This window comes from Aotus nancymaae, unplaced genomic scaffold (genome assembly GCF_030222135.1).
Source record: "Aotus nancymaae isolate 86718 unplaced genomic scaffold, 86718_ANA_hifiasm-v0.15.2.pri h1tg000006l, whole genome shotgun sequence".
Classification (NCBI taxonomy): Eukaryota; Metazoa; Chordata; class Mammalia; order Primates; family Aotidae; genus Aotus; species Aotus nancymaae.
In genome coordinates, this window is record NW_026988417.1 from 67800011 (window position 1) to 67944189 (window position 144179).

Here is a 144179-nt window from a genome sequence, read left to right on the forward strand (position 1 = left end):
TGTTCATTGCAGCACAGTTTACAATAGCAAAAACCTGGAACCAACCCAAATGCCCATCGATGATAGACTGGACAGGGAAAATGTGGCACATATACACCATGGAATATTATGCAGCCATCAAAAACAATGAGTTTGTGTCCTTTGTAGGGACATGGATGAACCTGGAAACCATAATTCTCAGCAAACTGACACGATAACAGAAAATCAAACAGTGCATGTTCTCATTCATAGGCGGGTGTTGAACAATGAGAACATATGGACACAGGGAGGGGAGCATCACATACTGGGGTCTGTTGGGGGGAAATAGGGGAGGGACAGCGGTGGGTGGGGAGTTAGGGAGAGATAGCACAGGGAGAAATGCCAGATATAGGTGAAGGGGAGGAAGGCAGCACATCACACTGCCATGTGTGTACCTATGCAACAGTCTTGCATGTTCTTCACATGTACCCCAAAAACCTAAAGTACAATAAAAAAAAATTTTAAAAAAGAAATAAATTTAACCAAGGAAATAAAAGACTTATACAAGGAAAACTACAAAACACTGATGAAAGAAATGGAAGATGATACAAAAAAATGGAAAGACATCCCATGCTCATGGATCGGAAGAATTAATTTTGTTAAAATGACCTTACTGCCCAAAGCGATCTACAGAGTCAATGCAATTCCTATCAAAATACTAATACCAAAATAGCATGGTATTGGTATAAAGATAGATACATAGATCAATGGAACAGAGATCCCAGAAATAAAATTTACAGCCAACTGATTTCTTTCTTTTTTTTTTTTTTTGCAACAAAATTTTTTTTTTTTAACTTATACTTTAAGTTCTGGGGTACATGGGCAGAACGTGCAGGTTTGTTACATAGGTATACACGTGCTATGGTGAATGTAAGCTGTTTAATTATACTGTATTTCTTATGTATATATGATTTTTCATAAAGCATTTTGTAAAAATCCTTAGAATAAATTATCATAAGATTTGTTTAAAAAAAAAATACTCTTTGCTTAAAAACCTGCTGACAGAGCACATGAACAGCTGGGGAGATGGGCATGGAAGGGATTGGGGGTGGGGGCTGGGGTTCTCTGTTCCTGAGAAAGTAAGAAGCCCTCAGCTCAGACTAGTCTGTGGCACCAGCAGAACTGTCCCGAGAAGATAAAAACTGTTGCATAAAGAATACTCTGAAGATGGTCCTTACATGAGTAGCAGTCAGACAAGTTCATGGTGAGTATGGGTGCCTTCAGTTCTGTCAAAATGTTAAAATATATTAAGGAATAAATTAAAGAATATTTTTAAAAACTGGAATTTTATTTCTTCTACATCTAAGTGACCACATATAGTTATAATGTAGTCAAAACTAATTTGCCACAAAAATATCAATAATTTTTGATGGACAATGGTTCTTTTCTAGGTTTTTAAAGAAAATTTAAAATGAACTACAAAATCAATTACAAAATTATTTTGCTATGAGATATTAGAAACATAAATTAGTTTTAAGAACTCAGTGGAAATAATGTATAACAATTAATATTCTGATTTTAATAGTTGTATTGTGGTTATGTAGGAAATGTCATTTTTGTAGGAAATACACACTAACATATTTGGAAATGATCAGTTTGGAAACCTTCTTTCAAAAGATTCAAGAAAAAAGTTCCATGTATTTTCCTTGCAATTTTTCTATAAATTTATGGTGATTTCAAAAATACAAAAATGCATTTAAATCAATGATTAAGCAAAAAGTTACACTAAATTCTAATCATCACCATCTCTACACCTGTTTCAGATTACTAGAAATATGACTTCTGCAAGTTCACACAACTGTGAACCAATTTATTAATGGCCACGCTAAGCTACATTGCTACAGAAAGGCATTGTCTCAGTATAGTTTTTTCTAAGGAGTACCCAACAGCATCTGTATTTCTACTTGGAAGCTGAAAACACTTTGCCATTAAAGAACTATTTTCAACAGTGGTAATTTTGTATACTCAAAAATATAGTAAAGCTATCTCCTGCATAATCCATTACATTCTCCAAGTTATTTTCACATACCTTATATCACTGGATTATCATCAGATTGGGAGGCAACTTGAGGGAGTTGAAAGAGAAGGAGCCCTAGTCTAGGAAGGACTTGGCCTGTGATTCCAGCTTCACATATCCTGTGTGCCTTGGGAACATTGCCTAAATTCTCTGGGCCTCTGCTTCAGTAACTGCATCTCCTAAGTAATAAATGTACTATTTACAATATTTAAACTTTTTATTGTGAAGATATAGTAAGGTAAAATCATCAGGATAAAGCATAAATCACAATAAAGGATCATTTGTTTATTAAACCGACAATTATCCTACACATGATCAGTGCCAAGCACTGTTCTAGGCACAAGAGACATAGCTATGCCCTACAGATATGGTTCCTTCCATCAAGTTCACAGTCTAGTGGAAGCAGAGACAGAGAAGACAATCAAATGGTGATGTCACCAAGAGACTGGGGTAAGGTAAGAAAGATGGTTACAGTGAGCTTCTCTAAAAAGAGCTGACACTTCAGTAACAGGAGGCAGCCATGCTAAGATCTGCAGGGGCAGCTCCCCCAGTGGGATCCATCAGAGGGAAGGATGCCTTCAGAGGGGAAAGGTTGCTTTGCACAATGCAGCTTTCTGTCAGTGTCCTGTGATCCCAGGCTGCAGAGTGAACACAGCATTATCCCTTCAACTGCCGGTTGTTTGGGAACATTCATGGAGAAATCATATCAGGGTGAACAACAGTACCCCAATTATTCTAACCTCAAACTCAAAGAAATTCAGCTAAGGAATAACCCTAGACTTTTGAGGAATGTTTTTTAAAGATTGTGTGTGTGTGCGTGTGTGCATGTGTGTGTGCGTGTGTGCATGTGTGTGTGCGTGTGTGCATGTGTGTGTGTATGTGTAGAAGTAGTGTGTGTGCATGTATCTGTGCAAAGACAGTGTGTGAATAATATTCAACTTTTATATGAATATTACAATTATATATATTATATATACAATATTAAATGTACAATTCTATATATTATAAATTATATTTATGAAATTGCATTTCATAAGAATATTACTTATGAAATAGGTTATTTTCCATTCTCCTAACTCAATAATTACACCCCCATTTACCTACCATATTTGGGCAATTATCCTCAAGTATAATTTAGAAGCAAAAAATGAACAAAGAAAGTCCTTGTGACCAGGTACGGGCAGACTGCATTATAATTGAATTGCCATGCATCAGGTAAAAAGCAAAGAAAGAAAAGTTATTCCAACTCTAAAACCTCCAACTGGCTATTCTGCAGTCAGGGATTGTTCACAAACATGGACCGTTAGTTTTATTGTCATTTACTTTCTACATTCACATCAGTAAAGTTTAGTCATTTGATTCATGCTTCAAATTTTTTTAATTGCAAAGTTTTCATGACTTAAAAATGGAAAGCTCCTGAATTAGAAAGACTGTACACATTTATGTGTCTGTCTATTGGTGCTAAAAATGATTTCTCAAGTCTACATTTACATTCCAATCTAGGATTGCTCTCAGAGAATTCTGAAATGCGTTCTATATTTGGTAGAACTGCATCAGAAACAAAAATATGCACGTTGAATTTTGAAGGATCACTTCGTGCTTACCATGTCATTCCAGCTCCCCTTTCCCTTTACATTTTTCTTTCACGGGAAAAAAATGCTTTCAAGGTATGGATGGCACAAGCCATTGGGCCTCAGACCACAAATCACCTGAGGATCTGTGACTTCCTACAAAGATGGGTGTCAGTTACAGAGGCTCTGGTTCAGAGGCTGCGGCACACAAAACCTCCTTATGTCAGGAGGGTGCTAGAGTCAAGATCCTCATCCTCTCCCTTCCCATTTAATCTCTATCCTTTTTTTTTTTTTTTTGTAAAAATAAGCTGTTTTTATTTCTTTAATTATACTTTAAGTTGTGGGGTACATGTGCAAATCGTGCAAGTTTGTTAAATAGGTATACATGAGCCATGGTGGTTTGCTACATCCATCCCCCAGTCATCTACATTAGGTGTTTCTCCTAATGCTATCCCTCCCCAATCCCCCCACACTCTGTTATATGTAAGTTTGTCAAGTGTATTTGTTCTTCAGATTCCTACTGCCTCTGCCTCTTACTTTACAGGTGTTAAAGGTGTTCTGTGTTGCTGCTTCTTTAGTAATAATAGCGAGCATTTGAACATTTACCATGTACCAGGTACTATTCTAGATTCTTTCTATGTAACTTACTTAATATCCATGGAAATCCCATGACAAAGGCACTGTTAGTAAGAAAACTGAAGCTCAGAGAGGTTCAGAAATTTACCCAAACTCACACAGCAATTAAGTGGTTTGTATAGGAACCCAGGCAGTCTGATTCCTGAGCGTCCAGAATCTTTGCTCTTAACCACACACAGCACAGCTTTTAGCATTTTGTCAGTCATCTTTGGAAAACAAGAGTTTTTAATGATGTGCTCACAGGAGTTAAAATTACTTTGTCAGGACAATAAGAAAAGATAACTTACATGTAAAGGTCCTCACATCAGACCTCATAGATAAAAACCTACCAATGATGTGCCAAACCAAGGCCACTGTTTCTCTTCATAAGGTTAAATGAATCTTGAGGAGAGAAAGATTCCCTCAGCTCGGCCGGGCGCGGTGGCTCACGCCTGTAATCCCAGCACTTTGGGAGGCCGAGGCGGACGAATCACGAGGTCAGGAGATCGAGAACAGCGTGGCTAACATGGTGAAACCCCGTCCCTAAAAAAAAAAAAAATACCAAAAAAAGCCGGGTGTGGTGGCGTGTGCCTGTAATCCCAGCTATTCTGGAGGCTGAGTTGCTTGAACCCGGGAGGCGAAGGTTGCAGTGAGCTGAGATTGCGCCATTGCACTCTATGCACTCCAGCCTGGGTGACAGAGTGAGGCTCTGTCTCAAAAATAAATAAATAAGAAAGATTCCCTCATTCTCAAGAACTTACTACCTAAAAGACACTTGCAGTAGTCTGTCTGTTCCAGTGATGATATGGTGCTCCTTTAAGGAAGGAGTGTAGTCCTATAAATAGAAGAGGATCTGCTTGGGAGCCATTCTATAGGACGGCAATATTTCCCAAACTAGAGCATGTTTCGATTGTCTCTTCACTCCATTGGTGAGGGAGGCATTCCCACCCTGGATTTATAGGGATGGCAGAACACACAACATCCAGCACTGGGCAGATTATATCCCAGCAGTTTATCAGTCACATATATGCACAGACTGGGGAAGACACGGCACTCCCCTCCGAGGGTTGCGCTTGCGAACAGCGTGAACAAGCAGGGGCTGTGGGAGGCAGGTTTTGTAGTACCAAGAGGGTGAGGTGACCCTTGGTTCCTGCAGAAGCACGTGCTTGGCTTGTTTTAATAATCTTGCAGGCAGGGAACTAAAGCCTGCTGTTGAGGGATAAGCAGACGCTGTGCCTGGTTCCTGTGATAAGGAGTGTTGTTTGGCTGGAGGACTTTATCCACAGGAGTAGAATGGGGGAGAGGGGAGCTTGTGTATAGGCCATTTACAGCTCTAGCAGTTTCAGATGGCAGAGAAGCACATAATGCTGAATCTTAATTTCAAGCCTGATACGGCAAGGTGGAGGACAATCACCGGTGATAGTAAGACGTGCTCAGGCGGTTCATAGCACACCCATAAGTATATTGAATCATCTAGTAAGAAAATTACTTCTTTTGCTGGGATTGAATGAGGATTTTATTCAATCCTCAGATTTTGTCAAGGAGGAAGTCTTGAGTCAATGCCAGTGTGTATTTACCAGCTCTTGAAGACTTGCTAATCTCCCTTTCTAACAATAACAAAGCAAGTCCAAAACCTTTTCCATTGGCAGTTAATACTGTCTATGCAGAATTTTAAAATATTGTTTCTTTTTCATTGCATTAATATTTGTTGTTTACCTTCTATTTATAGAGATGCTGCTCTTCTAAGTATGATAGTGACATAGTTGCCTTTTATTTATTTATTTTTGTTATACTTTAAGTTCTGGGGTACATGTTCAAATTGTGCAGGTCTGTTACATGGGTATACAAGTGCCATGGTGGTGGTTTGCTGCATCCATCTCCCTGTCATCTACATTAGGTATTTCTCCTGATGTTGTCCTTTCCCAATCCCCCCACCACACCCGCTATACCTCCCCTAGCTGTCCCATCCCCCAACAGGCCCCAGTGTGTGATGTTCCCCTCCCTGTGTCCATGTGTTCTCATTGTTGAACACTCACTTATGAGTGAGAACATGTGGTGTTTGGTTTTCTGTTCTTGTGTCAGTTTTCTGAGAATGATGGTTTCCAGCTTCATCTATGTCCCTGCAAAGGACATGAACTCATCCTGTTGCCTTTTAAATAAATACAAAATTAAAACACAGGAAATAAAGGAATATCAAGTAAATAATACTATAGTAAAATAGTACAGAGAAAAGTGTAATAATTAAACAAGGCCCCCACATTTGGGAAATTCTTCAATATGCAATACAGGTTTTCCTGGTTCATTCACAGTGAGCACAGTGATAATAACTGTTAATATTAATTGAATACATTAAGTTTGGATATGAATGCTATCTGAGGAAGTTCTTTCTAATTCAAGACACTCAAAGACTAAAGACTACAGAAAAAATTTAGTTGCAAAGATCAGAATTTACATAATGAAATCAATTATATATAGTCTATGGAACAGTAGATAACCACATACATCTGTAGTTCAAGTAATGGTAGCAACTATCGTTCCCCTAACTCAGGGAATGAATGAAAACTAAGTTGGCGTGACAGAGGTTAAGTCTCTATTCTGGTTCTAATCCTTTTGTGCTTTAGACTACAGTTTTAATTTCTTTGTCATGTTTTTTATGTATTCTTTTTTTAAAGAATGATATAGCACAGTGCACAGACGATAAGTTGGGCTTTATAGTTAGACAAACCTGGGCTTTATAGTTAGACAAATTCTGCCCCTCCCACCCACTTGCTGGGTGACTTTGAACAACTCGTTTAGCCTCTCTGTACCTTGCTTCCTCATCTGTAAGACAAGATTATACTTCATTTGAAGAAACCGTCTGAGCAGTAGAACTAGTATGTAAAAAGAGCCGTGTATAGTGCCTGGCAGCACAATAAGCCCCTGAGAGCTGGCAAATGCAACAATTTGCTTAAAGTTTGGGGTTTAAAGTTTAATGCTTCTCTGTGTGAGCTGTAGTTTACATTACGTATTTTACTATCTCTGTAATTCTCTTATTTGTTGCCACAGAAAAATGAAACCCAAGGACTCTGTAAACAGAAATCTCCTCCTTTGTCAATGCATCCTAGCAATTCCATCTGCAAAATGCCTCTTAGTAAAACACCAAAGACATGACATCAACCTAAATGCCCATAAAGGATAGACTGGGAAAAGAAAATGTGTTATATGTACATATACACCATGGAATACTATGCAGCCATAAAAAATAATGAGATCATATCTTTCACAGGGGCATGGATGGAGCTGGAGGCTATTATTAGAAAACTAACAAATAGAAAACCAAATACTACATGTTCTCACTTGTAAGTGGGAACTAAATGATGAGAACACATGGACACATAAAGGGGAACAACACACCCTGGGGCCTTTCAGAGGATGGAGGGTGGGAGAAAAGAGAGGATCAGGAAAAATAACTAACAGGTGCTAGGCTTAAAACTTGGGTGATGACATACTCTATACAACAAACCTCCATGACACCAGTTTACCTATGTAACAAATGTAACAAACCTGCACTTGTACCCAGAAGTTAAAATAAAAGTTTATTTTAAAAAAAGAAAACATCTGCTCTCGGTATTAGTGATGCTAGTTCTTTCAGCCAAATTTGCTTTAGGTAGGGAGAAAATCTCTGTCCTGGGTATTTATCCATTATGAGCAAGGGGCCCAGGATAAAAGCTTCTGAAGGGCTCACAAGAAAGTTTGAGACCTGAAAAAATGTATTGGTACTGGCATACACAAATAAAAATCTTACTAAATCAAAATTGATAGAAGTTTAATTAAATACAAAGCAAAATATTATACTGTAGGGATCTGAATGAGATATCCAGCACTGACCTACAGAATCCACAAACATTACCGTATTTTTAAAAAGGATCTTTGCAGAAATAAGGATGTTTAGATGAGGAGATAATCTTGGATTATCTGAGCAGGCCCTAAATGCTATCACTGGAGTCCATAAAACAGAGAGAGAGAGAAGGAAATTATCACACAGAGAAAAAGGTGATGTGGAGATTCAGGCAATGAATGAAGTGATATAGCCACAAACCAGAAAATACCAACAGCCTCCAGAAGCTGGAATAGTCCAGGAACATCCTCCACTGTATCTCTCAGAGTAGGCACAATCTGCCAACATCTTGATTTTTGACCTGGTGAATTGATTTTTTAATTTATTATTATACTTCAAGTTCTGGGACACGTGCAGAACGTGCAGGTTTGTTACATAGGTATACACATGCCATAGTGGTTTGTGACACCCATCAACCTATAATCTACATTAGGTATTTCTCCTAATGCTACCCCTCTTCTAGCCCCTGACCTCCTAACAGACCCCAGTGTGTGATATTCCCCTCCCTGTGTCCATGTGTTCTCATTGTTCAACACCCACTTATGAGTGAGAACATGCAGTGTTTGATTTTCTGTTCCTGTGTTAGTTTGCTGAGAATGATGGTTTCCAGCTTCATCCATGTCCCTGCAAAGGACATAAACTCATTCTTTTTTATGGCTGCATAGTATTCCATGGTGTATATGTGCCACATTTTCTTTATCCAGTCTATCATTGATGGGCATTTGGATTGGTTCCAAGTCTTTGCTATTGTGAATAGTGCTGCAATAAACATATGTGTTTATGTGTCTTTATAGTAGAATAAGTTATCATCCTTCAGGTATATATCCAGTAATGGAATTGCTGGATCAAATGGTATTTCTGGTTCTAGATCCTTGAGGAATCACCACACTGTCTCCCACAATGGTTGAACTAATCTATTCTACACTCCCACCAACAGTATAAAAGTGTTCCTATTTCTCCACATCCTCTCCAGCATATGTTGTTTACCGACTTGTTAACGATCACCATTCTAACTTGCATGAGATGGTATCTCATTGTGGATTTGATTTGCATTTATCTAATGACCAGTGGTGAAGAGCTTTTTTTTAATATGTTTGTTAGCTGCATAAATGTCTTCTTTTGAGAAGCTTCTGTGCATATTATTCACCCACTTTTTGATAGGGTTATTTGTTTTTCTCTTGTAAATTTGCTTAAGATCCTTGTAGTTTCTGGATATTAGCCCTTTGTCAGATGGATAGATTGTAAAAATTTTCTCCCATTCTGTAGGTTGCCTGTTCACTCTGATAATAGTTTCCTTTGCTGTGCAGAAGCTTTTTAGTTTAATTAGATCCCATTTGTCAATTTTGTCTTTTGTTGCCATTGTTTTTGATATTTTAGTCATGAGATCTTTGCTAATGCCTATGTCCTGAATGGTATTGGATTTTTAGGGTTTTAGGTCTTATGTTTAAGTCCTTAATTCATCTTGAATTAATTTTTGTATAAGATGTAAGGAATGGGCTGAGTTTTAGTTTTCTGCATATGGCTAGCCAGTTTTCCCAACACAATTTATTAAATAGAAAATCCTTTCCCATTGCTTGTTTCTGTCAGGTTTGTCAAAGATCAGATGCTTGTAGCTGTGTGGAATAATTTCTGAGGCCTCTGTTCTGTTCCATTGATCTACATATCTGTTTTGGTACCAGTACCATGCTGTTTTGGTTACTGTAGCCTTGTAGTATAGTTTGAAGTCAGGTAGTATGATGCTTCCAGCCTTGTTCTTTTTGCTTAGGATTGTCTTGGCTATGCAGGCTCTTTTTTGGTTCCATATGAAATTTAAAGTATTTTTCTAATTCTGTGAAGAAAGTCAATGGTAGCTGGACAAGATTAGCATTGTATCTATAAATTACTTTGGGCAATATGGCCATTTTCAAGATATTGATTTTTCCTATTCATGAACATGGAATGTTTTTCCATTTTTTTGTGTCCTCTCTTATTTACTTGAGCAGTGGTTTCTAGTTCTCCTTAAGAGGTCCTTCACATCCCTTGAAAGTCGTATTCCTAGGTATTTTATTCTCTTTGTAGCAATTATCAGTGGGAGTTCTCTCATGATTTGGCTCTCTGTTTGTCTGTTATTGGTGTGTAGGAATGCTTCTGATTTTTGTACATTAATTTTGTATCCTTAGACTTTACTGAAGTTGCTTATCAGCTTAAGGAGATGCTGGGCTGAGACAATGGGTTTTCTAAATATAGAATCATGTCATCTGCAGAGAGAATTTGACTTCCTTTCTTCCTATCTGCACATCCTTTATTTCTTTCTCTTGCCTTATTGCCCTGGTCAGAACTTCCAAAACTATGTTGAATAGGAGTGATGAGAGAGGGCATCCTTGTCTTGTGCTGATTTTCAAAGCAAATGCTCCCACTTTTGCTCATTCAGTATGATATTGGGTGTGGGTTTGTCATAAACAAAACAACTCTTAACATTCCATCAATAACAAGTTTATTGAGGGTTTTTAGCACAAAGAGGTATTGAATTTTATCGAATGCCTTTTCTGCATCTATTGAGATAATCATGTGTTTTTTGTCATTGGTTCTGTTTATGTGATGGATTACATTTATGGGTTTGCATATGGTGAAATATCCTTACATCCCAAGGATGAAGCAGCTTGATCATGGTGGATAAGCTTTTTTATGTGCTGCTGGATTTGGTTTGCCAGTATTTTATCGGGTTTTCACATCAGTGTTCATCAGGGATATTGGCCTGAAATTTTCTTTTTTTTTTTTTTTTTTTTTTTTTTTGTCATGTCTCTGCCAGGTTTTGGTATCAGGATGATGTAGGCCTCATAAAATGAGTTAGGGAGGAGTCCCTCTTTTTCTACCGTTTGGAATAGTTTCAGAAGAAATGGTACCAGCTCCTCTTTTTACCTCTGTTAAAATTCGGCTGTGAACCCATCTGGTCCTGGAATTTTTTTGGTTGGTAGGCTATTAATTGCTACCTCAATTTCAGAACTTGTTATTGGTCTATCAGGGATTCAACTTCTTCCTGGTTTAGCCTTTAGAGGGTGTACATGTCCAGGCATTTATCCATTTCTTCTAGATTTTCTAATTTATTTGCATAGAGGTGTTTACAAATTACCATTTGCTACATGTCCAGGCATTTATCCATTTCTTCTAGATTTTCTAATTTATTTGCATAGAGGTGTTTACAAATTACCATTCACTGATGGTAGTTTGTATTTCGGTGGAATCAGTGGTGATATCCCCTTTATCATTTTTTACTGTGTCTATTTGATTCTTTCTTTTCTTCTTTATTAGTCTGGCTAGTAATCTATCTGATTTGTTAATCCTTTCAAAAAACCAGCTTCAGGATTCATTTAATTTTTTAAAGGTTTTTTGTGTCTCTATCTCCTTCAGTTCTTCTCTGATCTTAGTTATTTCTTATCTTCTGCTAGCTTTTGAATTTTTTTGCTCTTGCTTCTGTAGTTCTTTTAATTGTGATGTTAGGGTGTTAATTTTAGATCTTCCTCACTTTCTCAAGTGGACATTTAATGCTCTAAATTTCCCTGTAAATACTACTTTAGCTGTGTCCCAGAGATTCTGGTACATTGTGACTTTGTTCTCATTGGTTTCAAAAAAACTTAGTTATTTCCGCCTTAATTTTGTTATTTACCCAGTAGTTATTCAGGAGCAGGTTGTTCAGTTTCCACATAGTGAGGTTTTGAGTGGGTTTCTTAATCCTGAGTTCTAATTTGATTGAACTGTGGTCTGAGAGACTGTTTGTTATGATTTCCCTTTTTTGTACTTGCTGGGGAATATTTTACTTCCAATTATGTGGTCACTTTTGGAATAAGTATGATGTGGTGCTGAGAAGAATGTATATTCTGTTAATTTGGGGTAGAGAGTTCTGTAGATGTCTACCAGATTCACTTGGTCCAGAGCTGAGTTCAAGTCCTAAATAACATTGTTAATTTTCTGTCTCATTGATCTATCTAATATTAATGGTGGGGTGTTAAAGTTTCCCACTATTATTATGTGGGAGTCTAAGTCTCTTTGTAGGTCTCTAAGAACTTACTTTATGGATCTGGGTGCTCCTGCATTGGATGCATGTATATTTAGGACAGTTAGCTCTTCTTATTGCATTGATCCCTTTACCATTATGTAATGCCCTTCTTTGTATTTTTTTTTTTAATCTTTCTTGGTTTAAAGTCTATTTTTATCAGAGACTAGTATTGCAAACCCTGCTTTTTTTTTCCTTTTCTTTTTTTTTTTTTTTTTTGGTTTTCATTTGCTTGGTAAATATTCCTCCATTCCTTTATTTTGAGCCTATGTATGTCTTTGCACATCACATGGGTCTTCTGAATACATCACACCAATGGGTCTTGACTCTTTATCCAATTTGCCAGTCTGTGTCTTTGAATTGGGGAATTTAGCACATTTACATTTAAAGTTAATATTGTTATGTGTGAATTGATCCTGCCATTATGATGCTAGCTGGTTATTTTGCCCATTAGTTGAAGCAGTTTCTTCATAATGTTGATGGCCTTTACAATCTGGTATGTTTCTGCAGTGGCTGATACTGGTTTTTTGTTTCCATGTTTAGTGCTTCCTTTGGGAGTTCTTGTAAAACAGGCCTGGTGGTGACAGAAACTCTCAGCATTTGCTTGTCTGTAGAGGATTTTATTTCTCCTTATCTTATGAAGCTTAGTTTGGCTGGATGTGAAATTCTGGGTTGAAATTCTTTTCTCTAAGAATGTTGAATATTGGCCCCCACTCTCTTGTGGCTTGTAGGGTTTCTGCAGAGAGATTCACTGTTAGTTTGAAAGGCTTCCCTTTGTGGATAATGCAACCTTTCTCTCTGTCTTGCCCTTAACATTGGTTTTTTCATTTCAACCTTGGTGAATCTTAAGATTATGTGTCTTGGGGTTGCTCTTCTCGAGGAATATCTTAGGGTGTCCTCTGTATTTCCTGAATTTCAATGTTGGCCTGTCTTTCTAGATTGAGAAAATTCTCCTAGATAACATCCTGAAGAGTGTTTTCCAACTTGGTTCCATTCTCCCTGTCACTTTCAGATACACCAATCAAATGTAGGTCTGGTCTTTTCACATAGTCCCATATTTCTTGGAGGCTTTGTTTGCTCTTTTTCATTTGTTTTTCTCTAGTCTCATCTTTGTGCTTTATTTTATTAAGTTGATCTTCAATTACTGATATCTTTTCTTCCACTTGATTGATTTGGCTATTGATACTTGTGTATGCTTCACCAAGTTCTTGTGCTGTGTTTTTCAGCACCATCAGGTCATTTATGTTCTTCTCTCAACTGGTTTTTCTAGTCAGCAATTTCTCTAACCTTTTTTCAAGGTTCTCAGCTTCCTTGCATTGGGTTAGAACATGCTCCTTTAACTTGCAGGAGTTTGTTATCCACCTTCTGAAGCTTACTTCTGTCAATTTGTTAAACTTATTCTTCATCCAGTTTTTTTTCCCTTGCTGGCAAGGAGTTTGTGATCCTTTAGAGAAGAGGCATTCTGGTTTCTGAAATTTTCAGCCTTTTTGCATTGGTTTTCCCTCTTCAATGTGGATTTATATACCTTTGGTCTTTGATGTTGGTGACCTTCAAATGGGGTTACTGTGTGAACATCCTTTTGTTGACATTGATCCTATTCCTTTCTGTTTATTAGTTTTCCTTCTAACAGTCAGGCCCCTCTGCTGCAGGTCTGCTGGAGTTTGCTGGAGGTCCACTCCAGACCCTGTTTGCCTGGATATCACCAGTGGAGGCTGCAGAACAGCAAAGATTGCTGCATGTTCCTTCCTCTGGAAGCTTTGTCCCAGAGGGGCATCTGCCAGATGCTAGCTGGAGCCCTTCTGTATGAGGTGTCTGTTGACACCTGCTGGGAGGTGTCTCCCAGTCAGGAGGCACGGGGTTTAGGGACCCACTTGAGGAGGCAGTCTGTTACTTAGCAGAGCTCAAGTGCTGTGCTGGGAGATCCACTGCTCTCTTCAGAGCCAGCAGGCAGGAATGTTTAAGTCTGCTGAAGCTGCACCCATAGCCACCCCTTCCCCCAGGTGCTCTGTCCCAGGGAAATGAGAGTTCTATCTATAAGCCCCTGACTGAGGTTGCTGCCTTTCTTTCAGAGATACCCTGCCCAGAGAGGAGCAATCTAGACAGAGGCTTTATGGCGCTGCAGTGGGCTCCAATCAGTCCTGGTGGCTTTGTTTACACTGTGAGGGGAAAACTTCCTACTCAAGCCTCGGTAATGGCAGACACCCCTCTCCCCACCAGCTGGAACTTCCCAGGTCGACTTCAGACTGCTGTGCTGTCAGCAAGAATTTCAAGCCAGTGGATGTTAGCTTGCTGGGCTCTGTGGGGGTGGAATCCACTGAGCTAGACCACTTGGCTCCCTGGCTTCAGCCCCTTTCCAGGGGAGTGAACGGTTCTGTCTCACTGGTGTCCCAGGAATCACTGATGTGGGCGGGAGGTGGGGGGGGAAGCTCCTGCAAGCTAGCTTGGTGTCTGCCCAAATGGCCGCCCAGTTTTGTGCTTGAAACCCAGGGCCCTGGTGGCGTAGGCACCCTAGGGAATCTCCTGGTCTATGGGTTGTGAAGACCACGGGAAAAACATAGTATCTGGGCTGGAGTGCATCATTTCTCACAGCTCAGTCCCTCAAGGTGTCCCTTGGCCTGGTGAGGGAGTTCCCTGACCCCTTGCACTTCCAGGGTGAGGTGACAGTCCACCCTGCTTTTGCTCACCCTCCGTGGGCTGCACCCACTGTCTAACTAGTACCAATGAGATGAACCAAGTACCTCAGTTGGAAATGCATGAAGCACCTGCCTTCTGCATTGATCTCACTGGGAGCTGCAGGCCGGAGCTCTTCCTATTTGGCCACCTTCCCAATCAAAATTGATTTTGGATTTCTGGCCTCCAGAATTCCAATATAATAAATTTTGATTATATTAAGCCATCCAGTTTGTTACAGCAGCTATAGGAAAGTAACACTCATGCCAACTGGTCTTCTGCAGCTCAGCTATCAGAACAATAATATAATGAAGTTTATACCATAAGAGCATCAACTCATGACAACTCTCAACTTTATAAAAATTCTTTCATAAATTTTACAGCCAAAATGACACATAGTATGTGGAGTGTGGTTATAGTTTATTATATCTGATATGGTGAGGAACGAAGTCTCTAAAAATAAAATTTCCTAGGAATATAAGTGTCTTACCATGTTCCTGAGTCTGTGGGTCCTGAGATGCTCTCTAGTTACTTGGAAACACTCCCAGTGTCATCTGTAGTTGGATTAATTAACTCCCAGCTTAAGTAATTGGGAGTAACAGCTATTTCATTGTTTAACTACAGATGGATTGCCCTCCCTCCCACACACCAGAATAGGGAAATTAAGCACATGGTCAGAGGAAAAAAATGAATGTACTTTTGATGAGAATAACTTTTTTTGGCCCAGCTTTACTATTAATTAGTGTGTTCACAAGAACTCTGTCCAAGTTATGAAATGTATTTAGGTAATCCCATGTAGAACAAGTAGACATGTAGAATGTCAAAATCTCATAAGTAGAATGTCAAAATTTCATAAATAGAATGTCAAAGTCTGTCTGACATTATAGCTGCCTTATGGCACTGAACAATTTTTCCCTGTCTTATACTTTTCTGTGTATCTTGAAATTTTTAACAATAAGCAGTAATACCCTCTCAAATCAGAAAAAAAATAGAAATAAAGAGAAACACCCTAAATTTACTTAGTTTCTATTTATGTTCAAACATGGAAGCATGGATCCCAGTTACTTTGCTTCAGTGCTTACTTGGTATCAAAGAAGCCTCCTTTGTATTGACTGAGCCCTTAACCTGCTCTAATTCTGGCCTGGTTGTGTAGACATACTGACTGCCCTCCTTTACTCTGTCACTGGAGCAGCAAAGAGCACCACAGAGTGTGGCTTATTAAAGTCTCTATCATGGTATAATTTAGCAAGTCAGTGCTGAGACAGTTTCTAACAAAACCTACAATATAGACACACACACAGAGAGAGAGAGAGAGAGAGAGAGAGAGAGAGAGAGAGAGAAACAGAGTCTTGCTCTGTCACCATATTGGTCAGACTGGTCTCAAGCTCCTGACCTCAAGTGGTTCACCAGCCTTGGCCTCCCAACCTGCTGGGATTACAGACAGGAGCCATCACACCTTGCCTACAGCAACATTTTTTTTTAAGTAGAAACATTTGATTCTTAGTCTCAGTTTGACTTGTGAGATGAGCCGAGGAACCTTGTTTTAACTCAAGATTAATTCTAAGTAACTATAAATCTTTATTATTCTTATCAAGACCTTTCATGTGGTCATCTATTCAGGTAGAAACTAATCCGCAAGGTTGGTAACTTACACATGGAGAGAGGTAATTTACCTTCCTAACCAGTTTCAGTTGCATAAATTCAAGCACTATTAGTTTCACCTCTGCATATAATTAAGCAAAGATTCAACCAGCTGTAGCCCAGTAAGATGATCACTCAAAATCCACATATTTAGCTTTGCGTCCTTTCCATTTCTTCCCTCTCGTCTGCCTAGGTAGTTGTGAAAAACAAACCCCCAAACATCTTCAAAAGCTGTCACAGATCATTGCAGAAGCATAAACCACTTTTAAAAGCATTTTTGCCATGGAGATAGATTCCTGTCATATCTTTCCTTTCAATTAAAGCCTGACTGGAATATATTTAGCAGTGGACAATGAAGTCTGTTTATGAAAAGTTGTTATTAATTTGTGCAAGCACATTTCTATGGATTTAAAGCAACTATGAATCATACAAATCCATGTGGGCTAGAAAAAAATTTTAATGTTAGTTTCCAGATCATTTTTACTACGTGAGTTCTTTCTTTCCAAAACTAATTACTAAAGGAAGCAGGGCAGGGTTAGAAGAGAAACAGCCAAGCTAAGTAAAAGGAAAAAGAAAAGACAGGATTTTTCTTGAAATCAGAAAAATCATAATCACGTAACAATGTTTTTTACCCTGCTAGGACAGAAATCAATTTCACTGACTTGAGACACACACCAGAAGAGAACGGGGCTTTTCAGTGAGTCATGAACTGCCTCTGACCCTCAGTTCCCATCTCTGGAAATCAGAGCTGTGGGCCAGTTGGGCAGTTTCCATGCTGTATTCAGTGGCATTTGGAGGGTTCTGAGTATGTGCTTAGGGGCAGCCCAAGTTCCACACCCCTCAGTTTTTATCTGTTATATACATTAACTCGCATAAGATTTTTGTTTTAGAAAGAAATAAGATGTGACTTTTTGTTGGTTTGTATAAGACAAATTGAAAAATAAGACTGGGTAATGGTAACTATTAGAATAAAATATCTTTACGTTCTATGGTGCCCAGCCCCATAAATTATTTACATCGACAACTATTTCTCCTAGTCCTCGTGTTGCAGGTTAGACAGTATTATTTCATTTTTACAGATGAGATTGACGACTCCAAATACATGCAGTTTCTTCTCCTTCTCTTACATCCAATTCAGAATGTCACACATTATAGATAGAATTGCAAATAATCCATCTGTATCACCAACACCCCTATTTTCTCATTTAGTTTCATTTGTTTTTCTCAACTGTAAACTTCTCACATATTTCACTGCCTCTCTCTCTCAACAAATTTAGGCTATATTTCCCCAGGACTGGTTAGAGAATCATTTCCTAGAGAAACTGTCCTCAATAAGTGTGAATCAGTGAACTACAACAGATCCTGAACACACAAATTCTCCTATTTACCTAATATTCATTCATTCCAAAAAGATGTATGTCGCTCCTTCAATATATCAGTGATCAGAACAAGTGAAGACTGCTCCTCACGGGATTTCCAATCTGCACCCTGCAGTATAATTCCAGTCTTGTAGCATCATGTTAATGATGCCTTAATGCTGACTTCCAAGAACAAAAGGATCAATTCCGAAGTACTTCTCAAGACTTCCTCCAGTAAACCCATTGATTTTCCTTGCAAAGTAGACAAATATATCAAAGTAGACAAATATTCCTTACAAAGTAGACAAATATTTCATTGAGAATAATTTCAAATAATTTATGTGGCCACTTCACCCTCAAGAAAGTGGAGCATAATTCTCCACCCCTTATGTGTGGAATACACACAGTAACTTCCTTCCAAAAGTAGAGAAAAGATGAAAATAAGAATAACTTTACCATGGAGAAATCTGACAAATATCACCTCAGGCAGATGATCAAGTTTATCATCAATTATGACAAGTTATGTGGGTAACCTTGGTGTGAAATGGCACTTTATGAGTCTCCCCAGTAATCTGTGATCTCAATCCAGTCATAACAAAAACATCAGGCCTATACCAATGGAGGGGCACTCTGCAAAATGCCCTACCTCTACTCCTAAAAACTTCTCGGGTCATCAGAAACAAACAAACAAAAAACTGAGAAACTTTCATGACCAAGAGGAGCCTAAGGAGACATGAGGACAAAATGCAATGTTATTCTGGTTAGGAACCTAGAATAGGTAAAGAAGACTAATGAAACATTAAGGAAATCTGTATAAAGCATAGACTTTAGATGATATAACATATCAATATTTGTTTATTAATTATAATAATTTTTAGCATAATAATAATAGGAGAAGCTAGGTGTGAGGATATATGAGAATTCTCTACATTGTTTTCACAATTTTTCTGCAAATCTAAAACTGTTCTGAAAATAAAGTCTATTTTAAAAAGTGATTTAAATGAATCAGATTCTAAATGCAAAAAAAAAACTTAAGAATATTTTAATTATTTTTTACCTATGTCTTTAAAGCACTTTACATAGCAAAAATGTAAGAAATCTATATTAGAGGGAACAAAAGAAAGTTTATGAATAACTGTAATGTTATTTCAACTTAAAAAGCAGGAAAGGATTGTAAACTGCAAAAAAACAGATAAAAGTCTTTGCTTTGTTTTAGACACTATATTGTACATGTGTTTAAAATTAGCAAGTATAACATTTACTCTTCAACGTGTATCTTCCAAACAGTCACGGTGCTTGAGAGTCAATTAGAAACTAATCCACGTGAAATTTTTATTAGACCAAATTTACTGGGAAATTACTGCCAAGATAATACTTAGGTCTCTTTTCTTGAGTTATTTCCTGGTTATTCAGCCTTTTAGTTAGAGCTTCAGATTACAGCAAATGCCTTGGAAAGCAATGTTTTAAGTTGTAATTACAATACCCTAGTAGTATCACATATTGTTTCTCTTTGCCTAGATATAGCACCTAGTAAAATATTTGATGAATGAATAAAAGTTCTTTTTATTGTTTCATTTAGTACACTTGCTGTCTCTAGACTATCTCATGAGTGTGATTATAAGTTGGTTTGGTGCCTCAGCTTTCTACCAAATGCATGATCTCACACATAATCCTAACTGGAAGGTCTTGATTAGCAGATGATACAGATCTCTGTACCTTCTGGACTTGTGTAGCTCTTTGTGTGTTAAATTTATAAACTGGAGGAGGATAAAGCTGCTATAGCACATAGATCTCTTTGCATTATTTTAACAAATGGTATTCCATTAATGCTATTTTATTGGAAAATAGAAATGGAACTCCTTAGTCTCTCATATTCCGTCTATCTGTACAAATCCAACCAATGTCTATTAGCTTTTGCTGCATAACAAAACACCTTGAAACTTAGTGGTCTAAAATGCCACCATTGTATTTAGCTCATGATCCTCTGAGTTATCTGGGATTGATGGGATTTTCTTCACATTGGATCTCATCTTACAGGAAGCGAGATCATTCTTTTCAAATGGAACAGTCCCAGAACAAGAAAGAATGACTTCAATGCACAAGAGCTTTTCAAAACTCTGCTTGTAATATGTTTTCCAGTGTGCCACTGGCCAAAGCAAGTCACATAGATAAATCCACAGTTAAGAGGTTAAGAAGTAAATTCCACCTCTTAATGAGGGAAACCGCTAAATATTGTGTCTATTTTGTTTTGATTTACCACAGTCCACTCTCTGGGTTAAATTATTTAAATTATTCACAATGCAAAATACACTGACCCTCTATGACTGCCTCAGAATCTGATCCAATATGACAGCAGTCTCAATATCTAATATCTTGCAATTTGTATCTTGTTCATATGCAGAGGAGGGTCCTCACGTGTTACATGTTGACACTTCCTTTTGACCCAGAGACCTCTCAAACTTAAAAAAAGGTATCTGCTCTTTACATACCTAACATACAATGCTGAAACAGGGACAAAATAATCATCACAGAGATTCTTATTTGAAAATAAAAGAAAGGAGAGACATAAATAATTGCTGTTTTGTAGCAAGTCTGAATTCCAGCTGGATATGTACTGTCAGATTTTCCACATAGAATCACATGGAATGATCCCTGATTAGAATGCAATTCTGCTTCCAGAAAGTGGTTTCTTCCCCCGTTGTTCTTTGTTTCTTGGTTCCACTCCCTACACTCTTGTTTTCACCATCTGAGATGTCCTTCATTTTCCATAAGAAATGACACATATTTGAAACTGAAAAGTGTTCTCAGATTGCTTCCTTCCTACTTGTAAAAATTTGGAAACCCAGTTAAAAAATTTTTTGAACCATCCCTGTCCATTTTAGTCCAGATTTACAGTGCTTTTGCCCTGCAACTCACTTTAAAAACATTGAGAGTTTGTGATTATTCTAATTTGAGTCCACTTCATAACACTCCACAATTCTTTTTGTGACACACTTGTATCTATTTAGGGTGTGTCTGACTGCTGTGAGAGAATGCCTATAAGTCTTAGAAACTCTTTTATTTAATTGAAAGGTCTACAATGCATTATAAATTTAAGTAAATTTTAACAAATCTTAACAGATTTCTAGGAGATTTAACAAAGGGTTGCATAACTGAAACTTTAATTTCATTTTGCATTAATTACTTATTTCATTTTGAGGTCTTATACTAGTTGCAAAAACTAGAGATGAGAGAACTTTATTTTCCAATCCAGAAAATTCTAAGACTCCTGTATTTCCTCTAAATTCTATCTAAAACTGAACAGTTATTTCTTTACCTTTTATCTTTCTTGAAATAACTTATCATACTCATCTAGAAAAAGCTAATTGACACTTTCAACACTCTGCTTGGAAGTTTTCTTCTCCACATCCACAAGTTCATTAAGTACAGTCTGTCTTCCAAATTATGATGGTAACAGTTTTGCCAGTAGTTTTCCTGCCATATCATACTAGTGTCCATTTCTTTCTGCCTGCTGTAGCAGTTTCAGGTCACCACCTATGTTTTTCATTTTGACATTTTACCAGCAGTTTCTAACAGTTCCTTCTTAATTTGTTAACCTTTACTAGCTACCTAATCCTTAAATCAATGCCATATATTTTAGGTTTTTTTACGGACGCGTCCCACTGTACAACATCTTGTGTTGATTAGTTATTGCTGTATAACAAACCATCCTAAAACTTAATGACATACAGCAACAACCATTTCATTTAGTTCACAATTCTCAAAGTGGTTTGGATGGCTCAGATCATGTTCCAAATTATTCTTCATCCTCAGTTAACTAGCCCAGGTGTCTTTGTAAGATACGGTCTCAGGGGTCCCAGCAACAAGAGGTATCAAGTCCCAATGTGCAAGTGCTGCCCAAGTCCCACTGGCCAAAGCAAACACATAGCTAAGCTCAAATTTAAGAGGTGAATGAATTGATTCCACCTCTTGATAGGAGGAACTGCAAAAGATTGCAGTCAGTTCATTTCAATCTACCACACAGCCCATTATTCAAAACAGCTCAAATTTCACACCCTCTAATAGTTGGTTACTGGTTGCTTTCTCCTCTCCCTGTCTGTCTCTCTCTGTATCTTTGTCTCCCCGAAACCCCCACATTTCCCCAGATTTTGTACCAAGAGACCTGGATCATGGGTCTGGCTCTACCATCAAACTGTAACCTTGAGGAAATCATTGCATTTTTCAGAACCATAATTTCCTCATCTAATCAAAGCTCATTCCTCATTCCTGATCAAAGCTCATTGATGATAAGAACTAAAATAATATCTTTTACCAACCTCTAAAAGATGTGATTTTACCAAAGCCTGCAGCGGTAAAAATGTGGTGTGAAATAGGAGGAAAATACGCAGCTACCCTCAAGTCAAACCAGGAAGGACAGTATCCTCCTATTTCCTGCCAACATAGTTTGGAATTAAATCTGGGTTTCGAATTATTTTTCCACTTAAAATGCTGTGTCACCTATTTTCACCTTCCTAAAATCAATCCTTGCTCATAGGAGAGTCTTGACTTTCCCTTGAGTTCATCTCATTTCTCTTCTTCCTTTCAATCTCATATATTCTTTACAGAAATACAGCAAGCAAATCCTTTTTTTCCAGTTTACGTTCCAATGTTTATCAGCATCAATCTAAGAAAGTTTAAAGTACATTAATTTATTAAATATTTGGTGCAAACCTATTACATGCTGGGTGTTAGGGATAAACTGCTAAGCAGAAGTAGATGCAGTCCCTGTCTCCATATAACTCTATACTTGTAGGAGAGTCAGCTATTTATCAAATAGTGACATAAAGACAACTAAATCAAATTATAGTAGCTACTACCAAAAGAATATACATATTACTAAAACTGCATATAAAAGGAGGTCTAGCCAATGGTAGGAATATCAGGGAAGACAATCAGAAGAAGCAAATTTAAATTGAGATGTGAAAAATGATGAGAACTTAGCCAGAAAAAGGAGAGAGTGAGTAGTGGAAGCACAATATTATAAGCAAAAGAAACATATTTTACCTGTGAATTATAGTACCTTGGACAAGTTCCTTGAGCTCAGATTTTGAGCCAATTTGGGAGCTGGACTTCCTGAATTTGAATTCTGGATTTGCCACTTAACTAGCTGTGTGATCCTGGGCAAGGCATTCGCACAGTGTTCTTTAGCTTCCTCCCGACAACATCAGGGTAACCTTAACTACTTCAACTATCATAGAATTGCTGGGAGGCTTGTATGAGTTCCTATGGGAAGCATTAAAACAGTTCTTGGCACATAGTAGATGCTCCATGAATGTTAGCTTTTATTAGGAAGAAAGAAATCTCACATCAGTTCAATTAGACATTTAGAAATCATTCTATGACGTTTAAGAAAATTAAGACTCAAAAAGCGTAAGTACCTTCTCAAGAGTACTTAGCTAACCGCATGATCTGAGACTCAAACACACGGTTTTTGATTCCAACTTGCTCCATGAGGCCTCCCAAAACCTCCGTAAAAAAAATGTCTTCTTGAAATTTCAAGCAAGGACCTTCAGCTAATTGACTTAGTAATATTGCCATTGGCAATAACGTCCCTTGGTCTTTTCCAAATCAGTAAAGACTAATTTTCTGAGATAGTCCTGAGCTGTGAAGAAATAAATGTGGATTTGTGTCATGGAATTTTTTGTGTTAGAATACTTTAACTATAGCACTAAGAAAATTGCGCTTATAACAGGAAATATGTCTCAGATTTGAATATAGACACTAAGATGAAAAGACCAAAAAAATGCATTGGACCTTCTAGCCCTCTTCATTGTATAAGGACAAAAAGAAAGCTTTTTAATTTATAAAATAAGTAGTCAAGATGCCACAGCCATATGTGGTGTCTCACACCTGTAACCCCAGCACTTTGGGAGGCCGAGGTGGGCAGATCACCTGAGGTCAAGAGTTTGAGACCAGCCTGGTCAACGTGGTGAAACCCCATCTCTACTGAAAATACAAAAATTAGCTGGGTGTGGTGGCAAGTGCCTGTAATCCCAGCTACTTGTGAGATTGAGGCAAGAGAATCCCTTGAACCCAGGAGGTAGACGTTCCAGTGAGCTGAGATCATGCCACTGCACTCCATACTGGGCGACAGAGCAAGACTCCATCTCAAAAAAAAAAAAAAAAAACGAATAAAACAATGCCCCTATGCAATAAGCTGCCAGTGTCAAATGGTGATGTGAAAAATGGGAAAATATCACAGCAGAGCTGAGTCAGACCCAGGTCTCTCTGGCTCCAAACTCTTGTGCTGTCCACGACAGCACTCCTATCAATGCAGGCTGCCACTAAGGGTTATTTGCAATGGCTCTATTACAATCTCCTGGAAGAGAGAAAAAGAGATAGAAGGACTGGTGAAAAAGCACTAAAATGTGTAGAAACCAAGGGTTAGGAATGGCTTTAGGATTCACCTGGTATATGTCTAAAAGGGGACTGTTGTTCATTTTTCGTAGGCCAAGAACATTCAGATTTGGAAAAAAGAAGTCATTACGGCCTAACAAATCCGTAATATTCATCCTTATGTTTCTCTCCTCTTTTGGTTTGGATTCCGAGGCAACCTATATTTACTAAGCAGTTTTATGTGTATTTGCGGAAGGCAGGTGATTGCTATCCCTCAGCTGGTGGGGGATGGGGGGAAAAAGCTGTCCAGAGGGAAGACATTTAGAAGTTAGAAGGAATCTTGTTTAACGTTGTGAAAATTCTTAGGCTAAAGTCTTTAAAAGTGACTGAGTTAAAACTCTGTTGTATGCATTATCTGAAACATAAATTACTATCAAGAAGACAAGGAGGAGAGAGAAAAAGAGAGAAGACAGAGGGGAAAAACACAAGTGTGTGTGGAGCTCCCCTGAGGGCCCTAGCTAAATTCTTGGCAATTTCTACTGCTTGCCTTCACACTCCTGGGGCATTTTGTCTGCACTCACTCCTATCTCCACCCGCTCATCCTTCTGCACTCTGACATCTGCTTCTGCCATGGCACAGAAGCAGAAGAGGCTGGCTGACCTGTAGGGAAGCCATATACCAATGGTACAACAGGGGCCTGGACGTCAGTGCCTCAAATCCAGAAACTCCCCTTCCCCACCTCACATTTCTCTGCCTCTCTCCTGAGGACCTTTTCCAACATAGAGGGGGATTTCTTTACCTGTGAGCAGGAGACACTACATGTGCAGGGGATTGAATGTCACCCCAGGGGTAACCCTCAGCCATGGAGGAGTAGGTGTCTGTGTCTGTGAATAAATACTCCATCTTGACACCAGCCTAGGTGGAGTACTTCTGAGGGACAATCTCATGGTTCCCCAAGTGGAATTAAGCTCGGCTATACACAGAAGTAATTATCTCACTAACATACCCGCAGTGGCTTCTCTAGCTTCTCGACTTCGTTTCCCCCATTTCTGCCTCATTTCATCATGTCTGTCATGGAACTAGCGCCCAAATAAATAGTTTCTTCCAAGTACTCATCTCAAAGCCTTCTTTATGGTGAATTCAAACCCAGACACTAGTGTATCCTTTCTTGGCATCAGTGTATCTGCAATATAATAGTAATTAGATTAATATTAATACTTATTAAGATTGATTATTAAAGCAAAAGCAAGTCAATATTTTTGAGGGTCGCCACTGCTCCACTTTTTCACTCTGGATTCCATCAGGGAAACAGAATCTCCCCAGGTCTCCATGTAGAAGAGTTTTACTGCAGGGCATTAGAGGCTCATTCAGCCTTTGGAAAAGCTAGGGAATCAAAGGTCAGAAAAGCTACAGCTAGAAGCATGTGATTCGCAGGCACACACCTGGAAACCACTGCAAACCTTATGGCTGCCATCTGTCCAGACGTCAGCTTACAACTGCAGCTGGAGAATGGTACCTTCTCTTCCACCTTCCAAATGCTGTGCAGATTAGAAGATTCTAATCTAGAACTAAAGAGGAAAAGGATGCTGAAAAATAAGGTTCCAGGTTTCTGCCCTGCAATGCAGAGGGAAATGCAGAAAAGCAGATGGCACATTTATAGGTATAGCAGATAACACAGGTCACCCAGGTAGAATCTCATCTGCAAAGACCAGAAGCCTGACACTTAGACAGTGCTGAATAAACACTGACAAATGTTTGCTACCCAATTTCTTCTTTTCTAAACTACACAAGGACCATCATCTATCATTCTATTTGACATGATTATACAGAGAGCTTCTAGTTTGGCCACCAGAGACATCTATAACAACAAGGCTTTCCTAATCTTACATACCCAGTTCCCTTGACTGGTCAGCTGTCCCTACATAGGCTTTGCAGTCAAGCATTTACAAAACATATTAGTATATCCAAATCTTACATCATTTTCACCACCCCATCCCACTACGGCTACTACACTCCTGAATCCTACTCCTCCTCCCTGAAGAGTTCTCTAAGTTATATCAGTCTAGTAAGCATATGCTTGATTATATACTGTAAGGCACCTATTGAGAGCTGACTCTTACACACTTTACTCCAAGTGAAACTATGATGGAAAACTGAAATTTTTATATTTTCTACAGAACTGATCATTGCTTCTGACTGGTATAAACCTCCAACTTTTTTCAGTGTCATCTTTGTGATATGTGCCACCACAGGTCACCTTGTCCTGCTCATTTCCTTCCTTTGTTGCTTTGATTTTCCTTACATTGCACTTCCTTTGTTCTGTTCCCAACTCCAGACTTTCTTTCTGTTTCATGCCTGTCCCCTCTTTCTTCCTTCCAGGATTTACCTGCACTTTTCTACCTCTGTCTCTATGAAGGTCCTTAACACTTGAGGGCATAACTGATCACTTTGAGAACTGATCACTTTGAGATTCTGGTAAACCTACAGACCTTCAACTCACAGGAAAATTCACATGAGCATGTATTGGAAAGAGGCAGGAAAGGGAGTTAATTCACGTTTTCATCTTCTTCTTTTGCCTCACTGGGCATACAGCCCTGTGCTAGTCTTCCCTGGTCATAACAGTCAGCTATTGCCAACAAGGAAGCGTAGTCACCCTGCATGCCACTGTTCTTATGTGGTATGGATGTTAGAGAACTAAACACCATGCCATGTGGCCTGCCCTGCCACAATAGGACACATGGCAAGGTGAGCTAACACCACAGAGGTTGTGATAGATGAAGGCCGGATGGAGGATGAGCTGAGAACTAGTGAGATATGAGAGAAGTCTAGTCAGCAAGGGCAGGATGGTCACTGCTTCCTGGGATCATGCCTGTACCTCACAGTAAAACATTCAAGGCCGACAGAACTGCACAGCAGTCAGGTGGGCCAGGGACCGTGTCCTTGAATATCAATGGATACCTGCCATAACAATCCAAAGATCCACTGGAGGCCCCTTCCTCATCCCCTCCGTACCACGGTAGTGAGAGACAGGAGATGCAGACTCTCTGAAAGCCCATGCTTTGGATTCCTGGCAAGTTAGGAAATTACTGAAAGGGACTTTTCATACTTCTCAAATGAGCTAAATTTAAACCAGATTGGACATTTAATTGGTTTAATTTTTTCCTTACCAGCAGATGAGCATTCAAGACAGAAAAACTGATTAGTAACAGACTAAATTAATTTATTGAACTTTTTTTCCTGCACAACCAATTTAGAACGTGAGTTGCATTTTGTAAATCAAAACATACACAAAAATGTGCATTTTTTTTGTCAGGCATTCACACAGCACCTCTGATGGTTAAGATTCCTATTCTATATTCATACTCTCAAAATACCATTTACTCAACATGGTTACACTCCTTTTCAAAGTCTATATTTTCAACCCAAATGTATAATTTATTTATACTAGCAAGATATCAACTTAGACATTCCGTAGGCAAGCTGAAACTCAATGATGCACAGTGTAAAGTTGGCTCCATCTCACCTTGCTCTTGTTGTCATGAGCACGGCTTTTCTATGTCCCAGTTTCCCTTGCCCACAACATCGAAGACACCTATGTCTCCTTCCTTTCTGCTTTATTTCCAACCATACCTAATGTCAAATCCTGATGCTTCTTTTTTTTTTTTTTTGATGTATATCTAGGTATTATCGCTTATGTCACCATTTTCACATTCACATGACTGCTGCACATCAAGATATTGCAAATCCTCTCAGCTTCTCCTCAGGATCTCAGTATCTGGGCCCATTAGTCCATCTCCAACAATCTCAGTTAATTCTTCTAAGTTGTGATTTCATTATATCTTTTCCTGCCCAATAGTTTTTTTTTTCCTTTACCAAGATTTTTCATGAACTTCAGGTCTACATTCCCAATTGTTTGCTGGATGTCTCTACAGAGATGTCCCCAGAGTACTCAAATCTATTTTTTTTTACACCAAAGTCATTCTCTTTCCTACAGCACCCAAGCCTTCACTCCCAGTCAGCTCCTCCTCCTCTAATCCATGTCTCAGATAATCACACCAAGAACTCGCTGGTCATCAGTTTGGAGCTAACAGTCTTCTCAAGGAGTCTTGCCTCCTTTGCATCTCCAAATTCAACAGATCACAAAATCATGTTGATTCTCTTACAAAATATCTTGAGCATATTACAGCCTTTCCATTTGTGCCTCTCAATTCCAGCGCCTATCATCTCCCCTGCCTTGTATCTCTCAGTTTATCATTTTATACTTTAAATGCCTGTTGAATCGTTTTCCTAAACCATGCATCTTATCATGCCACTAGCTTGCTTAAAACCTTTTGTCTTTCCCATTCAGTAAAATGCAAGACAACTTGCCATGACATATCAGGTGCCAGACAGCCTCATTTTAAGTATATTCCCCTTTGCATCACATAATCCACTATTCCCTGTGAGGGTTGTCAGAATGAGCAAATAAAAATACAGGATGCCCAGATAAGCAGCAATATTTGGAACATACTTACACTGCAATATTTGTTTATCTGAAATTCAAATTTAACTGGATGTCTTTATTTTATCTGGCAACAGTCTTCCATATAGCGTATTTCAAATGCACCATACATTTACAAACCTATGTGATCTTGTTTGTAATGACTGTTCTCTTCAATCGGAATTCTTCACCCTACTCTTTCACCTATTAATATCTCATCCATTTTATACATTTTTAAACCAATAGACAAGATCCATCTCCTCTTTCCTCCTGGGATGGGCCTTGTCTACAGTCCTGTAGTGGAATACAATTAAAACTTGACCTTCTGCTTTCCTAAGGTGGCCTTTATTAAAGATAGAATTCTCTATGATATAACTCAAGAGGAGGAGGGTGGAAGGCAGAAATGCTTGCCTAACATAATAATGCCAAGGTTTTTGTTTTCAAAAAAATAGATTTAAAAATTCACTAATAAAAGGGATACAGATCTATCTCTGGGGGCATGGTAGAGAATAAATCCCTTTAGTGGCAATGTTTGCTTGATCAGATACTTAATAGGAGTATAGTCGAAGGTATCTGTGTTTCCTCACATGCCTAGGGAGTGGGTAGGGAAGAAACCAGCAGACCCCAAGACAAAGCCATCTCTTTCAGTGAAAATGCATATACATTCTGACACAGGTCTGGCTAAGGCCACTAAGCTTGTGAGACACCAGAAGGACCTAAGGAGATTGAGCTTTCATTAGGAAAGCACCTAGGGAATGGGAAAGGGAGAGGGTACTCTCCATTGTCTCTTTCCATTCCATTCTGGTTTCCCTGGACAGAAGTCAAAGACCATAGCTAATGCAGTGCTGTCTTTAAACTCCAGGTCCTCAAGTGCATAGAACAGGGAAAATACTTATAAACATGTGTCCACAAATCAACTACAATACACTTGGTCCCACTAAAGCCTCCTGAGTGCAGAGTGTATCTCAGGCACTCTGCCATGGCCAGGCCCAGTACATAATTTGGGGGATCCAGTATCAAATGAAAATGCTAGGAATCTTGTTCAAAAATTATTGAGAATTTTAATTACAGTGCCATTTCTATACAGAGCCCTGTGGGTTGCACAGGTCACATGCCCATAAAAGCCCTGGCCACCAACCTATGGGAAGGGTATTATTATATCAAGTTACATATTAAGGAACAGAAGCTGGGTAAATTTATGTTCTTTACTAGAACTCATACCACTAGCAAGAAGCAGAGTTTACATTAAAACTCAATCCAAGGGACTTTGTATGAAATCTCTAGAGTGTTGGTGGGAATCATTGAAATGTAAATTTTTTACATTTTAGTGGCTGTTTTGTTTGTTGTTGTCTGTTTATGGAAAACTGCATATAGGGTCTGCTAATTTTACTCCAGTTTTGCTTTTTTTTAATTGCATTTTAGGTTTTGGGGTACATGTGAAGAACACGCAAGATTGTTGCATAGGTGCATATGTGGCAGTGTGATTTGCTGCCTTCCTCCCCTTCACCTATATCTGGCATTTCTCCCCATGATATCTCTCCCCAACTCCCCACCCCCTGCTGTCCCTCCCCTATTTCCCCACAACAGACCCCAGTGTGTAGTGCTCCTCTCCCTGTGTCCATATGTCCTCATTGTTCAACACCTGCCTATGAGTGAGAACATGCGGTGTTTTATTTTGTGTTCTTGTGTCAGTTTGCTGAGAATGATGGTTTCCAGGTTCATCCATGTCCCTACAAAGGACGTGAACTCATCATTTTTGATGGCTGCATAATATTCCATGGTGTATATGTGCCACATTTTCCCTGTCCAGTCTATCATCGATGGGCATTTGGGTTGGTTCCAGGTCTTTGCTATTGTAAACAGTGCTGCAATGAACATTCGTGTGCATGTGTCCTTATAGTAGAATAAATTATAATCCTTTGGATATATACCCAGTAATGGGATTGCTGGGTCAAAAGGAATTTCTATTTCTAGGTCCTTGAGGAATTGCCACACTGTCTTCCAAAAGCACTGGCAACAAAAGCCAAAATAGACAAATGGGACCTAATCAAACTCCACAGCTTCTGCACAGCAAAAGAAACAGTCATTAGAGTGAATCGGCAACCAACAGAATGGGAAAAAATTTTTGCAGCTTACCCATCTGACAAAGGGCCGATATCCAGAATTTATAAAGAACTAAAACAGATTTACAAGAAAAAAACAAGCCCATTCAAAAGTGGGCGAAGGATATGAACAGATACTTTACAAAAGAAGCCATACATGAGGCCAACAAACATATGAAAAAATGCTCATCATCACTGGTCATTAGAGAAATGCAAATCAAAACTACATTGAGATACCATCTCACGCCAGTTAGAATGGCAATCATTAAAAAAATCTGGAGACAGCAGATGCTGGAGAGGATGTGGAGAAATAGGAACACTTTTACACTGTTGGTGGGAGTGTAAGTTAGTTCAGCCATTGTGGTCCAGTTTTGCTTTTAGTCAACAACCAGGGCTGGGATCAGAGAAGAGTGAGTACCCACTTGCTCTGGCCCAAAATTTAAGGGTTTAAAAAAACTCAGGAAATGAGGTAAATAATATGCTGTGGTATCTTCTAAAAGATCTAAATAATGTTTTAAAAATTCAGAGAACAGAATCTCAAACTTGTAGATAAAGACAGCCAATGATTATTTCTTTTACAACCTTGCATTACTATGAAATGGAAACAGTCTGTTTCCAATCAACCTGCAGTTCCCTGGCTTGTGGCCATCAGGTCCCCAGCAGGACAGATTTATGAGGGTTGACAAAGGTGTGTGAACAGGGTGCACAATGAAAGGCTTTATTCATAGTCATGTTTTCTGATTATAGAATGCTTACTAATATTTTCTAGTTGGTTCGAAATACAGGAGAATATTTTGATGTGTATGTTTAAGAGGAGTGTATTTTTTCTTTTTTCACCTCAGGCTTCAGTATGGCTTGGCATGACACTGTTGACAACTAATTGTATTCTTGAGTATCAATTTACATAAGGCCTATGATTCATGGTATGCTCCATATGTTGTGAAGTTGGTGATACACACTCACTCTGTCCATAGAAGTCCCAAAGAATATTTTGCCCAATAGGCAGAATTCACTTTAAGTGGAGCAGACACTCATTTGGATAACAAAATGAGCACTTGTTCTATTCGTCATTATCTGTATGAACATTGCACCAGGACATTTCCTGAGCTGTCTTAGGCACCTAATTTATACCAGTAGTATTCGTCAGTTCTCAATCAATTGAAAATTCCTCTGTTCTTTATCCACACTGACCCAGAACTTGAACGTCTCCTCACTTATACTTGCCGATCACATTCCATTTCTTCTTTCAGGTCTAGGTACATACTACCTCTTCAGAGAAGTGTTCTCTAATCCCTCCAGTCTCTAATCTATACTAGCAAGTATTGTTTGTTCATGTAAAGCTCTCATCTTAGCAGCATAGACTAAGTCTAATTCATCTTTTTTTCTTTAGCACTTCACACCTTGCAACGCATATAATAGATGCTAAATATTCATTGGATGAATGAATTAATTATTTGGACTTTTATTATAGGTATTTGTGTATATGGCTTTATTCCACTTGAAAAAAAATACAGTCTCTTAATCTCCTTGAACCTTCCCCTTGCACTTAGAACACTTTTGTGTATGTGCCCATTGTCAGCATTCAGCCATATTTAATCAATTAAATTAGGATCTGAAGGTAGTTTACAAAAATAATGAGTTTGATTTTAAACATGTTACAGATGTCATGTAAGGTGATTTTATTATTATTCCAAAATTAAAAAGACTGCTGCTACTGAAGTATAACTTTCAATGTATTGGAAACATTTATAATAATAATATCTCCCCTATGATTTTTTAAAAATTACTACATCTTAATTATGAAGGTAACATCTAACTAATTAGTGCCTGAGTGGTGACAACTTATAGAATGGTGGGGTCTAAATTAATGAAGTTACATTGAATTCAAGAGACTCAAGCACTATGGAGTTAATTTTGATTACCTATAAACACATTTTTAAATTAAATTAATTCGTATCAAACTTTTCTATTTGAAAAAGCTTTGGGAACATCCAGATACTTTCCTAGAGATCTACTTCTTCATATCATGTGTTGACTGAGAAAAATAGTTTGATCCCGTCAAGTTGTGTTACTCTTCAGTAAGAGCATCTCCTGGGTAGTGTGCATACTCTACTGCTCAGTCTATATGTTGTACTTGAAGTTCTTTTCTTATCTTTGCTAAGCCTGTTAAATCTGATTGAAAGGCTTAATTTTTTAAATAGAAAAAATCTAATTAATACAAAATTCTCAGATTCCCTTCTTGTACAGTTTTTCAATTTTCAAAATGTTTTAAACATTTGTCAAATACATAGTTTCGGTAGTCATTTATTTGGCCAATTAGCGGAGTCCAGAACAACAGGTTTCTTTTTCTTTCCATCTAGAAGATAGATAATTTCCGTATACTTTCATTTCAAGTTGGAGCTGCCGAAGTTAAGAGGCCGATGAGCATGATTTACAAGTAGTATGGCCCTTAGCAGGGTACTTAAGCTTCCTGAGCATCAGGTTTATCTTCTAGAAGATGGTACAGTAATACTTACTGTGCAGGCATCTTCTAGAAGATAAACCTGATGCTCAGGATACTCACAAAAATACATTTGTGAGTATCAAATAGCAGAGGTTATTTCCAGTCCCTGCCCAAGTTATTTTTAAAATCCCCCCTAATGTTCAACATACAAGTAGTACAGAGTTCAACTACACCTTCAAAAATATTGAACATATTTTTGTCTCAGCATAATTTTAAAAATTTGGGGGCTTTCCATTATTTTCAATAGCCTTATAATGATTCATCCTTATCTTTTCTCATTGGGTGCTTTTAAGGAAGGAGTTGGGAAGGGAGAAAGGAAGAATGTAGAGAGAAAAATGAGGCAATTTCATAGGACTAGTCACTGAGCTGGAATTCTTCACCTAAACATAACTTGTTCTAATAGGAATAGAAAGACATTCCTTTCCACAACGATCATGAATTCTTAAAAATACAGAAACTTTTCACTGTGTCAGTGCAGTAACTCAACTTCAGAAAATAATTTCTTGTTTTTCACAGGAGTAATTAGAGAATATTATTACGATCATCATCACTATCACCATTACTATGATTATTGAACTTAGTTGTAGTAATTAACATTAATTGAGCCCATATCTAGAAAATATTTAAAATATTGCAGGTGCTGAGCTGAGCATTTTACTGACATTATCTCATTTAAGCCTCTACACCCACCTTATTTATTATTTATTTTGACTTTGCTGAAGAAAACATTAGTAGGGTCAAATAACTTGCCCAGGGCCTCACAGTAAATGGCAGACCTAGAATGGAAGCCCACATTTATCTGAATAAAGATTCTATGCTCATAACAATAGTTCAGTAGCAAATTTATCCTATCCCTATTGCAGTTACAGAATTATCAGGAGCACTGACTTGGCTGAGAGTTCAGATATTTTGAAGTCCAGTTGAAGTTAGGAGCCGAGGGATGGTGATACAGTAACTGAGACCAGAATAGTTTTAATTTAAGAGTAAAACAGACAAAGAATAAGTAACCAAACAAAAAACACTGTGTAAATAATTTTTTAGAATTTCTAGCTCTGGTTCATTGAGTAAATGAAATGTTCTTAGGGTGTTGAAAAATAATGTGCTAGAAACAAGTTTATTTTCATTAATTTACATATTGCAGTGTTTCAAAATGGTATTAGAGAACATGTCAGAGATACAAGTTTTTCTGTCACTTCTTACTAAAGCCCAAAATACTGCAAATTATTATTTAGCTTGGATCACAACGTTTCAGAATATTTTATTATTCTGTGTATATCTTGGAAGAATAATAATACTTGCTAGAGAAAGCAACACTAAAGAGTTCTGTGTTTGTGAAGAATTTTGTTTGTTTGACTTTTCAAAAAAATAAATTGATTATAAAAAATAAAGAAAACAAGCCTTGAGTACCTCTGTTGCATATTTTTTTCTCATAATTTAAACTTGAATTAAAATAATAAAACATAAAGGAAAAGTCCTTTAAAAACATGTTTTGGTAACGTTTCTATTTGAATACAATTACTAACTATGATTAATCCCTTGAAGTCCACATTTTGAAATTTCCAAAAACAATAATTCAGCTCTTGAAAATAATAACTAATATAGTCTCTGTAGCTGTATAGTTTACAGCTTTCTCATATAAAATTTCAGATCACTTCAAACACCAATAGCTGACACATCCTGGGAAAGAATGAGGAGCTCACAGAAGTTCCAATTAGATATTATTGTAAGATACACATTCCTAGGATCCAACAACATTAGCAAACAGGCAAGAGTACACTATTTGCACGTTATATTCTGGCATTAACATTTAGTTGACAAAGATGATCACATGGGAACAGGTTCCTTTGTAGAAAAATGCTCTGAAGCATAGATCTTTTGAAGAAGAGCAGATGCCCAAATGTAGCACCAGCATTAATCAAGCAAAGAAAAAATAAATATTTGACATCAAAAACGTAGTTATACTTTTTTTGTTCTACATAATCATTTTTAAAATATGAAAATTATTCGGTCGAGGAAAACCTGCCAAGCCTATGATATACTGAGATCTTCCATGAGTTCATCTTGAGTTTTACTCTCCAAGACGGTTTGTTTAAGTTAAAAGTCTAGTGGCAATGTTCTCTGGATAACATAACTTTTTGGATAAGTCTTTTTTTAAATTCCATGCTGTAGAAGATTAAATCTACTAGAAGATAAGCTTCATGAGGTCAGAGGATTTTTTAAATTATTTTGTGTAAGTGGTATAGCCTTAGCACCTAAGGTACTTGGCATTTAGTAGAAACCTAATAAATATTTTTTATGAACTAATTAATGATAGCACTGCCCCAATATGTTTAGGCTTTCATTTAAAAGGTACATTCAAAATATACTAAAATGAACATTTCATTAAAGCTGTAGCTGGGTCTTAAAGCCATGGGCATTGAAATAAGTTCTGGACTTCATTTACAAAATATTGCACAAACAGGGTGTTATCTAAATAAGGTTACTTGAACTGGAACATTTTATTTCACTCTCAATGTGACTTGCTGATGGGCAATAAAATAAAGTAGAAAATGGGAAAGGCCTAAATAACCCACTGCAGGAAACTATAAAATCTCTCTGTGCCAACTCAGGACATCACTTAAATCAGACAGCATCACTGGGACCAGGAACATCTATTCTCACAGCTCATGCACCCACATGCTCTACCCTGCCATGCCTAGGACAGCCTGGAATGAGCCACGAAGTCTTGATTCTTTTTCTTCACTCATTCCCTTGAGGCAACACCCCCTGGTCCCTCCACTGTGGAGCTTTCAGAGGAACTCCACAGAATTTGTAAAAGACAAGAAATATTTGATGAGCTCAGGAGTTCAAGACCAGCCTAGGCAACATAGGAAGATGCTCATCTCTAGAAAAAATAAATAAAAAATAGCCAGACATGGTGGTGCATGCCTGTGGTCCCAGCTTCTCAGGAGGCTGACTGGGAGGATTGCTTGAGCCTTAGAAGTTGAGGCTATGATGGTACCACTGCACTCCAGCATGGGTGACAGAGTAAGACTCTGTCTCAAAACTTAAGAAAAAAAAAGGGGAAAAAAAAAAAGAAATATTTGAGATTACCAGAGATTTCAGACAGAGGCCTTTATTTCTCAGAGCCAATCATCAGTTCAGACATAATTTTCTACAGGAGCTTTTCCTGATTCTTAGTAAGCGAGGCTAAGCGACACTCCTCTCTGTTCCTTAATATCTTGAGCTTCTCTCAGAGCAACAAATGGCACTGAAATGTTCAGTGAGTAGCTGTTTCCCTCACTTAGAAACTCTAAACTTCTAAGAGTTATTCCTCCTTGGCATTTGTCACAGTGGGTGGAACAGTACCTGAAATGCAGTGGAGCCCAATCAATGCTTGCTGAACTCCCTGCTCTCTCCCCATGCTCCCATGAATATCTGCGTGGTGCAAACAGAATACTGTTGCTGGAAATATTCATTTCAGATGATACAGGCCACTATTTGAAAACAATAATTTGATATTTTGTTTTACAGATGATGTCATTTCCTCTTTAAGAAGTCATTGTCCACAATCTCAAGATGCACCTGAGTTGGTCAGGATCTTGGTTCTAGGTTATGGAAACCCAAACAGATCTAGCTTAAGACAAAAAAGGAATTTATTATGAAGACACTAACATGTGTCACTGCACCTATAGACAGGAATGGTGCTAAACTTTGAGAATGCTTGTAACCAGGACTCGCGTTCTGTCGGGAAACTTGTGCCTTGTCTCTGTTTTTCACTCAGCATTTGCTTAAGCTTCTCTTGCTATATGCTGACCAGATTCCTTTGTTTTTCTGTTCCACAAGAAGCAAAAGGTAATTGCCAACAGCTTCAAAATGCACATTTTTCTACCCCAAGAACCCAAAGAAGCCTGACTTCAGTTCAAGTTTTCAATTTCCCTGGGAATGACTCCAATTGGCCCAAGTTTACTAAGTGCCCGCCTTAGACCAACCAAATGCAGCTGGAGGTGGAGTTCAAAAATATGGTCAGAGTATTGGGATGGCAGTACCATAGATGTCCATCACACTCCCAAATGCTTTTGTTTTTAAAGAAAACACATGGTCAGGATGGATTATTTCAAATACGTTAATGGATAGGGTTTAAAAAGTATAAGCTGTTTTAAAGCAATAGTGTTCAAATTGATTTCCATTAGTAATTCATGGTATCAATAGATTCCCAAGTAACAACATGTTTACTTTGTTTTAAAAATAAATTTATTTTATTACAGGATAATATTGACAGTTTACATAAACAAAGTTATTTAGTGTATGCAAAGCAACTATAAAATATATTTTGAAAAGATATAAAAATCTTTGAAATTCTTTCTTGATATCAGACCTACCAAATTTTGAGAGCCACCATTGACATTTTAGGAGCAGAACAAAATGATTTGAGAGATTTTGTTGGTCAGCCAACCGCAGTCCAGGAAAAAAGAAACATTCAGAGCATTGTTTTGTGTTTTTAAAGACTCTAATGGATATTTATTCCAAGTCGTTTTAGTATCAAAAAAGATTACAGAAGAGAAAGGGCATGAATTAGATCAAATGAGACTTTTGAAAATAAAGCATATACAAGGTAGATCAGCTGGATTTCAAGTATGATCATTAAATAAGGAGAAAAAATATATTTTGAAAATTATCAATTGTTTGACTTAGCTCTTACTGATAGGGGAGCTATTTCTGTATTATATATAAGTACAACCCCAGCTTTACTCAAAACACCATGAATGCTAGAAAGAGATATACGATTTCAGCATTTGTCTGAATTCTCCACTTCGCTATGGAATCTACATTACAAAGTAAAATTTGTAAAGATTCTAAAAAAGAAGCTGCTTGCCTGACAGGCACAATTTGGGAGGTGTCTTCCATTGATTTTTGTAAGTGACCCACCTAATACATGCAAAAGGTTTAATATTCTATGAAATATTGACTAAATGTACATTTTACTTTTCCAGGTTTAAAGCAGTGTTTATTAAATATACCATGGAGTAAAGGAGAACTTGCCAAGATGGTCCCAAGTAATAGATGTTATGGTCATGAATTCACTACATCAAAATTTACCTGAGAGCAATCATATATGTTGTCATCAAGAAGAACACGAATGAGGATGTGGTCACAACCAGTTCCTACCTGGGCTTTCCAGTGTTGTCACTGACCATTACTCTGGCATAAACAGCCTCTTTCAGTAATATTATTTATATTTGATTGAGCATAAACACCCAGGGCTTAAAGAATGCCAAGCATTTACTTTTCCATCTCTATTCATTTCCCCAGTTATGGGCCAATCTGTTTGCTTTAATAATGTAAAAATGTAGTCATCATTGAGAATTTATAAAGGAGCAAAGAAACATAATAAAAGTCAATTCTATAGAAAGCATGATGGTAACAGCAATATTGGCCAGGATTTCTCATTCTGTGTGCCTGCAGGAAGGTGGTCTTGACATCTCACAATCACAGCAAAACACAGTTCAGTATAAAATCTTGGGTTACATTATTTGAGGTTGCACCAATTCAGATTAACAAAAATGATGGTTAAGAACACAGATTTTGATTTAGATAAATCTTGATTTCTATTCCATCTCCACCCATCCCCAACTCCCTAAATCTGGATTAGATTATTTGACTTGACTTCTTTGGCCCTATTTTCATATGTAAGAAGTGAGATTATAATATCTATCTCATGGATTGCTGAAAGGATTAAATGAAATAATATATTTCAAACTTATTAGCACATTGTAAATGCTTGATAAATGGTAGCTTTATTATTAATTCAATTCCTAAGACCTAACCTCCTTTCTACTTTTCTTTTTTGTTTGAATAGTAATCCTGATGACAATACTTAAGTGAAAGTTTATTGAAATTTCCCTTCTATTGTTGCTACCTAACCATTTGCTTTTTTCCCTAATTACTAGACAATATACAATTAATGCTTTTATTATTTAAAAACAATAATAAACAACACAAACTAAAGTTGCAAATAAAAAGTAAATACATTATCTAAAATTCATATCTACTAGTTATTTTCCTGAGACACATTCTGTCCATTTTCAAATGAGCAAGGCATTTTGCAGCTTGCCACCAGCCTGGAGGTAACTTCATAGCCTCTGAGAATGAAGAAAACAGCGTGTCACTTAAAAGATATGTACTGTGCAATAATAATAATAATTTAAAAATCCAGAGCCAGCGGTTTTGTTTTCAATTGAGTAATGTTTTTGTAATAAGTTAGGATCACATACAATTTCTCATAAGCATTTACCAATCCCATTAAGCTGCTGGGATTTTCTGGGAGAGATTCTTTGTACAACTGAGCTATGGAAGGACACTATTCTCTCATACTGGATGTAAACAAGGAAGCTTGTAGCCCTGCTTGCTACTGGCCTCTCTTATGACTTAAGAGGAACTGACCAAGGATGAAAGCCAACTCTGAACAGCGAGCAAAAAGAGAGAAATAATCTGTTTCCTTATATGTGAGCCTCTGTTTTGACAAGTGTGAAGACCACCTTACCTCTGTGCTGCCATTCATGTGAGCCAATACATTGCCTTCATTTAAAGCCAGTTTGAGTTGGATTTTGTTATTACAACCCAAACTATCCTGCTTGTTGTGCTAGTTATGCTTCATGTGCCTTCTTGGAGCCTTTCTCTGCCCTGCTCTGTCTCTAAGAGACTGACCACTTCAGGTTGCAACAGCAGGTTGCCCTCTGGTTTCTGGTGGGTTTAGCTAGTAAAAGACACCTGCTGAAGATCCCAAGCAAAAGAAAAGTTGGGAGTACTTTTTCTCCTATTTCCTCCCTCTGTCCTTGTTTATATCTGACAGAGGTTATTCTCTACACAACCATAGCTCTTGCCTAGGGGAACCTCCTCCAATGTCCCTCTGAATGCTAAGGTAATATTTACCTCAGCCCTTCCTATAGGAAGGGCAAGAGCTCCCAACCATTGCCAAGCTCAGGGAGCCTCAATGTACTTTTCCTTAACCCTGATCCATGGTACCTTCATTAAAATTTCTCTACTGGATAATCTGAGAGGACTTGTGATTCCTGATAGGATCCTTAGTGATATTGCATTTAAAGAGCTTATAACATTGTGGTAAATGCTCAATATACGTAGTTATTATTAAAACATTGCTATTGTTATTTCCTTTCAATGTGAGATGTCTATATTAAAATACCTCTTTCCTGTGCCCAAAAATGAGAAAGAAAAAATTATATGAATATCCCCACAACCATGCAGAATTAGAATGCCTATCTCTGTGGTAACATGCAGAAAAAGGACATGAGAAAGAATTTTATTTGGCTTCAGATTTTATGAAAAAACCACTGATTTATTTTTAGATGTTTTTAAATATAATCAAATTCTAATCAATAATTTACTAGATGCAAGTAAGCCCAATCTCACCAGTTAAATGTCACCAGAAGAGTTTTCTATCACCAAGTTTATCTCACTTACATTAAGCAATATTCGTCTCTTCAATATCTTCATTGATAGGAGTTACATCTTTACCCAGAGTTTCCATTTCTTCTTCTTTCCTCTTTCTTTTACGATGTTTTCGAAGAGGACTTAGAAAATAACATGTTAGAAATTTGTATGGGACTAGTAGTTCACGTGAACACAAAATTATCCATCAAAAGATCCTACGATCTTATTTATAGACTGTTAAAAATGCATTGGTTTCGTTTTTTAAAAAATATTTAGGGTTCTCTCTTGACCCATTTCCTTCTCTAGGTTCAGATGATAGCTGTAATAGGCAACAGTGTGGGTAGAATATAGTTATCTAAATAGAAAGAATATGTCACTTGTATTGATGGAGTTTAGTTAGCACAAGAAAATTTTTCACGTCAAGTTATTGATGAGTATTAACATAGTGTACGAGTAGTGCACAAGAAACAGTACAAATCAGAAACAGGCATAAGAAAAACAAGAGTGACATAGCCTTTGGATATATTAACTAAGTTTCTAGATACATTAACAAATACGTTAGATATTCCAGACTGCAGTCCTGTTTCCCCAAAGTGCAGCTCCAAGTAGATATAACAAAATAGACTGTTTCCCAGCTTTCCTCAACTAATTCTCTGCCCCAAACCTGGTATTATAGTATTTCTTCCTACCTTAAAGTAGGTAAAATAAAAATATATCTTTCAATGTTATAGTGAGAAAGTATCTTATGGATTATCTGGTTTAACACTCTTGTTTTACAGAAAATAAAACTTCAAAGATGTTAAGAAATTTGCCCAAAGTCTCAAATATACATAATGGAGGAGCTGAGACAAAAATCAAAGACTCCAGCTGGGCACAGTGGCTCATGCCTGTAACTCCAGCACTTTGGAAGCCCGAGGTGGGTGGATCAACTTGAGGTCAGGAGTTACCAGCCTGGCCAACATGGTGAAACCTGGTCTTTCCTAAAAATACAAAATTAGCTGGGCATGGTGGCCGGCACCTGTAATCCCAGCCACTTGGGCTAAGATTACAGGGCTGAGGCAGAAGAATCGCTGGAACCTGGCAAGTGGAGGTTGCAGTGAGCCAAGATCACGCCATTGCACTCCAGTCTGGATGATAGACCAAGACTCTGTTTCAAAAAAAAAAAAAAAAGACTCCCTCTATGGTAGTGTTTTTTCCCTTGGCACATTGCAAAGAAAGGATCACAAGAACCCTCTTTATGTGTGGACCACAGCAAAGGGTAGATGCAAGAGTTTAGGAATTTGGGCAAGCTTCTCAAGACAAAAAAAAAAATCACCTTAATAAGATAGTTTTTTTTTTTTTACTTTTCGCAGCATGCTTAGTGGTATTCCTGCTCTACAAAAATTAATAATAATAATAATTTTTCAAAAGAAACTAATTTAATTAAGAATTGTCCCAGAACCAGAACCAGGTACAGTGGCTCACACCTGTAATCCAGCTACTCAAGAGGCTGAGGTGGGAGGATCACTTGAGGCTAAGAGTTCAAGACCAGCCTGGACAAAATAGTTAGACCCAGTCTGTGAAAAAAAAAAAAATAGCCTGGCTTGGTACTTGTATTCCCGGCTACTCAGGAGGCTGAGGTGTGAGGATGGCTTAAACTCAGGAGTTTAAAGCTGCAGTGAGCTATGTTCACAACATGGCGTTCCTGCCTGGGCAAAAGAGTGAGACCCTGTCTCAAAAAAATAAATAAATACAAACAAAAGTTGTGCAAAGCCACTCTGTCTCAGAGAAAAACCAGGATGTTTCCTGATTTTCAAAGTTCTGGTATATACTAGAAAGTAACAGAAAAAAACAAGTAATATGGTTTACATACAAAGCTTATTATTTTAATGTGGCAAAGCAAAAAATTGTTTTATCTTTCAATGTTATTGTGTTATGGTAAAGTTTTAGAAAATAAAAGTCTTATGTAGCCTACAAACAAATACAAAATATAGGCTTTAAGACTAAAAGATTGTCTTTTTTAACTAGAACATTTATACAAATTTTGTTTTAAATTATAACAGTTTTATTCAGTAAATGATAAAAATCATGTATTATGTGTTTATTATGAATACTTCAATATCAACAATGGCAAAGCTCAAAAAGTAGATTTATTTGAATCAAAGCAAAAGCAAAAGAGAAGGTAGGGAGGAAGAAAAGAAGAAAGAAAACTATGAGCAAATACTTTCTCAGGTTTACTTAAAATTGTTTTAAAATACTTACTGACAGCACGTGCAGACGCCAACAACCAAAATAATAAAAACTACCATAACTGCTATCAAACAAATCACCAGAATCTGTCCTCTGTCTCCTCTTAGGTAAAACAAGTCAACTCTCTCACACCTTGCTCCAAGGTAGCCTTCATCACAGCTATAAAACAAGAAGAGGGCAAGGAAATAAAATACTCAAGACCTTTAAGAATCTCTACTTCTTTTTTGAAAAAATTAACAGTTTTCATTACTTGAAATTATTAAAGAACACAGTTCCTTTATTTAACAAAAGGTACACTACTTTGTTGACTAGTAATTTCATTTTTTTTTTGCTTTGCTGAAAACCTGTCATCACTTGATCATTAGACATTATTAATATGTCTAATATAAATACACAAGGATGAAGACAATTCACTAAAATGTATTTTTAAATTTTAGACTGTGAATCAAAAGGGAAGGGAGGATAAAATTCCCTCCACAGCATTCCCAGTGCTTAAATACTTCCATGGAAAGGAACTCAAAAATCCCTGGAAGCTTCCCATTTTCTCGTAGGATAATACAAATAGTTTTGGTGTGCTCAAATTCTCTTAAAAATTATACAAAAATTCTATGATTTTATGTGTTCAAACATGCTGATGCATGTGAAAGTTCATAACACAAAGTCCAATACAGAGAATGTTCCGTGAATGTTATTTCTTCAGAATTTCTCTCCTCCTCCCTCCACTCTAAATTCTACTCATCGATTCTAGTTCTACTGCTTGAAGGCATCACAGATTAGATCATGCCCATCTGTTACTCTTCTATTCACCACCTCCTTAACTACATCACACCAGACACATAGGTCTTGTCCTCTTTAACTCCTTTATCTGATTCCTAAATCCACATTTGCAGATCTGCTCACCATTCCCTCCACTCTTCTCTAAATGTCCTCCCTGTTTTCCATGGCCCTCTTCAAGGAGAATGACAAGAAATCAACAATCTCTCTTCACTTCCCTCAGTCTCTCAGCTATCAATCTGCGTTAGGATATATCTAATGTCAGCAGATGTCCTAAGTCTGAGATTACAGCTATGGATCCACTTGACCAAGCTGGGGCTTGACTGAGTAACACCCAGGGAGCTAACAACTCAGTGATTTGAGAACTACCCATAGAATTATCTGAACTACATCAGAGAATTAAAGTACATAAAAAGTTTGAGGATGTTTTAACCAAAATTATCTGTTGTAATCTTGATACCTTAGTATTAATAAATATTTTTCTTTATTAATATTAGGGAAACAGTAATAGAAAATATTAATAAATATTTTCCTTAAGAGAATACTTCAAATGAAGTCAAAACACAAAATGATACTGGTCATATACATAATTATTTAATAGTCAAAAAGATTAAATTCTGCTCCTTAGAAAAATTCTGTGCAACCCTATTTTTCTTTAAGAAAGGATTTACTGCTGGGCTGTTTTATAGTTCATGCTTGACAAAATACAAGGCAGTTAATTCCCACAAAGCCTGTATTTCTCAAGTAAAGAGATCCCTTAATACCAATATTGTAGCTGAGACAGTGCTTCAAAACAAATAAACGAAAAACAAGCTCAGTAACAGACATCAATTGAAAAGTGAGGCATAATGCAAGCAAAGAAGAAAGGACACCTAAAGGAATCTATTATAAAAGGACCCAAGGATGAATGAGAGAAAATTGCTTCCTGCGAGATAGCCAGGTAACTTCATTCTGAGGTGGAAATTACAGGAAGCGAGCTTAGAAATATCTTGAGATATCCAAAGTCTGACATACATAAGACTAAAATTAGGGGTGGGAGGAATCACTTTTTTTTCTTTTCTTTTCTTTTTAGACAAAGTCTCGCTCGGTCGCCAGGCTGGAGTGCAGTGGCGCGATCTCGGCTCACTGCAAACTCCGCCTCCCGGATTCAAGCAATTGTCCTGCCTCAGCCTCCCAAGTAGCTGGAACAACAGGCACTTGCCACCATGCCCAGCTAATTTGTGTATTTTTAGTAGAGATGAGGTTTCACCATGTTGGCCAGGATGGTCTCCATCTCTTGACCTCGTGATCCACCCACCTCGGCTTCCCAAAGTGCTGGGATTACAGGTATGAGCCACCGCACCCAGCCGGGAATCACTTTTAGTTGTGTGTATAGGAGGGAGATTTTTTTAGAGTTTTGTAAGGTTGGAATTAACTCTTATAAATATAATCTTTTCCAACTAGTTTAAATATTCCTCTAACAAATTTACTAAATGTGGTATTTTTAAGCAATAGCTTTGCCCATAAAATGCACGGCAATTATTTCTGCTGTTTTAGAATGTTTTTCTAATTATATGCTGCGGGACTGGTGGCTTAACAATGCTTTAATTGAATTTCTCAGTAAGCAGTACTTTCTATAAGTTGTACCCCCGTGAAGCCATAGCTAAAAGGTCAAAACTTAACATAGCTGGTTATAGTGGTGCTCATGTTATTTTGCTTTTCAGCAAACCAATAACATATCAGCTGATGTTTATTTTCAGTGAGTGTATCTCCCATGTAGGAGAAGAAGAGGCAAAGAGAACATATTCTAATTTTTTTAAATTAAATGGTGACTGAGTTTTTATTTAATAAACATCTTCTACTATTTAAAATCAAAAATGTTAAAAGATGCTCATGATCCTTGAGAGCACTGCAAAATTGGGCATTGGGATCACTAATTTGAAATAACAACCAGACACTGTTGTAAAAGATCTATAAATATTAACTTGATCATTATTACTGCCTTTGAGGTATGTGCTATCATTAACCCCATTTTATAGCTGAGGAAACTGACACACAGAGAAGTTAAGAGAATGGGGATTCAAACAGGTAGTCTGGCTTCCAAGTCCATGCATTAACTGCATAGTAAATATGCTGTGCTACATGTATAATAAAAACTATTTTTTACATGGGACAAAACAAATTGTCCCTTTTCCAAGGAAATACTAAGATTACTAAGAGAAAATTTGCATTATTTGAAACACTCTTTGGTTTTTCATGTAAGAGCAAGAGTCCACAAACTCCCATGATCCCAAGAAAAGGAGATATTTCTGGTTTCTCAAGACTGTGTTGTCACCAATGGCAAGAGAGTTTTGGCTGAATCTGTGCTACATCGAGCCACCTGAAACATCAGTCCTAGGTTGATTATCACTCATCTCACAGCTTCTCAGGAGGATGAGGAAGGAGAAGAGCATTAGCCCAGGAGTTTTGAGTCTAGCCTGGGTGATATAGCAAGACTTCATCTCCAAAAGAAATTGTTCTTAAAAAGTTGGAAATTTTTATTTACGGGAAACTTAAATATGTTCTTTAAAAGTCGGAACTTTTAAAATTATGAAACACTTGCTCTGTGCTGGGTACCATAATTAGTGCTTTTGCATTTACTATTTTTCTAATCTTCAACACTTGACAGGACAGTATTATTACTCTCTCTTGTAGGTGATAAAACTGAGGCTCACAAAAAGCAACTCACCCTTTATTAACACTGCTTATAATAGGCAAAACAAAATCTTATTTTAGGTCTATCTGACTCCAAAATCTGTGCCCTGTCTGCTACTATCTTCTGCCTCCTATTGACTGTGATTCATTCCTCTGCTAAGATGTTCCATTCAGATTAAGGTCTTGGTCTGGAAATTTAGTATAGCAGTATATGGACTGTAATAGGGACACTATTTGTTCATGCATCAGTCATTTCTTCTGCACTTAGTAAATTCTGAGCACGGTGTTTGACACTGAAATACAAAAATGAATAAGCCATGAGCCCTGCCCTCTAGGAGCTCACAGTCACAGAAGGCACATTTAAAGAAACCACCAGTTACGTTCTAGTGGATAAGAGCACTCACAGAGATGTGACTAGACCACAAGGGAAGGACATCTAACTCAGACCCCGGTGTATGCCTGAGAAGGAGGAAATCAGTGAAGGGGTCCACAAGGAGATGACGAGTGCAGTGCATCTTAAACCATTAGCAAGAATAAGCTTCTGGGCTATGAGAAGAGCTTACATAATAAATTATGAAATGAAATGAAGAACTTTTGAAGAGCATTTAGGAATATGGTGAGTTATAGCTAGAAAGTTAAGCCAGGATCAGATGATCTATGAAGGCTAAGAAAATGAGTTTAAACTTTACATTGAAGGGGACAATCTGTGTGTTGATCTCTGGCAGGTAGGTTTACACACTGTGGTTTTCATTTTAGAGGGCAGCAATATCAAAGAACAATAAATCTGCAAGCATAGGATCCAATAAGGAAAATGTATTGGGTTAAAGATCATTAATATTTCTATAATTCAATATGTGTTTCCAAGCTAGGAAGCAATTAAATGAATTTTTTTTTAAATTAGATCTATTCCTCTCAGCACACACACACATACACACACATTTCTTTATTTTCTTACATTAGCAATTGTGATCCACCTCCAAGCATTATCCATGCATATTTCTCTTTTAAATTAAACTTAACTATATTTAAGTTTTTAAAAAGTTCATGACTCTTAAAGTTTCCACAAAATTGGGATGTGGAATTATTTTTCTGAGAAACTTACGGAAAAAAAAAACTTATATACTGGGGCGACTGTGCAGAAGAACACAAACCTTCTACGAACTTTAGGTCAAAATTGCACTTGAAGAATCACCTCTCAGTTCTCTAAGGAAAGGTCCCAGGAAGCACATCAGTGGGACATCTTTTTAGAAAAAAATACATATTTAAAAGATGAAAAAAAGTTGTGTATGCCTGAGTAAAACTGAAGTAGGACTCAAATACAAAGAGTTGAAAACTTTTCTCCCAATTCCCCACTGTACTAAACAGGCTTCACTAATCTCTTATTTACAAATAGGACTAATTCCTTGTGCTTAACTGACACTTGCAAAAGTAGCTCTTAATTTGGCAGGAATTTCCTCATACTTAAACTAACTATGAACCACCTAACACTTGTCAGAATAATTCATTTCCATTTGAACCACCCAAGAGATTATTTGAGCTGAAAAGAATCAGTTCTGCTTGAGCAAGAAATCAGAGGACACTGCCCAGCCTGGAAGTGAAGCTGGACTCTCACATACTCATATTTCAGGAGGAAAGTGTGCGTCAGTGTCTCCATAAGTAGTTGCTGAGTGGGCCCCTAAACAAGCGGCTGGGGGCAGGACCAGGCGAAACTGTGTTCAGACAGATGGCATGGTTAGCTCAGACTTTCCAGTCCTGGCAAGCCCCAGGCAGGCACCATTCTGCACCCTTTTGCTTGCTGGCTGAGGACACTCCACTTACACACAGGAGGGCGTCTGCTCGGCCACCACGAAGCGGCATCTCCCTTTGATGCAGTAATGCTTGTATTGCTTGGGGCACCTAGAGAAGTGGCCTTTCCGCTTTGATTGTGTAGTGGTAGCTGGAAAATGAGAAAAAGTTCAATAAATCAACTCTCTTTAAACACTCACTTGTAAATAGAATTATATTCCTATCTTGCTGCCAGTTTCTCTGTAGAATATATTCGGATCTCTCATTTTTCCTTTTCTCTGCATTAGGATAAAAGTCAGACTTTTGTGCCTCCAAAATTGCTCTAGAGATTGAGCAGTGGTGATCGTGGTGAGAACATTTCCTACTTTAATTAAGATTTAACTTCAACCTGCCTTTCAGAAACTTGACTGTCATTTAAAGGGTAAAACACAAGTATAATAAGAGAGAAGACTTTCATTCCATGAAAGTTATCAGAGCCATGTTAGGGAGGGGAGCTTTCTTGTTTGGTTGGCTTTTGGGTTTGATTGTGGTTGTTGTTTAACTTAAACACTTACATAGCATTTCCTGAGTGCTAGATGCTGGTCTGTCTGCTTTTTGTGTATTTTTCACTTAATGTTCATAATAGCCTTTCACTTCATGTATATGTTTCACTTAATGTTCATAGATGCACAAAGTACAACACATGGAGGTTAAGTCACCTTCCAAGATCACACATATAGAAAGTGGCAGAACAGGGACTCAAACCCAGGCAGTCTGCCTCTGAGTCCACATTCTTGATTGCTACATACACTCTGGCATTTCGTTCAGCCAGCTGCTCACCAGGTGTCTGTGATCAACTCTCAGCCTGATGCATCCAGAAGTCACACCTGCCTCAGTGGGAAATTGTGTCTCTCATTTGCCCCATGGATTCTTTCTGCTGCTCTGAAGTAGGAGGAAAATACTGAAAACTCCATGCTCTGGATTTAAATCCTGAAGTGACTTCCTTGCCTTATTCTTTTAGGGGTTTGATTGCCTAATTTTTCAACTGAGGATAGTAATATGTAGCCATTTCCCCATCACTGACATGTAAAAGCTTTAGTAAATAACAATAGTCAAGAGAAAGAGAACAGAAATACCAACTAGCTGCTTCGTCTATTAATTTACAAGGGACATATGTCTACACCCACAGAAAACAACAAGCCAGCTCCAGTCCAGTGTCAAACTTTCCATGTTCATGGTATAACCAACAGCTTGCAGGATCCAGCTGCCTGTGGAGCCAGGAGGACCGTAGTGTGTTTGTGTCAGAAGGGCATGTTACACTAGGTTTGGTATGGCACCTGGCATTCCAATGACGTTAAATAATCATTTTATTTATAGCAATGACTATTAAACATCTTAATTAATATTATGAAAAGGGTACATATAATTTCCCCAGGCCACCAGAGACAGGACTCTCAAAAGACTTAGGATGATCTATACACTGCAAATTCCTCTGATTCCAGGTCACAGTACAGTGTCAAGGGATGGCACAATGTCACTGAGGAACTGGCTAGCCTGGTTTTGACTGGTGACTTGATAAACCACCTAGGCTGACTACTTGTACTATATGCCAGATATTTGCTTCATACATGTCAACCAATGAGACTTATCAGAAAGACTGAAATTTCTTCCAGAAATAACTGCAAAATGTATCAAAGGCAAAGCCCTGTGTATTTTGACAAATAAATTGATGTCAACTTTCATTTGTTCAGTGTTTTCTATTTTCAGAGCTCTATAATAGGTACTAGAAAACGTCAAAGAAATAAAGGATACCTTATCTAACTATCTAAACTGGTAGACTAGAACATATAGAAAAACAAGAATAAGCAATAAACCGGTAAAAACAACCATCATAACCAGATAATGGTTTTAGTACACTGGAAACAGTGGAAAGAACACTGGATTTGGAGAAGAAAATTCGTGTTTAATTTTCAGCTGTGCCTTTCATTAGCTGGATGAGTCTGGGTAAGCTAATTAAGCTGTCTGAAACTTTGTTTCCTCATCTGTAAGATAGAGATGATAACATCTAGTTTGAAGGGCTGTTGAGAGATGCAGATAAAAAGGACACATAGAAGTTCTTAGCAGAATTCCTGGGACAGCAAACTCCTCAGTAAATGAATTAATCCCAGAATCTTAAAATCCTGGCAATTCTAACAGCAATCTTGTATAAGTATGAATAATACTTACCTAATAAAAGAAAAATATATGAAAAATGTAGATTTTAGAGGAGGTGAACAAGCAATTGAGTAATGGAGAATGTCAAGGGCAGAGGCATGAAGTCAAGAATATGCAGGTCTAATGCAGGCAGTGGGAGGCAGATTTCACTGAAATGGATGGATCCTGAAGGAGAACAGTAAAGAATGTCTGTGAATAAAAGTTGGAAACTCTGAAGTTAGTAGGCTGAAGTGTTTACACTTGAAACACAACGCAAGAGACAGCTGAAGATGATTCTTATGGATGAAATTAAATGATATATTAAAAAATACTTTAAACTGTGAAGCATCCTATCACCATATTACATAGGAGAGTATAGACTGGACTCTTAGTAGTGGCAAAGAGAAAACCAGGGCAGATACTCGTGATGTGAGTCTAGGTTAGGGGGATGGAGGACAAGGAGATTAACTCACGAGGCAGCAGACTTAATGACAGATCTTGTACGAGCAAGAAAGACCTTTCCAGGTTTGCAAAGCATACCTGCCTTTAAATATGAAAGTCATTTGGCTATGTATCCTAAACTTTACTTATTTCACTAGCTGTTGTGCCCCTTTAAATGCACCCAGACTTTTGATAAACATTATCCAGAGCACGATACCAAAAAGCAAATTAACCAGCAGCTGCCGAATGCAGTGATTTGATCAGCTTTCGTTCATCCAAGCAGCACAAATCTATGCCAAGGAAATGGTTGCCAGGTCCTGTTTTGATCGCTCACAGAGCTCTCTCCTTTGCCAAGTAAGCATGCTCTTAAATATTCCCAGCATCATTTAGATTTTAAAACATTTCCATCCCACCAGGCAGAAAATGTCCAGTGATTTCTTTGTGGAACTTTAAAACCTGAAACTAAAATAAATCACATATACTGCCACAAATGCATACACACGCACACAAACACACACACACACACACAAACCCAGATGGGATGGTCTCTTCCTTGTGAAAATGACAAAGCTAATCAGCATTCTCTCTTTTGAAAGGCACCTAAAATATCAATTCCTTATAAGCCAGTATTCATCAAGTTCATGTTATCTAAAAATTGAACTACAGAACCCAGTGTTTTCTGCCCTTCATTAGACCTAAAAATATAGGGCACGGGAGGGTGAATATACCCTTCCATTTCAGAGATATTTATCCAGAAGAAGAAAAAGTTAATCTTATGACAAAAGAGTGATTGGTCCCAAGTGTTGTGTTTCTCTGTTGTAAAGCGAATGACATAGTCTTGAAAATGTAAATGTGGCAACTAGAAATATCCCCCGATCCTAGAGGTGGTAGAATTCAATTGATCTTTTTTCCTCCCACATTACCCTTTTACAACTCAAATTCCCAAAACAAAAGCATGCCCCTGTCCCAGAGAATTTCAGTGGAAAACTACATCCACTAGTGGGCCGGGCTGCAACACAATCTCCTAAGTGGATGGGCACCCCAGGTAATACATAGCAATCTCTTCACAGGACACTATACTCCAAAGATGCTGAACACCAATTAAATAAGAAATCATTAGTGTTACTGCAGGTCAGTGGATGTAACTCTAAGGGTTTGCAAAAGGAATCAGAAGCAAGGAGATCTTTCTTACATCATATAGCAATTAGACAAGAGGTAGTCATCCTCCTTGGGTCATATAGGTAGTTAGGTGAGACATACTAGATTCCCTTGGGCTAGGCAAAGTGGAGGAATACAGCAGACACCGAAATGACTTAGTTTCCATATGGAACTTTCCTCAATTTGATGGATGTTTTGATTAAACATAGGATAGTTCCTTAGTCTCTGTATGATTCTAGTTCCCAAGACAAAAGAGGCTTTGTGATGCCTTTATGACTAAAACTCTTCAGAATAGAGCCATTAGGTGTATCTTTCATAAAGTCTTATTTATTCCAACAGTATTCATTCAAATATATTTAATAATTTTGTAGAAGACACTGATATCAGCAACTATATTCTGAAGTCAACTCAAAGGGCCATCGATACTACAACTATTATTACAACGCTTTTTTGTAATACCTATTACAATGGTTATAACCTTATAGCATCTCTAGCTCCATAGTTAGATGCATAGTTAAATATCTATGTAACAAATGTAAAAGGAAATGTTAAACTTTGAAATAGAAGTCCCACAGGTGTTAACAAGGAGACTGAGGAAGGAAAACAACTATAAATTCATCCTCCCACACACATATGAAGTAGAGCCTAGGGCTTTATTATTTTATTCCTTGGCTTCCAGGCATCTTCCCACTAGGGATTTCCTCATTTTACAAACTTCTTTGGCCAAAATGTGAAGAAGAACGTTTCATTTATTTGAAGTTAGTTTTCTTTTTTATCTTGCCAACTGTCTCTGGTCAGGGGAATGTAAATTCAGTGTCCTTGAAGAAATACAAACTTTGAAAATGTATTTTAATTGAGGATTCCCATTGGTCTTACATACAATGACATTTCCTACAGAAAAGTGAAAGGGGAAGTTACATCTCACACAGGTACATGCTAACTTTTTCTGAACTACTAGAATTTTTTTATATGGGGATTCAGTGGCATGATATGGCCAGATTAGCATGTCTTTTAAGTAGGAAGGCCCTGCCAGATATTTCTGAGATTATGGGAATGGGATTTCACCCAGAGCTGCCCTTTTTCATTTTATCCCTTTGGAGGAAAACAAAAGTATCGATGTTGAAGCATGGGTATCTCTGCATATGTTTAAAAATATTCATGGCTGGAGGCAAATAAAGATGAAGGGACAGGAAGAAAACATATCTTTCTCTTGTTTTTTCAATAATACATGCTACAGAATTCTTGCGTGCATGATGAATCCTTTGCCCATTCTCCTTTGCTGGTTCCTCCTTGCCTCTCTCAACCTGTAAAATTTTGCAAATACAGCAGGACTGGATGCTCCCTCCTCTCTTCTTCTTCGTGGGTAAGCTCATCAAGTCTCCTATCCCAAACACATCTTTATGATAATAATTTCTAAATTTAGTTTGCATTCTAGATATCGTCCCTCATTCCCAACTATCCAACTAACATCTTCACTTAGATACCTAACTGGCATTTCAACTTAACACTTCCAAAATAGAATCTTTGATTTTCCTATTCAAACCTGGCCTTTCCTTATCTCAGTAAATAATATCCATTCTTCTGTTATTTCAACCAAAAATCTTGGAATTATCTTGACTTATTTCTCTCTTACTCTATATCTAATGTGTCAACAAATCCTATTGACTATATTCAAAATACATGCAGAATAATCCCATGATTTCCACTACCTTGGTCTAAGCCCAGTAGCATCTCAGGCTGGAAATAGCCTCTATGATGACAGCTTTAACTAGTCTCTTTCTTCTGCCTTTGTTCAATTGATTATCAAATCTGCATACAGAAACCAGAGTAATGCCATTAAAACTCAGAGAAAAAGCTGAAGGCCTTATACTCCTTGGCAAGGCTCTATTATACGTTACACATTACCTCTCTTTCTCTGCTGCCGTTCTGATCTCATACTTGAAAATTGTTCATTTTTGCATCCTTGACACCTGCACAACCTGCTGCATAGCAGGTGCTCATAAATATTAGTAAAATGAATGAATACATCACTCAAGTTAGAAAATGATACAGTCAGTAGAGAAGATCTGTTTCTGCACCCTATTAGTTTAGTTTTTAAGAACCTACTGTTCTCATTTGCACTTTACCTTCGGGAAATTATTATTATTATTATTATTTTAAGATTATTCTCACACGTTCCACATTTTGATACTCCCACATGATTCTAAGCAGTTTCGCATGGTGATTAACAACACACTTTCTAGAGAGATGGTGTCTCTGAATTCATGTCAGGCTACTTTGTTTACTGTATGATCTTAAACAAATTACCTCTCTGTTCTTCAGTGTCTTCATTTGAAAAAGGGAATAACGTAGGTACCTCTAGGATTAAATGAATTGATATACGTAGAACACTCAGAACAGTCCTTGGCACATAGCAAGAGATGGACAGATGATGGTTACTATCTTTTTATTAAAAGTGTAGTTGTTGATAATGATGATGCTATATCTCAGATGAATAAAGTATAATAAAATAAATCATCAAAGAAAGGAAGGAAAGGAGGGCGGAAGGAAGGAAGGAAGGAAGGAAGGAAAGAAGGAAGGAAGAAAGGAAGGAAAGACGGAAGGAAGGAAAGAGGGAAGGATAATGAGGAGGGTGGAAGGGGGAAGAAAATTGATTTGAAAAAGTTAATTAATGATATTGTGGCCATCATATAAGAGTAGGTGCATCAAGCTTAGATCCTCAGAGATCAAGCTCAAATATATTTAGCACAGTCTATTAATTTTACCTTATATTGTAAGGTAAAGCAGTTATTTTAGCCTGATAATATAAGAAGCTCAATCCTGGATTAGAATTTTCAAAATCAACTGATTTTCAACACTTCTGGCATTGTGTTCTTGAGGTTTTTTGATTGTTTCGTTTCTGTTTTCTAATAGGCTACTAGAAAAAGAAGAGTAAACCAAAGAAATAATTAAACATTTTTGCTCTGTATTTCTCTCATTGATTTCTTAACATCTGTCTAACATAGAGTCATGTTTAAGTCTGTTTTCTCTCCATCTCCACATAAATTTCTCAAATAGTAAAATGTATAACCATGTTTTTAAGCCCATTTGCAAGAAAAAAATCTATGTCTTATACGGAAAAATACGAAATATTTTTTTCTGACATTACATTATTATTGTGGTATCTAAGCAATCTGATTTTCCACCAAATCACTAATGTGTTTGTGTTTTAATTATACCAATAATTTTGCTAAAATAATTTACAAAAAATATTGGTTTTGTGCCACAGGCCTCATCACTCACTGCGTAAAAGCCGGTTTCCCACAGTGTACAGACTACAGTATATAATCTCTATTTTTAATTTTTTTAATTCAAATACTCATTTTTGCATTATTTGCAGTTTTCAGCTTTTATATTTATTATTTATAAGTAATACATTTACATTTAATATTTGCAAAATAATTTAGAAAATTTACAATAATTTTACTAAAATATTTATAAGATCTATAAATGCAGACTTAAACTCCTGAATGGGAGGGAAAGGGAACATACAAGCAATAGTGAGAAAAAGGAATCAGGGATTCATAAATTTTGCTTTTCACAGATGCTAAGGAGGTGGGGAGATAGCCAGCGATTGGTTGAAAGATACAAAATTATAGTTAGAAAAAAGGAATAAAGTTCTAATGTTCTCTAACACTGTAGGGTAACTATAATTAACAATAATTTACTGCATATTTTGAAATAACTAAAAGAGCAGATTTTGAATGTTTTTAGCACATAAAAATGATAACTGTTTGAGGCGATAGATACGTGCTAATTACCCTGATTTGATCATTACACATTGTATACATGTGTGAAAATAGCCTGCTGCATCCTATAAATATGTATAATCATTGTGTCAATTAAAAATAATAATAATAATAATAAATTTTAAAGAAAGCAGAAAACACACCAGAAAGTAATTATCTGGGCATGTCCCCAGACCATCTCTCAGAAAAGAAATTACAACTAATTCAGAGAAAATTATGGATTTGAGTGGGTGAACAAAAATAACTACTTCCTCAGTGATCCTTCAGAGGAAAAATTAGAAGTAAATGTAAAAGCCAAAACCTATCCAAATGATGCAAAAATGAGTATTTGAATTTAAAATAATTAAAAATAGAGATCATATACTGTAGCCTCTACACTGTGGGAAACTGGCTTTCACACAATGAGTGATTAGGCCTGTGGCACTCTAAGACCATGCAGGGTGCAACTTGTCACTGACTTACTATGGAAGACGTGTGATGAGAAGGTCTGCTTTGATGGGCATAGACTTTGAAAAAGAAAATTTTGGTGCTGGAAACAGAAAGCTGCCTAAGACAACAAAATGGCTTAGAGTGTGGGGCTGGGGATTATTCTGTTTAGCGACTTCCTTACACCCCTCTTTTTGCTCAAGGGTATTAGAAATGTAAAAGCCACATCTATTTGTAGTACACAAAAAATTAGAAAATAGCTCCCATCAACCAAGGAATGGATAAAGCAAATGTGGTATACATACACCATGAAATACGGTTCAACCATAAAAAGGAACAAAATAATGTCTTTTGGAGCAACTTGGATGAAGCTGGAGGCCATATATTAAGGGAAGTCACATGGGAATGGGAAACCAAATAGTGTATATTCTCACTTATAAGTGGGAGATAAGCTACAAAGACGCTGTATTAGTCTGTTCTCATGCTGCTAATAAAGACATACCCAACTCTGGGTAACTCAAAGGAAAGAGGTTTGACTCACAGTTCCACATGGCTGAAGAGTCCTCACAATCATGATAGACAGTGATTGAGGAACAAAGTCATATCTTACATGGCAGCAGGCAAGAGAGCTTGCGCAGGAGAACTCCCATTTATAAAACCACCGGGTCTCACAAGACTTATTCACTACCTTGAGAATATTATGGAGGAAACCACTCCCATGATTCAATTCCCTCCACCTGGCCCTGCTGCCCTTGACACACGGGGATTATTACAATTCAAGGTGACAACTGGGTGGGGACACAGCCAAACCATATCAGATGCAAAGCCACAAGAAAGTTATAACAAACTTTGGGGATTCAGAGGGGAAGGGTGGGAGCAGGTTGAGGGATAAAAGACTGCATAATGGGTACAGTGCACACTGCTTGGGTGATGAGGGCACTAAAATCTTAGAAATCACCACTAAAGAACTTGTCTACATGACCAAAAACCACCTGTAGCCCCAAAACTATTTTTTGTTTAAGTTCTGGGATACATGTGCAAAACATGCAGGTTTGTTACATAGGTATACATGTGCCATGGTGGTTTGCTGCACCTACCAACCTGTCATCTAGGTTTTAAGCCCCACATGCATTAGGTATTTGTCTTAATGCTCTCCCTCCCCTTGCCCCCCACCACCCCCACAGGCCCCAGTGTTGGATGTTTCCCTGTGTCCATGTGTTCTCATTGTTCAGTTCCCACTTATGAGTGAGAGCATGTGGTGTTTGGTTTTCTGTACCTGTGTTAGTTTGCTGAGAATGATGGTTTCCAGCTTCATTCATGTCCCTGCAAAGGACATGAAGTCATTCTTTTTTATGGCTGCATAGTATTCCATGGTGTATATGTGCCACATTTTCTTTATCCAGTCTATCATTGATGGGCATTCCCCTAAAACTATTAAAATAAAAACTGTTTTAAAGAAAAGAAAACAGAAGAGTAATGTCATCAAGATGGCAAAATAGAAAGCCTTCAACTATCCTACCCTCCAAAAACACACTGAGTCAACATTACAAAATACAGACAAATTCTCTTGTAAGAAATTCAGAAACTAGTTGAGAAGCTCCTGACCTCTAAGTGAATGCAAATGCAGCCACAGTGAAGAAGGTAGGAAAATCTGAGACAGCTCTCATCATAATCCCTACCCCTAATACAGCACCATATGATCAGAAAAAAAGTTCCCAGATCTCAGCTTCTCTTTGGTAAGGAAGAGTCAGACCATACGTTCACCATCACAACTTTTCTGGACCTTCTCAAAAGACTGGCTTTAGCCCCCACCTGTTTCAGAACACTGACAGGACCTGACATAGTCTAGCCACGTTAGGACCAGTGAGATCAGAAACATCAGTTTAGGTTAGCAATCTCCATAGCCCACTCACCTGGCTCAGCATAGACTGAACAAAACACAAAGACCAGCTCCCAGCTTCCCCGCTACTTTATGTCTAATGCCTCAACTTGTCAGGGGCAGCCCATGGGACGTGCATCTGTCTTGCCTGTCCTACAGCACAGACAGGATTCAATATACTCTAGCTGCCTGGGGTACCAGTGAGAACAGAAACAGTAGTTAGAACTAGCAGCTGTTTGTTACAGTGCATCAAGTCAAATCAGTATGGAGTTAATGGGGTAGAGGAACCCCAGTTCCTAGCTTTTCCTTGGAGTAGGAAAGAGACAGAGGGTCCAGTTATGCAAATTTTCTAGAAGCTGCCCAAGATAAGTCTCACTTATCTCAGATCTGATGGGACTTAGCATATTCTTGATGTCTTGGAATAAGGACAAAGAAAGAAGTTTGGACTAGTACAAAGGCTTGAAGGACCCGCAAATCCCTTCAGCCAGACTGTTTAATGAGAGTCTCCTCCTGCATAAGGCCAGTCCATGAAGATAGAAGAGGTAGCTGTTTTCTGTAATGCACAGATACCAAGACAGCAAGTTAAGAAAAAATGAAGGAACAGGTAAACATATCCTAAAGAAAGGGGAGAAAGAAAAACACTAATGAAATGAAGAGGCATAATTTATTTGACAGAGAATTTAAAATAACTATCATGAAGATGCTCAGTGAAGAAAGGAGAAAAATACATGAACAAAGTGAAATTTTCAACAAAGAGATAGAAATATTTTTTAGATGAAATATAAATTTTGGAGCTGGATAATCCAATAACTAAGCTGAAAATTCAGTAGATGGGTTCAACAGCAGACTATGTCAACCAAAAGACAGGATCAGCAAACTTGAAGATAGGTCATTGGAAATTATACAAACATAGGAGCAAAAAGGAAAAATAAGATTTTCAAAAAGTGAAAAAGCTTAAAGGACTTATGAAACACCATAATACGGGCAGACCAATATACATCTGAGAGTAGTCCAGGAGAAAAACAGAAAGGTTATTCAAAGAAATAATGCCCTAAACTTACCAAATCTAAGGAAAGAAATGGACATACATATCCAGAAGACCAACAAATTCCAAAAGTCAGAAACCCAAAGAAATATACGCCAAGACACCTTACAATGCAATTGTCAAAAGCTCAAGATAAACAGGGAATTTTGAGAGCAGCAAGATGAAAATGACTTTTCATGCTCAAAGGAACCTCCATCATACTATCAGTGGATTTCCCAGCAGAAATGTTGAAGGCCAGAAAGGACTAGGATGATATACAGTCATGCATCACTTACTGACAGTGAGATGTTTGGAGAAATAAATTATTAGGCAGTTTTTTCATTGAGCAAACATCATAGAGTGTACTTACACAAACCTAGATGGTGTGACCTATACACACCTTAGTTATATGGTATAGCTTATTGTTCTGAGGCTACAAACCTATATAGCCTGTTACTGTACTAAATACTGTAGGCAATTATAACATGATAGTATTTTTATATCTAAATGCAGAAAAATTACAGTAAAAATATTATATAAAGGTTTGCAAATAGTATATCTATATAAGGCACTTACTATGAAAGGAGCTTGCAAGACTAGAAGTTGCTCTAAGTGAGTCAGCAAGAGAGTAGTGAGTAAATACGACAGCTTAGGACATTATCATAAACTACCACAAACTTTATGAACATTGTACTCTTAGGCTACAATACATTTGTATTACAAAAAAAATCTTTCTTCAATAATTAATTAACTTTAACTTATTGTAACTTTTTTATTCTATAAACATTTTTATTAAATTTTCCTTTGACTCTTGTAATAGCAGCTGAAAACACACTCTACAAAAATATTTTCTTTATGTCTTATTCTATAGGCCTTTTTCTATTTTTTTTGTACTTTTTGAACTGATGTTACAGAAATAAAAAGGATAATATTAGACTACTACAAACCAACAAATTGAATAACCTAGAAGAAACAGATAAATTCCTAGAAACAAGCTATCTACCATGATTGAATCATAAAGAAATAGAAAATGTGAACAGACCTATTACTCATAAGAAAATTGGTTATAATATGAAACCTCCACAAATAAAAGCTCAGATCCAGATAGCTTCACTAGTGAATTCTATCAAACATTTAAATACATAATTCCCATTCTTCTTAAACTCCTTCAAAAAATTGAAGAGGAAGAAACACCTCCAAACACATTTTCCGAAGCCAGCATTGCCCTGATACCAAAGTTAAACAATGACATTATAAGAAAAGAAAACTACAGGGCAATATTCTTAATATAGATTCATTCATAATTCATTTGACGAAATTCAACACCCTTTCATAATAACAATTTTTACAAACTAGTAATAGAAGGACATTACCCCAACATAATAAAGGCCTTATATGGAAATCTCTTAACTAACATACTTAATGATAAAAAATTAGAAAGCTTTTCCTCTAAAATGAGGAGCAAGAGCAAAACAAGCATGCCCAATCTCACCACTTCTGTTCAACATAGTGCAGGAAGTCCTAGCCAGAGCAATTAGGAAAATAGATAAATAAATAAAATAAAATCTAAATTGGAAAAAAAATAGTTTTATCTCTGTTTGAAGATGACATGATCTTATACATTAAAAATTCTAAGGACTACACACAGACACACACACAAAGTGTAAGAACTAATTTACAAATTCAGCAAAGTTGTAGGATACAAAATCAACATTAAAAACCAGTTGTATTTGTATACACTAATCATAAACTATTCAAAAAGCAAAGTAAAAAGTAAACTAATTTATGATAGCATCAAAAAGAATAAAACACATAGGAATAGACTAAAGAAATGAAAGACTTGCACACTGAAAACCATAAAACATTGATTAAATGTTTAAACATTGATTAAAGAAATTAAAGAAGATAAAAGTATATCAGAAGACATCGTGTTTTTGTGGATTGAAAGATTTAATATTGTTAAAATATTCATACTACCCAAAGTGGTCTATGGGTTGACTATCAAAATTCCAATGACATTTTTTTTTTTTACAGAAATGGAAAAAAAAAAAATTTAAATTCAAAGGAAACTACAAAGGACCCTGGCTAGCCAAAAATGATCAAGAACAAATTTGGGGGTATCATTCTTCCTTGTTTTAAAACATACTACAAAGCTACAGTAATTAAAAGAACATGGTATAAAGACATAAATAAAGACCAATAGAACAGAATATACAGCTCAGCAATAAACCCATGAATATATGAACAACTGATCTTCAGCAAGAGTACTAAGAATACACAATGAGGAAAGGGTAGTCTCTTAAATAAATGATGTTTGAAAACTAGATATCCACATGTAAAAAATGACATTGACCCCACTTGTTACATTACACAAAAACCAACTCAAAATGGACTGAAGACTTATATATAAGACCTGAAACAGTAAAATTCCTGCAAGAAAACATAAAAGAACATTTCTTGACATTGGTCTTAACAATGATTTCTTAGCTTTTGTCACCAAAACCACAGGTGACGACAGCAGAAATAAACAAGTGGGGCTATGTCAGATGAAAAAGCCTCTTCACAGCAAAAGAAACAACAGAGTGAAAAGGCAACCCATGGAATGGCAGAAAATGTTTTTAAACTATACATCTGGTAGGGGATTAATATCCAAAATACATAAAGTGCTCTCATAACTCAATAACAAGGAAACAACCCAACAAAAATCAGGATCTCAATGAGATACTTGTATTCCTCTGTTTATTGCAGCATTATTTTATAAAAGTCAAAAGATGGAAGCAACCCAAATGTCTATTGACAGATTAACAGATAAAGAAAATATGGGATACATGTACAATATTATTCAGATTTATAAAACAGAAAAATATTGCCATTGTGACAGTATGGGTGAATCTGAAAGAAATTTTGCTAAGTGAAATAAGACAGTCACAGAAAGATAAATATAATATGAATGCCTCTGCTTTCATAAGGTGTCTAAAATAGCCAAATTTATAGAAGCAGATAGTAGTATGGTGGTTGCTGGAGAGTTGGGGAGTTGCTATTCAATGTGTATAAAGTTTTAGTTCATGAAAGACTAATAAATTTGAAGAGATCTGTTAACCTACAGTTAACAATATTGTATTGTCCACTTTAAAATTTGTTAAATAAGTAGATTTCATGTTAATTGTTTTTAACACAATAAAAATAAAATTTAAAAACATATTTAGGATGATCATGAGGAAGATTTTTGAACACTGTCAGTCATCAAATTATGGAATAATTTCCCAAGGGAAATGTGAAAAAATGCCATCACTGAAGACATTTTAAACCAGACTGAAGAAAAACACAAACACATAAAGTTGGCCTTGTTCTTCTGCCTACATGGATGACAAGGCCCAAACATGACCTAAGACACCATTAGATTCTACAGCCAATGAGCACCCTCTTGCCACCCACTACTGTGAGCAATGAAAGAGGAAAATTTGGCTGGAACTGATGACTCACATCAGGAAGACTTGCTCAGTGTGTTCCTGGCTCTGTTACAACTTCCCGAGGGTGCTAGGAAAGGAGCAGTTTTCACCAAGTCACCATAGTCCCAGCTCATAGACATTTCCAGGGAATACAGTAGGCTCTTCTCCACTGCAGATAGCAATATGGTGCTTTTTTAATTGGCCTGTGTTTTGTTTGGTTTTGTTTTTTTAAGTCAGAAATAACCTCTGTAGAAGACCAGACCATATAATCTATACAGAACAGCATAACCTTAGACCAGGGGTCAGCAAACTGTAATCCAAGGATCAGATCCACGGTCTGTTTCTCTAACTAAAGTTTGATTGGAACAGAGCCAAGCCTATTCATTTGCATAGTGTCTATGACTGCTTTCACAGTACAATGGCAGTGTTGACTCCTTGTGACAAAGACTTCATAACCCACAAAGCCTAAAACTCTTATTACTTAACCCTTAACTTAGGCCAACTCCTGCCTTAAACTGATAACTTTGAGAAGAGTAATAATTCAAGCATCTCTAAGCTAAAATATGCAAAATCCTTGCCTTCTCCCCTTCTTTCAACTATGATAGAAAAGAAACAAGGAATTTAACTTTGAATAGAATATGTCAGCTTTTCATGAATCCAGTCCAAGATATCACATGCTAGAGTCTGGAGCATGCATCTGTGACCCAAAATACAGTGGTTGAGTGGAGGCACTAGAATCAGAAAGACCTGAGTTTGAATTCCAGATTTGATATTTTCCAGCTGTATGACCTTTGGCAAGATACTTAATCTTTGTAGGTTTTTCCTTGAAAAAAAATAAAAAATATTATCTAGCTCAGAGGGCTCTTGTGAGTAGTGATGAATTACTGTATATAAAGCACTTAGCACCATGCCTGGTACCTTAATATGTGCTCAAATAATTACCTATTATTATGAGTACTATTATTATCAGAAAATTAAAACTCAGATTTGAATATAAAGCTAGTTAAATATTACCTGCACAGTTTTCCTTGGGATCTCCACAGAGGAGGCCATTAGTTTCAGGACTTCCGGTGGAATTTCCATCTGCCACCACACAGTGGAGGATCACTAGACCTTCAAGTTCAAAACAAAACCAAAATCAAACATGAAAATTGGCTTATTGTGGAACAGTCTATCAAAGTCATAACCCATTTATGAAAATAGCCAGCCTACGGTTTCCATTTCCAAGTCATTCACTCCCAGGAAGGCATACAGAGGCCAGCATGCTGCACATTTTCAGCTCATTGCTAAAGACAGAATTTTCAAGCCAGCATCACTTAAATTTAACTATAGATCTTAAAGGAGGAAACTATGGCTTGTGATAGAGGCTTACAACAAAAGCAGAAGTAAGAGCAACTGAATTCCCAGTCCCTGAATGAATATACTGATGAATTTGGGAGAGTGATTGGTGAGCATCCACAGCAAACAAAGTGCCTTCTCCATTCCACACAGAGCCAGCATTTCTCAGATGTTAACAACTGAGTGTGCTTCTTTCTGGGGAGATATCTGATCCATGGGAATTATTTATAAATTTTAGGTTCCTCCAGTTAAGAATTTCTGTCTCTGAGGACAGGCCACATATTTTACAAGGGAGAGAAGAATTCCATGCTGTGGTTAGAATGGTTCAGAATACAATCGTGCAGTCCTTGTGTAGATACTGATTTAAACACACCAACCATAAAAGGTCACTTCTAAGATAATCAGAGAAATTTGACGCTGACTGGACACTAGTTAATATTAAAAAATCGTTATAGCTATTTTAAAGTATAATAATATTATGGTTTAGGTTAAAAAATAGGGTCTATATATATATATATATAGTGTGTGTGTGTGTGTGTGTGTATACATATATATAAATGGATAAAACTGATGTATCTGAGGTTTGCTTTAAAATAATCCAATGTGAGAAACAGGATACAAAGTAGTGATGAAAAGGCATGGATGAAATAAGGTTGGCCATATATTGATAGTTGCTGAAGCTGATGGTGGGTATATCAAGGTTCATTATGTTGTCCTCTCTAGTTTGTATATGTTTAAATATGTCTATAATAATAAGAGGAAAGAATAAAAAAAGAAAGAAGAAAGGAGGGAGGAAAGTAAAGGAAAAGAAAGATGGCTTAGGAATTAGCTGCTCTTGAGTTCAAGAGTTGTTCTTTTCGTATAAGTACATAAAACACTTAACATGGTGCTGCCATTTAATCAATGTATAATAAAAATTACTATACAACTGACAAGAATAAAATAGCCTGTCCACCAGTTGTATTGAAATTTACACATCGAATGATTTCTAAATTTATGGATGTTCTCCAGTTCAATTAACTTCAACAAACATTCATGGATATCCAGGAACACACAGGTGGATAGGGTGTACTAGACCTTTAAGTTGCCCCAAGCGTAGAGACAATTAACCAGCCAACCAATTAACCATAACTCAAAGTGCTACTACTGTACCAGAAAGCAACAGTGGCTAGCAAGTTCAAAGGTCAAAGGAGTTTTCAAAAGGGATATTTCAAAGAGAGACTTTTTCACCTAATTGGAAAAGTTTTTTTAAACAAAGAAATTGTACCTAGCATGGGTAACAGTGAAGAGAAATGGAAACTCAAATCCACTGGTGATGGGCAAATCAGTACTGCTTTTCTCGAGGACAATTTAGCACTATACAAAACATAAAAGCAAACACACACACAATGTATAAGTCTTAAATCCAGTAATTACATTGCTAATGGTTTTTCCTAAGGAAATAATTCAGGATAAATATAGAGATTTAGCTACAAAGTGGCATGGTTTTAAAAAATATGTAGATTACCTAAATAACTGACAATAGAGAACGGATTAAATACATTGAACTATCCTCATGCAAAAAAACACTATTTTGCCATTAAAAGATGATATTCAAACATGAATAGAACATTTTAATATGTTCCTAAATAAAGCAGACTACAGAAAAGTAATATAGCATGATCTGCGTGTGGGAGTATGTACTCATCTGTTTGTGTATGTGTAAGTGTGATAAGTGTAAAAACCTATCCATATAGTCAAAATGTGAATAAGTAAATAGAGCATCGCTCACACTGGTTAGGAGGCAACATTTTCCTTTATTTTTTCTATTTGTGCTTTGTAAAAGCACATTATATCTGTTGCAACAAGAAAAAAAATAAGTGACTCATGTATTTCTTTTTTAAATTGCAATTTGGCTACCAAATTTCTAGATTATTTACACATTTTCTCCCAGCACCTGCCCTTTCATTCACACTCAAAATAAACAGAAACAAACAATCACTTAGGGCTTCTGAAGCACAAGAATTTTATATTACTAATATTTATCCTGGTGCCTAATACAGAATTTAATGAATATTCAACGAATGTTGAAAGACTGAATGAATCAATCTATAAACGAACAAGGAAAAACTCTTTATATTCAAAAATCTCAGGAACAATTGCTAGTGAAAAATAATGAAATATATTTAATTTATTTCTAAAATCCCATCTATGGACTTTCTTCACGGGAAGTAACAGGAGGCCTTAATCTCTTCTAATGGTGGGAACTGAAAAAAAAAGAAAAGGAAAAAAAAATTCTAAATCTCATAGAGAGTCCACATCTGCAACCTGAGGATGACAGAATCTCCTTCTCGGGGTTATTGTAAAACTTAAGCTTGTTTTTAAAAAGAGCACATGGCTTGGCACATACTATACAATTTGCAGCCTAGTTGCACTCCTTCTCACTATCACTTATAATTTAACCTGTTATCCTCCAATTCCACTCACAGAGGGAGTTCTGATCCCTTTGAAACACTGCTGAGGCCTTCAAACATCCCCACAGACTTGGGGCTATGGCCCAGGCTCCTTCTGCTAAGCCTCATTTCACATGCTGGTGTCAGTTGGCAAAAGGAGGTTGCTGTCCTCACAGGTGGAGGCAGAGCACTGGGGAGAAGGTATTCTCAGCCCCGCCAGCTCTCAAACCAAGCAGAGCATTCACTGCCTCTTTTCCTGCCCAACCCAGCAACCTAGAGGTCACAGGTGAGTGGCTGTGAACCAAAGCGAGCCTGAAGAACCATTTGCTTGTCCTGCACAGTTTTTAATAATTGAATCGAGGCAGTTCATATTAAACCTGAATTTTCTTCTTCTGTTCAAATAGCAGAAGGTCTGGCAAGACAGATCTAAAATGCTTTCCTAGCAACAACTGGCTGGAACTAAGAAGCAGGTGACCTTTTACGTGCCCCAGTCCCCATGAGGCTATCTGCACTTATTTATTTTAAGTACTCAGGCTCTAAAAGGTATTTCAGTTTGTGATATGTATAAAGAGGCTCAGAAATCAGGGAAATACTCCTAAAACCATCTACTAAATAATAACGGCTTCTATAAAGAGAAAGGACACTCCTGTTCATTCATAATTCAATGAATATTTATTAGGCACTATGTGTTTGACACTGGTACTAGACTCAAGACACTGAAGGTTCTGAGATAACAGACACAGGTATTATCACTAACCTCAAGCAGCTCAATTCTGGTAAGATAAATGCACACTTTTTTGTTGTTGTTTGCTTGTTTGTTTGAGACAGAGTCTTACTCTGTTGCCCATGCTAGAGGGCAGTGGCATGATCTCGGCTCACTGCCCTCTCCGCCTCCTGGGTTCAAGTGATTCTCATGTCTCAACCACGCAAGTAGCTGGGATTACAGGTGCCTAACACCATGCCCAGCTAATTTTGTATTTTTAGTAGAGATGGGGTTTCACTGTGTTGACCAGGCTGGTCTTGAACTCTTGATCTCAAGTGATCCACCCGCCTGGGCCTCCCAAAGTGCTAAGATTACAAGGTGTGAGCCACCAAGTCCAGCCTGACACACAAATCTTTAAGGTACAGTATACTGTGTAAAACAACAATGATAACACAGAAGTAATAGGATGGAAAATCAACTCTGCTTAGTGACAAAGACTTCGTGGAGAAATTAAGATTTACCATGAGTTCTTAATGAGGAATAAATGATTTTTTAAAACATCAGTTAATAACTTTTACAAAAAACAAAAAATGTGTAAGATCATCATAATGTGTTAATTGTTTCATCAGTGGATAATATTTATGTGGTCATAATAATATTGATGATTTAACAAAAAATTTTCATAAACTCAGGGCTGGTAATTAGCTCACATATACCACATGGGAAAATTGGTCGAGACTAATCAGTGTGTGCTGTGATTCTTAAATGTTCTTAAATGTTTTGAGTATTGGTCCTGGAATAATGAGAGAAGATAAACTCAGCAGATAAGTCTAAACCTGACAAGTTAAGAAGTAGCATTATAAGGAAATATTTGCAGTAAACAGTTGACTACTAGAAGAAACATCAAAAAGAGTCAAAAGAGGTTAGCAGAGAGGCAGGAAAGTATGGTGCAAAGATCTGCTATTTATTTTTATAAGCCTCTTTGTACTATCTAATTTTTTAAATAAAAAATCTATGCATATTTATCACTTTATTAAAAATATAACTAATTTTTAAGAAAAGGTTAAATAAAGTTGTAGTTTGCCAGGGCATTCAAAAAAAAAAAAAAAAAAAAAACAGAGGAACAACTTGTAATAAGCAAAAGGAATAACTTGTTAGAAGACATGGCAGGAAACAGCACAACTTGTCCAGCATGTTTGGAGTGGGGGTGCGGACTGTGATAGATGAGGAGGCTGGCAAACAAGTAGGCAACAAAAGGCCTACATGCCATGTGAGTTGGGATTCTGTTATGCAGCTAAGTTGAGACCACTGAAAAGTTTTAACTGAGAAGCAACATGATCATCTTTTTTTTTTTCCATTTTGAAAAGGCTACTTTAATATCAGCATAGGTGATTCAGATACACCTAAACCAAGAGGGTAGCACTGGGTATGCAGAAAAAGAACGGCTTATACGGGATAGCCACAAATAAAATATGAAAGACCTGGTGACTGAGATAGTGTAGGAAGTGAAAAAAGGAGTCTGGGATGACCCCAGAGTTTGCCGCTCAAATAACTGGCTGGATTGTGGTACCAATTACAAAGATACAAGGTATACAGAAGAGAAACAGTGTGGGCATAGAGAAAAATTCAGTTTGGGTCACTGAGTTTGAGATGACTGTGGCTCACCTAGAAGGCAGTAGATGAGGTATAGATTCAGAAATTTGGAGCAAGCCAAGCTACAGGTTCTATTTTGGGGAATAATGGAAAATAAACTGGAATTTGATTCCATGAGAATGGATCTCTCAAAAAAAAGGCAATGTGAAAAGAAAGGGCTGGTTAAGGGCAGAATTCTGAAAAATCCAGTGAAATAAGAACATTTAAAGGAATGTACATTATTAAAATAATCATCTTTATCAAAGAAAGCATGAATTGTATTTTAAAGAAAATGAAGGAAAATATGATACTCAGCTGTAGAAAACATAGTAAGATTTCCACTCAAAAAGATCATAGGTTATGTTAAAATTTAGAATTATTAAAACTGAAAGTATGGAAATTTCCCACAAACTAATTCTCAACTCCCCAGAAATCATCCCCTGGGAAAGTTCATCAAGCCCATATCTAAATTTTCAGTACAGAAATTTCAATCTCTTCTAAAACATGCCATTTCAAGGAGACCATTTGTCTATTCTTTCAATCATGATCATTCATTCATTCATTCATTCAAAAAAATATTAATAGATTTTTCTAAAGCTCTATAAATGCTTCTTTATAGTGAGCTGGTTTTTGCCTTCCTGTTATTTTACTCTGCTTCTTGGAATCACCTAAAATAAGTCTAATCTCTCTTTTCCATGACAGAGTCTCATATATTTGAAGCCAGCTATTAAGTCCCCATGAAAGAATTTTACTTCTTCAGGCTAAACATCTTGGTTCCTTCAATCAGATTTTATAGTATCATCAAGACCCCTCATGAGCTTTGTCATCCTGTCCTAAATGCATTGTCAAAATAAAATGCTATCCCACATAGTCTGGCCAAGACAGAATAAAGTGGGGCTTTCAGGCCCCACACTGGGAATTCCCCATAGCATATCTGCCCTTTTTGTCTGTCGCATTAATACTGGGGTTTTATTTTCCTTACCATAAAATGAAGCTCCTCTGTTTTTTATACTGTTGGAAAGCAATGTATTTGTGGCTTCTTTTTTTTTTTTCTCATTGTTGTAGTTCTGTTTTGTTGCATTTTTTTCACCATAAGAAAATGGTTTTTACACTTTTTCCTTTCAAATGTTTTTGTGTGAGATTTCATCTATCATTCAAATATTTTACAATCTTTTTGTTGTCTGATGCTTTCATTCAACCTATTGTCCGTACCTCCCTATCTACACGACCTGAAGAATTTCTCAGGTGCATTAAATCTTTAAAAAAAAATAAAATGATGTTAACTGCACTTGCTAAGTCACTAGAAATTAGTGCCTATTTCTGGGGATAGTTTTAAAATATTGACTCCACTCATAAAATTAAAGATAAAAGGAAAAGAAATCCAATTCTACTTCAGTGAACCAAGGCTCCATTTATTTTTGTGCACTTTGAGATTCTCAAGTTAAAAATTACAGAATGTATTAAAAGTATTATCCCCATCAGTCAGCATGGGGAATGAAGTCAATGTAAACAATACGAGCATTCAAAAAGAGGCAGCCTGACAAGGAGCATGACACGCTGTCTCAAAGTCACTGCTAATGCTGAGGTAAGTAGTACACCAGCTGGGTCAACTATTTAAAAAGATCATATATGACCAACTTCAACAGTCATGTACGTTGTATTTGCCTCATCTCTGAGCTGAATTTTCCATTTTTAAAGCCAAGTGCATTTTGTATTTTAAAAATAAATATAATATCACAAAATGTTTGTTCATTTCTGTTCTGATGATTTAGGATATCTTCCTAGATACACTGCAAACTTCTACTCATGTATATTAAATCCAGTGATTTCTTGCCATATCGTATCATTTAACGTTGGAATCACATTCCATGTCTCATTAGAAAATCCAGCTTTAAGCCAAATAAGAATTTATCAACCTATGAACATAAGCAGAAATTAGAAGAATATTTCATAGTCACACCTCTATAATTTCATTTATTTATTTACTTATTATTTTTTTTTGCTCAGATGGAGTCTCACTCTGTTGCCCAGGCTGGAGTACAATGGTGAGAGCTCAGCTCACAGCAAACTCTGCCTGCCAAATTCAAGCGATTCTGCCTGTCTCACCCTCCCAAGTAGCTGGGATTACAGGCGCCTGCCATCATGCGCAGCTAACTTTTTGTATTTTTAGTAGAGATGGGGTTTCACCATATTGGCCAGGCTGGTCTTGAATTCCCGACCTCAGGTGATCCGCCCACCTTGGCCTCCCAAAGTGTTGGGATTACAGGCATGAGCCACGGCACCCTGCCTAACTTTGTTTATATTAAAGAGAAGCAGTACAGATTAATGGAGAAAAGGCAGCTTTGGAGTCAAATGGAGCTGATTTTGAATCCTGGATCTACCCTTTAAGCATGAGATTTATAATCATGTTAGAGTTATTCAACCACTGAGCTTCAGGGTCCTCTTCTGTAAACTGAGGACCATAATACCAAACTTACACAGCCATGGTAAAAATTTAGCTGTGTGCTTAAAAGAAGGTAGAGGGAAGAAATTATGAATTTTTAACCTAGGTAATGCCTTGCAAAGGGTAAGCACTCAAAAAATAGTAGATGTAAGTGACCAGAAGTAAAAGAAGAAAAATTTAAATTATCCTGTTAAAAAACTAGATTCTCATCCTTATAAGTGAATATTGACAAATTTCTACATTTATGGTATGATTTCACCGTGTACAAAATATGTTTCTGATATAAACTACAAAAGATGAATACACATACACATGCATACATTCTACAATATCCTTTTTTGCATATACTTAATGAGACAAAAGTGTATCTTGGTCTCTCTGCATGTTGTTTCTTTCTAATTTTTGAAAGGAATTTGAAGTTAATATGCCTCAGCTAATTAATAGAAATATGACATCTTCTACATGCCTAGTTCTTTGTATTTTCAGTACAGTTCTGCCAGTGACTCAGCATACCATTTATGTCAGTTGTGGTTACTGATTCAGTTCGTTGGTTAAATGTTTCAGTAATACAAATACAGCTCATAAAATCAGATCATAGACAGTAATAACTAAAAGTCAAGTAAATTAAAAATCATATCTTTAATAAAAAAATAAAGTTGTTTAAATCAACTCTAGGAGTAAAAGCTGTTAGCAACTTTCTTATTACATCTTCACTGTCAGGAAGAAAAACAGGATCTTAAATATGCATACTATATGTGGAGTGATTTCTGAGTCCAAAAAGATACCCCATAATGTGGAGTTGGAAAAAAAATAGGGAGTGAAAATCATGTTTGACACTGGGTTTATGGTTAGCTGAGACAAAAACTATGAAATGGTGAAGTGTGACAGGGTTCTTCTTTTTTGTTAACTCCTTTTCTACCTTTTCTTCTTCTTGTCTTTTGCCCTCCTATAAACCATTATCCTCATTCTGCTTTAACATGGCCCCAAGGAGAACATAATTCTGGAACAGATTTTTCCTTCTAAATGTATTTGCTTTCAAAGCAGACCTTCAATGAGAGAAATTATTTAACTCAAAGGAAACACTCTAAAATCTAGAGTGCTTCAACCTGGGTCTCCTAGAAAACAGAAACTGATATGCAGACTAAGGGATTATCACTTTATTTGGGAAGTACAAGCTTGGGGCAGTGAGAATAAGGAAGAAAGGAAGTGAAGCAAAGAAAGGGACAAAACGATAAAATGTGTGCACCTATCATGCAGGGCGTAGTTCCAAAGTGAGATGCAGAGAAACACAGAAATTTGCTCAGGTAGCATGTTCACTAGTATGTAGGCCACATTAATGATTCGAGAAAAAGACTTATACCTTGAAGGAGTCCACTGGCCAGGGGCGGGGAGGGGGGAACGAAAGAAGGAAGAATGTAATGTATCAGACCCAATCACTTTAATCACCAATTGCCCCCTGGACAAAATTCACCCTACTGAGCGCCAACTTCCTCAATTCTGACCCCTTGGTGACTGAAAGGCCAGATCGTATGCCCTGGGACATGGTGTTTTATCTAAGTCTCAAAGTGGAGCAACCTGGCATGGGGAGGAGCTGACCCAGAGGCAATGAAGGTGGTTGAAAGACTCTTAGGAGGTGCACAATATTTGTGTCCCAACACAGTGAGCAATTTGGGCATCAGAACATCTCCTGGAGAACAATTTTCCAGGACAAAGAGGGATTTTCCAAGTTCTCTTAAATCACCTCACCTGGAGAACTGACTATTCTCTAAAACTGAAAGACAGGCTTCTGGGTTTTCAGGGCCAGCGTGGGAAGCAGAGACAGGAGCAAGGAAAAAGGAAGAGGATCTTTACAAATAGTGTATGTTCATTCAAATTCAGAAAAGTAAAATATGAACTTCTTCTTCCTCCAATGTAAAACATCATTCTGAATGGTAGAAATAATATCTTGGTGTTTAGGGAAGGCTAAAAGTGATGGGTAATACAATTTTTTAACTCATAAAAGTACTTCACAACCTTATATTTTTAAAGCCCAGATTGGAAGGTAACTTAGCAACCTGTCATATACAAACTAATTCATATATCTGAAAACTGTCAACACCACAATAATGCCTTTGCCAAAGAAAAATCAACCTTTTTTTCTACTATTACCATGATTAAATCTGTGACAAATTTACTGAATGACTAAATTGAATCAGAACCCCAAAATAACCGTAAGCTAGTTTCTCAGAAATCATCAGTTGTCAAAACTTGACTTTTTGATTCCCATTCCTTTATGATAAGGTCAAACTAGGCAGTTAGACATTGTGACAATTTGAATGAAAAGTTTTGGGCTCACTGCATTTCCATAGTAGTTCAAAGAGAGGAGATGAAAGAACCAAGGAAAAAGGACAATTTGTTTTCAAGGAGGATTATCCAAGTGTAAAGTGAGGTGAAATTGTGGCATTGGTTTCTCGATCCAGGGATAACACGGTCTCTGACCCATGAGGGTATAGTCATCAAAGTTGAATAATGGTAAAGAAAATAACATAAGATTTCAGAGTAGATGCTTACCCAACCTGAAAAAGCCCCAGAAGTTAAACCCTTTAAATGAGTTAAAGTTAAGCCAACACAACTTAGCATCAGATTTGTTATCATCTTTATCAATAAAACCATTTGCAGAAGCTAGGAATATAAAGAAAGAAAGATTAGGCAGAATATTTTAGGTATCAGGTATTTAGAAGACAAATTGTATTGGAATTCCAAAAAGAGGCAATGTGTTAACCTGGAGAAATCAAGGAAAAGTTTCACAGAAGAACTTAGAAACTGAGGGCCAAAGGAAAAGACATAGAAATGAGCTTGGTGTCTCTGGGAGGCAATAAGCAAAGCTGTTCAGCTGGAGTGATGAATTATACAAAAATTATTAAGAAACAAGGGCCTTCTTGACGTGTTTGTTGTAACTGTGAAATAATTCCGTTGATTTCCTTGTGTGGCCTATGAAAAGAAGACTCATTAAGAAATAGTCACACCACATATTGCCAGTTGAAGCTTCTCAATGCCTGCTCACCACATTCTGAAAGACAGATTCCCAATTAAGAATCTGACTAGTCTAGAAAACCACTCACTAGGTATTTAACAGTGAGGAAAACTGTTGTGTGGAAATCACTAAGAACAAGGTGTATATTCTTTGTTACATTTCTGCAAAGGCAAATGGAAGTGGAAGTAGGTTTATTATTTTGTGTGTAGTCTCATCTCACATCTCAACCAGACTTACAATCACTCTTCTGACCCTCCATTACATGATCATTGTCATTTATCTAAAAATGAGCAGGGATTTTCAGAAGTCTTCTATCACATAAAGGCAATGTTACAAATAACTATCTCCTGATGCAACAATATTTGAAATTTTCATCAATGTCATTTATCTATTATAGTTGTGCTTCATTTTTCCCCTTCATAGTAAGATCTCAGGCAATCATTCTCATTTTAATAGATGGTAAGATATAAAATATGCAAAGACTTTAATGCAAAAACTAAGCCTGGGGCATGGGATTGATGCTATATTCCAAGACGAGGACCATAAGAGAACACAGTTAACTGAATTCAGTTTTGGGGGAAAAACTCAACTCTCTTTTTAAAAATTCTTCATTATTGGTTTCCCAGGTTCCAAGTGGCCTGTGTCTTTTGTCCTTCCCAGGGAAGTCTACTGAGAGTTTCTTATTTTGAAATTCTATCTTCCAACCTCAAAAACATTGCCAACATGCAGTAATATCATCCTGTATTCATAAGGACATAAGAAAACTGGGTGGTCATGGCCCACTCCCTACCTCACGTTAAGAATCACCTTTATACAACTCCCATATGTACCATCCAGACCACGTTTGTGTACAGGCAGGGGAAGCTTACCACCTCCCAAGGCAGCTGGCTCCACTTTTTTCAAAGCTCCATTTGGGAAAACATTTCTCCCAAATTAAGGTAAGTGCTGCTTTCCTGGAATTTTAGTTCACTAATGTAAGCTGTGTTCTCTGAACTATACAAGAAAACCTTGGTTGAAAAAATTTTTTACATATTTGAAGTTGACTCTCATAAACCCATTCTTGTCTCTTTTCCACCCACAACCCCAATTTCTATTCTCTCAATCACGTGTGTGTGTGTGTGTGTGTGTGTGTGTCTTCAGTTACCAACAATCTCTTGTCCCTTGTCTTTCAAGAGCACTAATAATTTCCTCATAGCTCACTCAAGAATGGCCTCGTCTTTAGCCTCATCCTCCTTCATGTCCACATTAGAATATTCGATGTGGTTGACTCTCCCAAATCTTCCATCTAATATCCACACCCATTCTTGGCCTCCTGACTTCTCTTCTTCTTACTCAACTTTGCCAGCTTTTTTGACTCCCACACCATAAACATTTGTGCCACAAATACTCTACCTCTGTCTTTTTTTTCACTTTTCTTGTCATAAAATATATATAACAAAACAATTATCTTAACATTTTTTAATGCAGTGTTAAATACATCCATATTGTGCAACTATCACCACCATGTATTTACAGAATTCTTTTCATCTTGCTAAACTAAAACTCTATACCCATTAAACAAACTCTATATCCATGAAATTCCCCACTTGCCTCTCCTTCCAGCCCCCATTTGGCTTTCTGTCTCTATGACTTTGTCTCAGTCATAGAGATGACCGAAAAAGTCAAAGTCATTTTCTTTTTTGTAATGTCACATAATCTCACAAAACATCCATGGAATCAATATTTGAACACATATTTACTAGGATTTATTGTGTGCCAGGCACTGTGCTAGACCTTGAAATTATAATCAGTGGAATTTTCCAGGTATATTTTGAGCCCTATTTTCTTTTTCTTATTTTAAGTTCAAGGGTACATGTGCAGGATGTGCAGGTTTGTTACACAGGTAAACATGTGCCATGGTGGTTTGCTGCACACATCATCCCATCACCTAGGTATTAAGCCCAACATCCATTAGCTAATCTTCCTGATGCTCTCCCTCTTCCCAACAGGCCCCAGTGTGTGTTGTTAACCCCATGTGTTCTCATCATTCAATTCCCACTTATAAGTGAGAACAATGGTGTTTGGTTTTCTTTTCCTGCATTAGTTTGCTGAAGATAATGGCTTCCAACTCTATTCATATCTGTGCAAAGGACATGATCTCATTCCTTTTTATGGCTGCACAGTATTCCATGATGTATATGTACTGTATTTTCTTTATCCAGTCTATCACTGATGGACATTTAGATTGATTCTATATCATTGCTATTGTGAATACTCCTACACCAAACATATGCATGCATGTATCTTCATAGTAGAATAATTTATATCACTTTGGATATATACCCAATAATGGGATTACTGGGTTAAATGGTAGTTCTGCCTCTAGGTCTTTGAGGGATAGCCACACTGTCTTCTACAATGGTTTAACTAGTTTACACACCCAAAAGTGTAAAGGCATTCCTTTTTCTATACAACTGCACCAAATAATTTACTCTCATTCTGTAGGTTGTCTGTTCATAATAGTTTCTATTGCTGTCCAGAAGCTCTTTAGTTTAATTAGATTCCATTTGTCAATTTTTGCTTTTGGTGTTTTTTGTCATGAAATATTTGTCCATGCCTATGTCCTGAATGGTATTTCCTAGATTTTCTACTAGGGTTTTTGTGGTGTTAGGTCTTATGTTTAAATCTCTAATTCACCTGGAGTTAATTTTTATGTAAGGAAGGGATCCAGTTTCAGCTTTGTGCACATGGCTAGCTAATTTTCCCAGCACCATTTATTAAATAGGGAATCGTTTCTCCATTGCTTGTTTTTGTCAGGTGTATCAAAGATCAGATGGTTATAGATATGTGTCGTTGCTTCTGAGGCCTCTGTTCTGTTCCATTGGCCTATATATCTGTTTTGGTACCAGTACTTTGCTGTTTTGATTACTGTAGCCTTGTAGTATAGTTTGAAGTCAAGTAGCATGATGCCTCCAGCTTTGTTTTTGGTTGTTTGTTTTTGTTTTTGTTTTGCTTAGGATTGTCTTGGCTATGCAGGCTCTTTTTTGGTTCCATATGAAGTTAAAGGTGGTTTTTTCCAGTTCTGTGAAGAAGGTCAATGGTATTTTGATGGGGATAGCATTGAATCTATAAATTACTTTGGGCAGTGTGGCTATTTTCACAAATATGTCTGGAAAGGCTAGCCATCTTGAGCATTATAAAACATATCAATTTTAATCAAGTTGCTTTCCTTAAATTTGACTTCAGAGCGTTTTTGACCAAGCTATGTATGATTCTTTGCAGATCCAGTATCAGCTGGGGTCTGACACAGCTTCAGATCAATGAGCATAAAAACAGGACAGGGTAGGGTTGAAAGCACATGTGGAGTCATAAAGATCAGAATTTGAGTCCTAGGCATATACTATGTTTTAGGGAAGCTACTGAATCTTTCACAGTGTTAGTTCCCACATCTGTAAAGTTTTTTTTTTCCCCCAGGTGCTGTTGCTACTCTAAGATGGACCTGGAGGACCTCCTGATTATGAGCCATCTCCAACCTAAGAAAGCCTGGAAATACATGATTAGGAAACAGGAAAAAAGAAACATGAAACAAACCAGCAAACCACTCATCTGGACCTTATGCAAAAGGTGGGGCCAGTTTGTCCCCAAGCTGTAGGGAATAGGTAAAAGGAAGTCTAGATATCTTCAGAGTATTTTAACAAATTCCTCAGATAGGAGACCATGTAATATTTTAAGTCTATTTTGTAACAAAAAGCATGAATTTTTCTAAGTTACAAAATCCCCTGCCTCCAATTCCTAGGATATCCTGCAGAGATAGAACTAGATAAAGAATTCGAGATTCTGACTAATCCCCTCATTTGGAAATCATGTTTTTTTATCCAGGCAATATTTCCTTCAAAACTGCACAAAATTAACTCTTTGAGATATTTGGATCTACTTACTGCTACACACAATAAAATGGTAACTATTAATTTGTCTACTTTTTAATTCTTCTCCCATTTTTTCCTTCACCACTACCAAGGAAGTGTTGTCACTATTAGTGAATCTTCCCCTAATCACTCCAGTTTGTAATAAATTCTCCTTTTCTGAGATCATATTTAATCTGTACTATGTAATTTAAACTTTCTTAAGGATTAAACTATTATACAATGTTTCATTTGGAATGAACATTTTTATCCTATATAAGTCTTTCTAGAAAGACAATGGCTTACACTTAGACTTTTCTCATTAATGTTTAACAGTTTTAGACACACTGTAAACAGTATTAGACATACTTTAAAATAGTAAAATGTAAAATAGTAAAAATGTTTAGGTCTGTCTTCCTAACTATCACGTTTAGTAACAACGATAGTACTTTTCATCAACCTGCTTAGTACTGTGCCATAAGCAAAAGAGTTATGCATTTGGATAACTTAATATTTTGCTGATGGCAATAGTTAATAATCAACTTTCAGAAACAAATCTCACACCAGGTCAGCCTATTTGGCAAAACCAGAGTCAGCTGCCATCTCAGCAAGGAGCTGTGTATCAAAAGTAAGTCATTGTTAGCAAATCTGAAGACATTGAAGATAGGATACAAAGAGTTCTGGGAAAAAGCAAAAGCTTCCTACATTTTGATTATCAAGCTTGGAAAGTGTGTCATGGACAGAGGGAGTAGATGTGAGTGTGTATGTGAGGAAACAGCAGAGTTCACATCAAGATCTTTGTAACACACTATGAGAAGCTACTGGCCTAGAAGGACTTTCTGGACTGCCCCACTCAGATTTGTTCATTCAACAAATATTTACTGAGCACCTACTATACATAGGTACTAGACTATAACTGTGAACAATCCCTGGCATCGTGGAGCTCACATTCCTGTGAAACAATTCAAAGCATTTTTGAAAGCATGGCCATGGTGGACAAATTCCTGCCCTATTTTCCTTTCCTTGTTTCCAATGGTGACTATTATGGCAGTTTCCTTTGATTGAAGTACAAACTCTAACACTCCATTGGCTTAATAAACACTGATTCTTATTCTTTTTTTTAGACAAATACCTATGAAATAATTGAAAAGTTATCTGACTATTCACAAAGTTAAAATAGTAATAATACATTGAATATTACCTGCCAATTATTCTTCTAAAATCTTTTCCTGTATTGTCTCATTTTATCCTCAAAACAATTCCATGTCTCTGAATGATAGTTACTTTTAATAACATTCTAGAGGTGAGAGAATTACACGAAAGGAGTTTAAGTAACTTTCTCAATGTTACAAAGCAACCATTATAGAATAACAATATTTACTCATGGCTATCTGTTCTTAAGCATCTGAAAAAATTATTTTGTCCTAAGAAAACTTTTCTAAAATAATGCATTTTTCATTTTCTTGTATATGGAAACAACTTTTGACATTGCATCATCATCCATTCTTCTAAAATGACAGTTTTATTTCTTTTTAATTAAGGCAATTATTTATATAATTCAAATAAATCTGACAGCCCCATCTTAATTAAAATATTAAAATTACCTTCTAAATATTTTACTTTCCTAGTGCAGTCTAACTTTTGTGTCTGATATCAATGCTAGGCAAGTACAGTAGAGCTCTTCATTGCATAAAATTAGGATCAAAATTGGCAGGTGAAGAAGAATTTGTAGAGGCGTTTATTTTTTCAAAAGTAGATACGGATTTTACTTTTGTAGCTTTATTTTTTACATTTGTTCCTTTCTAACAAAACCAGTCAAAACAAAAATTTTTTGAGGATTTTTATCAATTACCTATTTTATAACTAGTGGGAGCAGGAATTTAAGAAATGAAGGCAACAGAAAGTCTTCCCATTAATTAGTAGAGCCTGATGACATTCGGGAAGTATACAGAATCAAAATGTCAAAAAAAATTAAGGAGGTATTGATAACAATTAATAATTAATGCTGTGCTTTCCTACTGGCTATATAATAACTCATACTTATCTAGAAATTCTATGTTTTTTGACACATTTTAAGTGCTTTGCATAGTAATGCATTTAACTCACATAATTGCATAGGTCCTATTACTATTAGCTTTTACAGGTGAGGAAACGGGCCAAGTAGGTTTAAGAGACTTGTCTGAAGTTTCAGAGCCAGCAAGTCATAGCACCAGGGGGCCATGCCCTAAAGGTCTGGTTCAGAGTCTACAGGCTTGACCAATATTGACCCTGCCTCAGGATATGCTCTCTTTACCCATTTTCAGTAATTGCCATGTGGTTTCTACCAGGGAGACTATGAAGCAATGTCACCCCTTCTCCATCTGCCCAAAGGAGCATCCCCTAGGTGATGGTGCTTTAAGCACATTGGAGAATATACAGGAGTCACCCACAAGTTCAAGGATAGAATCAGACTAGGATGCCCAGAGTGACACCAGACACAGGCCAAAATAAAGCACCTGGTCTGTCCAATTCCAACTGAACATTATTAGCCAGGCTGCCCTGGCCCTGAGCTAAAGGAAGACAGGGTTTCTCAGAAGCAAGGAAGAGCCAGGAGTTCAAGAATCCTAGGCATAGCCAGAGCCAGGGATGGCACAGATGTATGGGTAGGCCGTAGGGAAAGCAAAGGTGTAGGAGACAACTAGGATGAGCTTACATGCTTTTTAAATAAGTCAAAAGAACTGGTTTCCAGTATTGGTTTTTCTTGTTATATTCAATGCAACATCTCTGCACTTCAGTGTCCTATCTCTCCCTAGATAGGACATTCTTCACTTGAATGTCCTATCTAATTCACTCCCTACCTAATTCAGCAACAAATATTTATCTGCTATGATCTCTTGAGACCAGGAGTTTAATACCAGCCTGACCAACATGGCAAAATCCTGTCTCTTCAAAAAATATGAAAATTAACCAGGCGTGGTGGTGAGTGCCTGTCATCCCAGCTACTCAAGAGGCTGAGACAGGATAGTCGCTTGAACCCTGGAGGCGAAGGTTGCAGTGAGCTGAGATCATGCCACTGCACCCCAGCCTGAGTAAAAGAGCAAGACCGCATCTCAAACAAACAAACAAACAAAAACAGTAGAAAAATATGAGCCCTTTTTGGAAAATCTCATTTTTTTGAGAAAGTAAGATTAAATGACTCAGGATTTCTTGCCTTAGAAAATGCCTTTAAACAGTTTTAGAAAATAAAACCAAATTAATGCATATAAAGAATATCAATAACGCATGAACAAATAACTTTATCTATATTAAATGTGTTTGTACTATATAACCTGCTTATGGTATACCGTAAGTGGGGTTCTATCTCCAACCCCACTTCTGTCTTTATAAAATTTCCCAAAGAAAGTAGTACATAATTTGCATATATTTGAATGGAAATTATGCTGTAAAGATCCATCTACTAAATGCCGGATGTATTTAAGGAGCATCTACATTTATAGTAGACATAAGCCATTCCTAATTTAAATCACATGTTATTTTGCTTAATGTTTGAAAAGAATGTGACAGTGGAAAGGGCATCTTCATCTAATGAGGCTTCTTCATTTTACAAATGAGAAAAACAATGCTCAGAAAGTTGTAACTTACAGACATTTCAGTCATGAAATGGCAGAGCTGGAACCAGGGCTCATGTCTGCTCAATGCCTATTCTCATTGCATTTCACCATCACACACACACACACACACACACACTACTGCCTCACGCATCATATTACATTTTTTTCCAAAAAGTAAGTAGAACATGTGACATAATTTAGAAAGGGGACTTAAAAGTAAAGTGTGTATGACAGAAATAGGACCACTTAATGGAAACAGTGATGCCAACAAATTACATCCTTTAGCATTTTGCAAGAAGTAGCGTTTTTAAGGGACTCTAGAGACCAAATTTGATTTCCCAAGCCAATCATTTAAAAGAGTGATTGTACATTTAGGTTATCTTGAGTTTATAATAGCACCGGATTCGAGTTTTGCTTTTTGTTTTTCATTTCTGTCTTTTGACAGGTTTAGAGAAGAAAATACCGTGTGATAGCAAAGGGGAAAGAATGTCCATCAACCTTAAATAGTCATTTCTACTATGACACTTCTGCTAAAACATCACCCTAATTTAGGTACCAATTAGCTCATGCCCAGATTATACCTATGAGACAATCAGGTTTTCTGGCCCACAGGCCCCCTCCTCTCTTCCCATATTGCACCTCACTGCAAGATTTACCACCTTTAAATCATTGTTTGCATCATATCACTCCCACGTCAAGCCCTGTGATGGTGTGTGTTTAATTGCTTATTGAATCTTGTTCAAATATTTTAATCTGGCTTTTTCAGTTCTTCATAATCTGTCTGCTTCTCAGAAATTCTACTCTTTCCTGTAAAGCATGCTCATTCACATTGCCAACCCTTTACTAAATGCTTTTTCCCTTGTCTCTGTTCCCTCTTTCCTCTCTGCTATTGCAAACTCTACCCAAGCCTCAAGGCATGCATCCATGTCCTCCATTCAGCCTTTTCTCACTATCCAGCCCCCACTGATGAGCTCTCTCCCTTTTCTGATTTCATGAATGTTTCCACAGGTTACACTGCTGGGCTTGCATTTCCAAATTCAGCCTAAGTTTTCAGGCAGGAATCATGTTTTATCTTAGGAATCTCATGAGCCCTCTCCCCACCTCCATTCCTACAAACCTCAGCACCTTGGTGATTATGGCAGATTTTCAGTGAATACTTTGGCTGTTGGACAGTCCAGACAGGTGGAGGAAGAGAATGCCAGCTACATGCATGCAATGCTGGCAAAAGCATCAGTACTATTTCTAGGGTTAAGTCTCAACCCCACTGCTCTTCTTCATGAATGTGAACATTCACTCTAGCACTAAATTGTTACTCCTTCCTTTTCAGGGTTTGTTAAGTAAGTTTCTTTTCTCTAACCTTGATCCTAAGTCTGATCCACCTTCACCCAACCTCACTGTACCTAAATGAAAGTTTTTATTTAGGCTCCCCCTCTTTTTCCTCCATAAGAGAAACTTCCATTCTTTTTCATTTGTGTCCCCAGCCTTGAATACAGGAGTGATATCGTGGTGACACTTCGGCTATGTGTGGTAGACTCTCCTCCTACCACATAAATTGCAAACCTAGATGTGTCTATAGCCCAGCTAAGATTAGAAAATGTCACTGGTTTCCCTTCCTTTCCCTGCCCGGCAAAATGACCATGATGCAGAGGGTATACTTGGAGATGTTGGGATCTTTTCTACCTAAGAGCCTTCTCATTACCTTCCTGTGGTGGAGGGCGAGGGGAGCCCTGCTTCCAGTTCTGAAGTTCCAGTTCTGCTCTTTGAGTGCTGACTCCTAAGGAGGCAGGAGAGACCCTCTGGAGGATTCTAGGCATCCTGCTACTCCTCTTCCTGCTGGCATTCCCTAACGCCAGGTGATCACACCTTAAGTCAGAGTTCCCGTTCTTCTGCCTCCTGCAGGATATGCTTCTTGGTCTATAAACCCACGTGAGCTTCTTTAATGGATTTTCCTGCTCCCCCCGCCCGCCCCTCACTGGCGGACACAGCGCCTCACCCCGGAGGACACCCTGCCAGCGCCGCCAGGCCCTCTGCTGTGCGCACAAGGCAGCCGCTGGCGACCTGAGCTCAGTACTGGCAGCGGGGCCCGCGGAATCGCTTCCGCCCTGGGACCTCCTCACGCGCCAGCGACAGCCTCCAACAGGTGCAGCCCCAGGTGTCCAATTGCCGGATCCTTAACCTCGCGCTCTCCCAGACTTCAAAGTTCTCCGACCCGCCCTGCCAGCCCAAGCGCGCCCTCTTGTCCAGATGCCAGCGCGGTTCAGGGTTCACCCTCCCCACGACTCCAGCCCCAGACTTTCCTCCTGGTCTCCAGTTCCCAGCACGGCCACTTACCCAGGGCAAGGGCCAGGAGCAGTGGCAGGGAGCTGGCGCCGCTGCCCGGGGCGGCCGGGTCCATCGACCCAGCTCTGCGGGGCCGGGCAGCCCCTAGACAAGTCTCCCTCCTTCTTCGACCCCTTCCAGGGCCTCGGGCGCCTGAGAGGGTGCCTGGAAACTAATCCTGGAGCCAGAAGGAAACGAAACTACTTCCCAGGCTGGCACCCGGGCTACAGGGCAGGGAAACACCCAGGGCGGGCGGCCCGCCGGCTCCGTGAATGTCGCCGGGAGGAGGGAGCCTCCTATTTATCCCCGCTCCTCCTGCACACACCCCGCCGAAGAGGCGCAGAACTTGGTCCTGGGAGCCTTCGCGCTGCTCCCACCCAAATTGCCCCACACCCAGACCCACACCCAGGGACATATTCGGACTGCCCTCGGACCAGCTCACCACTCCCCCTGCTGGGTCGCACCTGACTGTTCGTTTCCCTCCCCCTTAGGACGTAAACAAGGTAGGGAGGGAGATGTGAAGAATCCGCGTGGAGGGGTGTTGGGTGTGCACGTGGAGCCTGCAGGCTGACCTAAACTCTTGAAGTCACCGAGGAAGAGTCAGAGACCCAAACGTGTTCTGGAATTCCGACTCCCTTTTTTTCAGAGGATTGCTAGTGTCATGGAGAGACCAGAGTCACCATTCATTGTGGTTGACTTCAGGCATTTGATAATGCAGGCAATTTCAAAAGAGTCATTGTTGCCTTCAAAAGTCTCGATGCCATAGCGAAACCTCATCTCTACAAAAAATACAAAAAAAAAAAAAAAAAAAAAATAGCTGGGCATGGTGGTGTGCACCTGCAGTCCCATCTATTCCCTGAGGCTGAGGCTGGGAGATGGCTTTCGCCTGGGAGGTGGAGGTTGCAACAAGCCTAGATCGTGCCACTTCACTCCAGCCTGGGCGCAAGCGTGAGACACTGTCTCAAAACAACAAGGATAACCAAAATAAAATAAATAAATAGAAAAAAAAAAGGAAAGAAAAAAGTCTTCAAGTTAATGTCTTAGCTAGTGTCTGTGTGCATTATCTTCTAATAATTTGTGAAATTTGGGGTCATCAGGATCTGCTTTAGAAATTTCATTTGTATTTCTATTTACTCATTTACTAATTTATTCAGTATATTTTCATTTAATTGCACTAAGCAATTTCTGGAACAGAAAGACATCCTCACAGTTTTCAGAGAAAGAAAGCGGCATCCAATTTTACCTTATGTAGTTATATATTTGCCTCCAAGATAACCAAAGGGTACAGCCATTTTTATGCTGATCTGTGTTCCTCATATAAGATTTATATGGGTAATTATGTCCCTCAGTACAGAAATTTTATTTCTATAGCATCCAAAAGTCAGGTAAACCTTGTTTTACATATGAAATGTAGTTTGAGTGTCTTCCTCTTCCTCCCCATCCTATTGTTTAAATTACATAAATTATTATGCACTCTTCTCCCACAAATGACATTTCATTTCAAAACTAATTCAAATTATTTTACTGCCCTAGGCAGCTGATATATCCAGTGAAATAAAAACCAGCTTTTAATTTTCAGAATCCCATTCTAGTCCCACACGACAGCTCATAAAACATTGGTAGAGAGGGCAGAAATGAGGTTTAGAGAAACCCAAAGTTGTAAGATGGAAAGTTATTGCATCACACCTAAAAAGAGCAGAAGCACTGGAAGCAAATGGATTTTGGCAAAATCGCCCTCCCTCTCAACACTTCCACTCTGCCTTTTTCCTTTCTGATATTCTCTCCATCTCAGCATTAGTGCCTCTTACTCTTAAAGTATCTCTTACTCTAAGATGGCATTCAGCCTAGCCAACAGCTGTCCTCTTAGCCCCAACAGAATGCTACAATTTTGTTTTTCTTTTTCATAGATACAAAAAAAAAAAAAAAAGCAAGTCCTAAACAAAAAGTATTATATGTTTGTTGAGCACTGGACAATTCCGGGACTTGGTGTAAGTATTCATCACCCATGCCATTCAAGTGGTAAATTAATTTTTTCAGGCCACTAGAATACGAAGTGGTGTAATTTAATATACTAAATAGGACAGATAAATTAACAACCTTCCCTGGGGGCTTTATTTACTGCCATAAATAAAATAAATGCTCCCAAGACTATGCCTTCCAAATTTTCTGACACTGGTTTTCCCAACCTTCAAAGTTCTCCGACCGCCCTGCCACCCCAAGTGCGCCTTCTTATCCAGATGCCAGCTCGGTTCAGGGTTCACCCTCCCTGCAACTCCAGCCCCAGACTTTCCTCCTGGTCTCCAGTTCTCATTTCAGCACAGCCAGGGCAAGGGCCAGGTTGACACTGGATATCCAATCTCTTCAAGGTTAAGAGACTTTTCTTTTCTTCTTTTTTTGTTTCTTTTTTTCACATTCTTTCTCTCTCTCCTTCCTCCCCTTCTTCTCTCTCCTTCTCCTCCTTCTTTTTCTCCTTCCTCCCCCACCTCTCTCTCAAGTCATTTGCTTATGGGGAAAGTAAATCTGGAATACAATCATTAAGTTTAGAAGAGTGGAAGGTAACAATTGATTTTCCTGGGTCCTCAGTCATGTAACTGAGTTGCATCTCAATACTTTAGTTTGTAAGCTGAGCTGTTACTAAGAGAAGAATAGACCAAAGTTACAAGGTAGACCAGAGTCACAAGGTGAAACTTGTATCCCCAGTAACCCCAAGCCAGGAATTGCTTGAGTGGTGTTTTTCCTGTGCCAGGTGTAGGCAGGTATAACCAGTCCTCCCAAATCTGGTATGAGGCTTAAGTAGATTCCTTTGGAGGGCCTTTAAGCATCAACCTTTTCCTCTTCCCACACAGAGCAGCCTGCAGCTGGGACAGTCCTCCTCCTCTTCTAGACAGGACAAAATAAACTTGTAGTTATTTATGGGACACAATACATAAACAGACACGTGGTGATGGAAAGGAAAATTTCTGAAAGAATTTTTTCTAGGTCATTATCTATTCTCCAAATTAAGACTTTAAGGCATTCAGTAATATAGAAAGATTTCCTAATGACCATTAACCTTATTTAATTTAATAAGAGTGGGTGAATGAAAATGATGAAAGACATTTTAAAAATTGTAATTTTTATAGTAATGATAAACATCATGCATTGTAGATTGTTAAAAATTAGTGGTACAGTTATATAGAGAGAACTTTCCAATATTTTATTTAAAACTACTAAATTGGTATCTAAGAAAATATTAATGAAAAATCACTGCTCAAAAGCCTCATTGAGGTAATTTTATTTTACAATCTAATTGTTCTGAGGGAGACAGTTTTTTTTTGTTTGTTTGTTTGTTTGTTTGTTTTTCCTGCCTACTTTCTTGCATCTTCCTCTTCAGTCTAGGGGATCCACTTTTTATATGTATATCTCAATGTGTTTGACTCAATCTCTTTTAAATGGCAGCTTAACATATGTTAATAAACCTCAAAAATAATTGTCTCTGTGACATTATACCTGTTAGTTTCTGTTCACCATGATGATCTTTTTCTTTGACCATATTGAAACATACTTCAAAAATAAACTTCTGATTTAAAAAAATTCTGGGCTTTTGTGCTGGCTCTAGTTGTAGGCTAAGTGAGCAAGCACCTATATGTTCCTAGACATCTCTTCTTAATGTGCTTGCCACAGTGGCTTCATCTCTTCCTACCTGGCCCCAGATTCTTATCAAGGTAGACATTCCTCTAGGTGGGACAACAGAGCTGGAATATTATGTACAATTGGTTATGGAATCTGTTCAGTCTGTTTAGTTTGGATCTGTGTCACTCAATGGCTGAACCCCAAACTACTTACCTCTCTGAACCTTAGTTTCCTCATCGATAAAATGTGATGGTAATGACTTTCACAGGTTTTTATGATTCCCAATAATATATATCTCCAAAGAAAAAAGCTGGCATATTAGACACTGTTCAGTGAATTGTAGTTGGTAGTAGCAGTAGTAGCAGTAGCAGTAGTATTGGTAGACATGGGTGTCTCACTACGTGGCTGGTCTCAAACACCCGGCCTCAAGTAATCCTTCCTCCTCAGCCTCCCAATATGCTGGTATTAAAGGCATGAGCCACCACTTTCCACTGACAGTTGCTACATCATTATAAAATTGTACATGGTACACAGCGAGAACCAGTAGGAACAAGCATCCTTACTAACCCTCTCTTACTAATAGTTGAGATAGAGAGAAAGAAAAGCACACAGCAACACTCTGCTGGGAAAGGAACACTGAGCTAAAATTCCATGGATTTGGGCTCTTCATATACCCTTAGACCTCTCTAACCACATTCTCCATCCCTTTTATTTCTCCTTCCTCCTTCAATTCTCTTTAGAGACCACAATGTATGTAACCCAGGATAAAAAAAATGTGTTGAATATAAACAAACTACTGTGATTTGAAGGCCTAAATAAATGAGCTACCTAGTTTCCCAAAATGCAAAGAAATAAATTCATCTATTAAGTCAAAAAATGAATGTGGTGGTGGTAGTGGTGTTGTTGTTGTTGTTGTTGTTGTTGTTGAGATGAAGTCTCTTTCTGTGCCCAGGCTGAAGTACAGTGATGCAATCTCTGCTCACTGCAACCTCTGCCTCCTGGGTTCAAGCGATTCTCCTGCCTCAGCCTCCCAAGTAGCTGGGATTACAGATGTGCATCACCACACCCAGCTAATTTCTGTATTTTTAGTAAAGACGGGGTTTCACCATGTTGGCCAGGCTGATCTTGAACTCCAGACCTCAGGTCATCCACTCACCTTGGTCTCCCAAAGTGCTGGGATTACAAGTGTGAGCCACCATGCCCAGCCAGAAAACAAATGCTTAATGAGTTTACAACAAAGTAACAAGGCTTTACGTGATCATTCTCCCTCCTTCCCCCAACTTCTTGGTTAGGAGAAATGGTGACAGGACGGAGTAAGAAATGAGGAGCAGCAAAGCTGGAGAAGAGAGGGGGCTTAACTTCAAAAAAGTCTTTCATAAGTGCAGAATGATATCTTAAAGGAGTAAAAAAGAAAAAGGTAAAATCTACCTTTTGTATCATCTTAGTTTCTCATCCTCCTTGTCTTAAGGTGACATCAATATACGTGTTATTAACCTCAAAATAATTTAATGGTCCTTATGATTTCCCTAATTCAATTATATCTTTGTCTAACAATCCTTGGAATTTAAGCATTTTTTCAGAGATAACTACATGTCTTCCTTTAATGATACATTTAAATTGCTTTCATATTTCTCATAGTGTAATTTTTTCTGAAATATTTATTTAGCCCTGTAATATATACCTGCCATCTCTCTATAAATACAGCATTCTTAAAATGCTAAAACTGATGTAAACTCTTCAGAAATGACTTAGCAGAAAATAAGATATCATTTTTACAGAATATTCTGAAATTATTGTCTTTTGTCTTTAAAGTATATTGAACGTTCTTATTATTGTCCCTATTAATCTCTATAAGATACTTTTAATAATTTGGTCCCCAGCACTACCACCTACTAATAGTCCACATAACTAGTTAGTTTTGAGATCTGAGGGGTATAATCCACAAATGCTAAAAGTTCAAGCCATAAAAAATAAAACCAGCATTGCTCTCTAAATTTACTATGTTTAGGCTTTCGAGAGATAAGAAAAAGTAGTATCTATTTAATTTAATAAGAATTAATCATCTACATTTGTACAATACTTTCCTATATATTAACCATTTGAATTTAAAGTAACTGCTGAGATAGACAGACAGTATTGTATTCCCATCTTAATGCAAGGAAATGGATGTCTGTATAGTCAAGTGATTGGTCCAACTTTCAAAGTAACTCCTAGAACCAAAGTCTAAAGCCAACAAGGCTTAATAAAGACAGTGTCTTAGTTGACTCAAGCTACCATAACAAAATGCTATAGACTGGGTGGCATAAACAACAAAAATTTGTTTTCTCACAGTTCTGGAAGCTGGGCAGTAAAAGATCAGGTGATTCAGTCCTGGTGAGGGCTCTTTACCTGACTTGCAGATGGCCACCTTCTCACCGTATGCTCACATGGCCTTTTTTCACCATGTTAAGAGAGATAGGGAGGTCTCACTCTTTCTTTTTCTCTTCTTATGAGGCCACCAATCCTAACAGATTAGGACTTCATTATTATGACCTTATTTAACCTTAATTACCTCCTAAAAGTCCTATCTCCAAGTCACGCTAGGGGTTAGGGCTTCAATGCATGAATTTTGAGGGAATACAAACACTCAGTTCATAACATAGAGTTTGGGTTTGGGAATTAGACAGGTCTAGCTCTGCCACTTTTTTCTTTTTAATAAAACTTTTTGTGTTTAAAATATTTTGATTTAAAGAAAAATTCCTAAAATATTAGAGAGTTTCTGTACATCTTACATCTAGTCTCTCCTATTTTTAATAGCTTACCTTAGTACGGTTCATTTGTTACAACTAAACAGCAAACATTAGTGCATTGCTATTAACTAAAGTCCTTATTTTATTTACATTTTCTTAGATTTTGTCTCATTTTTTTTTTCTGTTTCAGTGTGTCACTCTGGATACCACGTTATCTTTAGTTGACTTTGGCTCTGACAGTTTTCAGACTTTGTTTTTGCTGACCCTGCAAGTTTTGAAGAGTACTCATCAGGTATGTTAGAGCATGTTCTTCAATTGTTGCTTTTCTGATGTCTTTCTCATGGTTAGAGTTTTCTGGTTTGGGGAAAGACGACCATAAAATATCATTTCTGCTGATTTTATGAAAGGTGAATAATGTCAACATGACTTACTCATTCCTGATATTGACCTTGGTCACCTGGCCGAGTCCATTTTGTCAGGTTTCTCCATAATAAGTAATTCTTTACCTCCTCCCACTCCCCATACTGTATTCTGGAGGGAAATCACTATGTCCATCCCACACTTACTGGTGGAAAGTTACGCTTTACCTCTCTGAGGAAGGAATATCAACATAAATTATTTAGCATTTTGCAAAGGAGATTTTTGTATTCTCTTATGTTTATTCAATCATTCATTCATATTGGTATTAATTCATGGATTTATTTTATATTTGCTCTATAATCCAAAACAACCTGGATCTCTGTTACCAGCTGCTGAATGAATGTTTTAATAGAATACAAGTTATTTTTCCTTTGCTCTTCACTGCAGTCACGTATGGAATACAGGTCACATTGAAGGAAAACATGCAACTGGATCTATTGTATTTGTTAAAGTAAGCTAAGACGGGAAATAGGCTCTGGTAAAGATTCTAATACAACAAAACACAAATTGACAAATTGGACCTAATTAAACTAAGTTCTTCTGTACAACAAAAGAAGCCACCAACAGAGTAAATAGACAAACTACAGAATGGGAGAAAATATTTGCAACCTATGTATATGACAATTGTCTAATGTATAGAATATATAAGGAGCTTAAACAAATTAACAAGCAAAAAACCAACAACCCATTATAAAGTGGGTAAAGCACATGAACAGACAGTACTCAAGAGAAGACTTACAAGCACCCAACAAGCATATAAAAAGATGCTCAATGTCACTAGTAATTAGAGAAATGCAAATCAAAACCACAATGAGATACCATCTTACACCAGCCATAATTGCTATTATTAAAAGGTCAGAAAATAACAGATGCCAGCAAGGTTTCAGAGAAAAGGAACACTTATACACTGCTGGTGGGAATGTAAATTAGTTCAGCCATTGTGGAAAGCAGTTGGAGATTTCTCAAAGAACTCAAAAGAGAACTACCACTCAACCCAGCAATCCCATTACTGAATGTATACCCAAAAGAATATGAATCATTCTACTATAAAGACACAGGGAGAGATCCAAGATGGCTGATCACTAGCAGCTCGGGCACGTAGCTCCCAGTGAAAGTGCAGAGAACGAGAGGACGCCACACTTTCAGACGAATATTTGTAGCTCACGGACCAGGAGATTCCCAGCGGAGGAGCTCCACGGGTCACCAGAGTGACTCCTGAGGCCGGCGCGGCGGTTTTGCTGGCGCCTTAAAGCGGCAGTTCTTGGTGCAGAGTCCAGAGATTCCTGGGCAGAAAGGCACCATCAACCTTAACACCGCTGTCTTGGCTGGCGCAGTGGATTGCTCAGATTTCGGCGCTGGGAATCAAAAAGTTGGACGTCCACTCAGAGACCTAGTTAGAAAGTCGGTAATTACAAAGACGACAGATGGATAAATATATAATCAAGGGAAGAAAGTAGCCTAAAAAGGCAGAGAATATTCAAAATCAGAATGCCTCTCCCTCTACAGGGGATCGCAATTCCTCATCAGTAACGGAACAAGGCTTAATGGAGAACGAGTGTGTTCCAATAACAGAAGCAGGTTTCAAAATGTGGGTGATGAGAAACTTCTGTGAATTAAAAGAACTTGTTCTAACCCAATGCAAAGAAACTAAGAACCTTAAAAAAAAGGTTTGACGAAATGCTAATGAGAATGGACAATTTAGAGAGGAATATAAGTGAATTGATGGAGCTGAAAAGCACAACATGAGAACTTTGCGAAGCATGCACAAGCTTAAACAGTCGAATTGATCAAGCAGAAGAAAGGATATCAGAAGTCGAGGACCAGCTCAGTGAAATGAAACGAGAAGACAAGATTGGAGAAAAAAGGATGAAAAGGAATGAGCAAAGTCTCCAGGAAATATGGGACTATGTGAAAAGACCTAATCTACGTTTGATAGGTGTACCTGAATGTGATGAAGAGAATGAATCCAAGTTGGAAAATACTCTTCAGGATATCATTCAGGAAAACTTTCCCAACCTAGCAAGGCAAGGTAATATTCAATTCCAGGTAATACAGAGAACACCACAAAGATATTCTTCAAGAAGACCAATCCCAAGGCACATAATTGCCAGATTTATTAGGGTTGAAATGAAGGCGAAAATACTAAGGGCAGCCAGAGAGAAAGGTCAGGTTACCCACAAAGGGAAATCTATCAGACTCACAGCAGATCTCTCAGCAGAAACCCTACAAGCCAGAAAAGAGTGGGGACCAATATTTAACATCCTTAAAGAAAAGAACTTTCAACCCAGAATTTCCTATCCAGCCAAACTAAGCTTTATGAGTGAAGGAAAAATTAAATCTTTTGCGAACAAACAAGTACTTAGAGAGTTCACCACCACCAGGCCTGCTTTACAAGAGCTTCTAAAAGAAGCACTATACATATAAAGGAACAACCAATATCAGCCTTTCCAAAAATATATCAAAAAGCAAAGAACATTAATACAATGAAAAATTTACATCAACTAATGGGCAAAACAGCCAGCTAGCATCAAACGCCAGTATTAAACTTATATATATTTCAATTGGATAAAAAGCCAAAACCCATCGGTATGCGGCATCCAGACCCATCTTACATGCAACAATACACAAAGACTCAAAGAGAAGGAGGAAGATTTACCCACCAAACAAAGAATAAAAATAAACAAATAAATAAAAAGCAGGAGATGCAATTCTCGCCTCTGATAAAGTAGACTTTAAAGCAACAAAGATCAAAAGAGGCAAAGAAGGACATTGCATAATGGTAAAAGGATCAATGTAACAAGAAGAGCTAACGATTCTATAGATCAACGAGACAGAAAATTAATAAGGACATCCAGGACTTGAACTCAGACCCGGAACAAGTAAACTTAATAAACATTTATAGAACTCTCCACTTCAAATACACAAAACATACATTACCATCTCACACCTATTCCAAAAGTGACTACATAATTGGAAGTAAATCACTCCTCAGTAATCTCATAGCATTTCATAGGTTTAAATGAAATATTGATTGACTGTTTGTTTGTTATCTTCTTCCCTTATTCCTTCCTGACTACATCATTAACTATAATTATCAGTATACAAGAGGTTTTCAATACCCATTACTAAATTGCATTCTAGCCTGGGCAAGAAAGCAATACTCCCATTCTCTCTCCCTCTTTCTTTTCCTTTTTCCTCCTCCCCATTCTCTCTCTCTCTTTCTCTTCCTTTTTCCTCCTCCCCATTCTCTCTCTCTCTTTCTCTTTAAAAAAAAAAAAAAAAAAAAAAGACACATGCACATGTATGTTCATTGCAGCACTATTCACAATAGAAAAGACCTGGAATCAACCTAAATGCCCATCAGTGGTAGACTAGATAAAGAAAATGTGCTACATATACACCATGGAATACCACACAGTCATAAAAAAAGAATGAGATTGTGTCCTTTGCAGCAACATGATGGAGCCGGAAGTCAATAACCTAAGCGAACTAACACAGGAACAGAAAAACAAATCCTGCAGGTTGTCACTTATAAGTGGGAGCTAAACATTGAATACACTTGGACACAAAGAAGGGAACAACAGACATCAGGGCCTAATTGAGGGTGGAAGGTGGGAGGAGGGTGAGGATCAAGCAACTACATATTGGAAACTATGATTACTACCAGTGAAATAATCTGTACCCCAAATCCCCATGACATGCAGTTTACCTATATAACAAACCTCCATATGTATTCCTGAACCTAAAATAAAAGTTTTAAAATTTTAATAAAAAAAAGCTAAGATAGGATTACAAATAAATTTCAAAATTCAATGGCTTAAAAAACATTTATTACTTTTTTATGTAACTGTTTAGGGTGGGGATAACAGGAGCTACAGAGTCATTTAAAGACCCAGAGTGAAAAAGCCTATACCATCTTCACGTTTGTCTCCCAGTAAAATGTTTTCATTTTTTAAATGGAGGACAGAGGGGCGGGCGCGGTGGCTCACGCCTGTAATCCCAGCACTTTGGGAGGCCGAGGCGGGTGGATCACGAGGTCAACAGATCGAGATCATCCTGGTCAACAGATCGAGATCATCCTGGTCAACATGGTGAAACCCCGTCTCTACTAAAAATACAAAAAAAATTAGCTGGGCATAGTGGCGCGTGCCTGTAATCCCAGCTACTCAGGAGGCTGAGGCAGGAGAATTGCCTGAACCCAGGAGGCAGAGGTTGCGGTGAGCCGAGATCGCGCCATTGCACTCCAGCCTGGGTAACAAGAGCGAAACTCCGTCTCAAAAAAAAAAAAAAAAAAAAATGGAGGACAGAGCAGGTACTGAAAAATTGCATGAGCCAGGCCTGAAAGTAGTAGATACCTTGTACGGTCACATTCCATTGACTAAAACTCAGTCACACAGCCATAACTTCTCAGGGAGGCTGGAAAATATAGTCTAGTTGTACTAGGAAAAAAGGGAGAATGGATTTTCATGGACACGCAGTCTGCCACAACTAGCAAATGAAATGAAAAGAACAAGTGTGTGAATACATATTTGCAGAATAATATCACTGACATGGTTTTAAAAATGTCATCTACCACCAGAGGCAATGATGCTGTTGCTAATGTTGGTTCTAGGCTGAAATTTTAATCATATAATGTGTAGGGGAAATGCTTTGGAGGCTGTAAAGTTGTAAACAAGTGTGAAGTGCTAATGATTATTTCTCATTTTAGCTTCGTGCATTGAAAAAAATACATATTAAAAACGTGTTAGACCCAACAATCATAACTAACCAAGAATTTGTTCATTCTATTTGATGTTTTATCGTCATTGACATCACGATGTGTATCTCCATGTTGCCAGGCAGCAATTGCAATAAAATTATTACTGCTGGAGCATACTCTCAAATGCTTAGAAGAAAATCCTGTAGACCAAAATGGAGCACCCCTTTAAGTAATGCTATATCAACACCTTTAAAAGGATTAAAAATATATTGTGTGGAAAAACAAAAATAGTAACAACTCAAAGTTAAAAGTGGTTAGAAAAAGTAAGACTTGAAATTTTACATTTTTAGAAAATATTTGACACTATATTTGCCTATTTATTTCTTTTTATGCATACATATTACTAATATATAAGAATCTATGTATAAACTAAGACATTTATTTCAATTAGGATAAAAGTAAAATTCCAAGTAATTAGAAAGTATTGGTCATTGTTTAACTTTTTAATAAAAAATTTATTTCCTTAACATACATAAAGTAATACTACATTATATAAACAATAGTTTATATGAGACAAAGTGTGGCATTTGGCGCTCAAAATTATAAACTCCTTGACATTCTCTAGTCGGGGCTGGCCCTCTTGGCAGAGCAGGCTGATGCCTCAGCTATGTTATTTCAAGGGCAACACAAGCTGTGGCCCAAAATATATGCTCAAATGCCCTTTTTAGGTTGCTAAAATTCTCACTAAAATTTCTTCCTCCCTTGAGTACATTTCCTAGAGAAGCTCATAAAAAATGTAAAGTTGTTATCCAAGAGAGCTAACTCATTAAGACATTAACATCCTTTAAATAGTAGATGAACTAATTTAGTAGAAGAGATAGGCAGTCACTTAGTGAGATATGACAGGTAATTTCTGACTGCTGCAAAACGTATCATTAAAGACTACAGGCTGGGATATCAGACTCAAAGCTGGGTCAGCTTGCCATGGGCAAATGTGCTGAATAGGAAGAAGGGGGAAAATGACAGCAAAAGGCAAAGGAGGGAAAGCCAAGACAATTTTTGTTTACCCTCCGTTTTGTTTATGGTTCACTTTGGCCTTCATTATAGTATTTCTTCCGCTCCTCTATTCTTGTAGAAAGAGCTGTAGAATTTCATTAGAAATAGAAATCTAGATGATATAACACTGGCCTGTGGACCTGGGTAAAAGTGAACCTCAGGAAAGCAAACCCTGCCTTTCCTCTCTGCCTCATATTTATGAATAAAATCTGATTAGCATGACAATTTTGCTTATATCTTCTACTAAATAATTTTACAAAGCACCTCTATCAAAATAATACACAAAAATCTATTTCTGTATTTTCTTTTTTAATTTTCATCATAACCCTGTGAAATGTTATTTCTCCCATCTTAAAGATGAAAAACTAAGGCTAAAGTAAGTGAAATTATTTGCTTAAGGACACATAGAGAGTATGTGATATAACCTGGTCTCACTCTCAGATCCTATAATTTAGAACTGTAGAATTATCTAACACAAGACCAGGCTTCTCTCTTGGCATGTTAAGCTGTGCAGGTAAAATAAAATTGTAGGGGAGGTACTACAGGTAATCACATACATTCAATGACCAGTTCTGCATTCTGGAAGGAGGTGACATACATTGTGACAATGGAATCCTTCAGGCCTATGAATGATATGCTTTTCTTGCTCACCTGAGCCTGAGTGCAGGAGGTCCACATTGGTGGTCTAGCCTCCTACCACTGCAATCATGACAGAAAAATATTTAACCTCCTCAGAAATCCTAGACCAACTTTACAGACTACAGCAAAAAGGGTAGGACTCTACAAAATTGGATGCATCTGGGCTTGGGATGTTCTAAATCAAGGCAACTGAAATCTAGAGAACCTACAAGAATAATTGCAATGACTGATTCTTCTTCCAGTAAGAACCAAAATTTCTGAAAAACCTATAAAAAATCAGAAAGTTTATTACACATCCCAGCTTCTAGATTCATTATCAAGAAAAAGAAGAGTACTTTGAACACATAGATGTTGAAATAAAACACTAAATGTCACTAAACTGTTCATCTGAATTGTCAGAACAATTAGCTCATCCTTTCGTTATTCCATTTGGTAAATTTTTCTGGAGAACCTACAATGAGCCAAGCAGAGTGACACTAAAGAATCTCATACCTGCCCCTGTGCCTTTCCTCTAGGTCACATCCTGATCCTGTCCCCTGGATTTTATCAGATTTCGAGAAGAGGTAAGAAGATCAAGCCCAAGGACAAGAGAATCATATCCCCTAGATACAAGGCAAAGCTAGCCTATCCTGTCTGCCTCATTTATCCCATATCATAATCTGGTCATGTAATGCCTCAGAGCCTTCTCCAAGCAAATATTCAGTACTATAAAGAAAACATTGTCCTATTTGCTCTTCGAGATATTGCCCTATTCGCTCCTCCTAGCACAGTGGCCCAATTGTGGATCTCTAAGGATTCCATTAGGTCCTTGACTCATGTTAGCATTCCTCCTTTACAATGAAATAAGAAAGAATGCACAGAGCACCCCCTAGAGAGTAATGTAAGTGAGAAACAATTGATTCATGAAGATTATAATAAATCCCATGAGAAAAAAAAAATAACCGGAAGGAATTTTTAGAAAATACTACTTTAGATGTGCTAATATCATAAGAAAAGCAAGTTAAAAAGTTAAACAAGGAGGACAGTATGAAGTAATCTTGAAATTTAAATTTTAAGTAAGGACACAACTTTGATTCAAAACTTAGCATTGTTCTTTGGCAGCTATGTGACCTTGAACAAGTTACTTAGCTTTTTCAAACCCAAATTGTCACAGCACCAAACTGAAAATTATAGCAGAACTACTCATAGGATTCTTGTAAGATTCAAATGGAAAATTAAAGGCTTATAACAAGGTGCCTGGTACATAAGAGACATTCAATATTTATTATTATAATGATACTTAAGATAGCCTCAAAGTTATCCCAAGATTTGGTACAATTGTAGCAATCATTGGAAGAGTATATCAGAGAAAGAAGCAGTCTTCTTAGAAGATGTAGAGAGTTACACCTGTATGAGACTCATGAGTCCTGAAAGCAGACCTTATGAAGCATGGTGGAAAGTATCAGGGTGAAGAAAAAAACAGGCTGGTAGGGGCAAGGAGGGCTGGAAATCAAAACTAACACTGTTGTGAAAATATCTTGCAAATTACTGGCCAGATAAAAAAGAGGTTTCTAGCCTTTACAATGGCAAAATTGTTAGAAAGTATTTTCTTTCTACTTTTGCCCCATTTCAGCTCATCAAATAATACACTGAATATCTACCTTGCACCAGACTTTATGTTAGGCAGTGCTGTTATTACTCAAATGAAAACATCACATATGAGGGCCCTCTACTATAGACACACTTATTGTGGACAAGCTGGATGCTCCTGCCCACCTAGCTATTCTATAGAAGGTCACCTTAACAGGTGGGGGAGGAATTCCTTCAGTTAAGAGTACATGAGTGCCTTATTCCTCTGCTAGAATAATAACAATGAACACTTACTGTGTACCAGGCACTGTTCTAAGAACTTTATGTACATTAATTTTTTTAAATGTTTGCCACATATATTATGAATTATATACTATTGTTATCCTCATTTCACCATTGAGAAAACTAAAACAGAAGTTGAATAATTTGCCCAAGATCACGCGGGTAAAATGTGGCAGAGCTTTGCTTTATGTGCTATATACGTGCAAGTTCTGAAACCTGAGCATACACTTCAAATCCAATGACAAATCCAGTACTAAATCACTGACTCTGACTTTGAAGAGCTTAAATACTAGTGAAGGGGGTGCGGTGAGGTCAGTCCTCTGACCACCTGCCGGAAGTCACATTTGGGAACAACAGTGTATCTAACGATTTCTTCACTTTACTTCCTGCAAAATCATGTCACTTCAAAATATAAAGGAAGAGATGGGACAAATATTGCTTTGGATGTAATTCTAACTTACAGGAGGAATTGGTTGTATAGTTAAGGTGAAATAAATCACAGAAGAATAATGACTACGCAACCCTAGAATCAGTGATGGTCACATAGTGGAAAGTTGGAGTCCATTCTGTAGCCTCAGTTGAAAGAAGACAGACCTTCAAAAGCATGTCAGGGAAAAACAGGCATGTTAAATTAATAGAGCACATGAAACTAAAAGAGGTGAATGAATGTTTCAAGAGTTAAAAGTGCTCAAGAAAACATGATTCCAGTTATGTAATTATCAACAATTTCAGTTAGAGGCTGTCACAGACTTCTGAAAATAGCATCAAAAGGGGGTGAAGTGTGTGAAAATGATTCAGGACCACAGAAAGGTTGCCCTAATTATGTACATAATAAAAATATCATAAAAAGACCTAGCCCTACTGTTCTGTGCCAATGCCACAACATACGTGAATCACATACATTTTTAAATTTTTGATGTGTATTGTGATTTCATTCTTTCTACTAAGGAGAACAAAAGGGGCAGGAAAAAACAAAACACCTGAAGTAGTATGAAAACTCAAGATGAGTGTAGAGATTTTAAAATTGTTCTCAACTCCCTTAATGAATTTAAGTATTTTTTATTCCTATGGATCATATTCCAAAGACACTCAGGGAGGAGGGTGCTGGTGAGAAGCGCTCAGTAATCTATGTGAAATCAGTTCCAAAAGACTGAAGATAAGGAAACATATTTCTAGTAATCCCAAAAGGGAAGAACATGTATCTCATAAATGATAGGTTGCTAAACTTAACCAGACTGGGGTGGGTTCTTTCCTCTGTTTCACAAATAACAGCTCTTTCTGGGTTGTTCAGCCTTAAGCAGAGAGGACACAGGCAAGGACAGAGGGAGAGTGGCTTGCATGACAGATGTCCTCAAATATTTGAAGAGTTGTCTTGTGGAAAATGAATTATATTCATACTGCTGAATCCCAGTGGTCATAACAAGGAACTAACGTTTAGAGGCAGATGAGTTTGGATTCAATATAAGAAAGTCTGTCTAAAATTTTAATAAGAGAATAGACTCCCTTGGGAAATAATAAGTTCTCTGGCACTGGAAGTGCACGTGCTGTGTACTGCAAAGGAAATTCAAATAATTTCATCTCCCTCTTAAAATGGACATTTGGAGGCTCCAAGACTACAGGACCTCAAACAGTCTTTTCAGCCCTAAAATGCTAATGCATGTCAAGATTTATTCCTTCAATGTAGTTTTAAAGTGACCAAATGGTCATTAAAAAATTTTATGTCTGCTTAAATATGCCATGAAACCAGTCACTGGAAAAATAATTTTGGGGACTGGGGGAATGGATGATGAGAAATTACTTAATGACTATAATGTACATTATTCAGGTGATGGATATACTAAAATCCCAGATTTCACCAGTACACAGTATAACCATGTGACAAAATTGCACACGAACACCTTAAATTTATACAAATTTTAAAAATAAAGCAAAATAATAATAATTTTTGAAATTAGTTAACATACAAACAGCTGAGAATTTCCTATGTTCTAGACTATTCTCTAATTGCAACTTTATTTAAAACTAGTACTTTTGATTTATGGTTTGTAATATTCATATGCTCATCTGCTCCTAGGGAAATATAAAATAAATTCTAAAGTGTTATTCTTACAAATTGTGGTATATTAGTCTCATGAAGTTCACAATTTAACAATTTCTGCATTCTGTAGCCTATCAACAATTACAAGCTAATATCAATTATTAAAGAGCTTCCATATGAGTTAGATCACATCAAATTTTTACGCAGTCCATATCAACATCTTTAAGCCATCCAGAATATATATTTAAATGTGTGGCTGAGGGCACAACATGGAGATTTGACACCATTATATGAACATAATACTGCAGCATTTAAGCAGAGTAAATATTCCCATGAACAAAGATATCTAAAGGAAGGATTCTTTCTACAATAACTTCAGTCAATGCCCTAAGAAGATGAAGGATGAGATTTTAAATGTAGTCTATACTGAAAAACTGTTATTGAGAGAGACTTCCGGCTGTGAGGACAAGTGACATTTATAAATCTTAATAACTTCTAACTGCTATATTCCTTTTTTCTTAGTAAATTCTAACTGCCATATCCCTTGTCAAAATTGTAAATTTGGCAGGAAATACACCAGTGACTAAATAACCCTAATTCTCTCCCTTCAAATATTTGTAATTTGAGCTTTAAATTTTTCATTCTGTACCTTTTATTCACTTCACATCTTCTTCATCCTCAATAAGCCTTGGAAGCATTCATCTCTATTACTGTCTTTGGCCTTTGTTTTATAAATAAGACAAATAACTTTTATAACCAGAGTCTCAGCATTGGAACCAGAATCAAGGTCTTTTATGACTGAATCCAATGTATAATCTAGTTCACTATAATCTTCTCCCACCTTAGGGCTGACAAATTCATTAATAAAACTCTTCGAGTCAATCCAGACTTGCAAATTGTCATTGCCTAACATCTCAAGTATAAGAAAAAAAATATGTCTTTCTTTAGAAATTTACTTAGCAGAAGACAGTGTGGTAAAGAAATTAAATCATTTATTATAAAAAACAAATCTTCCCTCAACTCTCTCAATTTTTATACTTCCATCATTTCTCTCAGTTTAAGGGTATTATTTAGACTGCAGTTATTTTCAACTATCTCCTTTATTAACATCTAAAATACTTTCCCTTATGAATCAAAATGATAGCTCTGCCAACAATAAATGTCTCTCTCATGGCTTTTCAGAGGAACTGTTTCCAAAAGCCCTTCTGTCCAGGGAAGAGATTCAAGCTGTCTGCACCATCTTAATGGGGACTTATGAAATGTCCTGCTCACAAAGAAGGAAATAACTAAAGATGGAAAAGATGATCTCCCCCACCCCCACCCCTTCACAGCCTGATTTCCCGCTTCATTTCCAATGTTATTGCAATAACTCAGACCCTTATCATCTCATGCATGGAATAGTATGCTAACTGATTTTCCTGACTCCAATATAATTTCTCTGCTTCACTTCCTTTGTATGTAAAGGAGAGAATAATAATGACATCTTCTCATATAGATTGCTATGAAAAATAAATGAATGACTACATAGAAACTGTTTAGACTAGTGTCTGGCACATAGTAAGCACTCAATAAATGTTAACCCCATATGATTGTATCTTCTATGCTTTACCAAGGCTGATCATTCCACACTGAAAATCTGGATGCATCCAGAATCCACCATTTCCCATCTCTTCTGCTGCTACCATTCTGGTCCAAGCCACCATCATCACCTGACCTGGATTATTACAATAGGCTCCTAATTGGTCTGTTAACCCAGTGGCCAAGTGATCCTTTTGAATTTCAAGTTGAATTATGTTATTCCTCTGTGCTCTCTTTCCCTCTCTCTCTCTTAACTGTTCATATCATTACAAGTAGACGTCAAAGTCCTCACAGTGGTCTCCAAGGCCCTGCACAGCCCATGATCACCTTTCCCTTACTTTCCTGATGTCACTTCCACCTCCACTTCTCCCAGTTTATGTCACTCAGCTGCTTTAGGATCCTCCACACATGCCAAGTCTGTTCCTACTGTAGATCCTTTGGACCAGCAGTACCCTCTTCCTGTGACATCTTCACCCCTCTCCCCTACAATCTTCATCATTTACTTATTTATCTCTTTCCAATCTTTGACTGCTCTATTTAGGACTGCAACTCTTCCTCTACCCCAGTACTGCTGATACCTCTTAACCTGCTCTATATTTTTCCATGGCACATATGACCTTTTGATGTGCTATACAATTTACTTATTCTAATATATATCTCCCCTCCCCAGTAAAAAGTAAGCTCCACAGAGGCAGAGATTGCTATCTGTTTGTTTATTGATGTGTCCTTAATGATTAGAAAAATCCCTGACATGTAACATGTTTAATACACATTTATCCTATAAAACAACGTTAATGAACATGTTGCAATAAGCAAGTTAATGAACATGTTGCCATTCTGCCTAATACGCTTCAATAGCTCCCCACTGCCAAATTAAGTCCAGACTTCTTTGCCAGGTACATCTAATGATCCAGCTCCCACCCATCCCTTAGCCCTGATCTCTAGTGCTGACCCACACACAGCGCACTCTCAAGACACACTGAACTATTTGAGCTACTTGAAATTTCCTGGCCATGCAGTCAAACATCTCCTGCTGACCTGAATGCCTGTGCTCTCTTGTCCTCCTGGTAAACACCTCCCACCTTTCAGAATGCCACCTCACCTGGGAAGCTTTTCTTGACCTTCCAATTCCTTGTAGAAGTTATTTCTCCCTCCTCTGTGCCCCTGGTATATCCTGAAGAGACTAGAAGTATTGATCTCATTTGTTTCCATGCCTATCTCCCTTAACCACATTGTGGACAACATGTGAGCAGAGAATTTACTCATATACCCAACACTATGTTCAGTGCAAAATAGGCCATATGGATCATAGATACTCAATCTATATTGTCGAATAGTCATAGGAATGTCTGAAAGGTGTCGATTAGATATGCTGATTCTCATACTGCCTAATAACAGCAGAAAGTTTAGAAAGTTAAAGCTCCTTCAGGTCAAAAATTCTGCCTATGTGATTCAAGTGAACCCAAGACTAGTGATGATACTCTCAAGGAAGAAAACAGAGGTGAGGCAGAAAGAGACAGGGAGAGAAAGGTCAGGGATCTGGCTAAGAATACACAGAGCCCTGAGGTCTTCCTATCCATTAATGGGAACATGGAAATCGAAGAAGGGTCATATCTGGACCACTTGGATCTCTGCATATTTTCTGAATTACATTAACTTCAGGGAGTCTCTCTTGACTCATGCCAGCAGAGGTGTGGAAGCCAGGGAAGGGCAATCACGCATGAGAGGAGGATTCCAAGAGCTTCCAATATTGTATGCTAGATAAAATACTGAAGCTACAACAAGTAGAGAAACCAGAGAGAGGAAATAAAAAGAAGAAGAAAAGAAAAAAAAAAAAGAATTACTGGGTTTGAGGTTGGGGGTGGAGGGAGGGTTTTTCTATTAGAACTGTCCTTGCAATGCTCTGGTTGTCAGTAGCCCAAATTTCAGACCACTTTCTTTCTATGGGAACAGTTGCTGAGTGCCAGTCCCATAAGGCTTTTTTCTATCAGTCCCCTTTTAGCATGGCTTTCAAGTATCCTCTTTTTTTTTTTTTTTTCTGCTGATCATAAACTAAACTCTTGGCTCAGGCACTTTTCCTTGTTTTGTTATCTGTTCCTTGGGCCAGGGGTATATAACATGCTGACTAAGGTTAATTACTTCATTAATTCTCTTACTTTCCTGATGTGCAGTATTACTTTTATCACCTTCTGTTCAAAAATGAGTCGAATTCATAACTAGGGTTTTGTGTGTGAAGGTTGGTTAAACTTCAAATTGTATGCCAAGGGACAAGGAATAAGAAAAGCCCATATTACTACTGCTGAAAAATTTCCCCCAAATTGATCCAGTTGTACCCTCAGTTTATCTTGCCAGACCTGTTGTAACATACCAAGCACAGCTCTGCTTCCTCTGCCCAGCCTCTTGCAGCAAAATACACATCTGGAGCACGGGTTCCAAAAGAGACCTCTGTCCTCTCATCCCATGGTACCTCCTTCGCACCCAAATACATTCAATTAAATTACTCAACAGTCAGAGGAAGGCACCCACTATGTGCCAGTATATTGCAAGGCTCTGTGCATTTTGTATTAAATAAGACTAGCCTCTGCTCTCAGAAAGACAGTGTAAAGAACAGAAAAGTAAATCAAATGTTTTTATAAGGTCTGACAAATAGAATGATAGTAATAATAACAAGAATTAGAGTCTCTAAAATTTTTTGGAATTTTTACTACATACTAGCCAGGCATTATGTTTTATGTATTAACTCAAGCCGTGATTTGAACCCAGATAATCTTACTCATATCCCAGGCATTTAAATTAGACTGAGTGACCCAGGGCCACATTCCTTAACTCTACCCTAGATTGATATATCTGTCTGGCAATCTCTACTCCTGACTTGTTGGCAATCACTTCTGTGGCACACAAAGTACTCACTGTGTGCCACACACAAAGCCTGCCTAAAACATTCACAGTTGAAGGGGAGTAGAGACATGTAAAGATGTAATACTAAAGTGGTGCACTTAGCCTATAAAGAAAAGTATAAATAAGGCACAAAAGAGGCAGAGGGCAGGGAGTAGGCATGTATCTGTGATCAGGATTACGGAGGATATCACAAGGGAGGAGTTTGCCTAACCACAAGCAGGAAGGACTTCTGGGACAATATTCAGGGCAGAGATAATTCCTTGTCACTTTTTATAAAATTCAACTTTTATTTTAGATTCAGGGGTACATGTGCAGGTTTGTTATCTGGGCATATTGCATCCTAATTACTTTTCTTTAGACAATTGTCTTCTCTTTCAAAACCATCCTCAAAATTTTCCTCAAGAAGTCTCCCCTTAATCTGTATGATGGTTAATTTTACATGTCAATTTGACTGGGACACAGTGTGCCCAAATTTGGTTCAACATTATTCTGAGTGTGCCTATGAGGGTGTTTCTGGATGAGATTAACATTGGAATTAATAGACTGGGTAAAGCAGACTGAACTCCCCAGTGTGGGTGAGCCTCTCCAATCCCTAATCTGTTGAGGCATGAATAGAATAAAAAGTGGGGTAAGGAAGAAATTTCTCTTTCTCCCTTACAGTTTTTGAACTGAGACATCACACTGGAACCTACACCATTGATTCTTCTGGTTCTCGGGCCTGCAGATTCAGATTGGAGCTACGACAATGGCTTTCCTGGGTTTCCAGCTTGCAGAAGACAGATTGTGGTATTCCTCAGCCTTCATAATTATGTGAACAAACTCCTTGTAATAAAGCTCTCTCTGTCTCTCTCTCTCTCTCTATACACACACACACACACACACACACACACACACAAACTAGACATACCTCAAATACATTGTGGATTTTGTTCCAGACTACTGCAATAAAGCTAAATCACAATAAAACAAGTCACACATTTTTTTTAGTTTTTGTGAATATGAAGGTTATGTTTACACCATATCACATGCAGTATTAAGTATTCAATAGAATTATGTCTTTTTTCATGTTCTTTATTTTATTTCATTTTACTTTAAGTTCTGGGATACATGTGCAAAATGTGCAGGTTTGTTACAAAGGTATACATGTGCCATGGTGGTTTGTTGCGCCTATCAACTCATCATCTAGGTTTTAAATTCTGAATGCATTAGGCATTTGTCCTAATGCTTTCCCTCCCCTTGCCCCTGAACCCCTGACAGGCCCCAGTGTGTGATGTTCTCTTCCCTGTGTCCATGTGTTCTCATTGTTCAACTCCCACTTATGAGTGAGAACATTCGGTGTTTGGTTTTCTGTTCCTGTGTTAGTTTGCTGAGAATGATGGCTTCCAGGTTCATCCATGTCCCTGCAAAGGACATGAATTTGTCCTTTTTTATGGCCACATAGTATTCCATGGTGTATATGTGCCACATTTTCTTTATCCAGTTTATCATGGATGGGCATTTGGATTGGTTCCAAGTCTTTGCTGTTGTAAATAGTGCTCCAACAAACATACAGGTGCATGTGTCTTTATAGTAGAATGAGTTATAATCCTTTGGGTATATACCCAGTAATGGGATTGCTGGGTCAAATGGCATTTCTGGTTCTAGATCCTTGAGGAATCCCCACACTGTCTTCCACAATGATTGAACTAATTTACACTCCCATCAACAGTGTAAAAGTGTTCCTATTTCTTCACAGCCTCACCAGCATCTGTTTTTCCTGACTCTTACAAATGTACATACCTTCATTTAAAAATACTTAATTGCTTAAAAATGCTAGCAATCATTTAAGCCTTCATGGAGTTGTAAATTCTTTTGCAGGTAGAGGGTCTTGCTTTGATGTTAATGGGTACTGACTGATCATGGTAGTGGTTGCTAAAGATTGAAGTATCTGTGGCAATTCTTAAAATAACACAATGAAGTTTGTCACATCAATTGACTTTTCCTTTCATAAAAAAATTCTCTATAGAATATGATAATGTTTAATAACATTTTACTCACAGTAGGACTTCTTTTGAAATTGAAGTCAATCCTCCCAAACCCTGCTGCTGCTTTATCAACTAAGTTTACGTAATATTCTAAATCCTTTCTTGTCATTTCAACAATTTCCACTGCATCTTCACCAGGAGTAGATTTAATCATAAGAAATCACTTTCTCTACTCCTCCATAAGAAACAACTCCTCATCCATTCAAGTACAGTCATGAGATTGCAGCAGTTTACTCACATCTTCAGGGTCCACTTTTAATTCTAGTCTTTTTGCTATTTCCACCACATCTGCAGTGACTTCCTTCACAGAAGTCTTGAAACCCTCAATGTCATCCAAAAGGATTAGAATCAACTTCATCCAAACTCTTCTTGATGTCAATAGTTTGACCTCCTCCCATGAATCACAAATGTTCTTAATGGTATATAGAGTGATGAATCCTTTCCAGAAGGTTTTCAAACTATTTTTCTCAGATCCATCAGAGGATTCACTCTCCAGGGAGATATAGTCTTCTAAAATGTATTTCTCTCTTTTTTTTTTTATCTTTTTTTGAGACGGAGTCCCACTCTGTCACCCAGGCTGGAGTGCAGTGCCATGATCTTGGCTCACTGCAACCTCCACCTCCCGGTTCAAGAGATTCTCCTGCCTCAGCCTCCTGAGTAGCTGAGATTACAGGTGTGTGCCACCACACTTAGCTAATTTTTGTATTTTTAGTGGAGACAGGGTTTCACCATGTTGGTCAGGCTGGTCTCAAACTCCTGACCTCGTACTCTGCCTGCTTCAGCCTCCCAAAGTGCTGGGATTATAGACATGAGCCACTATGCCTGGCCCCAAAATGTATTTATTAAATAATAACATTTGAAAGTCAAAATTACTCCTTGATCTATGGACTAAGAATGGATGTTATGTCAGCAGGCATGAAAACATCAATCTACTTGTACATGTCCATTGGAGCTCTTGGGTGACCAGGTACATTTTCAATGAACGGCAATATTGTGAAATAATTTTTTTTCTGAGCAATAGGTCTCAACTGCAGGGTTAAAATATTCAGCAAACCATGCTGTAAACAGATGTGCTGTCCTCCATGTTTTGTTGCTCCACTTATAGAGCACAGGCAGAGTAGATTCAGCATCATTCTTAAGAATCATATGATTTTGGAGATGGTAAATGAAGTCATCAGTTGCATTATCCCTTAACAAGAGAGTCAGCCTGTCGTTTAAAGCCTTGACACCAGACATTGACTTCTCCTCTCTTGCTATGAAAGTCCTAGATGGCATCTTCTTTGAATACAAGGTTGTTTATCTACACTGAAAATTGGTTGTTTGGTGTAGTTACCTTCATCAGTGATTGGAATTAGATCTTCTAGATTACTTGCTACAGCTTTTACATCGTACTTGCTGCCTCACCTTGCACATTTGTGTTACAGAGATGGCTGCTTTCCTTAAACCTCTGAAGCTTCCTCATCTCTCTGCCTTCATAGAGTTGAAGAGTTAAGGCCTTGCTCTAGATTAGGCTTTGGCTTAAGAAAATGTTGTGACTGGCTGGATTTTCTAACCAGACCACTCAAGCTTTCTTGATATCAACAATAAGGCTATTTTATTTTCTTATCATTTGTATGTTCAGCAAAGTAGCACTTTTAATTTCCTTGAAGAAATTTTCCTTTGCATTCAAAACTTTGCGGTTTGGCACAAGAGGCCTAGCTTTGGGACTGTGTCAGCTTTTGAAATGCCTTCCTCAGTGAACTTAGTCATTTCTAGCTTTTGATTTAAAGTGAGAAACATGCGACAATTCCTTTCCCTTGAACACTTTGAACTCATTGTAGGATTATTAATTGGTCTGGTGCCTCTATTGTTATGTCTCAGGGAATAGGGAGGCCTGAGCATAGAGACAGAAAAAGATGGAGGATGGGCCAGTCAGAGGAACAGTCAGAACACACACAAACTATCAGGTTGTCTTCTGCAGGTGCAGTTCATTGTGCCCCAAAACAATTACCACAGTAACATCAACGATCACTGAGCACAGGTCATCATAACAGATATAACAATAATAAAAAAGTTTAAAATATTGCAATAATTTCCAAAATGTGACAGAGGGAGTGAGCACATGCTGTTGGAAAAAAATGACACTAATAGACTTACTTGATTAGGGGTTACCACAAACATTCAATTTGCAAAAAGCACAGTATTTGCAAAGTACAATAAAGTGGAGCACAATAAGATGAGGTATGCCTATATCCATGTACATAGGCTATATATATAAACTATATATTCAATTTACTTTGCTCAGATCCATCAGAGGATTCACTATCTAGGGACCTATAGTCTTACATATAATATATATAGAGAGAGAGCTATAGAGAGAGATCTATATATTATAGAGCTATCTATCTATCTATCTATCTATATAGCCTGTGTGTGTGTGTGTGTGTGTGTGTGTGTGTGTGTATGTGTATCCTCCAACTGGTTCTATTTCTTTGGAGCATCCTCACTAATAGAATGTTACTTTGATCACTGTTTTTTCTCTGTGTCCTCAGCATACATACATTCTTTATTAGTAGATCATCAATGCAGCTGCTAGGATACCGATGTGTCTCCATAGCAGCATGGCAAATCTTCAGAGGGAGAAATCACATAACTCAATACTCTACCTTTGCTACCCTAGTAGCCACTCAGTAGATGTGGGCAACTTACAGACTGGACTAGGATCTTTCAGTATCAAGCAGCAACAGAAAAGAGGCTCCTTCTTGTGTGTTCATGTGCCCTTCTGGTATCATCAGTGAGATCTGGATGTTATAGGTAAGTTGCTGTCAAACTCCTGCCAGCAGATGGTTATAGAATGACCAGTCTCTACTGGTTTAGTTATTAAGGACATAGACAGAAGGGTCTTCTCTCCAGAACAGCATCTTCAGGTCTGGATGACCACTGAGTCACAGCTGGTCCCAAGGGCAGCAGAGAAATTCTGAGTGCACTACAAATGTTTGGCCTCCATCATGGTTCTGAGATGGCCCAGAGGAGCTGACTCTTTGACAGGGAGACTCTATGCCCTTGTAGACTACAAAGTCTGTGAAAAAGGAGGCTGAGCCTCACTCAGTTTTAAATGCTTGTTGTTAGAACACCCAAGTTCCATGCTCTCTCTACACTAACCTCTAGGCACCTCTAATTTAATCATCAACTGGGAAGAATTAAAGAAGGCTTTCATTAAAGTGAAATCTATACAGTGAATGCTGCTGGATAGGAAACATTCTGTTAGTGAAAAGTTTACATCTTAAAATGTATTTAAGATTTGTATTTGTTTATTTTGCACATTTATTTGAGCGTTTTTTTGTATACTGAAGATTCAAATCAGATGTGAATATAGCATTAAAAAAAGACAAGGTCACTACTTCATAGAAAAGTGAGGGAGTGTGATGATTAATACTGAGCGTAAACTTGATTGGATTGAAGGATGCAAAGTACTGATCCTGGTGTGTCTGTGAGGGCATTGCCAAAGGAGATTAACATTTGAGTCGGTAGGCTGGAAAAAGCAAACCCACTCTTAATCTGGGTGGGCACAATCTAATCAGCTGCCAGTGCTGCCAGGATAAAAAGCAGCCAGAAGAATGTGAAAAGACTAGGCTAGCTTAGCCTCCCAGCCTACATCTTCCTCCCGTGCTGGATACTTTCTGCCCTTGAACGTCGTACTCCAAATTCTTTCTTCAGCTTTGGGACTCACACTGTCCTCAGCTTGCAGACAGCCTATTGTGGGACCTTGTGATCATGTGAGTCAGCACTCCTTAATAAAATCCTTTTTATAAATATACCTATCCTATTAGTGTTGTCCCTCTGGAAAGCACTGACTAATACAGGGAGATACACAATGAACTTGAATTAATGCAATCTTAGACCATGTTAAGTGCCATGAAGGTACTAAAGCAGCACTGGGGAGCATAAACTGAAATTAAGTTATGGGGTGAGGAGGGCTAGACATATAGGAAAAGTGCTCAGGGAAGGCCTTTCTGAGAAGCTGAAATTGTCACCAATAAACTGAATTCTTTCTCTACTTTGTATCAGTTGCAAAGAAAGAACACCCTATTGGGAAAAAAGACAAGCAGCTTACTCCTGGCCAGTAGTGGAGAGGGAAAAGCACCTGCTCTCACCTCCTTCCCAGCTGTGGGAAGCTACAGAATTTTAAGGAGTTAGATGTGGGTCGAGGAGGCATGTAAACACAGGCAGGGAGAAACTCCAGAAGCGCAGGTGCAGATCACAAGCCTTCCTCTTCATACAACGTATGTTCAGAAAGGTGACGATTTTCTTTATGGGTGGGTATTTTAACATTGTGATGATATGTTAATGATCTAAAGGTAACAAGGGGTCCCCAGTTCTAGTTTGCACCTGTTTCACACTGGCATTATCCTCTTCTGGTAATAGCTGAAGTGTCCTGAAGCTCCTGTGGCCCCTTGGGCCACCTAGAGTTAAGCAAGCATACCTATAGAAAGGGACTAGAAAAAAAATGCTTAAGAAAAAATAATGAGCTTTCTCAGCTACTTACCGTTTAAGAAAATAATGAAATTTCTTAGCTATATCTCCAGGGCTGCCCTGGTAACCAAATCTGGAATGCAAACTATGAGACAATCTAAAAGAAGGCTATTTCTGGCAGATGAAACAGCAATTGCAAAGGCCATGGGGTGAACATGGGCTTGGTGAGTTTGAGGAACAATAAGAATGCCAGCGTGGCAGGAGCACAGTGAGTAAGGGGGAGAATGACAGGAGATGAGGTCAGAAAACAGCCAGGGGCCAAGTCACATAGAACCACTTAAGACATAGGAAAGACTCTGGGTTTTCTTCAAAGTTTGGTAGGAATCTATTGGAGGAGAGAAATTATGTGAGCATCTAATTTATGTTTTTACAAGATGGCTCTGACTTTTGAATGTACCAGAGAGGGCAAAGGTGGACTCAGGAGGCAGGTCAGAGGTGGCCACACAGTCCAGGTGAGACGTGACGGTGGGTCTTGTCTAGAGTTAGTGAGATATTATTATGTAATGAGATTTTGGATGTATTTTGAAAGTAAAGCTCCCAAGCCTTGTTGATGTTTTAGTGATGGGGTGCAGCAGAGAGAAGCTGACTTCTAGAAAGGGGTGGATATACTGAGCTGTGAAGCTAAAGAAGCTCAAACTTCAGGCCACTCACTTGAAAGGACACTTTTCAAGCATTCAGAGGGATGCTGACAATTTTGTACTTTTGATTTCATAACCTTTATTTTTTTTAAAAAAAAGAAAAAGGACCTCTAAGACTTCAAGCCCTACAAAACCTAAATCCACCTTAGTTCCAATTTTTCAGCCTGACTAATCAAATTGAAAGGACAGCACTAACAGTAAAAAAAGTTGCTCAAACTAGATCTGCGGATATGACTTCTAGAGCCACACTTACCAAATACAGCCACTGCAGCAATCCAGAGCATCTCATGAAACGCAGTTAGAAAGCTACTTTATTTTTGCTTTTGTCCCTCACAGTCCTTGCTTTTGTTTGTTTTCTTTTGTTCTTCTTGTTCCTGGATGATAATTCAAAAACTGCGTTATATTCCTGTAAATCTCATAAAATAATTTGAAATCTGATAATTACTTCAAGTTACAAAGCAAAGTTCAGTTCAAATCCAGGATGTCTGATCCTCATTCAAAGGTGCAGCTTCTCCCTTCTCCTGTAGCCAGGTCTTCCTGCCAGAGGCAAGGTTGAAGCTAGGGAGGGAGACTGTTGTTGGCTCCTCCCTTCCTCTCTCACATTCTCCTTCCACAGCCAGCTGCTCTTACTGATGCCTCTAGCTTTGCAAATAGAGGAGTGTGTGGGGTTGGGGGGGGTGGGGAGTGAAAGGGAGAAAACAGAAGGAAAACATCAAAGTGTTCAGCTGACTGGCCTGACCATAAGCTGAACTAAAGCATTCAGAGCCTGGCATATCATTGGAGCTGGCTTTTCCTTTTTTGGGCACATTCACTGATTGTTCAGAGAACTTCCAACACTAGGATGGTCTCCCTGAAGTTTTCTTAATTTTAGGGGGTGCATCTGTATTTCACCTAGTCACCTAGATCTTGGAATTTGACCATATCCTCAGCATTTTTTTTTAATTCTGAGGCCTGTTTGGTCATCCAGGGGGTCTTCTGGACCTAAAACAACTCTAGTGCAGCAATTTTACTGCATATGGCACACATCTGGAGCAAAGGAAACACGTGGGCATCTTTTAAAGCAACCCTGTTTTTACAGGCCAATTCTAGAACACTATCCATTGTCTCATCCATCAGCAGCTGGACTTTTGCTCACTATATTTTCAGGCAGAGTCCCCAAATAGTTAACTGTGAACCACTAAAACTACCAGTGACTCATAATAATCTCGATAAACTCTCAGTGATCTCTTTAGAGCGCCTGTGTTCATCTGTCCAGGCTGCTATAACAAAATACCATAGACTGGGTGACACAAAACAGGGTGAGGGCCTGTTTCCACACAGAGGGACCTCTCACTCTAACTTGACATGGCAGAAAGGCAAGAGGTCTCTCTTGGGTCTCTTTTATAAGGGCACTAATCCTAACATAAGGGTGACCGTAATCACCTCCCCAAAGCCCCACTTCCCATACTATCATCTTAGGGGCTAGAATGTTAACATATGAATTTGGGAGAACATAAACATTCAGTCCAGTGCAGTACCTCCCTCACTGAGATGAAAGGAAAAGCCCTATCCACCCTTCTTCTTTAGCGGAAGGTAGGACTCACAACACATAAACAATTCTCTCCAAAGGTGCTTTCTTCCCTCAAATCCTCTTTTCCCTGACCATAGATCAACTAGTTCTCAGCCACCTACATTTTTCAAATTCAATCAATGTTCTCTTTCACAAGTCATTTAATTATCTGATACTTCTATTTCAATATCCTGTTATGCAGCCATTACATAGCTGGATCCAGCTTTAATGAAAGCTGAGTTTGGCCTTAATAAACAGATAAGAGTGACTGTAGTTACCTTATCCAAACATCACAGATTCAGAGTTTATATTGGTATTTTTGCTAAATACTTCATCATATCTTACTTACATTCATTGCTCTCCCATGCTCATGAGCTTAATAAATTTCTGTAACTTGTAATTCTTCAAACTCAAAATTAGATAAGATCATGTCAATGAGGATATTCAACCAGACCTCCAGATGGCAAGCTGGCACCTCCTGTGAAGACACAGTGGGAAAGTAAACTTCTGTTTCACGGAGATTATCTGAGTTTACTGGGGAATACTTTAGTGCTACTTGATTTCTCATCAGTCAAAACACAAGGAGATAAACACAGGAAAATATATTAGGAAGCATGTAAAAATATATTAGGAGGCAGGTGTTCTTATTTATCCTCTAAGCAAGTCATTCTCAAAGTTCACTGTGCCTATGAACCTCCCGGGGAATTTGCTTAAGATGCATATCCCCAGACCCTGATCTCAGAGCTTCTGCTTCAGTAGGTCTCAGATGGGGCCTAAGAATAATGGTGACAAGAACCCAGTTGAGGCCAATGCAGGTGTTTGATTCTTGGATTACACTAGGAGAGACCCCCATGCACTCTCATATCTACTCTCCTAGGCAGTAATTGTAAACATACAATCACATTGTGATTGTGCAGCAGAATCAACCTGTTTGCTCTGGTCCAGGAATGCTGTTCCTTGCGTTCTAACTGTCGCCACACTGGAGTCACACCACTAGGGTGACAACATAAGGATGCTTCTGCAACCCCCTGTTTGGTTTCTTTCCTCTTGTTTCTGTTGTTTTCCTAAACTTTTTCCTCACATTATTTTATCTCATTTTTCCCCATTTCAGTTTCTGAAGCAGAATGCTGATTTTGGGACTACAGCTGTTAAGAAGAGAGTATAGGGATTTCCTTTCATGTTTAACTGCCTTTGTTGCCTACTGATGTTCTAAAGACCCAAACCATTGCCCAGACCTCTCATTTTTATTATTAAAGGCCTTTCAAAAAAACATCTGGAATGATAAGACCATACTTCTCTTGACCAATTGACTGAGAGGATTTCACATCATTAGGAATCTTAACCTGAAGTAAGGCAGGGGAAAAAGTCAAGAGGGGTCAAAGTTTTATAAAGCAGTGGTTATACCCTCTTAATGAATCTGACTGGGCTTTGGCTAAAAAATAAGTAAAATTCTGATTTGTCCATTAAAGTAAATTGGCTGACATTTGCCCTATAAGTTAAAGAAATTTTGAGTCTGAATATCTGCAGTTCCAAAAGTGAGCTTCCCATGACTGCTGATGTAGAGCTAGCTCTCACCGCCACCTTTCTTATTATGCTCCAAATCCTACTCTCACATCTGCCTTTTTTTTTAACTTCGAAATTCTAAGACAGACAAATGTTCATCCATCATTTTGTATATAGGTACATTTCATTTTTACTCACTCCTTCAAGATATCTCTTCATCATCATTTTCTTTTCATTATTTCTACCTTTGTTTCATATCCACCCTTTTTGAATTCACACACACACACACACACACACACACACACACACACACACACTGGTGCCCCTAACAGAATCCTCTTTAGCCTCTGCCCTCCAGAGATTAAGCCTGATGTCTCTGCACAGGCAGCAGTAATCACAGGAGCCAGCATGACCTCACAGAGTCATGTGGGAAGCCACCAGAAGCAGCAGGAGTGGACCAACTGTTACATTTGTGAAAAACCAGGAAGTGCTAATGGGAATAGAGGGAAATGAAAAGGAAGAACTGCAGAAAAATTAAGGATTGAATTTAAGGGTTCTGTAGTGATAGAACAGGTTCCAGACAGCTGGACTTAACAATTCATAGGCCCAGGGCAAAAGTAAGACTGGAGGCCAATACATCATTGTCTAAATTATAGCTCTCAAGCCAAAATGTTGTCAAATAAAATATGTTCTATCTTCTTATCTCAATAAATATGCACTCATAAAAACAAAATAAAAACTTTGTGTGAAGCTATGTATTGTATCTGACTGAGGATGACTGAATTTAATTGTTTTTGCACAAATGTGGGTGTTCTATAGATGGTGGCTCAATCTTAGTAAGTTAGTGATACATGATTGGGTAATAAAGACATAATTTATATATTATTAATATATGCTCTCTAAAATTATTTGTACTTATTTGCCTTGTTTCAGCAAAATCATTATGTTGTTATAGTCAAGATTATCTACATAATTTGGGTTCTGTTGATGGCAACCATCTAAAAGTATTATGGAGTAAAAGGGGCTCTAACGCTAATGCATTAGAAGTCAATATCATCACATCAGGTTTTTGAGAAAATAAAAGCTTTATATTGAAAGTCAGCTCTCAAGGAGACAGGAGTCAAGCTCAAATCTGTCTCCCTCTGCTGGCTTCAAGGCAGTATTTTTATTAGAAAAGGTTAGGGGTTGGATTCTGAAATTAGTAGGTAATTGGTGGATAAAAAAGAAGTATGGAAAGCCCTTGGGCAGGCACAGTTATCACTTTATGTTACTTCTTGGGTTTCATGTGCAAATATGAGGGTAGTTAGTATAAAACATGTGGTGGAAATTCAGGCTGTGACATCAGCAAGCTCCTTCTGCCCAAACTCCAGGTGGCCACCTTGGTTCAATTTCAGCAGGTTCTTTTATTTCACAAGCAGAGGGAGTTTTCGGCACTTCAGCAAGTTGTTTCGTTTCTTATTTGCCATCCTGCAAACTCAATAATTTCTGTTACTCTTTGATTTCTTTAATTACTTGTGGCATGGTTTTAAAAGTTTAAAAAATAAAGCATAATTGTATTTTCAGTGGAAACAATGTGCCTGTCTAATAGTTCTGGCAAAAGGCCAGGGTTTGAGCTTACTGACCTGACATGGGCCATATGGTTACCCTTGAACCTACCTCTGTGGCTGGGGATTGGAACACTGATTTATTGGTCCTGTATCATCTTACAAGCACAGAGTCAAGGAGAAGGTGTGCTCCCTCCCTATCTCCTTCCCTCTCCCTCTCCTGCTTTCATCCTCCCTCCACCCACCCCCCGCAACGCACACACCCCACGGACTTGATGGGTAGATACTTAGAACAAAAAATTGCTTTTTTTCTTCCAATTTACACTTAATGGTAGCAGAGGAAAAGCACATTTTCTGAAATGAGATGTCTTTGAAGTTTTTCTTTTTAATTTTATTTGTGGTAACACTTTGAAATGGGACATGTAATCATAGTAAAGAGCTAAAGAAAATCTTGTTTTCTATTTATATATAGTTCAAAAACATGCAAAACTAAAAGTATATGATTTTAGTAAACATACTTATGTGGTAAAACCGATAAAGCAAAGCAAGGGGATTTTTTTAAAACACAAAATTCTGGGCAGTGATTACTTTTGGGGAGAGAACAAAGGATGGATTGGATCAGAAAGGGCACAAAGGAAGTGTGAAAAATGATGTCGAGAGGCCGAGGCGGGTGGATCACGAGGTCAAGAGATCGAGATCATCCTGGTCAAAATGGTGAAACCCTGTCTCTACTAAAAATACAAAAAATTAGCTGGGCACGGTGGTGCGTGCCTGTAATCCCAGCTACTCAGGAGGCTGAGGCAGGAGAATTGCCTGAACCCAGGAGGCGGAGGTTGCGGTGAGCCGAGATTGCGCCATTGCACTCCAGCCTGGGTAACAAGAGCGAAACTCCGTCTCCAAAAAAAAAAAAAAATGATGTCGAGATTCAATTTTTTAAACCAGGTCTATGGGTACTCATTTTATTTTTATTCTTTATGTTTTATATATGTTATTATACAAATATCATTGTATGTACATTTAATTTTAATTTTTCAAATTTAAGGAAAAGAAAATTTAACATGTTTAATTTGAGAATTTTATAACTAGGAGTTACAGAGTTTAAAAGGAGTGTGGTTGGGCTAGAATATCATATAATTTGCAGGAGCTATTTGAGAGACCCAGTGCTCTGCCTTTTCTTTACCTTTTCCCTTCTGTTTAGCTGCTAGAACCTGCCCAGTTCCATTAATAAAGCTGGAACTGAGTTAGACAGTCACACCATCACCTTCTATCCAGTGGTCTCCTCACCACCCATGGCAACAGGACTGCTTATGAAATATTCATGAAAGGCCCACACTAAATACAGCACAACTCCAGAATCTATGGCACTGTGCAGTTGCTTTGGATTTAGAAAGAAGGAACAAGAAAGTTTGAAGTTCATTCTCTTCTGCAGGCATTTTCCCAACCCCCTGTGAACTCTGGATGTGATGTGTAAAACAGATGCTCCAAAATCTCAGGTGCTTCATCAGAGATGAGACCATGTGTTACGGACGAAATGTTGGTAACACCCAAAATTCACATGTTGAAACCCTGTCCCCCAGTGTGATGACAGTTGGAGATACTTTGTGATACAATGAGGGTCAGATGAGGCTGTGACAGTGGGTCCTCCATGATGGCATTAGTGCCCTCATAAGAAGAATCATCAGAGAGCTTGCTTGTGCATTCCCCCTTTCTCTCTCTCTCTATTTCTCTCTCCACATGCACCAAGAAAAAGCCATGTGAGCACATGGCAAGAAAAGGCGAGGCGACTGCCTATAGGTTAAGAAGAGCACCCTCACCAGAAACTGAATTCTGATGGAGCTTGATCTTAAACTTCCTGCCTCCAGAACCGTAAGAAAATAAATTTCTGTTGTTAAAGCCACCCAATCTATGGTATTTTGTTATGGCAGCTTGAGCTGATTAATATAATGATTTATCATATACTAATATGCTAAAATATTAATATAATGACAAACTTTGTGCTAGTATAATGACTAATGATAATGAAGTCATTTTCATTAGTTACACAGAAAAGGGATGTGTCTCCACAGATTTCATAGTCCTGAACATACACAAAGAAATCCCTCCAAAAAAAAAAAAAAGTTGGGTTTTTTGGCCGAGTGCAGTGATTCACATCTGTAATCCCAGCACTTTGGGAGGCTGAGGTGGGTAGATCACCTGAGGTCAGGAGTTTGAGACCAGCCTGGCCAAATGGTCCAATTCCGTCTCTACTAAAAATACAAAAGTTAGCCAGGCATGGTGGCCCATGCCTGTAGTCCCAGCTATTCTGGAAGCTGACGCAGGAGAATCTCTTGAACCCGGGAGGTTGCAGTGAGCTGAGATAGGGCCACTGCACTCCAGCCTGGTTGACAGAGTGAGACTCCATTAAAAATACATATATATCTGGTTTTAAATGATAAATTTTGGCTATGATTTTTGTTTCATTCCACATATGGTCAATCTTACTTGGAGTAAAATGAGGCAGTTTTGTGCACAGCCGGATTTCAGCAAGTTCAACCTCCTTGTAAGAACTCATGGAGGACTTTGAAGCTGTGCAAATCCTGCTTCTGCCACTCTCCAGCTGTGTTGATTTATCTTCTCTGAGACTGAGTTTTCTCATCTTTAAAAATGAAATAACAATTCTCACCTTGGATTCTAAGGGAAAGCACCCTTGCATAGGTAATCTAGGTAAAGCATTGAGAACAGTGCCAGGCATATAATCAGTATGTAAAACATGGCAGCTCTTATCTCTGCTGGGCTTTTCTAGCCAGCAGTATACAGTTCATTTCAAATTACCAGTGTCTAGCAGTCTTCAACACAAAGGAAGTACTCAAAAAATGTTTGTGTGATGAATAAATGAATGAATGGATACAGGAGACATAGTAATTTCTTAGATGAATTATACTGTTTTCAATATCCTCTAGGCAAAGACCACCAAGAACACACCTGTAACTGAACAAATTGGATTTCTTAACTCCATGACCAGGAGGAATGTACACCATGGGGAACAGTGGGGCATCTCAGTAAGAATGTCAGAAATAACTTTTTATAGGATTCAGGTTTTGGGTTAGGAGACTTTGGAGAAAGACTTAAGAAAGTGGGGATTTGATCTGGATTGAGTGTTTTCAGAAAGTGGGTATAAATCTATGATTTGCTTTCTTAATAAACCTTTATCTATAGAGAGGGAAGACTAGAGTGAGGCTAATACTGTAATTGGTGAAAAAGCAACCATTGCTTGTATTAGGCAGGATAGAGGGACATGAAACTCAGTAGACATACTGTTTAGTCACTAGAAAGGAATATCAGTTTGGGTTCTCCAGGCAGCAGACACCGAGACAGATTTAGAACTGCAAGAGGTTCATTGGGAAGACGATGGGGGGAAAGAACACACAGGGCAAAGAAGCAGGAATGATGCTTACCAGTCTTCTGTGATAAGAAAGGGAGGAAAAAGCAGGACTGGACTGGGGCAGCCTTAGGCTGTGATGCAGGTCTGACAGGGCTCTGCCAACCCAATGAGTCACTCAGAACCACCAGGCAGAAGCAACCTGGCCCTATGGACCTCATTCTGCCAGTGCTTTCACGATGGCCTGGAAAAAGCTTGGCCTGAGCTGAAAAGCTTTGGTGGATCCTCAGGGTGCTGCAACTGGAGGCTGTCAGCTAACTGCCCTCTCCGCAGTTGAAGCAAAATATTTCATGAAAGGAGATCTAAGTGGGCCAGCCCTCAGCTGTCTCAGAAGGTGTATTTGGCAAGGAGTAGGAGCTCTTCCTTAGGATCTGCTGCAGCCAAGGGGAAGTGTCTCCAAGTAATTCCCTTTAGTCCTGGGTTCGTGTGCATCAAGCAGCATTCAGATGGCTCTCTTTGTTTAGTAAGTGCCCCAATACTAGAAAAGAAGTAATCATGAAAGTCAATTCAAAGAATAAAGTCACTAGGGAAAGCGATTGGTCATTGAAATGAGCAAACAGACCATCCCAGCAGTATGGCTACTGGGCCACTTCCTGATTATATGGCTGATGACACCCATTCACAGTGAAGTTAACTCACTTGCCTAAAATCACAGAATCATGGAACTAGGAAAGAGCTAAGGTTCATGCTACCTACTCACTCTCCTTAAGAAGCACTGGCACACAATAGCTCCCTCACCTCTACATAACCAAATAAAAATTGTTTCTAAGCATGAAAAACTAAGTGTTTGTTTTGGATGCTGTTAATCATATCACAGCTTAACAACCTATGAAATCCCTACAGAATCAGTGTGTTAAGTACTACTCACACATAATGCACCTTGCATTATGCCAGGCATTTTTAATGACTTTGGATTTTCCGTCCATTAGTGTTGCTGCAACTGAAACAGATTCACAGATGTTAAGATAAAATTCTGTGCTCCTAAGTGGAATATTGGCATCTTACACATTTTAGTGTTTGCCTCTACTTTGAGATTATGACCACAGGTCATGTATATTTTATAGAAAAATTCCATAAAGTATACAGTGAACAGATAGAAAAACATTGAACTTTTAAATCAGTTATTATTACCTTAAATGAGTCTCCTTAAGAATTTGTAAACAGTTCACTGTGAGTCTATATTTATCAAACTCAGTAGTCAGATAAGAGAGAGATAATTCCCATTTAAATGAGATGGTACCTCTACTGATACCTTGAGTCCTCCTTGCTCACTCCCAACCTCAGACTAAAATCAAATCATTTTGCCATATTGACAAAATCAATAGACAGATATCTAAATGTTGTCTAAAACAAGGTGCATAGAAATTCCATTTGGCAAGAGATGTCCCAAGTTTTAATACACTGTAGTTAGAGTCATTCAGCTTCTTCAGCAGTGGAAGTAACACTCGTAAGTTGATTCCTGTATTTCTGGCCATTTTCCAGATCACCTACTTTATTCTTCTATTCTGTAGACCTATCTATTCCAGGTCTACTGAAGAAGGGGGAACAGTCTGACATTTTCTCTCCTCTCCTCTTCTTCAATTGCAACCTGTGTCTTTTTGCTATCTCATTTATCAGAATAATTCATTATTACTTGGGCACTTATTTGTAAAATATCTGTCTCTCCACAAGACTATTACTTCTTTGAGGGCAGGGGCTGTGTCTTCCTTGTTTTCTATTGTATTTCAAAGCCTGGTGTTTATAGGATTTTGATAAATACAGTTTTCTTCCTTCAGACTTAGGTACACACAATTGTATCAGTCATTTCTCTCAGCTTATGATACACAATCAATACTGGCCCATGCAGGCCTTTCTTCAGTGTATCCCCCTCAGATTTCCCACTAGATTAGTTTATTCCCACTCATATTTCCCCCATATCCACCTGCATTCTTCTCACTACTGGCAAGACTTCAACTTTGGTATATTTTGTATGTAATCTGCTACTTGACGTCATTGGAAATTATCAGTATTTTATTTTATTTTTTGAGACGGAGTCTCGCTCTGTCACCCAGGCTGGAGTGCAATGGTGCATTCTTGGCTCACTGCAACCTCTGCTTCCCAGGTTCAAGCAATTATCTTGCCCCAGCCTCCTGAATATCTGAGATTATAGACACACACCACCATACCCAGCTAATTTTTGTATTTTTAGTAGAGATGGTGTTTCACCATGTTGGTAAGGCTGTTCTCAAACTCTTGACCTCATGATCTGCCAGCCTCATCCTCCCAAATTGTTGGGATTACAGGCATGAGCCACCATGCCCAGCCAGAAATTATCAATATTTTCTAATTCTCTAACTAAGCAATGGTTACTTAGACTGATATGTTTATTTGAAGATTATGTATTGGTGTTTTATATGTGTAATTATTTTTAATATAATTTTATTCACGTGCAACATATATACTGAAAAGCATGCAAATCATAGATGTACAGCTCAGTGAAATCTCCAAAAATGAGCACAGGCATATCAGTATCTGTGGGAGGAGCACCACCAGCTCCTCCCAGAGGCCCTCTGTGCCTCCTTCCAGACACTTCCTTCTCAAGCAAGAGTAACCACTATCCTGATCTTTAACACCATTGATTCAGTTTACCTGGTTTGGGACCTTTTTTCACTGAATCATATAGCGCATACTGTCTTAGGTCTGGCTTCTTTCCTTCATATGATATTTGTGAGATTCCTCTTACTGTTGTCTGTACTTGTATTTTATTTATTCTCATAGCTTTATTATATTCTATTATATAAATATAAATATAAATTATTTATTTATATATGCTATAATTGAAAATATATATTGTCTTCAGCTATTATGTATAGTGTCTATATGAACATTCTTGAATAAATCTTTTGGTGAACCTAGGTACACATTTTTGCCATTTACTTACCTATGAGTGGAATTATAGATCTGTCTGATGACAGATATATACACCCTGATGTGGGATTGCTTGCTTAGAGAGTATTTTCACAGACCTGTACTAGATTGGTCTCCAGAGTGAATGTACCAGTTGTCACTCCCAGTGCTGTGTACGGGGGCTGCACGTCCTACACACCTGTGCTAGTACTTCTTGTTAACTAACCTTCTAATTCTTGACAAAATGGTGAGTGGCTAGTAATATCTCTTTGTCATTTAGTTCGCATTTTCTTGGTTAATAGTTAGGCGAAGCTTTTTTGGCGGGGAAGGAGAACTTAAGTATTTACCAGCCATTTGGTTTTCGACTTCATGAACTGCCTCTTCACGTCTTCTCCATTTTTCTTTTGAATGTCTTTCCCTCATGTTGATTTGTGTAAGTGTATTACATATACTAACTATTAATCATTTGTTAGTATTGGAAACATTCCCTTCCAAATATAAACTGTCTATGGGGGCCCCTTATTATACACATAAAAATATTTAATTTGGCTTTATTTAGATAAGCTCACTTTTTTTTCCTCTATTTTATTTCATCTTAAGTGTTTGAACTTGTGAGGTCTTATTTAAGAATACTTAACCAGTCATTAGATAAATAAAAGCTTTGCAGTTTTATGTTTCATAATTAAATCTTAAATCCATTTTTTAGTGTTGTGTAAGGAATCCAACTTTATTTCTCTCCATGTAGTGAACTAATTTTTCCTGATATGTAGTACTGTCTCTGACATGTAATAAATATCCAAATAAATGTAAATCTGTTCCTGGACTCTCTATTCCTGCACTAGTGCCACGTTAATTACAAAATATAACTAGAAGTGTGAATTTCTACTCTTTGATTTTTCTTAACTATTTGTAAACCTTTAATCACCCATATACATTTTAGAAATTGGTCAACTTTCTTTCAAACACATCCTACTAGTACTGTTATCATAATTGTATTTAATTTATAGATTAATGTTAGGCAAATTGACATATTTACAGTATAAATTATCTAATGCATTAATATGGTCCTTCTCTACATTATATTTTCTAAGGTCTATCTAAAGACATTTTAAAATAGTATGTTAAACTGTTATAGTACCTACTGTTATACACAGGAGTAAATAAAATGTTTTATAAGAAAGATACAAACATAAATTTACTACGTTGTCAACCTTTTTCTTTGTAAACAGTACACAGGGATTGTGCTTGTTTATGGCTTAGAGAACATAAAAATAGTGGGGAAAAAACATGGACTAGAAAGTTATGAAGTCAGGCAGACAAGGAGTCGAATTCCAGACTCTTTACTCACAGGCTGTGAAATGTCGAGCAAATTATTTAATCTCTTGTGCCTGAATTTCCTAACCTCCCAAATAGAAACAATATCCATGCATAAGTGACATGATGTATAAAATGCCTGGTGCAAGATAGGTGTACAGTAAATGTAGTTTTCCTTCCCTTTTCTCGAATTTTCTCCTAGGAATCAGTCCTATGCAAATGCCTTAACTCCGTCATTCCCCAGTACCTTTGATAAAGGTAGACTTAGTATCAACACCCCCACACCCACCTCCGCAGTCAGCTCTCTCACTCCCAGGATGACAAAACAAGATTCATTTCATCTCACAAGAAACTGAAGATAGAAGCCTCTCCTTCCTTATGTATTTATTTCATTCAACTACTAAATCATCAGACCCTGCACACTGATAACTATGATTTTAGCCAGGAATGTATCACTGAAGTACAGATACAAAGTGCCCTTCTTCTCCATCCTAGACATAAATCTCTGCATATGCCCTATTTTTAGTCATACCATGTAATTGCATTTGATATTTCACATACATTTGAGTAGCCTTCTAGCTATCTTTACTACTTTGCCCTCTTTAATTCCAGCATGTATTTTTCCAGTTGCCAATTATATATTCATGCTAGTTTACACATTGTTTTCTCTCTCCTTCTCTAGACCATAAGCTCATGAAAACAGGAAGTCTAACTGTTTCATTCATCAATGCATGCCCAGGACCTGAACCCTGCACAGAGCATATGCTCAATAAATATATGTTGAATGAATGAATGAGTTTTTTGATTAATTGAATGTTGAGTCCGAGAGGCAATTTATTATCAAGTAGATAAAGAATTTTCTTTATTTGAAGACTTTAAACATTGATATATATTGTTTCTGCATATCTGCATTACTGAATCAGACCCTTTGATTTTTTAAGGTAGTTAGAGATTTTCAATGATGAAACTACACAAGAAAACTCTAACTATCACAGCTTCAATAGAAATTAATTCTTCTCTTTCCATACCATTTTTTCATAAAGGAGCTATAACTGTAAAGTATAATTCTATACACAGAGTACATATTTCATAATTTTTATAAAACATACCAATTAAATTATTAAAATTTAGACACTAAAGCTGAGATTGTTGCAAGGCAGTAACAGCAGAGTGTAAAGAGAAGAAAACTTTAGACTTTTAGTGATTAATGAGATACCAAGGAAACTTATAATTCTATGCAAAGTAAATGAGATGAGGTACATGGGTCATGTTCTGCCTTGTAAGACATTAGTACAAATACTAGAAAATTCCCACCACATTTTTATAACACATACACACACACAAGCTCCTCCATTAGAGTTCACATGGCTGTTACATATAAATAGCAAGGGACCAGATTTTTAGGGTTCTTAATTGGTACAGCTTGTATTTGAAGGCTTGTGAATGCCAGGTTACAGGGTCTGGTGTGACAAAATACAGTGTTCCCCCTGGGAATCCCTAAATTCTCACACCCTCTGAGTTATGGAGGTCACCATAGTAACATCTGTGTACATCACTGCTCCAGTGCGGATAGGCCACAGCTGCTAAGCTTTACCAGGGATCCATCACGCCCTGTCTGGCTCCGACTAAGTCACAGTCTTATTCCAAACTTTCTGAGAATCTATGAGCCCTTGAACTTATCCCAGGAGAAATAATTAAAGTCACACTGACTTGGGTAGCATATGGGACAGCAGTATGTCATTAGCTATTTTATGGTTCTAGAGTGATAGTCATTGCAGAAGGCAGCTGACTGCACCTGAGAGGTGTGGTCCCTGAGTTACCACAGAGTGGCCAAGAGGGAAATGCACTCATCAGTGAATTATCTTGGACTGAATTATCTTGGCCAAGGATACTGGACAAAGCTTCATGATTCCAGGTCACTAACCACACTTTTAGTTAGGGGTGCTAGGACTTTTCTGATCGCTGTGCCTTAAATTAAGAAATTCAGGCTATTATTCATCTACCTGGGTAAATTCCTCTGGGATTGTCAAGTTATGAAAATGTCTGAACACAATTGGGAAAATATACACTATAAATATATCTAAGTGGAGAAAAAGAGCCCACGTATGCTTCTCACAGTCTGCCAGATCTAATCTGTCACATGATCTGTCATCACTAAAAAGATGGATATTAGACTAATTTTTATTTCACAAGTACTAGTAGTGATATGCTAAGTATCAGACCTAATATACCCCAAAGCCTACTTTGTTAGGACCCCCTACTTGGATATGTTGAAAATCCACTCTCCCTTTCAGTACATATGTTCAGGTTGTGTACTGTTCAGGTGTTATGTTCAGGCATGCCACATCTATGCACTGTTCAGGCATCATGTTCAGGTATGCCACATCTATTCACACCATGGACACATAACAACATTTGAGAGCATGTGGACCAATATAGAGATTTAATATAATAGCCAAATCCTGGACCAGCAGGTATATTAGTCAGGGTTCTCTAGAGGGACAGAATTAATAAGATCGATAGCTATATAAAGGGGAGTTTATTAAGGAGTATTAAACTCACATCATCGCAAGGTCCCACAATAGGCTGTCTGCAAGCTGAGAAGCAAGGAAGACAGTTCAAGCCCCAAAGCTCAAGAGCTTGAAGTCTGATGTTCAAGGGCAGGAAGCATTCAGCATGGGAGAAAGATGTAGGCTGGGAGAATAAGCCAGTCTAGGCTTGTCACGTTCTTCTGCCTGCTTTTATCCTAGCCAAGCTGACAGCTGATTAGATTGTGTCATATAGACACACCCAAGATCAATACTTTGTATCCTTCAATCCAATCAAGTTGACACTCAATATTAACCAACACAGCAGGCAAGTAATCCTTTTACATAAACCCACACTCACACATGTGATCATGCACATGTCTGGGGAATGTGCATGCATACACTCTGTAGCACACACATATGTGTATGACTCTGCCTTATTATGAGCTCACTCTGGGTGTTCCCTGAAGTTACATTTCTTGTTCACTACTCTTAGAGTCCTCATCCCTACCCAACACCATGCTAATCTGCCCCAGTCATCTCACTGGTGGTGCAGAAAAAGTGTGCAAGTTTCTGGTGTCCAGGATGTGACAGACTGTTTTAATACTGCTCCTTAAGTTCAATCCATCAGTGAGTCCTGCTGGTATTACCTCTGGCCTTGTTCAGGCTATCATCTAGATAACTACAATTTCTCCAGATCACATTTTGGTAATTCTTACAATATTTCTAACTTTATGACTCCTATATCTGCTATGGTGATCTATACAATCAGTGATCTTTGATATTACAATTTTAATTGTTTTGGGGAGCCATGACTCATGCCCATATAAGACAGCAAACTTAATCAGTAAATGCTGATGTTCTGACTACTCCATCAGCCAGCTCTCTCTCCATCTTCTCAGAGGTCCCTATTGCCTGACACACAATAACACTGAAATAAGGTCAATTAGCAACTCTAGAGTGTCTTTTAAGTGTTCAAGTGAAAGGAGGAGTCACATGTTTTGCTATAAATCAATGACTAGAAATGATTAAGCTTAGTGAGAAAAACATATCGAAAGTCAAGGTAAGCTGAAAACTATGCCACTTGCAACAAATAGGTAAGTTATGAATGCAAAGGAAAATTTTTTGATAAAAGTAAAATGCTATTTCAGTGAAGACATGAATGATAAGCAAAAATGCCTTATTGCTGATGAAGAGAAAGTTTTAGTGGTCTGAATAGAAGATCAAACTAGCCACAACATCTCCTTAAGCAAAAACTTAATCCAGACCAAGGATAACTCTCCTGAATTCTGTGAAGACTGACATGGGAGGAAGATGAAGAATAAAAGTCGTAAGCTGGCAGAAATTGGTTCATGAGGTTTAAGAAAAGAAGGCATCTCCGTAACATAATAGTGCAAGGTAAAGCAGAAAGTGCTCATGTAGAAGCTGTTGCAAGTTACCCAGAAAATCTAGCTAAAATAACAGACGAAGATGACTACACTAAAAGATTTTCTTTTTTTCTTTTTATTTTTTAAACTTTCCTTTTAGGTTCAGGGATATATTGGCAGGTTTGTTATATAGGGAAACTCCTGTCATGGGGGCTTGTTGTACAGATTATTTTGTCACTGAAGCACTAAGCCTAGTACCAAGTTGCTATTTTTTCTGATTCTTTTCCTCTTCCTACACTCCACCCTCAAGTAGGCCCCAGTGTTTGTTGTTCCCCTCTTTGTGTCCCTGTGTTCTCTTCATTTAGCTCTCAGTTATAAGTGAGAACATGTGGTATTTGGTTTTCTATTCCTGTGTTAGTTTGCTAAGGATAATGGCCTCCAGCTCCATCCATGTTCCTTCAAAGGCTGTGATATTATTCTTTTTTATGGCTGCATAATATTCCATGTTGCAAATATACCATATCTTCTTTATCCAGTCTGGCACTGATTGACATTTAGGTTGATTCCTTGTGTTTGCAATTGTGAACAGTGCTTCAGTAAACATATGTGTGCATGTATATGGTAGAATGATTTATATTCCTTTGGGTATATACCCGGTAATAAGATTGGGTCAGATGGTAGTTCTGTTTTTAGCTCTTTGAGGAATTGCCACACTGCTTTTCACAATTTTGAACTAATTTACACTCCCACCAACAGTGTGTATAAGCATTCTATTTCTCCACAATCTTGCCAGCATCTGTTACTTTTTGACCTTTTAATAATATCCATTCTGACTGGTGTGAGATGGTATCTCATTATGGTTTTGATTTGCATTTCTCTAATGATCAGTGATATTGAGCTTTTTTTCATATGCTTGTTTCATACATGTATGTATTCTTTTGAAAAATGTCTGTTCATGTCCTTTGCCCACTTTTTAATGGGGTTGTTTGTTTTTTTCTTGTAAATTTCTCTAAGGTCCTTATAGACTCTGGATATTAGACCTTTGTTAGATAGAGAGATAGCAAAAATTTTCTCCCATTCTGTAGGTTGTCTGCTCACTCTGATGATAGTTTCTTTTGCTGTGCAGAAGCTCTTTAGTTTAATTAGATCCCATTTGTCGATGTTTGCTTTTGTTGAGATTGCTATTCGTGTTTTCATCATGAAATATTTGCCCATGCCTATGTCCTGAATGGTACTGCCTATACTACCTTTGTCAGGTACATAGTTTGCAAATACCTTCTTCGATTCTGTAGGCTGTCTGTTTACTCTGTTGATAGTTTCTTTTGCTGTGCAGAAACTCTTAAGTTTAATTAGATCTCATTTGTTGATTTTTTCTCTTGTTGGAATTGCTTTTGGCATCTTTGACATGAAATGTTTGCCAGTTCCTATATCCAGAATAGTGCTGCCTAGGTGGTTTTCCAGGATTCTTATGCTTTTTGGGTTTTATACTTAAGTCTTTAACCTAACTTGAACTGATTTTTATATATGGTGTAAGGAAGGGGTCCAGTTTTAATTTTTTGCATATGGCTAGCCAGTTATCCTAGCACCATTTATTGAATAGGGACTTCTTTCCCTATTGCTGGTATTTGTCAGCTTTGTCAAAGATCAAATGGTTGTAGGTGAGCAGCTTTACTTCTGGACTCTCTACTCTGTTCCATTGGTCTATGTGTCTGTTTTTGTACCTGCACCATGCCAAACAACAGATTTTCAGTGTAGACAAAATACCTTCCATTGGAAGAAGATATCATCTAGGACTTTCATAGTTAAAGAGAATGAGTCAATGACTGGCTTTTAAGCTTCAAAACATAGGCTGACTCTCTTAGGGGATAATGCAACTAGTGACTTTAAAGTTGAAGCCAATGCTCATTTACTATTATGAAAATTTTAGGGTCCTTAAGAATTATGCTAAATCTATTATGTCTGTGCTTGATAAATGGAACAAAAAAGCCTGGATGACAGCTCATCTGCTTACAACATGTTTACTGAATATTTTAAGCTTACTATTGAGACCTATTACTCAGAAAAAGAATAATTTAAAAATATTAAAAGCTCTGACAGAGATGTACAATAAGATTCATGTTGTTTTTCCACCTGTGAACATGGCATTCATTCTGCACCCCATGGATCCAGGAGTAATTTTGACTTTCAAGTCTTGTTATTTAAGAAACACATTTGGAAGGCCATAGCTGCCATAAATAGTGATTCCTGTGATAGATATTAGTGAAGTAAATTGAAAACCTTTTGGAAAGGATTCACAATTAAGGATCCATTCAGAACATTTGTGATTCATGGAACTAGGTCAAAATATCAGTATTAACAAGAGTTTGTAAGAAGTTGATTTCAATCCTCATGGATGACTTGGAGGAGTTCAAGACTTCAGTAGAGGAAGTAACCATAGATGTGGTGGAAATAGCAAGAGAATTAGAATTAGAAGTGGAGCCTAAATATGTGAATGAATTCTACAATGCCATGATCAAACTCGAGTGGATGAGGAGTTCCTTCTTATAGATAAACAAAGAAAGTGATTTTTTGATATGAAATTTACTCCTAGTGAAGACACTGTGAACATTGTTGAAATAACAACAAATAACTTAGAATATTACCTAAACTTAGTTGATAAAGCAGTGGCAGAGTTTGAAAAGATTGACTCCGGTTTTGAAATAAGTCCTAGTACAGATAAAATGCTAGGAAACAGCATTTCATCCTAAGAGAGAAATCTTTCATTTAAAAAGTCAATTGATGTAGTAAACTTTAGTGTTGTGTTATTTTAAGAAATTGCACAATTGATGCAGTAAACTTTAGTGTTGTGTTATTTTAAGAAATTTCCATCCCAGCCTTCAACAACTACCACCCTGATCAGTCAGCAGCCATGAACTTTGACCTAAGACACTCTACCAGCAAAAACATTACAACTTGCTGAAGGCTCATATAATCATTAGCATGTTTTAGCAATAAAGTATTTTTAAATTAAGGTATGTACATTGTTTTCTAAGGCCAAATGCTCTTGCACACTTAATAGACTACACTATAGTTCTCCTTGGAGGACTACAAACCACTGCTCAAGGAAATAAGAGAGGATACAAACAGATGGAAAAACATTCCAAGCTCACGGTTAGGAAGAATTAATATTGTGAAAATGGCCATACTGCCCAAAGTAATTTACAGATTCAATGCTATCCCCATCAAGCTACCATTGACTTTCTTCACAGAGCTGGAGAAAAAGCCACTTTAAACTTTATATGGAACCAAAAGAGAGCCCACATAGCCAAGACAATCCTAAGCAAAAAGAACAAAGCAGGAGGCATCACACGATCTGACTTCAAACTATACTACAAGGCTACAGTAATCAAAACAGCATAGTACTCGTACCAAAAAAGAGATATAGACCAGTGGAACAGAACAGAGACCTCGGAATCAACACCACACATGTACAACCATCTGATCTTTGACAAACCTGACAAAAACAAGCAATGGGGAAAGGATTCCTTGTTTAATAAATGGTGTTGGGAAAACTGGCTAGCCATGTGCAGAAAGCTAAAACTGGACTCCTTCCTTACATGTTACACTAAAATTAACTCCGAATGGATTAAAGATTTAAACATAAGACCTAACACCATAAAAACCCTAGAAGAAAACCTAGGCAATACCATTCAGAACATAGGCATAGGCAAGGACTTCATGACTAAAACACCAAAAGCATTGGCAATAAAAGCCAAAATAGACAAATAGGATCTAATTAAACTTGAGTTTCTTCACAGCAAAAGAAATGATCATTAGAGTGAACTGGCAATCAACAGAATGGGAAAAAAATTTTGCAATCTACCCATCTGACAAAGGGCTAACATCCAGAATCACAAAGAACTAAAGCAGATTCACAAGAAAAACAAACAAACAAACCCATTCAAAAGTGGGTGAAGGATATGAGCAGACACTTTTCAAAAGAAGACATATATGAGATCAATAAACATATTGAAAAATGTTCATCATCACTGGTCATTAGAGAAATGCAAATCAAAACCACATTAAGATATCATCTCATACCAGTTAGAATGGTGATCGCTAAAAAATCTGGAGACAACAGATACTGGCGAGGATGTGGAGAAATAGGAACACTTTTAGGCTGTTGGTGGGTGAGTAAATTAGTTCAACCATTGTGGTAGACAGTGTGGCGATTCCTCAAGGATCTAGAAATAGAAATTCCATTTGACCCAGCAATCCCATTACTGGGTATATACCCAAAGGATTATAAGTTGTTCCATTATAAAGACACATGCACACATATGATCAATGTGGCACTGTTTACAACAGCAAAGACCTGGAACCAACCCAAATGCCCATCAATGATAGACTGGACAAAGAAAATGTGGCACATATACACCATGGAATACTATGCAGTCATAAAACACTATGAGTTTGTGTCCTTTGTAGTGACATGGATGAATCTAGAAACCATCGTTCTCAGCAAACTGACACAAGAACAGAAAACCAAACACTACATGTTCTCACTCATAGGTGGGTGTTGAACAATTAGAACACATGGGCACAGAGAGGGGAACACCACACATTGGTGCCTGTTGGGGTATGGGGGGCTAGGGGAGGGACACCAGGAGGTGGGGAGGTTGGGGAGGGATAACACTGGGAGAATGCCTAATGTAGGTGACAGGGGAATGGAGACAGCAAACCACCTTGCCATGTGTGTACCTATGCAACAATTGTGCAAGATCGGCACATGTACCCCAGAACTTAAAGTACAATTTAAAAAATAGACTATGCTATAGTGTAAACACAAATTTTATTTGCATTGGGAAACAAACAATTCATGTGACTTGCTTTTTTTATTATTTATTTTTTTTATTGCATTTTAGGTTTTGGGGTACATGTGGAGAACATACAAGATTGTTGCATAGGTGCATATGTGGCAGTGTGATTTGCTGCCTTCCTCCCCTTCACCTATATGTGCCATTTCTCCCCATGCTCTCTCTCCCTGACTCCCCACCCCCGGCTGTCCCTCTTATTTCCCCCCAACAGACCCCAGTGTATAGTGCTCCCCTCCCTGTGTTCATGTGTTCTCCTTGTTCAACACCCGCCTATGAGTGAGAACATGTGGTGTTTTATTTTGTGTTCTTGTGTCAGTTTGCTGAGAATGACGGTTTCCAGGTTCATCCATGTCCCTACAAAGGACACGAACTCATCATTTTTGATGGCTGCATAATATTCCATGGTATATATGTGCCACATTTTCCCTGTCCAGTCTATCATCGATGGGCATTTGGGTTGGTTCCAGGTCTTTGCTATTGTAAACTGTGCTGCAATGAACATTCGTGTGCATGTGTCCTTATAGTAGAACGATTTATACTCCTTTGGATATATACCCAGTAATGGGATTGCTGAGTCAAATGGAATTTCTATTTCTAGGTCCTTGAGGAATCGCCACACTATCTTCCACAATGGTTGAACTAATTACACTCCCACCAACAGTGTAAAAGTGTTCCTATTTCTCCACATCCTCTCCAGCATCTGTTGTCTCCAGATTTTTTAATGATCGCCATTCTACCTGATGTGAGATGGTATCTCAATGTAGTTTTGATTTGCATTTCTCTAATGACCAGTGATGATGAGCATTTTTTCATATGTTTGTTGGCCTCATGTATGTCTTTTTTTGTAAAATATCTGTTCATATCCTTTGCCCACTTTTGAATGGGCTTGTTTGTTTTTTTCTTGTAAACCTGTTTTAGTTCGTTGTAAATTCTGGATATCAGCCCTTTGTCAGATGGGTAAGCTGCAAAAATTTTTTCCCATTCTGTTGGTTGTCAATTCACTCTAATGACTGTTCCTTTGCCGTGCAGAAGCTGTGGAGTTTGATTAGATCCCATTTGTCTATTTTGGATTTTGTTGCCAATGCTTTTGGTGTTTTAGTCATGAAGTTCACAGCCGAATTCTACCAGACATACAAAGAGGAACTGGTACCATTACTTCTGAAACTATTCCAAATAATCCAAAAAGAGGGAATCCTTCCAAAATCATTTTATGAGACCAACATCATCCTGATACCAAAACCCGGCAGAGACTCAACGAGAAAAGAAAACTACAGGCCAATATCCATGATGAACATAGATGCAAAAATCTTCAATAAAATACTGGCAAGCCGATTGCAACAGCACATCAAAAAGCTTATCCACCATGATCAAGTAGGATTCATCCCGGGGATGCAAGGCTGGTTCAACATACACAAGTCTATAAATGTAATTCACCACATAAACAGAACCAAAGACAAAAACCACATGATTATCTCAATTGATGCAGAGAAGGCTTTCGACAATATTCAACAGTGCTTTATGCTAAAAACTCTCAATAAACTAGGTATTGACGGAACGTATCTCAAAACAAGAAAAGCTATTTATGACAAACCAACAGCCAATATCATACTGAACGGGCAAAAACTGGAAGCATTCCCTTTGAAATCTGGCACTAGACAAGGATGCCCTCTCTCACCACTCCTATTCAATATAGTACTGGAAGTTCTAGCCAGAGCAATCAGGCAAGAAAAAGAAATAAAGGGTATTCAATTAGGAAAGGAGGAAGTCAAATTGTCTCTATTTGCAGACGACATGATTGTATATCCAGAAGATCCCATCGTCTCAGCCCAAAATATCCTGAAACTGATAAGCAACTTCAGCAAAGTCTCAGGATACAAAATCAATGTGCAAAAATCACAAGCATTCCTATACACCAATAACAGACTTAAAGAGAGCCAAATCAAGAACGAACTGCCATTCACAATTGCTACAAAGAGAATAAAATACCTAGGAATACAACTAACAAGGAACGTAAAGGACCTCTTCAAGGAGAACTACAAACCACTGCTCAACGAAATAAGAGAGGACACAAACAGATGGAGAAACATTCCATGTTCATGGTTAGGAAGAATCAATATCGTGAAAATGGCCATACTGCCCAAAGTAATTTACAGATTAAACGCTATTCCCATCAAGCTACCAATGACCTTCTTCACAGAACTGGAAAAAACCACCTTAAACTTCATATGGAACCAAAAGAGAGCCCGCATAGCCAAGTCAATTCTAAGCAAAAAGAACAAAGCAGGAGGCATCACACTACCGGACATCAAACTATACTACAAGGCTACAGTAATCAAAACAGCATGATACTGGTACCAAAACAGAGATATAGACCAATAGAACAGAACAGAGGCCTCAGAGGCAACACAACATATCTACAACCATCTGATCTTTGACAAACCTGACAAAAACAAGCAATGGGGAAAGGATTCCCTGTTTAATAAGTGGTGTTGGGAAAACTGGCTAGCCATATGTAGAAAGCAGAAACTGGACCCCTTCCTGACACCTTACACTAAAATTAACTCCAGATGGATTAAAGACTTAAACATAAGACCTAACACTATAAAAACCCTAGAAGAAAACCTAGGCAAAACCATTCAGGACATAGGCGTAGGCAAGGACTTCATGACTTGCTTTTTACATATTTGCTTGTGATGGTCGGGAACCTAACCCTCTATGTCTCCCAGGAAAACTTGTAATCACAATGTACCTAGTGATAACTGTATGTAATTACTGTATGTACCTAACAGTGTCCAGCACACAGAAGTGTTCAAAAACTAGGTGACAGTATTACAGCACCTGAAAAATATTAGTTGTATTTCAATGATCATAGTGTTAAACACTATGTCAATACAATTTTCTCAGTTACTCCTCATTGACAAATTAAAAAGTTGGACATCTTCCATCAAGGCACTGAAGTTGTGTCACTAGGGAGGGGAGCATCACACACTGGGGTCTCTTGTGGGGGGCCAAGAGAGGTACAGCAGGGGGGTGGGGAGGTCAGGGAGGGATAACATGGGGAGAAATGTCAGATGTAGGTGACGGAGGGGATAGAGGCAGCAAACCACATTGCCATGTGTGTACCTATGCAACAATCCTGCATGATCTGCACATGTACCCCAGAACCTAAAGTACAATTATATATATATATATACATACATATACATATATATACACACACACATATATATATAAAAATATATGGGGAAAGGTTACATCAGCTTCAAGGAAATTAATATTCATCACTGAATTGCATTCCCTAAAAAAATAATACAGGCCTTTATTCAAGTGACGTTTTGACTATATTACTCTCATTTAGAATTCAATTCCCTCCTCTGTAAAAAGGAGGAAATTACTACCTCACAGCATTTTATGAGGATCAAATGAGATGTTTGTTGGCAACATACAAATGTAAGGTTTACTGTTGTCATTGCTGATTCACTTCAGAGTGCACACTCACTGTGTGCTTTTGAAAAGGTACTCTTTGCACAATCTATGAAGTGATGTGTTTGGAAGCCTCCAAAAAATAGATTAAGCCAGAATTCTGGGCTCCCCTTCTGACTTCCTGGCATCTGTAAAATGGGGACAATTTATGTGAATGTTCCATTTATAAAGTTCTGGAATGGTTTAATAAAAGGACACTGTATGGTGGCATAAAGACATCTTTACTTTGATCCTAGGGACAACTTGGAATTGGAGAAATTACTAAATCTGAATTGGTTGCATAGTGCAAAAAACCATGCTGACGGTGGAATCCCCAACATTTCTTCCGTGTGTTACTCAGGTGTATATTCATAAAAATTTGCTACATATATAATTTAATAGGATAAATAGTAAGGCCATTATGAATAATTCAGAAATCAAATAATCATGAATTCTTTGGGATTGGAATTTTATAATATGTTTGTGTATTTTTTTGATTTTTTATTTTGTTTTTGAAAGAATTTTGAAGCATTTCCTGCTTTTACCAGATTTCATGAATGAAAATACAGCCAATAAAATTCGAGTTTCAGATAAACAACAAATAATTATTTGGCTTTTATAGCGAGTTGATCACTGATTTTTGTTTTAATCCAAAGAAATAGTTCTCTATAGTTGTATTTGGGAAATACAAATGACTCATATTTTAAGGCAAGAACAAACTTACACTTTCTACATAGATTTTTTTCTTAATATAGCCTGCAACTGGAAGAAACTGAATGTTTTAAATATGGGAGTCATATAATCAGAACTTCACTTTAGGACACCAGTCCTGGCACATAGTGCATACAACAGATAAGGATAAGCAAATCCATTTAAGATTTTCTTGTTCAGGGAAAGAGAGGTCTGAAACCCAAGCAACAGAAACAGAAATAGAAAATAAATAAAACAGTGTGTGAGAGATGTTGTGGGTGATGAGTCTACATGGCCGAGCATTAATTAAATGAGGAAGAAAGAGAGAATTAAATGCTAAATGTAACTCGAGAGTTCTAAGAATATGTCTCACTTGAGAAAAATAGGGAAAATCAGAGGAAAGGCTGATTTTGATGAAAAAAATTATATCTTTAGATCTTGCAAAATTTAAAATGTCTTACTAATTAAGCATATCTAAAGCTAAAGGCATCTAAGTCTAGATGTTAATTTAGATGCATGCAAGTGACCTTCCAGTAAAAGTAGAAAACATACGCACTTGAGCACATGTGCATGTACTCACACACAGAGCTTTAAACATAAAAAAAATTACATACTCTTCCTGGCATAACAGGTTTTGATTGTAATTTTATCAATTCAATTAATCTTCTTTCCAAGAAAAGCAATCATAGTATTGCTTCATTTGTTTAATCCAACCAATATTTATTAAAAGCATTGACTTGAGTCCTGCAATGTCCCACATGCTGAAAATACAAAGGTGGACACAGACAGCCTTCTGCCCTCTAAAAGGCACACTAAAGACAAGAGCAATACCTAAATATACCGTATCCTATCAAGGCGAGATAAGCTTCAGAAAGAAAACTAAAGCAGGATATTACTGGGTTTCTGGGAATCTATCTCAGAGGGAAGTCAAGGAAGGGCTTTCTGATGAGATAATATTTGAACAAGAACCTAGATATAACAAAAGAGAGAGGGAGAGAAAGAGAGAGATCTGGGAGAAAGAGGACCAGGAAGAATAAATAGCAGCAGCAAAGTCCCTGAGGCCAACGGGGTAGAGAGTATTATTTATTCACAACTCTCCCCTCTGTTCCTGTTCATGGCTCACTCTTGGCAGAGTTACATCCCCACCAGGTTTAGGCTCAGGTGTGTGTCTTGCTTTGAGCTCAATGGTATGGGAGTGAATATAATAAAATCACATATGTCTAGAAGACTTGAATATTCTTGTGTGGTTTAGCCTTCCCTCCAGTGCTCCTGCCCTGCTATCAGAAGAGCATACCCTGGGAGGTTGCTGTTCCCAGAAACACATGGACCCATCTGACTCTGACATTAACCAGAGATATCCCAACCAACATAAAAGCCATGATCAAGAAAAAGGTTTTTGTTTTAAGCCCCTGAGAATTGGGGTGGTGAGGTGGTGTTACATGCAGAAACATGACAGATACAACAGAAATGAGCTCGAATATTTATGGAATGAAAAAAGGCCAGCATGGCTAGAGCAGAGAACATAACAGGAAGAATGCATGTATAAAAAGTTGGCAAAAAATAACAATGGACTTTAGAGGCCACTAGAAGGGGTTCGAGTTTGAAAAGTCCTCTAAGTGTGATAGAGGAGACTGCAAAGCTTATGCTTTAAAAAGAACTTCTGGATGCTGCAAGAATAGAGTTAGAAGGAACAAGAAAGGGAGGTGTTTCAAACTGTCTAGGCAAGAGATAATGATGATTAGACCCAGAATGTAGCAGTGGAGAAAAGAAGTGATTATATCTGACAAATATTTGAAGATTAAGATGGCAGGACTGGCTAGATTTTGGAGGTGGGATTGCAAGTCAAGAGGCATCAAGAGGTCCAGAGATCCCTACAGTCTGGGCCTGAGTCATTGCCTGGTATTTTTCCAACACTGCTACATGCTTTATAGAAGACAAGAGAAACGTAAGACATGGTTCCCATGTACTGAAACCTTGTAAAGTAACCCATGAATTTTAAATTAAAATAGCCTTTGGTTTGGACAAAATAAAATTCAAATCCTATATTAAATGCTGAAGATGTCAAGCAACATGTCATATAATAAATTTCATTATTTACATGTATATGTAGATTTGTACACCTATATTCAAACACACACACACAATTGTAACTGCAATTTATATCTACCTTAAGGATTACATGCACTGAGTCCTATGTGATCTGCTGGCCACTCTAATTTGAATTACAATGTTAATATCAGACACTAATGAAAAGGGATAAGTTAGGAAGACATTACATGAAATTCTTACATATGAGGAAAAAAGTACATATTTTAGGTTTTAAGTATGAATGTCTTGGAGAGACATCAGTTCAGAAGTAGCAGAGCTGGGTGAATGGAGCCAGTCAATCTGACTCTAGAGCAGTGCTATAGAAGCCAGGGATTGGGGGAGTGTGCACAGAGCTTTATGAAGTAAATGTGTCTTCGGCTTCTCCTTTAGTCACGCTTAAACTGGTTTTCATTGGGACTGCTGCAGGTTATCTGCTTCTGGCTTGTTTTACCTTTCCATACTGGTTTTAAACTCCTAGAGAAATTCCATATTCTGATTAACCTTTCTGAATGCTTAGCAAAATGTTAGACATGATTCATTCATTCATGCATGCCTGTATGCAACAAACATTTATTGGGCTCCAGTGATGGATCAGGACCTATGCTAGGAGAAGAAGATACAAAGAATAACCTGCGGTCTTCACTTGTGAAAGGACAGGCTCTAGTAGAAAAGCCAGAAATATAAGTTCACCATTACAGTGTGCTGGGATGACAGTTGTATACAAGTGAAGTGCTGTGTCTCACAGCAGGTGCTCAGAAAGGTAAGGCACACTTTTGCTCTCTTTGACCAGGTACTAGAAGAGCGTATGGATATCTGAGGACTGACATCATAAAATTACCATGCACTGGGTAGCTTAAAACCACAGAAATGTATCCTGTTCACACTTCAGGAGCCAGAAGTATAAAATCAAGGTCTTGACAAGGCCACTTACCCTCTTAATGCTCTAAAGGAGAATCCTTCCTTGCTTCTTCCAGCTTCTGGTGTTCTTTGGCTATGGAAGCATGACACCAGTCTCTGCCTCTGTCTTCATAAGGCTGTCTTCTCTGTGTGTGTCTTTCTGTCCTCTCCTTTTCTTATAAGGACATCAGTTGCTGAATGACTAGGCCCACCCTAAGTCCAGGATGATTTCTTCTTAAAATCCTAAACTAATTATATCTGCAAATACCCTGTTTCTAAATAAGATCACATTCCAGGTTCTGAAATTCTTATTCTGAGAAAAATGAATGATCTTCTTAGTCAGGAACAACTTTGGTAACAAGTGAGAAAAATTGAACACAAGCTAACCAAGGCCAAGAGGAAATGTGGAACTCACATAGCAAAAACGGCTGTGCATAAAGCAGGGGCTCGATACTGCCAAATCATTTCTTCTTATTTGTTGCTTATTCATCCTGGCTTATCTCTATGTCAGCTTCATTCTCTCTCACCGTAGACAGCCTCTCCATAAAGCTGGAGACAAATTGGTGATATGGTTTGGCTGTGTCTCCGCCCAAATCTCATCTTGAATTGTAATAATCCCCATGTGTCAAGGACAGGGCCAGGTGGAGATAATTGAGTCATGGGAATGGTTTCCCCTATACTGTTCTTGCATAGTAAGTAAGTCTCACAAGAGCTGTTGGTTTTATAAACAGGAGGAGCTCCCCTGCACAAGTTCTCTTGCCTGCCACCGCATAAGATGTGACTTTGCACCTCATTCGCCTTCCACCATGATTGTGAGGCCTCCCCAGCCATGCAGAACTGTGTGTGAATTAAAATTCTTTCCATTATAAATTACCCCATCTTGAGTATGTCTTTATTAGCAGCGTTATGAACAGACTAATACAGTCACTCAGCATCAGCACTCATGCCCTTCATCTACATGCTCTGAAGAGAAAGGGGCATGCTGCCCAGCTCCAACACAAAAAATCTCAGGCATAAACTGGCTGTGTTGGCTTTTCCCCCTAATAAACAGCTGTGCTACATCAGTCTTTAAAAAGAAATAAAATGTTCTCCTTAGATAGCCAAAAAGGAATAGAAAGGGCTGTGCCTATGCCAGTCTAAAGAGTCAAACAGAAATTTTATTACTTAGAATTCTTGATAAGTATTTGTAAGTTTTTAACTGTCATTCATCTAAAATAATAATTTAAAAATTTTTAAAGCATTGGGAAGAAAATAAAAGGAACAGTTAATTTAACTGATGGGAAAATATGACAGTCATCCATCTTAGAGAGAAGGGTAGAAGAGAACCTCTCTTTGGTAACTAAAGGTCACCATGGGATTTTTATTTTGAACCTTTATGTAGGATGTGAATAGTATGAGAGTGAACAGACTTTTTCCTATAGAAAGTCAGATGTAAGTAGATTAGGATTTGCAGCTGAAAAGAAGCAAAATTGGAGACACTAAGCAGGTATTTATATAACCACTGTTTATATGGTTATTTAAAACCATAAAGAGGAAAAAAAAATCCTTAGCTCACAGATTCTACAAAAGCAGGTGCCAGGTTGGGTCTGCTCTACAAGGCTACAGCTTGCCAACCCCCGGGTATAGGACATCAGGCAGCAAACCTTCAAAGTCTCCCATTCAGGCGTAACCTTGGTTTTCTTTAAACTCATATCCAAGTAGCATTAAAGATGATTAAGACTCTAGTAGCAGCCTTTATTTATTTATTTATTTATTTTTTGGAGATGGAGTCTCTTTCTGTCACCCAGGCTGGAGTGCAGTGGCACAAACTCAGCTCACTGTAACCTCTGCCTCCTGGGTTCAAGAAATTCTCCTGACTCAACCTCCTGAGTAGCTGAGATTGCAGGCACCTGCCACCACATCTGGCTAATTTTTGTATTTTTACTAGAGACAGGGTTCCACCATTTTGGCCAGGCTGGTCTCAAACTCCTGACCTCAGGTGATCCACCCACCTCAGCCTCCAAAGTGCTGAGATTACAAGTGTGAGCCACCACACCCAGCCTCTAGCAGCCATCATAGTTTGACTTTTTTCATTTTACCCATAAGGAAACTAAGACCCAGGGATGTAAAGCAACCTGCCTGTGATCCTTGGGCTCATCTAGAACAGAACTCATACAAGAACCCAGGTTCTAACCTCTGGGTTCCAGGACTTTATATTCTATACAAAGATGCCTCTTACAAGTTCATTTCTCTCAAATAACCCAAACCAATCTACTCAAGTTTAAATACTCAAATGTCCCTGCCTAGGCTAAACTTGCTCACATAGTTGGTCTCAACTCAAAGATAATGAGAATAGCATGGCAAACGAGCCAAACAATGTGACAGCTGTGGGAAGGGAGATGTCCCACTTGTGAAGTGCACTTTTTCAAGTCTGCAAGGCATCTAGTGCTACAGCTTAGGCCACCAACCTCCCTACACCTTCATGCACGGTAGTGAAAATACCATCAACAATGATGAATAACATTTTTGGACACTTACTCTGTGCCAAGCACTTTTGTTACATTTTATAAGCATTGATTTATTGTTTTAAGATTCCAAAGAGAAAAAAATCATCTTAGACTTTCTTTTAAATACTTTCAGGAGACATATACAGCCTAAACATATTAATAATGCACATGGCATGACTTAATTTATTTGTCATTATTAAGGCTGGTTTTTAAAGCTTGTAATTTATGGCTCTGACATTACACTATAAATTAAAACAGGGTGGATGTCTAATATATCTCACAGGAATGACGTTCCACCCATGAAGCACAAATGCTCAAAGATGGAAAGCAGCCAGCATGACATGTAAAACCTTATGTATGATAACTTCTTGTATTCCTTGGCATGCAGCAAGTTTATTTCACAATAGACACCTCTGCCACCCTGTTCAGAAGGTGATTTTCTCTCCTCTGTTGTGGATTTTCAAGGCATGTCATCAAATCCCACACTTGGCACTGGAGATACACTGAAACCACCATGGGAACAGAAAATATTGCTAAATACATTTTGAAAATTCAACCTTATTTGACAAGGATGAATTAAAAGTTTTTTTGCACAACAAATAAAGAGAAGTTCAGTTTAAAGTGTCTACATAAACAAAATTATTCTAATATGGTTCTAATGTCAGATGCCTTAACTGTCTTTTCAGCCTGCCCTTCAGTCAATCCAGACTACTGGTGGGATCTGGCAAGATGGCCGAATAGGAACAGCTCTGGTCTGCAGCTCCCAGCAAGACCAATACAGAAGGCGAGTGATTTCTGCATTTCCAACTGAGGTACCCAGTTCATCTCATTGGGACTGGTTAGGCAGTGGGCGTGGCCCATGGAGAGTGAGCAGAAGCAGGGTGGGGCATCGCCTCACCTGGGAAGTGCAAGGAGCAGGGAGCCTCCCTTTCCCAGCCATGGGAAGCTGTGAGGGACTGTGCTGTCTGGCCCAGATACTACGCTTTTCCCACCAGTTTGGCAATCTGCAGACCAGGAGATTCCCTCATGGGGCGGCTATTTGGGCAGAAACCAAGCTAGC

The 144179-nt window shown here is 37.9% G+C and overlaps 1 protein-coding gene and 1 non-coding gene across 3 annotated transcripts; one reads left to right on the plus strand and one right to left on the minus strand.

Annotated features, from left to right (window-relative positions):
* Window positions 1-37472: 37472 nt before the first annotated feature.
* On the minus strand, window positions 37473-84123 carry BTC (betacellulin). 2 transcript variants are annotated; one of them, XM_021669669.2, is made up of 6 exons: window positions 83850-84123; window positions 63501-63599; window positions 48183-48300; window positions 42930-43076; window positions 40719-40828; window positions 37473-39379 (listed from the first exon to the last, which is right to left on the minus strand). In XM_021669669.2, the coding sequence occupies exons 1-5, from the start codon at window positions 83911-83913 to the stop codon at window positions 40720-40722; spliced, it is 537 nt and encodes a 178-aa protein (XP_021525344.2). In that variant the 5' UTR covers window positions 83914-84123; the 3' UTR covers window positions 37473-39379; window position 40719. The 2 variants fall into 2 exon arrangements, with proteins under 2 accessions (XP_021525344.2, XP_064223960.1); XM_064367890.1 differs by lacking the exon at window positions 83850-84123 and adding an exon at window positions 83218-83425 and having other exon boundaries at window positions 37484-39379.
* A 28781-nt stretch (window positions 84124-112904) lies between these two features.
* LOC135272186 (small nucleolar RNA snoR27) lies at window positions 112905-113012 on the plus strand. The gene has a single exon (XR_010340278.1). It is a non-coding gene; the product is annotated as a small nucleolar RNA snoR27 (small nucleolar RNA).
* The last annotated feature ends 31167 nt before the right edge of the window (window positions 113013-144179 follow it).

Coding starts and splice junctions, on each gene's coding strand:
- BTC (XM_064367890.1), bottom strand. CDS start 83,332: ATGCCTAGAATCCTCCAGAGGGTCTCTCCTGCCTCCTTAGGAGTCAGC. Junction 63,600..83,217: donor TCGCCCTCCACCACAGGAAG/GTAATGAGAAGG, acceptor TTGAACTTGAAG/GTCTAGTGATCCTCCACTGT. Junction 40,829..42,929: donor GGCGTCTGCACGTGCTGTCA/GTAAGTATTTTA, acceptor TTATTTTCTAAG/TCCTCTTCGAAAACATCGTA.